Source organism: Stenella coeruleoalba (genome assembly GCF_951394435.1).
Source record: "Stenella coeruleoalba genome assembly, chromosome: 4".
In the NCBI taxonomy this organism is placed as follows: Eukaryota; Metazoa; Chordata; class Mammalia; order Artiodactyla; family Delphinidae; genus Stenella; species Stenella coeruleoalba.
In genome coordinates, this window is record NC_137149.1 from 65,738,704 (window position 1) to 65,850,526 (window position 111,823).

At 38.0% G+C, this 111,823-nt stretch overlaps 1 protein-coding gene across 2 annotated transcripts; it reads left to right on the forward strand.

Annotated features, from left to right (window-relative positions):
• The first annotated feature begins 21,346 nt into the window (after positions 1-21,346).
• SLC30A9 (solute carrier family 30 member 9) lies at positions 21,347-96,513 on the forward strand. 2 transcript variants are annotated; one of them, XM_079920824.1, is made up of 18 exons: positions 21,347-21,671; positions 32,753-32,905; positions 44,176-44,238; positions 46,234-46,333; positions 48,677-48,769; positions 49,139-49,221; positions 56,628-56,686; positions 60,050-60,117; positions 62,413-62,515; positions 70,463-70,518; positions 73,013-73,148; positions 75,040-75,079; positions 76,233-76,304; positions 76,892-76,999; positions 79,285-79,450; positions 84,172-84,301; positions 85,879-85,992; positions 92,743-96,450. In XM_079920824.1, the coding sequence occupies exons 1-18, from the start codon at positions 21,560-21,562 to the stop codon at positions 92,785-92,787; spliced, it is 1,701 nt and encodes a 566-aa protein (XP_079776950.1). In that variant the 5' UTR covers positions 21,347-21,559; the 3' UTR covers positions 92,788-96,450. The 2 variants fall into 2 exon arrangements, with proteins under 2 accessions (XP_079776950.1, XP_079776951.1); XM_079920825.1 differs by having other exon boundaries at positions 21,483-21,671; positions 49,121-49,221; positions 92,743-96,513.
• Positions 96,514-111,823: the final 15,310 nt, after the last annotated feature.

Here is a 111,823-nt window from a genome sequence, read left to right on the forward strand (position 1 = left end):
AAGTGGGGACAGCACCATGAGCCTGAGCCCGTAACTTGTGGGATCAGATGGATGGTGTCAGACTGAACTGAACTGTACGACACCCAGTTGGTGTCTGCAGAATATCGCAGCATTGCTTGGTGTAGGAAACCCCACACATCTGGCATCTTAAGTATTATGAGTGTGAGTAAAGGAAGAAGTAGTGTTTGTTTTCCTTTCAGTGGACACAGTTAAGTAATGGCATAGGTAAATAACATATCCAGAGTACAATACGAAAGAATGAGGAGGCTCTGTGATGTACGGATGTGGAAAAATCTTTAAGATATAAGATTAAGAGAGAAGCAGATGTATAGTTGCATGTCTGTGTATAGATTTGTTGCCTACCCTGGGGACTAAGGTGAGGGTAATTTCATTACTATTTTATAAATCATGAATTTTCCATCATGCATTATACTACTGATGTATACATTATAGGCAAATAAAATTTAATAAAAATAATATAAACATTAAAAAAAAAGTTGTCAGCCAAGATCCCCGAGAGTTATGAGTCTAAACAGGCAATTTGTCAACAAAGGTTTGGTTTTTTTTAAACTTCTTATGGTGAGTTTTGAACATACATAAAAATAGAATAGTATGATGAACTTCCATATTATTATCACCCAGCCCTCATTAAATCCTCCACCATGGCTACCCCAGTCTACTTTCACCTCTATTTACTTTTTCTTCTAGTTTAAATAATTCACAGTATTCTATACCACTAAGTAAAAATTACATTGTGTTTCTAAAAGATAAGGATCCTGGGACTTCCCTGGTGGCACAGTGGTTGGGAATCTGCCTGCCAATGCAGGGGACACGGGTTCGAGCCCTGGTCCGGGAAAGATCCCACATGCCACGGAGCAACTGAGCCTGTGTGCCACAACTACTGAGCCTGTGCTCTGGAGCCCGTGAGCCACAACTCCTGAGCCCATGTGCCACAACTACTGAAGCCCACGAGCCTAGAGCCTGTGCTTCGCAACAAGAGAAGCCACCGCAATGAGAAGCCCGCGCACCGCAACGAAGAGTAGCCCCAGCTCGCTGCAACTAGAGAAAGCCTGTGCGCAGCAACGAAGACCCAACACAGCCAAAAATAAATAAATTTATTTTTAAAAAATAAAAGATAAGGATCCTTTTGAAGATCAGTATTAAAAAATTAACAGTAACATAGGTCTTTTAGATTGGGTGTCTAGAAGTGATTGACTAACAGCAACGCTCTGACGTGAAAAAGGCTTAACACAATTTTATAACAATAAGCATAACATAAGGGAAAGGGAAAATTCTAGTGTTTTTCAGTAAAAGGAAGACTTTTTCCCCTGTGTTGCTGCCCTCAGAGAAAGACACAGAAACCACCACCCTGTAGGGAAAGAGGTAGGGAAGATTTTGCCTTCCCACTTCACTTTCTCCCTCCGAAAGGAGGTAGTGTGTCCAAGGATTTTTTTCCTTGAAAACATGGTGAGTGTGGGACTTCGGCAGTCTTACTGGAAACAGAGAGGGGTTAGGTCATTGCTTCAAAGGAAGGGAGTGCTGTTAACCAAAGATGGAGATAAATAACATTAGAACCATTGTTCTTATTAAATTACCTTTAAAACTATAGATATTTCCAAATAATTAAATAGTGGAATTCAGGTCAATTTATTCCCAATTTTTAAAAAATGATAGCCTTTAAAAAGAAAACAGTAGTTTATAGTATTTTTTTCATTTAAATTATTTAAATTTGGAGCTCTACAATTATTTATTCCTAGACTTCCAAGAGTAATAGGCCATTTCATTTAAGTAACAAACTACAAACCCTCAAGACAAAGAAATGAAACTTGCAGTGATCCAGAATAAAATGGGTATCATTTTTTGTCATTAACTCAAAAAATACAGTTGTATATGCAGGTTTCTCTGATCTGAAATAATGGTCCTTGACACTGTGAATTATCAGGTTCATGTTTTACAGTTCCATTTAGTAATATACAAAGTATATAGTTCATCTTTTGAGGTATTTACAAATTACCTTTGTCTGAAAGGCTAAACTTCCCTTTAGGGCTTACTGTATTATTAGACTTAGTTTGAACTGAAGTTTTTAATATGAACTTTATATTTTCCTTTCCTGAGGATGATCCTCAATTTCAAAATAAAAGCAGAACATTTCTTACAAAAATATTGGAACAGTTTTTAGAAGAATATTTTAATTTGGGCTCTGATATTTTTAGTTATATGGATATATTGCTGGGAATAAAATATTCTTTCAAAGTGAGTAATTAAACGTTTACCCTTATAATTAGAACCTACCAGAGGGCTTTTTTCTTTCTTTTTTTTTCTTAACAGAAAGGATATTAACTTACTGTGGTAAAAATCAAAGAATCTGTAAGGTTTATTACAACTCCATTTGAGCTTTTATGTTCATTATACTTGCTCTAAAGTGGTTTTGTGCAGCTATAATTAACTATACATATTTATATAGTACTGATAAGCTTTTAAAAATATTTATTTATTTATTTGGCTGCACTGGGTCTTAGTTGCAGCATGCGAGATCTTTGTTGCAGCATGCAAGATCTTTGCTGCCGCATAAAGGCTGTTAGCTGCGGTATGCGGGATCTAGTTCCCTGACCAGGGATCGAACCCTGGCCCCCTGCGTTGGGAGCACGGAAGCTTAACCACTGGACCACCAGGGAAGTCCCTGAAATGCTTTTGATAACATCCATATCTTTTAACCTTTCTATAATAAGATGCACAAGCAACTTTGAAGTTAGTTTATAAAATCATTCCTACTCTATTTTCTATATACTGGTAGTTATCAGATTCTCAAATTTTAAAACTTTAGAATCTTATTTTAATTACACTACAAGCAAAGTGCCCCTTGGTGGCAAGTTTTTGGAGAAATAATTCTATTGGCTCTCATTTTGCCTGTAATAAAAAGCCATGGGCAAGGGGTGGAGGGAGAGAAACATTGCTTGACTCTTGATTTTATTTCCAGTGGTTTTTACATTAAACACCCAATCAAGGATATAAAGGCCTTCTTACTAATGATTTCTACCTTTTAATGTTAAAAAAAGTTTTTAGACCATTTTCATTGGTTAATAATCACTATTAGTTTCCAAGGTACCTAAGTGAGCTAATGAATTTTTCCATTATATTTATGAAACAAGTAGACTTTTTATCTCTGTTTTATGGCTGAGAAACCGAATTTCCACAGACAGGTCAGTGGGAATTCCTGACTGATAATTTGTGAAGGAAATCATTAGAGCCCTCATTCAGCCCACGTTCACTGAGTGAGTGCGCATTTTTATAGTCTAAGTAACAGTCTTGTGACAGCTTATGGATGTTCTTTGGGATACCATCATAATTTGGGTATCATAAGATTAGTTCTTTCTTTTTTAAAATTTTGTAGAATAGGGACTTCCATGGTGGTCCAGTGGGTAAGATTCTGCGCTCCCAATGCAGGGGGCCCAGGTTCGATCCCTGGTCAAGGAACTAGATCCCGCATGCATGCCACAACTAAAAAGAGCCCACATGCCACAATTAAGAAGTCAGCATGCCGCAACTAAAGATCCTGCATGCCACAACTAAACCCAGCACAGCCAAAGTAAATAAATATATATCTTTAAATAAAACAAAAATTTATAGAATAAATGATTCGATACTTAGGAGATGCCTCCATACATGGGCTGTTTGTCCAACCTTAAGGAGGTCATCTTGGACACTCTTACGTGTCTTCAAAGTTTTGAGCAAGGATAAGAGGAGGTGGATGCTCTTCTTCTATAAGTGAACTGTTTTTGGTTGTCATAGGATTCTCTTATAAATGGATCTCCTAACTACCATGCCAGGAAAAATGTATTGCATATTAATTACACCAAATACCCATTTTTTTAACCTTGAAATAATACATTATCACTCACAGACATCAGTAGAACTTAACACTGGTTAGTTATTTCAGTGTCATTTCCATATAATCTTTTAGTTAAGACTGTGTAGCCCATCTCCTATATTTTCATTGTTTATTCTTACCATTAAATGGAATATAAAAAAGCCCTTTGAAAAATGCAAAATTAATTTGGGTTGTAATTAACCACTTAGTAAACCTGGTTGTAAATCACTGTGCAAACTCACATAGAATCTTTTGAGGATTTTTTGTTTGGTTTTGATTGTTGCTACTGATGTTGATCAAGGCTTTTAAAAAGAAACAGATGGCCAGGATCCCAGGTTTTCAACTCAGTATTTACTGTTACCCAAGGAAAATAAACGGAAGGGATAATGCCACAAACACCAATGTATTTAAGTTTCCTAACAAGACTAGGTGAATTGGCCAGTGACAAGAATGTCAGGAGCAGTGGGAAGACTGAACTGAGACAGAAAGTACCCGTAACGACATTCAAATTCAAGTTAAGAAAACGTTCTAAACACTGCCGGTCTCACACTGTGGACCCAATTTAGCTATGGGCCACCAGCTTGTGGTCTCTTCCTGGGCCAGTTCACACTGTTAATAGTAATGGGTTCTGTACTAGACCCTTTTGACTTCCGGTCCTGGTGAGTTGGGCTGGATTACGTTAACCCCAAGAACTCATTCCTTTTGCTGATGAAAAAAGGCTTAAAGATCTTCTCTATCTCTTTCCTTTGTGCTCCATCCTTGCCACAGGCCTTGTCCCGACTCAGATGCCTTTTGTGAGAGAAAATACCTAGGTTTGAACTCTATAATGCTTCAATCTTCTTCATACTCTCTTGCCAATAATTCTCAATTTTGACCAGAGAGAGGAGGGGAAGGGAAAGGAGAGTAGGCACCTCTTAAGTAAGGAGAGATCCTCAGGCCCCTGTGGCCTAAGGCTTAGTTGAGTGACTCCATGACACCTTTCCCCTTTATACTCTGAGGTACAGAAAGACAAATCAGGAAGAAAGAACTTCTCTCTAAGCCTAGAGCCCAGCTTAGGTGAAAAGCCCACCAGCACACTTGGAAGGCCAATGGGCGAAACATCATTCCACAGGCAGTCCTACTTTTTCCCTCTTCCTCACCGTATCCTTGTCTTTATTTCCTTTTTCTCCAAGCACGTTGACATCATTTGAACCTTTCTTTTGGCAGTGTCCTCAACACTTGCCCCATGGTCCTGCTGTATCCACCTGGCAAAACCTCAACCTCTAATCTAAGATAATACCTAATACCTCCCCAGCTTCTCTTTCACAGCACAGTATTTTTCCTTTACACTTTTTATTAGTGTTGTTCAATCTCGTATATTCTTTCTTATTTCTCATCTGCTTTTACTATTATTCGAAAAGGTATGTCAGAGTCTCTCACTGTGTTAACAGATTTGTCAATTTCTCCTGGTAATCCTCTCCATTTTTGCCTTGTGTATTTTAAGGCTATATTATTAGGTGTAGGCAACTTTAGAATTTTATCTTCCAGTTGAACATTTTATATCATGGCCCTCTAACTCTAGAAAACAACTTTTGCTTTAAAATCTGTTTTGTTTGATTTTAATCAAGTACACCAGGTTTCTTTTGCTTAGTTTTTGCCTGACGTGTCTGTTCCCACTCCTGTTCTTTATGCTTTAGACGTGTCTCTTATAAACAGTTATTCTGGATTGTTCTATCGTCAGCTCAATCAAGCTGGGAACTACATTTTCCCAGAATTTCCTTTTCTGGGTTAGACTTGGCTCCCAAAAGGAATTTGTATGAGAATTGACAGGTAGATGTGAAGGAGTGGCCTTTACTTTGAAGGTTTGTAGACAGGGTGATGAGTAACTGCAACAGATGCCCAGCAGGGTCCAGTGTGTTTTTCTCTTTGTGCTTCTTACAGCTCTTGCTCCTGAAGGCTGCTCCAGGTCGGCCTCCACTGCTTGGCTGCGGACCTAGAGGTGGTAGGCTCACAGGGGCGATAACTTCCCATAGAACTCTCCACAAATTCCTATTCCATATCCGCTTCGCGATAGATGGGATATGCTTTGTTTCTCATTTTTTCCTTATAGTCTTCAACACGCATGGCAGTGCTTAGGAGACTAGTCAGTATCTTTGATTATCTATCTCCCCTTTCTGGATATTGAGGTCTCCACCTCCTCCCCCAATTGTATAAAATCTACTTTCAGTATAAATTCCTTGTCTCATAACGCAAAGTTCTGCTTCCCTGACTGAAACGTGACTAGCAATAATATATAGCTAAACTTTTAAAAATGGTTTGATAACTTTGTTTTTTAACTGCATAGTTTAGTCCACTTATAATTACTGTTATTACTGATATATGTGGGTTTATTTCTAGAGTCTTATTTTGTGCTATTTGTTCTGCCTTTTCTGTTTCTTTTTTCCTCCTTTTTTTTAAAAAAAATTATTTATTTATTTTTGGCTGTGTTGGGTCTTCGTTTCTGTGCGAGGGCTTTCTCTAGTTGCGGCGAGCAGGGGCCACTCTTCATCGCAGTGCGCGGGCCTCTCACTATCGCGGCCTCTTTTGTTGCGGAGCACAGGCTCCAGACGCGCAGGCTCAGTGGCCATGGCTCACAGGCCCAGTTGCTCCGCGGCATGTGGGATCTTCCCAGACCAGGGCTCGAACCCGTGTCCCCTGTATTGGCAGGCAGATTCTCAACTACGGCATCACCAGGGAAGCCCTTTTCCTCTTTTCTTGTTTGTGTCTTTCGTTGTTTGTTTGTGTGGTTTTTTCCCTTAGATTTTTTTTTTTCAACCCATTTTTCCCACTCTACTATTTTGGAATTTATACACACTTGCCTTTTTTTTTTTTCTTTTTCTTTTTCTCCCCATTAAACTTTAGTAATTCGAGCATGCAACAGAGATTTGGGTTAAAAGGATTTAAATTTGCTTCTGCCAGGTGCCTTGGGGCATTACACACTGGGACCACTTAAACTCAATTCTTAGCTCTTAGCTCTTTTTTTTCCCCACACAGGAAGTGTAAATTTAGGGTACAAATGTTATGAATACTGGCTTGTGGTTACGAATTCTTAGGGATTTTTCTTCCCTCCACCTGACACCAAGGTAGAAAAAGCCAACTTACCTAGCTGTCTCTAGACTTCAAATGCAGTTGTTTGTTATGCAAATTTATGTTAGATTCCTCTCCTTGCGTGGGGCCTCTTCTTTACCTCCTGCCTTTAGTGTCCTGTTCTGGCTCCCACCCCTTACCCTAAGTTTACCAGGAGCTGGAATAGATTACCTGTGTGTATTCACTCATTCTGAAAATTCTTTACATTTTGCCATTTTGGGGTTGCTTTTAAGGTGTGTGTGAGAATTTTTTTTCCTGTTTAACATGATTTTTTTAGGTTGATTTGAGAACTAGTCAGCATTAACAAGAGAAAAATGAAAAAAAGGTTCCTTTGGTGGTGTTTCATTCTGAAAAATCTGAAGGACCCAAAGCCTCCTTCCCAGATAGATGGAAACTAAAGGCTCCTTTATTGCCAGTCCAAGATAATGGGAGGCAGGAGATAGCGAAAGATTTGGGAGAAGGGATGAATAGAGAGGGAAAGTGATGGTGGAGAGGTAGAATCTGTGCTATGATAGGATAAAAAACTCCATGGGAAAAGTAAATAAAGGCTTTGCCACATACTCTGGCCTTTTTTTTATTCAGGATGTCTCTGGTTTTCTTTTTGGTGATGGATTCAGGTGACATACTAGCTCACATGTTAAAACATAATGAAGGAGTTAAAATACATGCAACATCAGGAGTAATGTCAAAAAGTCCACACACGGTGGTTCCAATCTTTACAGACATTCTTTTAATTTCCTTGGGCCTCAATTTCCTCATTTGTATAATACGGCCAGTAGAGAATTATTTTGAGGATTGTTTGAGGTGAACTTGTACACTGTGAAGTTTTGTACAAATAGCTACATTTTATATTATGCTTCTCATTTTACCTTAGGAGATTCTGGGACTCCTGGAATTTAAAGAACTTCCTTCAAAATCCTACTTGATGAGTCAGTGTTGATTAAAATTTATGTTGCCATGTTTTAAGTCAGCACCTTTCAGGGAAAAAACGAAACTCTGGACCCTTTAAGAGAATGTTGTTCTTTTTCCCTTATTAAAGTACAAAGCCTTATGTTGATAGGTGGATTTTTTTTTTTAACCTCTCACAATTCCAGGGACATAAAAGTTGATGCAAGGGACAGAAAGCAAAACTGCTATTACTTGGCAAAGTCAGATCAGCCTCTGTAATTGCAAGAGTTCTCTCCAGAAGTACTTCTTCAAAATCAGTAAATGATTGAAAGTCCTCTCCAAAACATGCTCTTTCTAAACGATCCCAAATGAATTCTTAAGAAGGATGGAAAAATAGTCTAAGAAATGCTCGAAACTAAATTTATCTGTTAATGTGCAGAGAATGATGCCCAGAATTACAATTTTATTTTCTTTAGATATGGGTATGACCTGAGACACATAGGAAGTAGCAGAGATAAGATCACCGGAAAGGGCTTCCCTGGTGGCGCAGCGGTTGGGAGCCCACCTGCCGATGCAGGGGATTCAGGTTCGTGCCCCAGTCTGGGAGGATCCCACGTGCCGCCAAGTGGCTGGGCCCGTGAGCCATGGCTGCTGAGCCTGCATGTCCGGAGCCTGTGCGATCACTGGAAAGCAGTAGAGCACGGCCAGGATCTAGGGCTCTGAGATCAGACAGACCTGGTTTCAGTCACTTCTTAGCTGTGTGATTTCTGTTTCTCCTGTAAAATGGGGATAATAATATCCTATCCATTGTGAAATGATAAAATGAGCTCAAGCATATAGAGTGTTTAGCATAGTGCTTCACATAAAGGGCTCAAAACATTTTGGCTGTCGTCGTCATCTATAATTTAGGACAATTCTGTGGAGTGCTATACTGAATAAATTGAATAGTTGTTAACATAATTTCCCACTTATTTATATCCCAAATAGTCAGAAAATAACTATAATTATTTTCCAGGTACTGTTTAGTAATAATTGATGTTTGTAACAATGACCACCTCCCATTTTCTCCCCTACCCAGGTACTGTAAAATTTTGAATTGTCACTAAATTTTGGCGATTACATGATATTGTGATATAATGGTAAGAGAACAGAAGAAAGCTGAGAACCCGGGTTTCAGTACTAACTACTTCTACAGATCTATGACCTTGGGTAATCCATTTAAACACTTTCCACATATGTTCCTCTTTTGAAGAACAGAGGGTAATATAGGATCCAGATCACTAATGTATGTATGACAGGACTGGGTTTTCTTCCCTACCACTTCCTTCCATTTTTCTAGAATGTTGAATTCTAAAGCCTACATTAATAGAAGGGTTAAGGTTTTTTGTTTTTTGTGGTTTTGTTGTTAGTTTATTTTCCCAAATAAAGTTCATCTTTTTTTTTTCTTCTGTAGAAGAGTGTTTTTAAAATGTTACCTAAGGCGATGAAGGAGAACAAGTATCAGTGCAATGAGGAAAGTTCTAATTGCAATAGATATTTTATCTGGGAATCAGACCCCCGTGAGGACTACCCCCCACCTCAAGCATACTCAAGTTTTGAAACCTGATCACTATCAAAAGCAGAACCACTTGGAGCAGAGAAAGATTGACAGCATCCTTTGAAGGCAAGACCCGGGAAAAACTGGAGCTGAGACTTTAAGGAAAGAGTGAATGTACCAGAAGGACTAAGAGGGACTTCCCTGGTGGCACAGTGGTTAAGAATCCGCTTGCCAATGCAGGGGACTCGGGTTCGAGCCCTGGTCTGGGAAGATCCCACATGTCACGGAGCAACTGAGCCCATGCAGCACAACTACTGAGTCTGTGCTCTAGAGCCCGCGAGCCACAACTACTGAGCCTGCGTGCCACAACTACTGACGGCCACATGCCTAAAGCCCGTGCTCCGCAACAAGAGAAGACACAACCTTGAGAAGCCCGCACACCGCAACGAAGAGTAGCCCCCGCTCGCTGCAACTAGAGGAAGCCCGCGTGCAGCAAGAAAAACCCAACACAGCCAAGAGACTGCGTGTGTGTATGGAGCGGCACTGTCCAATAGGAATATAATGCAAGGCACACATGCAAGCCACATATATAATTTTAAATGTTCTAGTAGTTGGGAATTCCGTGATGGTCCAGTGGCTGAGAATTCCTGCTCCCAATGCAGGGGGCCTGGGTTTGATCCCTGGTCAGGGAACTAGATCCCACATACATGCCACAACTAAGTGTTCGCATGCCACAACTAAAGATCCTGCATGCCGCAATGAAGATCCCACATGCCACAACTAAGACGGGGCTCAGCCTAAATAAATAAATATTTTAAAAATGATAAAAATAAAATGTTCTAATAGCATATTAAAACAGTAAAAAGAAACAGGTGAAATTAATTTTTATAATATGTTTTATTTAACCCACTATATCTAAAACATTATCAACAGTTATTTATTATTAATAATTTTACATTCTTTTTTTCATATTAAGCCTTCAATATATATTTTATTCTTACAGCACATCTCAATTCAGACTAGCCATATATCAAACGCTCACTCTCCACATATGACTACTGGTTAGTGTATTCAACAACACAGATATGGAAGGTATGAAGGAGATTGTCAAAGATTCTCTGGTGACCTTGGTGTTACCACATGCTGTTCCCCCAGAGTCTGGGACTAAGACTCCATGGCTGTGAATGGAGCTTAGGGACAAGTTGAACAGATTAAAACACTCCACTGGCTTGTGCACTTATGGACTTTGTGTTGTTTGGATTGCATGGCCTGAAAATGAAGCTGCGATTGAACATCCTTTAGGATTTTGTGTGTATATTAAATTGACCAACATTAAGACTGCTTTATTATAGAGTAAAACACCTTGCTCTTCCATTATATGGTGTATTAGTCTGCTCAGGATGCCGTAACAAAATATCACAAACTAGGTGACTTAAACAACAGAAATTTATTTTCTCAGTTCTGCAGGTTGGGAATTCCAAGGTCAAGGTGCCAGCAAAGTAGATTTCATTCTGAGGCCTCTTGGTAGCCACCATCTCACTGTATGGTCAGGTGGCCTTTCTTTGATGTGTGTACTTGGAGGGAGAGAGAGAAGGATATTTCTCTCTTCCTCCTCTTATAAAGCCACCTATTGGCTTAGGGCCCCTACCCTTATGACCTCATTTAACCTTAATTCACTCCTAAAGGTCGTGTCTCCAAATACAGTCACATTGGGGGTAGGACTTTAACATAAAAATTTGAACAAAATCCACCCCAGTTAGTTAAACAGAAAAGGATTTTTTTGAAAGGATATTGGGCAGCTAACAGCATTTTTTAAAACGAGGGGAGACTCAGGCTTGGAAGCTCTATAACCAGGAAACGACACAGCTTCCTATTTCAGTTTCCATTGACACGGTCGTCACTATTGCTGGGACACGCCCCTGGGCTTCTGTCTCTACTGCCTCTGAATTTGTGTATTTGTGCCTCACATCTCTTCCCTCGTCAAAACGTGTTCCATGAGATGCCATGCTTTTCCCATTATTTTCTTGCAAGTTGAGGCCTCTCACAGATTTCTGATGGTTGGTTGGAGCCTCTGTCACATCTGTGGGCCCTAGCTGGAAAGGAGCCTGGGAAAGCAAATGCCAGCCTTCCACCTTGGGGAGTTAAACCCACAAGGTGGGAGATTCTCCAGATATTGGAAGTGTGTTCAAACTATGCTGGGCAGCCACAAAATATAAATGTCCTTCACTGGCACTGAGTTCTATCATTCGAAAAAATATTCCAGGTCAAGAGGCCTAAATTTAGTTTAAAAAACTTTGTTTAATCCAGAATTTGTTTCCAATAGCAACTGTTAAACAACCTGTCTGCTTTCAAATTTACTTTTCTTTATTCCTGACCTTGCTTCTAAGCTTTATCAGTTGCATATTTTCTCATTTGACATGTTGGTAGGTAACAGCCAAAACCCATTGCCTCGGTTTCATCATGGACTGGGGGGTGGAGTTAGCAAGCAACGCGATGCTTCACTTATGGAAAAGGAATAAGAGTGTGAGCCCATTATCAAAAAAACAGCAGGGGTGTAAGATATTGGGCCATCTCAGAGCGTCATGCCTATTACCATAAAATCCACAGTATTCAGCAGCAAAGTCGGTGAGAAGCCTGTTGCCCAGTTCAAATGGTATATTAGATTCTATGACTAGTCTTGACACCACATAACCAGTTTTTCGATAACCTTTAATATTTCTTTCCTTTTCTTTTTTTTTTTTGAAAGCAGGAATGACTCTGCTAAATTATTAGATATTTAAGTTTAGAATTCATTGTCATTTCTGCACAATTCAGTTGCTGAAATAACATGTAGCAGGTGCTACAGTGCAAGTTAATGAATAATTATTTTTTGTACTATGGCCTCTGACTGTAACATCTGTCACAACCCTGTGGGTTTAGTAATTATTCTTTTGACACTTTCTCAATTTTTTTTTTGGCGGAGCCGAGCCGCATGCAGGATCTTTGTTCCCAGACCGGGGATGGAACCGGCGTCCCCTGCCGTGGAAGCACGGAGTCTTTACCACAGGACGGCCAAGGAAGTCCTCTAAAATGTTTTTAGCTTTAAAAAAAACCAAAACACATTGTTTTTTAATGTTTTGCTGCAGTCTTTAAATTTTGCTTTTGTTTGTTTAATTATTTTCTATCTATTAAATTCTTCCATTTGTCCTAATTCTTTAGAAAGTGTAGTGGCTCTTTATGGTCTACTTTTGTTTAAGTATAAAGAGGAATGTGAAATTCTTCAATTGATTTTTTTCTTATTGTAAATAAGCCAAAGCCAGGGTCAAGCTAATTTACCATTTCTGGGGCACAGTTTAGCCTTCAGCTCTCAAGGGCATATTTTCAGCTTGTTACAAGCCATGCTTTGACTTCCCTTCTTCAAAGTTGGCTCTTTCTTAACTAGGAAACAGGGCAGGGACAGGATTATTTTCTTCCCATTTCAGTTTCTCTATAACTGCTGTGTCCAGAAGTAAATATGGCATAGCCAAAATTAATACCAGAATTGACTCAATCCAACCTCTTTTAAAAAAAAGGTTAAAAATAAAGGCCTGGATATTTTTAGAAAGATCAAATAATCAGTGTCAAATTTCACAGAAATCTGATATATATAGATTGATGTCACGCAAAAGTATTTCCAGCAAGCTACTGAAAGACAAAAGAACAAATGTTGGAGGTGTTAGGAGATAGTGGAGTGAAGTTGATGGGAACAAAGCGGCTGTAATGAAGCATGTCCACGCTGCTGAAATATTTGGAGGATGGGTTCACAAGAGGCTGAGAATAAAACGAAGCTAGAATCTAGTCCTGTGTATCTTTTTACCTTCCCATCCCCACTTGCATAGATCTTGGAGGCAAGAAGATGAGGAGTACTCCCTGTTCCTCTCTCCCTAATTCCCACCAGTGATGCTGAAATGGGGAAGTGGCTTCAGACATGGACAGACCTGGTGGATGGGAAAACCTGTCAGTATCAAGATGCATATGTGAGGATTTAGGAGTTAAAAAAATACACACACAGGGCCTTCCCTTGTGGTGCAGTGGTTAAGAATCCGCCTGCCGACATGGGGGACCGGGGTTTGAGTCCTGGTCTGGGAAGATCCCATGTGCCATGGAGCAACTAAGCGCGTGAGCCACAACTACTGAGCCCGCGTGCCACAACTACTGAAGCCTGCGCGCCTAGAGCCCGTGCTCCGCAACAAGAGAAGCCACCGCAATGAGAAACCCACGCACCGCAACAAAGAGTAGCCCCCGCTCGCCACAACTAGAGAAAGCCCGCGCACAGCAACAAAGACCCAACACAGCCAAAAATAAATAAATAAAAATAAATAAATTTTAAAAAAGAAAAAGGACATCTTTATAGAAAAAAAATACAAACACACACACACACGCACATTTGGTAGAAGCTGATGGGCATTGCCTTTAATATGTAATTTCGAATTGTGACTCGGAAGAAGAGTTTTTCAACAGCAGCTCTGTTGACATTTCGAGGAGTCTAATTCGTTGTTGTGACAGGCTACCCTGCTTATTGCAGGATGTTTAGCAGCATCTTTGACCTCTACCCACTAGATGCCAGTAGTTACCAGTTGTGAGAACCGAAATGTCTCTAGACGTTGCCGCTGGTTGAGAGTGACTGCGGCAAAGCCAGCATGATGTGGTTAGGCGGGAGAACATGGGACTGAGCTGGGGCGGGCGGGCTGGTAAGGTTGGAGGGGCAGAATTGTGAAAGATGGGAGGAGGTGGTGGATGAGGAAATTGAGTGGAATGCTGGGGATGGAGCAAGCAGTTTCCTAAAAGAGAGGGAAAATATCCTAGAGGCTGAGAGAGCCTTTTAGGAATGTAACCAAAAGTCATGTAACATTTAAGGGGAAAGGCTGCTTGCTCTTCCGATGGTGGGGTCAGGAGGTCAAGAAGGCTAAAGGCCAATACCTTAAGTATTGCCTAACTGTGGTAGGGTTGCTGTCCCCTTTCTGTAGGTCAGTGCGGCTTATCTTGCTCACTGTCAGTGAGGATGAATGGGGATCCCAACAGGCCCCACGGAGGAGAAACTCGGTCCCAAGAGCCCCCTATTCTTTGGTAGCTCCTTGCAAGTCTTGCTGTATCTGTCAGCTCACTCCCAGCTGGCGGTGGTGAGCTACATTCATCTGAAACATACATACCTCTTGCCCCATGTTGTGTTCCATGGCAAGTCTGCAGGCCTCAGTCTCATTTACTCTCGGTGATTCCAACTCTGAGTTCTGTAGCATCAGACGGGATCCATAGTCTACATATCACAGAAATTCTCTCCAGTCGCTGTACCATCTCTCTTCCATGCTCAAAAGTTTCCTCCAAATTCATAGCATTGGGACAGGTCAGTAAGCTTGGTGGCTAAGCAAACATCCAAACGGCGATGGAGATATATCTCCTCTTCTTTTTTTTTTTTTGCGGTACACGGGCCTCTCACAGTTGTGGCCTCTCCTGCTGCAGAGCACAGGCTCCGGATGCACAGGCTCAGTGGCCATGGCTCACGGGCCCAGCCGTTCCGTGGCATGTGGGATCTTCCTGGACCGGGGCACGAACCTGTGTCCCCTGCATCGGCAGGCGGACTCTCAACCACTGCGCCACCTGGGAAGTCCTGTCTCCTCTTCTTGAAGACACCCAAGAAGACATCTTATTCTTGCATGGAAGTGGCAAAGAGTGAACCTAAGTTTAATGGTAGTGGAGTACTCTATGGTCATTTCACAAATAATTGAGAAAAAAAGCCCCCACAAGTACCTTCATAGAATAATGCTGGGGGAAAACCCATAAACCTCTGTCTCTCCACCACCTTCACTGACGTGTATAACACAGATTTGGAGTCGGAGGGCCTGAGTCTGACTCCAGGTTCTAGCACATCCTTGCTGAGTGATCTTGGGAAAATCAATCACCTTTTCTGAAAAATGGAGAGGAAAGTTAGCAAACTGGTCAGAAACCATGTCAATTCCACATTTCACTTCCTGTGCTTCGGCAGGAGAGGTCTGCCTATACACGCAACATGTGTCTGTGCAGACCCCCATTGCTTCTGACCTTGGTTGTATAGCAGGCAATGACACCCTTGGTGTGGTCATTTTCTTTTTGAAGTGTTCAGATAGGCAAACTCCCTCCTTTCTCAACTTCACAGGGAAAAACATCATGACACCAACAAATACATCCGTGTTCAAAATTAAATTTGTGTTCTTGGTAAGCTTCAGGATAAAGCCACTGACTTTATCTTGTAATGGATTATCTAAGTTTTCCAGATAAACAGTTAAGTTGGTCTCATGATCAGAATCATTTTCCCAACGCTATCGACAGGATGAAACCAAGGAATAGTCAGCTCAACTATAGAAGCTGTAAGATGTGGAATTTCTGTAAGATGTGGAACTTCTTCAGAGTTAATGGAAAATGTTGCAGGAGTTGTGGTTAATGATAATAATCAAATGACACTTCCCATTGTCCTACTTCTATTTCCATCTATCTGACTTAGTATTCCCTATATTTAGGCATCTATTTATAACAAAAATTCTCATGAAACAGACAAATTAATATCATGTTGCTCACACAAAACAATGGGATATAAAATCTGGGGAAATGCTCTCTCTTGACCTACTGTTCAGAAAACAGCAAAAGATCTTATATTTTCTTCCAAAGGACAAAACCCACTGGCTTAGAAAGTAAAGTTTGGTAGTTAAGAGAGAGACGTGCCTTGGTTTCCTCATCTATAACTTGCTAAGGTGTTATGAATGAGATAATGCAAATAGAGGGTATGGCAATTAGTAAATGATCAATATTGCTACTACTACTATCACTATTTGAAATTATATGTGTTTATTTTTAAATTTTCTGTCTCCTCCAATAGAAAATAAGCTCCGTGATGTTACCTGTTTAGTACATATAGGCACCTGCTGAATGTGTCTCAATTTGAGCATTAAAGTAAAGGAAGGATGAGAATCCTCAAAGAATTTAGGGTCAGTGGAAATTCCCCTAAGGAACTCTAAAACTGATGCTGTTACTGAAACCATGCAACTCAGACTGGGACTTGAACCCATGGGCAGGGACTCAAACCCAGCCCAAACCCAGATTGGAACTTGAACCCATGATCTTTTAACTGAGATCGCATACCTGGTCTCAGGACTTAATGATGCTCAGGTTCTTGATGTCTCATCGCAGGAAGAATTTAGTGAGAGACAAAGTGATAGGTAAGAAGTGGATTTATTTAGAGAGAAACACCCTCCACAGACACTGTTGTCCATCTCAAAAGGTGAAAGCAGCACCAGGGTATGGGATTGTCAGTTTTTATAAGGGTGGGTAATTTCATAGGCTAATGAGTGGGAGGAGTATTCCATCTATTTTGGGGAAAGGGTGGGGATTTCCAGGAATTGGGCCACCGCCTACTTTTTGACCTTTATGGTTGCCCTTGGAACTGTCATGGCACCTGTGGGTGTGTTACAATGAGCGTCTGTATACTGAGGCTCAAGGTCTAGTGGAAATCAACTTGTCTGCCATCTTGGACCTATTTGGTTCTAATCAGTTTATGTCATGTCCTTGGGCTATGTCATTCTTTTAAAAGTTGTGCCCTGCCCCCTTCCCTCCTGTTTCATTACCTGAAAACTGGGTTTGCTTCTTGGTGGGTGTCCATCCAAGAGACACAACCAAGCCAAAGAGGGGGAGAAGGAAGGATTTATTACTTGCAGCAAGTAAGGAGAACACTGAGGATCCTTTCCAAAGCAGTGTCTCCCTGAACAGCAAAATTGGGGTATTTTTTAGCTAAGGATACATGCATGTTCATGAAGGGGCTTGAGCAGAGGAGAATTCAGTATAGAATTGGGGCAAAGGTTGACAGAGTCCAAACTTGAGTTGACTGAAGTCATGAGGGTCAGGAAAATTCATCATCATTCCATCCTCCACCTAGGTGGGGGCCATAGTGCCTACAGAACTCAAAGATAAGTATCAGATTGTTATATATATCCCTTGAGGAGAAACTAGGACTCTGTTTTATCACTGGACTATTGCTTTTTGACTGTTTTTCTTTTGTTTCTGCATTCCCTCGAGATCATTAATTACTAAGACCTGTTCAAGGGCAAGCATCGTGACCAGGCTTAGAGCACACGATGGCTTAGGCCAAAAATGTCATCTCTTATGTCAAGAAATCCATTCCCAGTTCTCTTTTTCCAGGGGCTCCCCGACTCTGACTGCTTACAACATTGCCTCAATTTTCAGCACTTGGGGAAATTTTTGAGCCTATCCAGCAAGACGAATATATGATGACAATATAGGTGTAAATACCAAGACAAGTGCAGAAGTATTTTAATACAAGTCCATGGAGAACTTATTATGTGATACAGCATTGTGAGGGTTAAAAAAGATAACACAGCATGATTCACTTTATTCTTGAAACTTTTGGCAAGTCAAGTCTTCTAGAGGTTTATTAAAATTAATAGTGTCTGTAAGTCGAGTTATACGATGCTATATTGCCCAGCTATATCAGGGGAAAGGAGGGTAGGAAAAAAGTAGCACGTGGTGATATTGTGGTATACACCAGCAACACGTTCTTCACATCACACAGCTGTTATTAAAATTATTTTAACAACCCTGCAAAAGAATGTATTTAAAAAATGTTTCTTATCACAAAAGGAATGAATATTCCTCTAAGAATTATTAGAAAATACATATAAAGAAAAATTAAAATCCTATTGTACATAAAAGTAAATCCTATGAAGTTTTGACCAGTCTTGATTAAAATGATAGTTGAAACTAGGGGCCAACTTTAAGAATCCAAAGCATTTAAGTTAGCAATATAGTAAAGGCTAACGCAACATATAGTTACCATAAAATTAGAGTTAAGCCTTTATGTATTTTATATCATAAAGCTGGATTTCTGCTAAAATCTACTTATAAGGAAAGGATAAGAACTTTCCAGTAATATTCAGATTTTTCAGTAATCTTGAGGATATAAATATTTAAGGAACAGCATTTTTTAAAAAAAATTTATTAATTTCTTTATTTTTGGCTGCGTTGAGTCTTTGTTGCTGCGCACGGGCTTTTTCTAGTTGCGGCGAGCGGGGGCTACTCTTCGTTGTGGTGCGCGGGCTTCTCATTGCAGTGGTTTCTCTTGTCGTGGAGCACGTGGCACATGGGCTCTAGAGAGCAGGCTCAGTACTTGTGGCGCATGGGCTTAGTTGCTCTGCAGCATGTGGGATCTTCCCGGACCAGGGCTCACACCCGTGTCCCCTACATTGGCAGGTGCATTCTTAACCACTGTGCCACCTGGGAAGTCCCAGGAACAGCATTTTTTAATGTTTAACCACTTAATGTTTTAATCTATGTTTGTCATAGGAAGTTAAATTGCTTACCATTCTTGTGATAATTTAATCACTGTCACCTCACTAATCTGGTTGTACTTTCTCAATCAGCATAAAAGACTGCGTTGATTCTCTTAAAATTGGGAACATACTAATCTATTTCCCCTTGAATTAGTTATTTTGTAGTGAAACTGAGCAGGACCCTGTGGGGCCTTTCCATGTCCCCTGTTTCTTACTTATAGGAAAAAGGCTACAGCCTCCCAGACCCTCTCCAAGTTACGAGTTATTCAAAGTTACTAATTAGGGAAGTGAAGGAATGCAGAAACAAAGGAGGAGCGGTCAAGAAACAATGGTGCAACAATAAAGCAGGGTCCTGGTTCCTACTCAGTAGATAGACATAACAATATATCTCTGAGTTCTACAGGAACTAAGGCTCCCCACCCAGGTGGAGGATGGTAACTTCCGGCTGAGCACAAGCCACGTGGACCCTAGACTGGTTGGAACCAGAAGGCTGATGATTGAGATTCTTGGAATCTCAATCTCAACCTGCTACCTCACCACCAACCAATCAGAGGAAGGTCACACACCCTGCAGACCTTCATCCGAATTTTGCCCGTAGAAACCCTTCCCTGAAAACATTCAGGGAGTTACGGCTTTGCTTGGCCCTGCAATAAACCCTTCTCTGCTCCAGACTCCTACGTCTTGGTTTGTTTGGCCTCTTTGTGCATAGGACACACGAACTTGGGTTCGACAACAGTAATACTACAGTTAAATGACTCATTAATTTTAAAACAAACCATCATGCATTCCATTCGATTAATTTATTTGTGTCAGGCACTGTTTTAGCCCCTGGAAACAGCAGTGTGCAAAACACAAGATTCCAGCATCACGATGTTTGTTTTTTATTGAGAGACAGAAAACAAAAAAATAAATACATATATAATTTCAAATATCTATAGACATTTTGAAGAAAAGTATACAGGGCAACAGGGTAGATAATAAACAGGTCTATTATAGCGTCGGGAGGAACAAATTTTCCTCTACCCTTCTAAGTTCTAGTGTTACTGAGTCCAAGCTCGCTCTCTGCTCACCGCACAACAGGCCAATATATCAGAGACAAGGCGTTGAGGCAAGGAACACGACTTTATTCGGAAAGCTGGCAGACGGAGAAGATGGCAGACTAGTGTCTCAAAATAACCACCTTATGGCCTCTGGATGTAAGTTTCTTTTATAGAGTCAGAGAGGGAAGTAAAGTAAAAAGGCAGAATAGAGAGGGAGAGGTGGGAAGGAAGTAAAGTAAAAAGGGCCATCAGTCTTGCAAAACGTCTCCTGGTCTCCTGGAATGGCCAGGCTCGGGGACATTCACAGGTGGGTAGGGTTCCCTGAGGCAGTCCATCATGTATGATTTTAATAACAAAAGCAACGAAAAGCAAAGGCTAAAGTCAAAGAAACAGATCCAACATGGAGTCAAAATTGGCTCTTCCCTGTTACACTAGCTGGTCTAAGAATTAAATCAACATGAGACAGATTAACAAGAAAAAATCAAACGAAAGTTTAATAACATGTATACATGGGAGAGACCCAGGAAAACTAACTCTCCAAAATGGCCCAAACCCTCACCGTGAATACCATCTTCAGCTAAAGAAAAAAGAGGATGTTGGGGGTAGTAGTTCGGGGCTTCCAAGGGGAGGAAGGCAACTGGTAAGGAGATAAAAAAGCAAATGTTTGGTAAACAAATGTTTGCTGCGCCCACAGAGACAAGAGGACAGAGAGGAATTTTAACAAGAGACTTTGCTAGGTTCCTCCCTGTCTATATACCTAGTGTGTACTACAGTTATCTATGGTGATAGCTCCCTTCTTGGAACAAGTTCTCTATATTCTTTTAGGCAGGTAGGGGAAAGGTCAAAGGTGATGAGTCTTTTGGGCCTTAAAAAAAAAATCAGCCTAAATTAATTCTCTTGCCAAAGAAACCCATTTTGGGGTGGCAAATTTGCTCCCTTACAATAGCTAGGGTGGTCAAGGCAGGCCTCATTCCAGTTTGAGCTAAGACCTGAATGAGCATGTCAGATAAACAACACAGTTAATGCTTGGTGAATATTGTTCTCGTCTCCTTCTCCCTGGGGCCAAACTGACTCCTATTTGCATGTCTGCACATCTGCTTTTACCCAGACAAATCCTGAACGTTTAAGTCTTAGTACTGTATATTACAGACAGGAATCCGACGTTCAGACGTTACTAGGGCAAGTTAACTGATTCTGTGGGTACTTGCCTTCACGGTAATGGCTACACAACGCTGTTGTGATGTACTGTGTTCCAGGTCCCGAGGGCACTGAGGACAAATTAGCCTAGGCTTGGGATTATCCACAAAGGCTCTGGAGAGGGAGAGGCTCAGAAGGCCACTGTCCTTCCTTCCCACCTTACCTCCCATTTCCAACACCATGGCCCAGGATCTGAGCCCAGAAAAAAGAAAAAGGCAGAGCCCTCAACGGCTGTCACTTCTGCCAAGGCTTTCCTGGCGGTTAAGAAGCAAACAAGTAACTTGTAGATATCCAAGCAAGGTGCAAACGCAGTACCGCGTTAAGACAAAGCGAACACGCCAAACTTTCTGCGCAGCCACGCCCTACCAAGCTCTTCCGGGGCAAGATCTCGCGATTCGCGCTCTGCGTGTACGTCATTTCCGCTGCCTCCGCGGCCAGGTCATTAAATAATGTTACCATTTCCGAGTTCGCTAAGGCCGCCTGCGGCGGCGCAGGCGTTGGTGTTCAGTAGTGTCCGGTCTATGGAGTCAGTTGGTTTCGGCGGCGGAGCGGAGGTAGCAAGCGGTGTTCGAGTGGGGGCCTTTGCCCCGCCAGGATGTTACCGGGCTTGGCCGCCGCCGCCGCGGCCCACAGATGTAGCTGGTCTTCCCTGTGCCGGCTCCGTCTGCGCTGCAGGGCGGCAGCCTGCGGCTCCAGCGACCTCCAGGGTGAGTGTCCTGCGCCGGCCTCTGACTCCGCGGAAGCCGGACTGGAAGACAAGGCCGGTCTCGGCGCCGGGCGCCTCGCCTCGGAAGTATGCCGCCTTGCCCTTTCCCAACCCCAGAACCTTCTTGTCGGACCTCCGCCTTTGCAGTTCAGCCTGCTCAGCCGGCGGCGGCCCCTACAGGCCTCCCTGATCCTGGTCTCGCCCACGGTCCCCGCGGGCATTTGGGGGCAATTCTCGGGCCGGGTCGCATCCATGAAACGGACCACTTCGTTTCAGATAAAACATTACGTGAGCATGACAGTGCCCGGCGGTGACCGCCCGCCTCCCCCCGCAGCCAGTGCGAAATTGCTGACTCCACAAAGTTCCAGGGTCTTTTGAGCTCACAGCCTTACCTTTTTTGAGCACTTTGACCAAATAGATTTTCTTACCCTGTTCCTTTTCTCGTACTCCCAACCTGTGTTATTAAATTTTCTAAGGAGGAATTTGGGGGTTGCTACGCAACATTTACGAGACATCCTTTAAGATGGGGGTATGACCATCCTACAGTTGTTGAATGAGACCAGTTCGGTTGAACAATCTTTTTGGTGAAAAAGTGTCCACTGGAGCTGAACTCAGAAAAAAGTGGTTGTCGGGAGGTTTTATCCCTCTTTTTCAGATGTCGTTTCTGACTCAAATTTAAATTGACAATTTACAAAATAATCTTGAACTTGCAAGTTTTAATTAGGCTTACCTCCGTTTTTGCCGTCATTGGCATGCCATAGGTTGCTTGACACTTGGGAACTGTTAGGAACAATGAGGGAAGAGACAGAACCAAATCCACCCCTAATCTAATCCCCCAGGGTCTTGGGGATGAATAGAGTGTTTACAGAAACATTTACCCAAAATTTATGTTTGAAAAAACTTGTAGCATGTTTGTGACCTTGCAGTAGAAATTGGAAGTCGTAGTCATTCAAGTTTATAAGTAACATAAGCTAAAATAATGCCTATTCTGTGCAATTATTTTAGAATATGGTCCTTTTATTTGCAATAAATATAAAAACTGGCTTTTAAGATTTCGGAAGGGTTAATTTTAACAGCACTATTTTGGGTGCTTTTTGGTAGTGATAAAAACGTGTAACTGTGGATTTTTCCTATAATGGAAATGTACCTGATTCTCTTGTGAACAAAATGATTCATCTGGTTGTACTGTACTCCAAAATCCCCAGTTAAACTTTCTGGCCTAGTTGCTTTTATTGACCAAGCAATTTCGGCATTTTACACTTAAATTACGTGGAGTGACTGTTGAATTTAGTCTAAACTGCCCTTTAAGGGTGGGTAAAAAGAAGTTGAAATAGTGTAATTTGTAATCCATTATTGTCTGTCGCTGTCAAGTCGAAAATTATGTGCTCTTTGTCTCATCCCTCTGTGAACTACAGATAATAATCACCTGTCTCACCAGTCGGAATGACTGCAAAGTTGTTTGCAGTGTTTATTACCAAAAAATTAAAATGTGTTTTTATGCTTAAAAACAGTAGATGTAAAAATTAACCTTGTTTGTGCAAATTTAGTTTCAAAAATACTGAAACAATTTTTAAAAGTGCAACCATAATTATGATAAAGCTTAAAAAATTTATTTAGAAAAAGTACTAATTTAGAAAAAGAGTACTAAGTACTCTTTAGAGTACTAAGAGTACTAACTAAAAAGAGTACTAAGTTGGATGCATGTAAGAAGAAAATATTTGCAGAACTTTTGAGAAAGAATTCTAAAAATAAATATTTTTCTTTGTCAAAGTTTAGTTTATGCTTCTGAAACTGCTGTGTGGCTGGGAAAAACTTATAAAGAATAAGTTGAGGAGGAAATCTTGAAGGAAACAACTGCTTCATTTGTATACTTAAAAATGAGAAATGTCTGTGGGTCAAACTAACACTGAAAACATTTAAAGGCAAAAAGCAAGACAATATTCTAGAGCAGATCTGTCAGAAAGAAATATAATGTGAACCCTGTATGTTATTTTGCTTTGTCTGATAGCCATATTTTAGAAAGTAAAAACAGATGAAATTAATTTTATTAATATATTTTATCCAGTATATTCAAAATATTTCAACACGTAATCAATATAAAAATTATTGAGATATTTTACATTATCTTTTCTTACCGTCTCTGGAGTCCAGTTTACACTTACAGCACAACTTAGTTCAGACTCCACATTTCAAGTGCTCAGTAAACAGTGAGTACTGTATTGCACAGTACACTTATAAAGTTAGTATCCCTAATTTATAAAGAATTTTTACAAACCAACGTACATTCCAGTAGAAAAATGGGCAAAGGAAATGAATGGTTTCATAAAGTCATTCGAGTAGCCAATAAAAATGCAAAAATGTTCCATACTTACTAATAAGCATAGAAATATAAGTCTAAAGGATTTACTACTCATTGTCTCATATTAGCTAAGTTTTTCATAGTGATTCTTCATATTGAGGATGCAGGAAGGCAGGAACTCTCTTACTACTGATTGGGACATATAGTTAGTTGAACAGTGTTTTGGAAGTCAGTTATTCTTTATATTAAAAATAACTTTAGGACTTCCCTGGTAGTTCAGTGGTTAAGAATCCGCCTGCCAATGCAGCGGACACGGGTTAGAGCCCTGGTCCAGGAAGATCCCACATGCCACGGAGCAACTAAGCCTGTGTGCCACAACTACTGAGCCTGCGCTCTAGAGCCAGCGAGCCACAACTACTGAATTCCGCATACCTAGAGCCCATGCTCTGCAACAAGAGAAGCCTCCGCAATAAGCCACACACCGCAACGAAGAGTAGCTCCCACTCGCTGCAACTAGAGAAAGCCCGCGTGCAGCAATGAAGACCCAGTGCAGCCAAAAGATAAATAAGTAATAAATAAATAAAACCTTACTTAAAAAAAAAAAAACTTTATGGGGGCTTCCCTGGTGGCGCAGTGGTTGAGAGTCCGCCTGCCGATGCAGGGGACACGGGTTCGTGCCCCGGTCTGGGAAGATCCCACATGCCGCGGAGCGGCTGGGCCTGTGAGCCATGGCCGCTGGGCCTGCGCGTCCGGAGCCTGTGCTCCACAACGGGAGAGGCCACAACAGTGAGAGGCCCGCGTACCGCCAAAAAAAAAAAAAAAAAGAACTTTAAAGGTATATGCCTTCTCACCCAACAATTCTATTTAAAGGGATTTGCTTTCAAGAAATAATCAGATACATATTAAAATCTGTGCACAAGTTTATTATTAATAGTGGTAAATAGGTAACGTTTACAGTTATGAAGAATAGGAAATGTTATGGTACAATTATTTTTTATTTTATTTTTATAAATTTATTTTTGACTGGTTGGGTCTTCGTTGCTGTGTGCAGGCTTTCTCTTGTTGCGGTGAGTGGGGGCTACTCTTCGTTGTGGTGTGCTGGCTTCTCATTGCAGTGGCTTCTCTTGTGGAGCACGGGCTCTAGACACACGGACTCAGTAGTTGCGGCTCACAGGCTGTAGAGCGCAGGCTCAGTAGTTGTGGCGCACGGGCTTAGTTGCTCCGCGGCATGTGGGATCTTCCCAGACCAGGGCTCGAACCCGTGTCCCCTGCATTGGCAGGTGGATGCTTAACCACTGCGCCACCAGGGAAGCCCTGGTACAGTTATTAAGGGCTGGTGATAGATGCAAACATTTTTTTTTTTAAATCATAATTTAGAAGAATATTTAGTGACGTGGGAAAATGCTCTTGAAACTAGAAAAAATGTAGTAAGAATATATACTATGATATTACCAGTGACTTTCTCTAGAAAATTTTTTTAATTAACTTTAATGTTTTTCAAATGATCTACACAAACATATACTTCTAAATAATAAAAATATTACTTAGTTTCTCTAGTAAATATGCCCTTTTTTAAAAAAGTTCTTTTGGCTTTGCATAAGCACTTATTTTATTTGTTCACGTATTTATGTCTTGCCTCATTTGACAATGATTTGAGATGGGAAGATGCTCCTTTAAGGACTACATGCCAAATCAACAGATATGTGCTTTTGCTTAAGTCCGAGATTGATAAAAGTATAGTTTTTAAATATAAATATAGAAATTGACCTTTGTATTTTTAAATTTCTGTCTGCAATCTGCTAGTATTACCATATGAAAAGTAGAGTGGGAATTTAACCCCTTAAATAACTAATAGGAACATTGACAGTTATAAAAGACCATTTTGGCAGGCTGACAGCATGATTCTGTGTAGTTCAGGTTAATAATAGGGTTACCTGTAAAATGAGGTTAACCACAGTATGTGCTTCATAGGGTTTTTGTGAGTGAGGATCATTCAGGAAGGAGGTTGTAGTTGCTGGTGGTGCAGTACTGAACAAGACAGACACAGTTTCCACCTTTTTTGGAAATGAGGAATGAGAAAACATATCTAAATGCTATAAAGGAAATAAGCAGAGTGATGGGCTAGAAGGTAGCCAGCAGGGGCCATTTCATTAGCTGTGCTGGCCTGGGACTCCAGCTTTCCTGAGGAGGTGGAAACTGAGCCAAGGCATGAAAAATGAAAATGAGCAAGCCAAGTGAACATCTGGGGCAAAGAGCAATCCAGGCAGAGCAAATAGAAACCCTAGAGACTAGACTTGTATTCAGGCGCAGGAGGAAACGTGCTGTGGCTGGAGTGTGGTTGGAAGGGCGGGAGGGGTGTGTGAAAGGAGATTGGGGAGGCATCATAGCCTTTTGGGTTGTAGGTTTAAAAAAAAAAAAGCAAGTGTTTAAAAAATATCATTCTGACTACTGTGTAGAGAATGGATTGGAAAGGGAAGAGTGTAAATAAGGAGATCACTGGGGGCTATTAATTAGAGTTACCTACACAAACAGGATTGTGGTTGGGCCATGGTACTTAGCAATGGAGATGGAGAGATGTAGATGGCTTTGAGGTATGTTTTGGGATATAAATTATAGTGTGATAATACAGGTAAAGCATTTAGTACAGTGGCACTTGGCAAATCCTTAATGTATTTGATATTTTTTCCCCCTTTTCCTAAGCAAATATTTACAAGAATTAAGGCAGCAGAGTTGGTGTGCCAAGATGCAGTGCAGGAAGTTGTATATTCTTTACATACTCCAAAAAAAAAAAAAAAGAAAAGGATTCCCTATTGCTTACTCTGTTCTGGTGAAAAATCACATCAGCGATAGTCCTGAAGGTTGAGCCACCTGGTCTAGGTCACACTTGTGCTTGCCAGATGATTAGACATAAGAGGGATTTTCCTGCATTTTTTGTTAGCTGAAAGCATAAAAGTAAACTAAAGATAGTCAGTGTGTTACTATTAGCAGTATAATATTTGAAGTAATTTAACAATGGATGTATTTTTAATTTAAAATTTTAGGCATTTGGGGAACATACAGAAAAGTATAAGGTATAGAGTAAAAATTATGCATAATCCAGATATTTCACCAGTAGCATTTTTGAATAGTTGAAACCAAGCTGTATTAGTTTGTCTCCTGCTTTTTTTAATGCAACATCATGACTCAGTTATACAGACACACGTATATTCTTTTTCAGAATGTATATTTTTCAGAATATACATATATATATATTCTTTTTTAGATTCTTTTCCATGGTAGGTTATTACAAGGTATTGAATATAGTTCCCTGTGCTATACAGTAGGTCCTTGTTGTTTATCTGTTTTATGTTTAGTAGTGTATATATGTTAATCTCAAGTTCCTAATTTATCCCTCCCCTCTTTTCCCCTTTGGTAACCATAAGTATGTTTTCTATATTTGTGAGTCTGTTTCTGTTTTGTAAATAAGTTTATTTGTATCATTTTTTAGATTCCACATATAAGTGATATCATATGATATTTGTCTTTCTCTGTCTGACTTCACTTGGTATGATAATTTCTAGGTCCATCAATCTGCAATGGTCTCTCTTTTTAAAAAAATATTTATTTATTTGGCTGTGCTGGGTATTAGTTGCGTGCTGCAGGGTCTTCATTGCTGCCTCCGGGATCTTTAGTTGTGGCATGCGGGATCTAGTTCCCTGACCGGGGGTCGAATCTGGTTCCCCTGCATCCGGAGCACGGAGTCTTAACCACTGGACCACCAGGGAAGTCCCTGCAATGGTCTCTTAAGAAAAGAGACTGGGGCTCCCCTGATGGCGCAGTGGTTGAGAGTCCGCCTGCCGATGCAGGGGACACGGGTTCGTGCCCTGGTCCGGGAAGATCCCACATGCCGCGGAGTGGCTAGGCCCGTGAGCCATGGCCGCTGAGCCTGCGCATCCGGAGCCTGTGCTCCGCAGCGGGAGAGGCCCGCGTACCGCAAAAAAAAAAAAAAAAAAAGACGACGACTTAGGTGCAGGTTTGTCTCTGGTCCTGAAATTAGCCTGAAGCAAAACATTTCAAACCGTTAAGAAATCTTTTTGTTTGTTTTTAGTTATTATTATTGCAGAAGCAACATACACAGTAGACAGAATTGTCAGTTTGCGTGGGAGAAAAAGAGTTTTTTGTATTGTTCTATTTGTATTGTTTTTGTATTGTTTGTATTTTGTATTGTTGTAGTATGAAAAGGCTAAATTTCCTCCAAAAGCCAGAGTAAGTGGTAGGTGACAAACAAGATTGGAGAGAGGACAAAGGGTGATCAGTAGCAATGTTATTAGGAGTTGCAGAGGCAGTAACAGTAAAATAAAAGCAGAGAAAAGTGATTGTTTCGACTAGACTGATAAGATACCAGTAGCTCTGCAGTCTCGACGAACAGCCTTGTATATGCAGCAATGAGAAGTTCCTTGTCCAGGCCCATAGAGTAGTGAGCACCAAACTAAAGACTAATCTAACCATAACATAGCTTATTTTAGAAGTCACCTTGAAGAAAGGGTATGAATGGTGGTTACTTTTTTTTACTGTCTTTCTGCCTTCTAGAATTAATTAACAAATTCAGTAATTTATTCAACAAATGGTTGAGTTTCTACTGCTGTGTGTTAGGTATTCTGTTTTATTGAATCAAATGTGGTCTTGTGTATTTTTTAGAATATAAAATGTTAAAGGTAGAAACATTATGCAATTTCTGTGTAATTTTCAATCTTGTGTTCATGGCAAATGTGTACTTTTAAAGCTGATACCTAGCGGCTTCCCTGGTGGCGCAGTGGTTGGGAGTCCGCCTGCTGATGCGGGGGACACGGGTTCGTGCCCCCGTCTGGGAGGATCTCGCATGCCGCGGAGCGGCTGGGCCCGTGGGTCTTGGCCGCTGAGCCTGCGCCTGGAGCCTGCGCTCCGCGGCGGGAGAGGCCACAGCAGTGAGAGGCCCACATGCCGCAAAAAAAAAAAAAAAAAAATTAAAGCTGATACCTAAAATTCTTCTAAAGTTAAAAAGTAATTACTTTTTGAAACGGTGAGCAAGGAAGCTATCAAGATTACTAAGATAGTGTCAAAGGACACAGGAGTTGGGAATTCCCTGGTGGTCCAGTGGTTAGGACTCTGTGCTTTCACTGTTGAAGTTAAGGGTTCGATCCCTGGTCAGGGAACTAAGATCCCACAAGCCGCGGGGAGAGGCCAAAAACAAAAAGGACACAGGAGTCAATTTGAAGAGACCCCTACTGGCCCAAAACGGGATGGACAGTTTGGACATAAATCAGGATAATGACTAAAATGGATTGATATACATCAAATAATGTTTAAATCTATGGAATCATAGTGATACATACACATGCAAATTATTGTGTCACTATTGCAGGATGGTAGGTAGTGAACTCATTATTCTGAGAACTGGTAAATAAAGGGAAAAAATTAAGCATACAGCCTGACTTTCTTATATGAACTATACTGCTGGATAACCAAATACATGAAGGGAATTTTCTCTTTGTAGAAGTATTCTGACTAAAAAATGAAGAATAAAACTATAATATCACCATTTTGTAACCACCTGAGGAATAAATGATTCTAGGCATTGAACAACAGCAGACACTATCACAAATAGAGATAACCAAATATTATGTGGCTCCTGGTTAAAGAACACATCACCACTTATCAAGTAGTGTTGTCCTAATAAAAAGGAACCTGAATTTGGATAAAGCCTTTATATCCATCGATTTATAGAACACATAGAAGTACAGGTTAAACAACACCATGGGAATTAAATCAGTAAAATTCAGACTGGAAAACAGGACAAAAATTTAGTACAAGCAGCTGGTTTCTTCAATATAAAAATTGCTCTAAAACACATATCCTGTAGAAAAGAGACTTAAAAGACATCTCATTCAATTGTAGTATGTGGACCAAATTAAGATCTGTTCACATACACAAAAATTATGACTTGTAATAGTGGAAATTGGAAATTGAGGATATTTGATGATATTAAGGATTTTTTTTTTACTTGCAATGGTGGTATGGCTATGTTTTAAAAAGTTCTTATCTCTTAGAATGCATACTGAAATATTTATGAATGAAATTATTTTATGTCTGAGATTTACATCAAATTAATATGTAGGTGGGGAGATGCAGGTGCAGGCAGAGGTGAAACAAGGTTGGCCATGAGTTGATAATTGTTGAAGTAATGAGTATGTGTACGTTTATTGTACTGTTTTTTCTACCTTTGCATATAATTGAAATTTTCTGTAATAACGTTTTAAAAATTAAGGAGAACCTTGAAAAAGATCTAGGATCAAGTCACGAAAACATTGTCCTCTTCTGAGGAAGGATTTTTAGACTGTAGTAATCCCTCTTTAAACACCTTAGCAGAGTCTCTATAGAAGTGTTTCATCAGTGGGTAAAAAAAATGTTGGTGTCATAGTGTTTTTGTTAGGTAATAATCACAAAAGATATTTTGAATAGGGCTGACAAGTCGGAACACCAGTGGCTGTGGTGAAGAAGATGCTCTCCTGGAGGGTGGGTTTCTTAGGAGAATTTGCTTTAACCCTTTCTTCACTAATTTTGTTGGTAGGTTACATATTTTTATTTATTTATTTATTTTTTGTGGTACGCAGGCCTCTCACTGTTGTGGCCTCTCCCGTTGCGGAGCACAGGTTCCAGACGCGCAGGCTCAGCGGCCATGGCTCACGGGCCCAGCGACTCCGCGGCATGTGGGATCTTTCCAGACCGGGGCACGAACCCGTGTCCCCCTGCATCGGCAGACGGACTCTCAACCACTGCGCCACCAGGGAAGCTACATATTTTAACGTGCAAGAAGATACATTGTTATATTCACTTTACTCAGCCTTTAATAAGTAGAGGCAAATGATCAAAAAAACATGCTGGGGGACTTCCCTGGTGGCACAGTGGTTAAGAATCTGCCTGCCAATCAGGGGACACGGGTTTGATCCCTGGTTCTGGAAGATCCCACATGCCGTGGAGCAAGTAAGCCTGTGCACTGCAACTACTGAGCCTGCACTCTAGAGCCTGCGAGCCACAGCTGCTGAGCCCATGTGCCACAACTACTGAAGCCCACGTGCCTAGAGCTCGTGCTCCTCAAGAAGAGAAGCCACTGCAATGAAAAGCCCGTGCACTGCAACAAAGACTGGCCCCCGCTCGCCGCAACTAGAGAAAGCCTGCACGCAGCAAGGAAGACCCAACACAGCCAAAAATAAATAAATTTATTAAAAACAACAAAAACAAAAAAAACATACTTGGCCTTCAACAAATATTTACCAAATAAATGAAAGAGTAAGTTGGCATCAGAAAGTTTTTGAAGAAAACAAGTTCTAAGCCTGAAATTTGAGTGAATACTTATGCTGCCTTATGTCCTCATGCTTTTCAGATTATCTTCAGTGTTCACAATAATTGTTGTTCCTGATGAATTCTCTGAGCCATTAAAAAATTTATTTTTCTTGATTTTGGCAGGCAATCTACACATGCACATACATGAATTAACATTTTGGGAAGATCATTATTAAGCAGTTAGAAAAGTTTCAACTTTTTTTTTTATGTTGTGGGTTTTTTTTTTGTTGTTTGTTTTTTTTATAAATTTATTCATTTATTTATTTTTGGCTGTGTTGGGTCTTTGTTGCGGTGTGTGGGCTTCTCATTGCAGTGGCTTCTCTTGTTGCGGAGCACGGGCTCTAGGCGCATGGGCTTCAGTAGTTGCAGCACATGGGCCCAGTAGTTGTGGCTCACGGGCTTAGTTGCTCCGTGGCATGTGGGATCTTCCCGGACCAGGGCTCGAACCCATGTCCCCTGCATTGGCAGGTGGATTCCCAACCACTGCGCCACCAGGGAAGCCCCAGAAAAGTTTCAACTCTTAAGTGCTTAACCCTCCACTCTTGGAGAAACTTGACTGTTTCTAATGATATAATTTCATTATTTCACCTAAAACTTTAGAAAATATATAAATTATACCTAAACAAGATTTTCGAGTTTTAAGTACACAGCATCAAAAAATAAAAGCAAGAGGGTCACATGAGAGTAGAGACAGATAGATTTACTTTTCTACCACTTTGATGCAAATGTGGAATATATTTTCCTTCTGTATTTCAGCCCTCTAAAGCTCACAGTCAACCCAGATGCAACAGCTAAACTGCTTTATAATTAGTCTTCTATTCTTCCCTCAATTAGAATTCCCAAATACCGAGAAATCTCACCAAATGTTGATCTAATTATCTGATTTAAAAACATCAGTGACAGTATGAATGACTGATTAATATAATTCACATATTGATTGTGAAATGAAAGATGACTCAGTCTCCATCTAGCAGAAGGAAGATGCAGGGTAGTTTTGAGTAGGACACCCTCCTGACCTTCCCCTTCTCAGAGTTCTTATTCTGAAAAGTACATTATGCCATTTTTTTAATCATGCAACCAGCATACAAAATAAAGAATATCTTTTAAATGCCAGAGACCTTTCAGAACAGCTGAATAATACAAATATTTTGATTTTATATAATTTTAAAAGTTACCATATAAATAAATTTGCAAATTAGGGGAAAAATATTTTCTTTTCCTTTACAAAATATAGACCCTGTATACCTAGGGCTCAATGAAACACCTCCATGGAAAGGGTGGCTTAGCATTGTGCATTTGGATATTTAACAGGATGAAAGTTTTACTGTTATTCTGTAAAATTATTCTCTTGTCGTAGGTATGTTTTATTGGGTATAAAAATCCTTATTTGAAATTTGTTTGAAATTAAAATTTTTTTCTTTTAGAATGGCAGAATTTAGTGACATTTGGGAGCTTTTCAAATATTGTTCCCTGTTGCACACTGAATCAAGTAAAGTCGTATTCCACAAATGTTCAGAAAGAAGGACAGGGATCACAAACTCACAAAATGGAAAAAGTACCATCATTTGATGAAGCAGGTATGTATAAATCTTTTAAAATAGTTTTCTTCTGTATACTGGGATAGTTTGCATAAGATTATTTGTTCCTTGAATGTTTGACAGAACTTACATGTAAAACCATCTGGACTAGTGTTTTCTTGGTGAGGAGTCATTAAACTGCTAACTTAATTTCTTTTAATTTTTCTATTTCTTTTTGACTAAATTTTGGTAAGTTCTGTTTTTCTCTAGCAATTTATCCACTTCAACTAAACTTTTAATTTATTGGCATGAAGTTTATGGTACTCTCTGTATACTTGTAGCAGCATATGTAGTTACACCCTTTTTTCAATTCCTAGTGGTGTTTGTCTTATTTTCTTGATTAATTTTGCCAAAACTTTGTCTGTTTTATTATTTTTCCAAGTAATTTTTTTTACTTTGAATCTATATCATATGTTTGTCTCTTATTTCATTAATTTCCACTCTTACCTTAAATATATTCTCTTTTCTGCTTCCTTTGTATTTACTGTGTTATTCATTTTTAAACTAGCATATCAGTTAGCTATTTTGCTCATTAATTTTGAACCTTTCTTCTTAAAGTAGGAATTTAAGCCATAGTTTTATTGGGTACAAAAATCCTTATTATTAGTTTGTTTGAAATTAAAAAACTTTTTTTCTTTTAGAATGGCAGAATTTAGTGACATTTGGAAGCTTTTCAAATACTGTTCCCTGTTGCACACTGAATCAAGTAAAGTTGTACTTTCTTTTAGTTTTACCTAAAATTTTGCATTATGTGTTTTGAAGCTATGTTGTTAGATGCATACACATGTAGAATTGTTACATAACACTGATGAATTAGACCTTTTATTGTTATGTAACAACTCTTTTTTTTTTTTTTTTTAGTGACATCTTCACCAGATTTCATTGGTATTTGCCAATGAAATGGCAAATGGTGTAATTTTTCCTGTCCTTTGGCTTTAACCTTTTTTTGTCCTAATTTGATAATCTTTGTCTTTTAACTGAAAATTTAGTCTGTTTACATTTACTGTAATAATCGATATGTTTGGACATATTTCTGCCCATTGTATCATGTGCTTCCCTGTGCGTTTATTTTTTTTTTTAATTCCTTTTTTGCCTTCTAAAAAAACCTTTTTTTTCTCATTCCATTATCCCCTCTCCCTCATACACAGAAACAACACACACTTGCTTGGGAGTTATATACTTTATGTCTGTACTAAAGTCTAAAGGTAATTGAAAAGTTTACTTTCCTTCTGAAAAATACAAAGAACTTAGAATGTTTTAACTCTGGTCACCCCCTCCAAACTCACATGTGATTTGTTTGCTAGTATTTTGTGTCTATTCTGCTCTCTTTTCCTTCTGTAAAATAAACATTGCTATTTGTTCAAATTTATCTAAAATCTTTGTTAACCATCTTTTCTTATTTCTCTGCTCTTTCTGTCTGATGTGGAATACATCCTATAGAAATTCCTTTAGGTGAGGATCTTTCATGGTAAACGCACATTTTAATATCTTATTCCACTGTCTTTTGGCTTTCACTGTTGCTGTTGAGAAGTCAGATATTTTGCCTTTGTTTCCATGTCTTTTCTGTTTGTCTGCTTTTTAAATTTGATTAACTGTATTTTGAAAGTCTTTTTCTTTGGTGTAAACTGCAGTTTTACTATGAAGTGACTGGGTGTGTATTTCTTTGCATTTACCCTTCCTGAGATTTGTTGGGCTTCCTGGATCTGAGAATTGGCATTTTTCTATCAATACAATTCTGGAATTCTACGATTCTCTGTCACTGTCCCTTGAAGTATGTATTACCCCCTCTCATTTCTCTTTTCTCTTCTTTTGGAACTCTAGTTAGAAATATTTTGGATCTTCTTGCTTTATTTTCCATGTCTCTAAACCTCTCTGACATACTTTGTATTTCTTTATATTTCTGGCCTAGATCCTGGGTTATTTCCTTAGGCCTACCTAGTTCACTAATTCCCTCTTTAGTTGCCTCTAATCTGCTGGTTGGTACATCTGTTGGGTTTTTAATTTTAATGATTATATTTTTCATTTCTAGAAATTACTTCTATTTTTCATCTTGCTTGGTTGGTCTCTTGCGCCTTGCTTATGTTTTCAGACTTCTTTGTTATTAGGCATATTAAACATAGCTATTTTATAATCTGGGACTGAAAATTCTGCTCTCTGAAATCTTTTGGTTCTTACTGTATTATCTTTTTCCTCCATTTCTTGCTCTCATTCATGATGCCCTATCTGTTTTTAAACTGAGAAGTGTTCATTTTCCATGCAGTTTTATATCTTGGAACTATTTGATGTCTCTTATTGAGGATGTGTTCCTGCATAGAGAGTTTGCATTTGCCTCTGTTAGCTGCTGGGGACACAACTTGGGACCACATTAAATTAAAGTCAGCTTAAGATTTTTGGACCACGTTGGTAGCATGAATCCAGACTATAAACTTGTGTGAGCTGCCTTATCCTTAGGATTTTCAGGGGAGTTTTTCTCTTCTCCACTATGTGACACCAGAGTAGGTGCAGGCTTGCTTCCTTGCTATCCCCTTCTCTGTGTGTTTTTTCTAGGTCACAGTAATGCCAGGTGTCTAGCTTTTTTTCTGGGTATCTCCTGTTAGACTCTCCATCTTTAGCAGAACCTAGTTTTATTCTTTGTTCTCCCATGCCACTTGCAGCTGTGGAAGTAGAATCTCAAAGAATGTAAGCTTCAACAGAAATCTTCAGGGAAAAAACTGGCTTTGGTCTGCTCTCTTATTCTACAGAGGTCCTGCTTTCCCTTCATTTTTGCCCTCTTCACATCATTTTGCTAGCTTAGCAATGCATTTGAAGAGTTTTTTTTTTCCTAGTCTGCTGTGCAGCATTAAAAAGAAGTCCTTGGGGCTTCCCTGGTGGCGCAGTGGTTGAGAGTCTGCCTGCCGATGCAGGGGACGCGAGTTCATGCCCCGGTCCAGGAGGATCCTACATGCCACAGAGCGGCTGGGCCCGTGAGCCATGGCCGCTGAGCCTGCGTGTCCGGAGCCTGTGCGCTGCAACAGGAGAGGCCGCAACAGTGAGAGGCCTGCGTACTGCAAAAAAAAAAAAAAAAAAAAAAAGAAGTCCTTTATTTATTCATTTATTCATTAATTTATTCAAGGAGTATTTATTGAGCACTTCTTATATGGCAGCAAATGAGAATGACTCTCTGAGTTTATATTCTCTTTATTACTGAAATAGAAAATTAAGCAAAAAAAGTATAGTAAGTACTGTGATAGAAGAAATACTGTGTGCTGGAGGGGCACCTAACTGAGTCTTGAGTGGTTGAGGAAGGTTTCCATAGGAAATGATATCTAATTAGTGACCTGAAAGTAGGCATTGGTGTGATGAATGGTGGAGAAAAAAGGTAACACTGCAAGTAACTTAGTGTGTCTAGACTAGTGAGTAGAGGATCTCGTGGTGGGGTTGGTAGTTTTGAAAGTACAAGGGGTGAAACTCAAGAGGTAAACAGTAGTCAGATTAGGGTTTTGTTTAGGAGTTTGGGCTGTTTTATAGGCAGTGGGAATCTATTGGAGTATTTTAAGTAGAGGAAGTACTTAATCAGATTTAAGATTTTAGAAAGATAACTAGATGCAGACTGGAAAACAGATTGCAAAGGAGGGAGACTGAAAACAGTAATACAAATGAGGCTGTAGTCTAGGTTAATGTCAATGATTTTTTTAAGGGAGTAGGTGAACGCAAGAGATTTAGGAGCTGAGTAATTAAGACCTGGTGATTGAATTTGGGGGACTGAAAGAGAGAGGGTCAAGTAAAGGACAGTGCATGGTTACTGGATTGGATTGGGTGATTGTGTCGGTGATTTCTAAAATTAAGGGACTTCTCTGGTGGTGTAGTGGTTAAGAATCTGCCTGCCAATGCAGGGGACGTGGGTTGATCCTTGGTCTGGGAAGTTCCCACATGCTGCAGGGCAACTAAGCCTGTGCGCCACAACTACTGAGCCTGTGTTCTAGAGCCTGTGAGCCACAGCTACTGAGCCTGCGTACTGCAACTACTGAAGCCCGTGTGCCTAGAGCCCGTGCTCCGCAACAAGAGAAGCCACCGCAATGAGAAGCCTGCGTACTGCAACGAAGAGTAGCCCCCACTCGCCGCAACTAGAGAAAGCCCGAGCAACGAAGACCCAGCACAGCCAAAAGTAAATAAATAAAATAATTAATCTATCAAAAAATAAAATTAGGAATACCAAAGCTGGAGTATATATTAATGAGAAGGTGAGGATTCATTCTTGGACATCTGAATCATAGGTGCCTCTGGGGCATCTTAGCAGATGACTAGTAAGTAGGCAGTTGGTTATACTACTTTTCTACTGTGAGACATGATCTTTTGGCTGGATTAGTGCAGTAGCCTCTCCCGGGGCTCCTTAATTCCACTCTTACTTTCTCATTATATTTCAGCCAAACCAGTCTCCTTTTGGTTCTTAGAAAATACCAAACTTATTCTTGTTTTAGGGTGTGTGCTCTAGTTGCTTTTTCCTTCCAAGATGCCCTTCTTCATGTGGCTGACCGTTTTGGTCATTTACATCTTTTTAAAAATATAAATAAATAAACTTATTTATTTGCTTAATTAATTAATTAATTTATTTACGGTACGCGGGCCTCTCACTGCTGTGGCCTCTCCCTCTGCGGAGCACAGGCTCCGGACGCGCAGGCTCAGTGGCCATGGCTCATGGGCCCAGCTGCTCTGCAGCATGTGGGATCCTCCCGGACCGGGGCATGACCCCGCGTCCCCTGCATCGGCAGGCGGACTCTCAACCACTGCGCCACCAGGGAAGCCCTATTTTTAAATTTATTTTATTTTTGGCTGCGTTGTTTCTTTGTTGTTGCGCGCCGGCTTTCTCTGGTTGTGGTGAGTGGGGGCTACTCTTCGTTGCGGTGCACGGGCTTCTCATTGCGGTGGCTTCTCATTGTGGAGCACGGGCTCTAGGCTTGTGGCTTCAGTAGTTGCAACACGCAGGCTCAGTAGTTGTGGCTTGTGGGCTCTAGAGCACAGGCTCAGTAGTTGTGGTGCACAGGCTTAGTTGCCCTGCGGCATGTGGGATCTTCCTGGACCAGGGCTTGAACCCATGTACCCTGCATTGGCAGGCGAATTCATAACCACTGCGCCACCAGGGAAGTCCTGGTCATTTACATCTTAAATGACATGTCAGCTCTGCACACCCAGTCAGTCTTTAATATTACACTCATTTTAATTCTCTGTGTAGTTAGCACTTATTACTGACTGATATTTTCAGTATCTGCTTTATTTTTCCCGCCGTTTACAAGCCTCGTGATAGCAGGAACTTCAGTGCCTAGAGCAGTGGCTTGCCCATAGTAGGGGTTTAATATTTTGTAAATAAGTGAATGCATAGAGTTCTAACCTGGGGATAGAGATTTAGGAGTTATTAGCTACACGCAGGTGGTAACTGAAGTCTTGAGTGTGTTTGAGACAGTATAGGGAGAGAGTTTAGATTGGGGAGATAAGAGCTAGTACAGAATCCCCAGTGAGTAAGGGACAAGTGGAAGAGGAGGAGCTTGCAAAGAAGACTTGAGGAGGTGCAGTCTGGAGAGGTAAAAGAAAAGCCAAGCAGAGTATGGTGTTAGGAGAAGAGAGTATTTGAAGAAGAATAATAAACATTTCAAGACTGTCTTTCCTATAGTCGGATGTCTTTCACAGGGAAGATTTGACAGATTCCTTGAGAAACCTGTGTTTATGTTTATGATGCCTGTTTTTCATCCTTTTCCCTAAGCCTCATCTTCTTTTGGGCTTACTACGCAGTTTTAGCCAGTTTCTTCTCTTTTCCTTGTGGTGATGGAGAGCTGCTGGGGTAAATATTGATTGAGAGTTTGATATTAGAGGATGAAGGAATGGAGGGTGTCATGAGTTCCTAAGTTCCAGAAATAAGCATATTTATTAGAACATTGAAATGGGAGAAGAAACAGATGATGAAATAATATAATTAAAGGTAAAACATGTTTTAATGCTTTTCTGAGATGAACATCGACTCAGGCAAAAATATTTAATGTTGGTTCCACTATACAGAAGGCTTGAAATTGAAATCTGTGACTAGGTTTCTTTTTTCTCTGCTGACTGAAATTAAGATGTTAGTTTATTTTATTATATTCGGAGTACATTGTTTATTGATTGTTTTATTTTGGGCTCAAGTTTTCAGAATTTGCTTAGGCCAAATTAGACCTTGTTAACCATCAGATAGACAGCAAGTAATTGCTTGATTGAAAGATAATTTGTATATTTAAGAGTTTGAGATCGACTTCTGAATAATTCAGATCACATGATAAAGTCAGAAACAGCTCATTAAGAGGCAGAGACTTGCTAAGGAATCCTTAAGTTTTTAAGGAGCATTCAAATGTTTTAAATTTTAGTAAAATCAGTTTTAATTTTGCTAATGACAGCAGATGTGTGGCAAACAGCCAGGGCTTGAGCTTAAAACAAACTTCTAGAGATATTCATGGATAGAATGTCTGGTTACTTATTGAAATCATAAAGATTCTACTCCAGTGATCCAGTGTAAGTTTATTAAGATGGTGGTGTGCAAAAAAAGTATTCATACATGTGTTTGAGCCATTTACTAGCACTCCTTGTTTGTGATTCTTTTTTGCTGCACTGGGTGGCTTGTGGGATCTCAGTTCCCCAACCAGGGATTGAACCTGGGCCATGTCAGTGAAAGCCCAGAATCCTAACCACTAGGCAACCAGGAACCTCCCTGTGATTCGTAACACTATATAATTAGTAACGTCTAGACAGTTTGTGGTGAGAAGAATATCCAGAAGTATCAGTTTTAGGGCTTCCCTGGTGGCGCAGTGGTTGAGAGTCCGCCTGCTGATGCAGGGGACGTGGGTTCGTGCCCCGGTCCGGGAAGATCCCACATGCCGTGGAGTGGCTGGGCCCATGAGCCATGGCCGCTGAGCCTGCACGTCTGGAGTCTGTGCTCTGCAATGGGAGAGGCCACAACAGTGAGAGGCCCGCATACCGCAAAAAAAAAAAGTATCAATTTTAGAGCAACTTATTTTATGTGATTTGTTTGAATGACTTTGATCATTGTAGAGAGGAGGGTTGTCTGTGAAACTTTAGACAGTAGATTTCAGTTGTTCAGACACTAGGTGAGTGTTGAAAGTTTATTATTCTACCACTCTGTCCCTTCACTTTTCTCTGCCCAGGGCTGTATTCCCCAAAACAAAATTTTTAAGTAATTGATATATAGATCCTATAGATAAAGATACTTTAGAATTAGTTTGCTGTGTAGGTAGACAAAAATAAAATATCAGTTATTTAACTGATCAATGTCAAATGTTATAAGCCATAGTTATTAATTAATTAAATAGAAGTGTTTTTAAGCCTTTTTTTTTTTTTTTTTTTTACTACTATGCCATCATAACCTACTTAGGATCTGACGAATAGTTAAAATAAAGCCTTTTGGGATTTTCTGCACATTTTGGTTATCAAAACATACCATGTAGGAAGCAACCTAAGTGTCCATCAACAAGTTGAATGGATAAAGAAGGTGTGGCATATATATACAATGGAATATTACTCAGCCATAAAAAAACGAAATTGAGTTATTTGTAGTGAGGTGGATGGACCTAGAGTCTGTCATACAGAGTGAAGTAAGTCAGAAAGAGAAAAACAAATACCGTATGTTAACACACATATGGAATCTGAAAAAAAAAATGGTTCTGATGAACGTAGGGGCAGGACAGGAATAGAGACACAGACAGGGGCAGGACAGAATAGAGACACAGATGTAGAGAATGGACTTGAGGAGTACTCATATTTTGAAACACAAACTGGCAGAAATAAAAGCAGAACAAGGAAATCTGGGAAAGAACCAACTATAGAGCTTACGAATAAAAGTGTGATCACTAAAGTAAGAATTTAATAGATTAAATAGCCATAGTCAAGTAGAGAATTAGTAAATTGAAATTCACCCTGAATGAGCATAGGAAAGCAAAAAGATTTTCCAAGAAAATGAAAAAGCTTTAAAAAGGCATGAAGCTCTAGCCTATATTTAATAGGCATTTCAGAGAGAGAGAGAGAGAGAATAGAGAAATGGTGTAGAAATTATATATAAAGAGATAATGGATAAGAATTTTTCAGAATTTGAGAAAAACAAGGATCTTCAGATCAAAAATACACTTTTAGTACTAAACAGGGTAAATGAAAAGAAACCTATAGATTTCAAAACTGAAACAAGAAACAACCCAACTTAAAAGTTGCCAAAGAGAAAGTCAGCTTGCTATCAGTACAATTGTTGCTCTCTTGAAGCAGACTTTTTATCTGCAACAATATGCAGAAAATAAGGGAGGAGTGATTTGGAGTAATAGCCATGAAAGGGTAAGAGGAAAAATAAATGTTACCCTAGAATTTTATACTTGTCTAAATAATCATTCTAGAGGGAAGGCAAAATAAAAACATTTCACATATATAAAGATGACTATCATTTACTACTAACCTACCCACATTAAAAAAAAACTATTCAAATATGTATTTCCATAAGATGCAGAGTAAACTCAGGGAAAGAAGCGTTGGGATATAAAAGGGACAGTGAAAAGTAAGAAGTGGATAAAATGTGTTGGAAAGTTAATTATTGATAGTAAAAATCATAAACATTTTATACTAAATGCTACAATTTTAGTCAAGAGTAATAAGATAGAAGAAGTTTTCAGTGGTTAAAGGTTTTTTTCTTGTTCAGAGGAAGGTAGAGATGGGGAATAACAGATGGTTAGAAAGATTTATAGGAAAGTTATGTATGTTAAATTGCTAAATGGAATCATGAAAACAGTAGAACTATAATCTTATAAATTTGAAACCAGCATGGGCGTGGGGTGAGAGGAGGATATAGAAAACTTTATAAATCTAACAGATGGCAAGAAAGGCAAAAGAAAAATAAAAGCAAAGGAAAAAAAGGATGGTAAACCGAAGTCAGACGATAAGGTGGCAGAAGTCTAAATCAGGTAACCAAGTAGTCAGTCAGCTTTCATGGTGTTGCCTATCATTTATATATACTCATATTCTAAATATGTAGAAATGGTTCATTTCCATTTATTTCATCATTTCCACCTCTATATAAAATAAAATCAATATTTCCTTGATTCCATCCTCTTTTCCAGCTCTTACTAAAGTCCAGATATTGCTTTCACTTCCTCATCTCCCATTCTCACCTCAACCTGTTGCTCTGTCCCTATTCTTCCTGCTGAAACTGCTGTTGTCAGAAGGTTGCCAGTGATCTTCATGTTGCTGATCCAGTTTTCACTTCTATCCTCTTTTCCCAAAAATACACAAATATCTACTTATAAATCAATTATTATTTTAAACATAGAGGTAATGTAGGAAAGTGGTTAAGAGAGGAGACTAATCGAAATGACTTGGGTTTCAATCCTGACTGTGCTTCCATGTTTAAAATACTAGCTGTGTGACTTTGAGGGAAGTTCCAAAACTTCCTGAATAAGATGAAGATAATAATAGTACTTACCTCAGAGCAGTTTTGTGAGGATTAAATGAAATAATGCAGGTAAAACATATAGTGTACTGTATGTGGCACATGGCACATACTTAGTAAATGTTAGCTATTGTTAATAAGCTCCAAAATGTTATATTATTGAATGAAGATATGATAAAAGGTTTTAAGGGTGAGATTTTTATTACAAAATATTTGATACATATAAAAGAATACATGCTATGTATATGTAAGTTAGAAAGCATAATAAAATCAACGCCTGGGAATTTACCACCTAACCTGAGAACCTTGCATTCTTCTTTTTAAAACCTTTTTATTTTATTTATTTATTTATTGTTTATTTGCAAGCTGCATGCGGGCTTCCTCTAGTTGTGGGGAGCGGGGACTACTCTTCATTGCGGTATGCGGGCTTCTCATTGCGGTGACCTCTCTTGTTGCAGAGCACGGGCTCTAGGCATGTGGGCTTCAGTAGTTGTGGCACACGGGCTCAGTAATTGTGGCTCGTGGGGTCTAGAGCGCAGGCTCAATAGTTGTGGTGCACGGGTTTAGTTGCTCCGCAGCATGTGGGATCTTCCCGGACCAGGGCTCGAACCCGTGTCCCCTGCATTGGCAGGTGGATTCTTTTTTTTCTTTTTTCTTTTTTTTTTTTTTTTTTGAGGTACGCGGGCCTCTCACTGTTGTGGCCTCTCCCGTTGCGTAGCACAGGCTCCGGATGCGCAGGCTCAGTGGCCATGGCTCACGGGCCTAGATGCTCCGCGGCATGTGGGATCTTCCCGGACGGGGGCACGAACCCGTGTCCCCTGCATCGGCAGGCGAACTCTCAACCACTGCGCCACCAGGGAAGCCCGAGGCTATCATCTCTTCATATGTTTATTGGTTATTTGTATTTCCTTTCCTGTGCAAGTTTGTTCTTGTCTTCTGCCCTTATTTTTTCTAATGGGTTGTCTTTTTGTTAATAGATCTGGAGGAATTCTTAAATATTCTTGATAGTTATCCTTTGTTGATTATATTTGCTGGATATATCTTCTATTTAAGTCATGAATTTACCTGGAATTGGTTGTTTATGGTGTGAGGTAGATTACAGTTTTCTTTCATTAAATTTTTTGGAGGGGAGGGAGTTGTACAGTTGTTCCAATAACCACTTAATCGTCATCCTTTCTTCATTGAATAGTATCTATAGAACAGTTTTGGGTGGAAGAATCGACAGCATGTGCCCTTGTTTTAAAGTGATGCATCTAAATTTTCACGCAATATTTGTTATAGGTTTGCTTTACCCTTTAAGGAAGTTCCTTTTTGTCCTAATTTTCTTAAAAAGGTTTGAAACTTGTATGGGTGCTGAATTTTATTAAATGCTCTTTGTTTAGCTCCTGAAATGATTCTATAGTTTTTCTCCTTCAATCTGTTAATGAGGGGAATTAATAGCTTTTCTAATGTTTAACTACTCTTTCATTCCTAGGATAAATCCAACTTGGTCTGTGATAATATTATCTTTTTTTTTTTTTTGGTGGTACACGGGCCTCTCACTGTTGTGGCCTCTCCCGTTGCGGAGCACAGGCTCCGGATGCGCAGGCTCAGCGGCCATGGCTCATGGGCCTAGCCGCTCCGCAGCATGTGGGATCTTCCCGGACCAGGGCACGAACCCATGTCCCCTGCATCGGCAGGCAGACTCTCAACCACTGCGCCACCAGGGAAGCCCATGTGATAATATTATCTTTTTTATACATTGCCAGATTGTCAGCTAATATTAATTAAGTTTATAGGTTTGTATGAAAACAACTGCTTAATATCTTTTTAAAAATGAACTTTACAGCAGAGAATATTGGTGCAGAACTGAAAGCTCCACTTATTAAGCAAGAACCTCTCCAAGTAAGAGGTAAATATATTTTATTCTATTTTTTATTATAATGGTGTTTTGAATTAACTATATAAAGTTAGTTTATATAGAGCTCTTTATAGTTATAAGGGAATGTTCATTTTTCTTTAAATATATTGACCATAACGATTTATTCTATTTATAAACTAATTTTCTACTGAAGTTTACTTTGCATTTTAATCATAAATTTTATGCAAGTTCTTTTTTCAAAAGCCCAAAGAAAGGAGTAATGGCAAATAAAAATCATCAATTGCTTTATCATTTTTAGAAAAGTAATGTGATTAATAAAGAAAAAGAGGCCAACACCTACAGCTTGTTCAAATCCAGGTAGAGTTTGGACATTCTTGTCTGATTTCCTTTTCTGGGAGTGATTGAGTGATGAAGGAATTCTTGTTTGCAGCTCTCTTCTTTATAACGCGCTATGGCTTCCATCTCCAAAGTAGCATGTTTCATGGAGGTACTAATTCTGTGATTAGGAGCACCATGGCTTTGGTGTCAGATAAAAGTGGATTCAATTTGTAACTTCAGGACATACTAGCTGTATGACTTTGGGCAGTTTACTTTATTTCTCTGAGCCTTAGTTTCCTCCCTATAAGATTGTGCTAAAAATGGGACTTCTTTTCTAGGATAACTTTGGAGATGATAGTGTACAGTCACAATTAAGACTACTTAATGTTGTCTTATCATCAGTAATCTGGGCTAGGACAGGCCAATAGGGATTTCTAGCTACTTTGAAGAAATTATTAAAAAGTAATGTAAAAAAAAAACCTAATCTTTTTGAAGAGCAATGTAATTCTCCTCTCTGATCCTGAGAAGTGTATTTGGACTTAGAATTTTAGGATTTTTAGAGTAAGGTAGTTTAGAGAAACTCATGCAAAAAGAAACCTGAACTTCTTTATATACTTTTTTTCAAATAAGGTTTTGGTTTTTATATTGAACTTTATTTTTGAAATGTTCTTGTTAACTATTATTTGTGCCTTTGATTTTAATAGTTCGTGTGTTATTTTAAGATTCTTTTTACCTACTGTAGTGATGGATAATTTTAGTCTTAATTTATTCTTTCAACTTGTAAGTACAATAGAAAACTCAATAGTTACTAGACATTAGAATAGAATATGAAGTGGCTAGGTAACAATTTTCAGAGGTTTGCTTATGTTATTTGTGTTTTGTGACCAAAAGTCTCACTATAAAAATGAACAGACCAATGTTGACTGTAATCTTTAATTCATAGACTATAATTGATGCCAAATTGGTATTTTATTTTATTATTGATGTCTCTGGCCTTTTTATGAACAGGTTGATACTTGATAACAGGAAAAATTTAGAAGGCAGTATTTTACCTATAGTCTATAATTAACTTCCTATAATCTTTAACTGATAAAAATGTTCCTTATAGTTACTTCATCTTCGTTACATTATGTGAAATTGCCCAATGACTTTCAGACTTTTTTGACTGCAACCCACTTCAGAAATACTAATGATCTAGTATATATATAGATTACTATATGTAACTGAAACAAGTTTTCACAAAAAGTGCTTGTTCTTCATTATGTGCAGTACTCTTTGATTACTTTCTATTTTCATTTTTTATAAAATGCTGGTTTCACCAGTGTTTGTAAAACACCGAACCAATGTCTAATTTTTTATTGAAACTTCAGTTCATTTTCATTTAGACCCTAAGCAATTTAAATTGTACTGGTACGATTTAAACAGACCAGTAATACCTATATAAGGTATCCTTTAGACAAAGGGTTGACATTTTGTCATCAGTTACTGATGAACTATGGAGATAAAGCTGGGTGGGTACAAGTGTAATTCTGTCCTGTTCTGTACTTGGAGTAAACTTCTTTTTTTCTGACGCCATTCAGTGCATCACGAAAAACAGTTTTCTATGGAATTTATTAGTGAATCCACTTAAAACTCAGCATATGTTCATCTTCAAATGTGACTTCCAACGTACATATTTAGTATGTTTTCCTATATTTTTGGTTTTAGTCAAAGCAGTCCTTAAAAAGAGGGAATATGGACCAAAGTACACTCAGAATAATTTCATCACTGGAGTCAGAGCAATGAATGAGTTCTGCCTCAAATCCAGGTACAGTAATTTTTTAAAAATGGGGTAGTTCTATCTAAATCTAAATAACCAGTTATTTCCTAGAATTTGTTAACCCGCTAACATCCATGTGGAAACTTTACCATGGCTCCTTCCTAAATTGAAGAAGTATTTTTATTCAGTTAAAAAAATGTTACAATTTTGGGGCTTCCCTGGTGGCGCAGTGGTTGAGAGTCCGCCTGCCGATGCAGGGGACGCGGGTTCGTGCCCCGGTCTGGGAAGATCCCACGTGCTGCGGAGCGGCTGGGCCCGTGAGCCATGGCCGCTGGGCCTGTGCGTCCGGAGCCTGTGCTCCGCAATGGGAGAGGCCACAACAGTGAGAGGACCGCGTACCATGAAAAAAAAAAAAAGTTACAATTTTTAGCTTACTAAACTGAAGGCTGCTCCAGCACGAGCAGTTCCAGTGTTTCTTGGTTCCTTTAACTCAAAAAGGTAGGTTCTTCAATATCTTTGTGTCACACAAGAACCTTAGGAGTTTATTGTTATGTTAATATGTAGTAAAATTATCGATAAGTTTATTTGCATATTTGTATAACTTTAAAATTTTGGTTTTTTTGGTAAAGCAGTTTTATTATGTTTATGTTCACACTCCAGCTGTGATTCACGTTGAGTATAAATTATTTTCCTTCTCTCTGGTATCTTGTTATTAATTTTCTTGTAATTAAAGAGATTTAGTGAGGTATTTTCCACAAATTTAAACTTTTCCCCCTCTTTTGTGTGTTTACCTAGAAAAACCATATTTATGTGCAAGATATCTTGGTAATTTTGACATCAGATGATCTAGCCTCCCTCACCCCACCCCACCCCCAGCCCATGGTCATATGATCTATGGTATAATATCAAGAAATAAGGATTCCTGTAATCAGTTTTATAACTTCCATAACTATTGAAACAACAACCAATTATAATAATGATATAAAACTATATTCTGTTTCACATACAACAATTTTGTGAGTTAAGTAGGTTAAGTATTGCTATCTCCACATCATAGGCCAGGGAACATAATAAAGAGTGATGATGTAGCTTACTTAGTGAGTCAGTGACAGAGAGGGAACCAGAATATATATCTTTCGTTACTTGGTACAGACTTTTTTTTTTCTTTTTGTTTTTTGCGGTACGTGGGCCTCTTATGGCCTCTCCCATTGCGGAGCACAGGCTCCGGACGCGCAGGCTCAGCGGCCATGGCTCACGGGCCCAGCCGCTCCGCAGCATGTGGGATCTTCCTGGACCGGGGCACGAACCCGTGTCCCCTGCATCGGCAGGCGGACTCTCAACCACTGCGCCACCAGGGAAGCCCCAGACTTTTTTTTGATGTGTGATAGTTGATTGTTAAACTTACTTTATTTTATTTTTACTTTTTTTTTTTTTTTTTTTTTTTTTTTTGCGGTACGCGGGCCTCTCACCGTTGCGGCCTCTCCCATTGCGGAGCACAGGCTCTGGACACGCAGGCTCAGCGGCCATGGCCCACGGGCCCAGCCGCTCCGCGGCATGTGGGATCTTCCCGGACCAGGGCACGAACCCACGTCCCCTGCATCGGCAGGCGGACTCTCAACCACTGCGCCACCAGGGAAGCCCTATTTTTTACTTTTTATTTATTTATTTTTTGACTGCGCCACACAGCTTGCAGGATCTTATCCCTGACCAGGGATTGAACCCAGGCCACGGCAGTGAGAGCCTGGAATCCTAACTATTAGGCCACCAGGATACGCCCCAAATTTTTATTTATAGGTCTTTTCGTTGCTATTACAAACTTTCCTTAGGAAGACCAATGATCAAATTTAGTATCACTATTTAGCAGTGACTTGATGAATGTATTAACCTTTCAGAATTTAAGAGAAAGGAAAATAATTAAATAGCATGAAATTGACACATATTCTTTATAACTTGGTATCTATGAATGATATTACCACTTAGTATTAATCTGGATATAAACAAATGACTGTAAATTTTAAATTTAAATTCTTAAATAGAGGGATAATACTCTAATCCATGTTCTTTCCACTTTTCACTTTCTTTCTTCATACATCAGACATTGCAATGGTGTGTCCCTAGCAGATAAAATGCAAGCACTAATAAAGGAATTGACTCTCTACATATTATGTTATGGTATCTATATTGAGCATCAAGAATAATTCTTAGCGTTTCAGCTGTCTCTAAGTCACTTTTGTGTACAAAATGTCATCTTTAAACTGCTTTTTATAGGCTATACAGATTTAGCTATTAAAATGAGGATCAGTGTAGTGGCTTTTATCTGCCCTTAATCCTTTTAAGTACATGAACCATATGAACCTTGTCTGAATAAATTCAACATATTTCTTTCTTCAGTGATCTAGAACAACTTCGAAAAATCAGACGACGAAGTCCTCATGAAGATACCGAGTCCTTTACTGTATACTTGAGATCAGATGTGGAGGCAAAGTAAGAATATAGTTCTTTTAGAATAAAAATACAAGCTGAATTTGGGATTAATAAAAATGTATTTTAGACAGACTTAGAATTTTTAAAATGACATGTTTTAAAAGCAGAATATTTTTACATTTCTAAATTTATCTGAGAGTTACTAGTATGTACTAGTTAGCAAAAAAAGTCATAATTTATGAGAAAACTTGCTGTTGAATTCACTCATACTGTTTAGATTTAATTTAGAAAAATTTAAGTGCTTTATATTTTTCCTAAAGGACCTTATGCTTTGTTGTTAAATTCTCATATAGTTTTAGTTATCTAGATTTAAATATGATTATAATAAAGTCATTAAAATTGTCATTGTTGGTGGTCGTGTGTACATAGATCTTTGGAAGTTTGGGGAAGCCCTGAAGCTCTTGCCAGAGAGAAAAAACTTCGTAAGGAAGCAGAAATAGAATATAGAGAAAGTAAGTATATTAAATTTACAGCTGAGTTAACTGAAAAGCAACTTGTAAGTAAGACTTGTGCCTATAATAACTATGCCCTCCCTAGTGGTTGCCCACCTCTTGGCTTTGGCTTTGTTGCTTCTAGCAAATACCAGTTTTCATTTTGGGATTCAATTATTTTATAAAAACAGTATTATTTGTTTTCTCCTCTATAGCTTTTTAAAGATCATGAGAGCAAGCAAAGGTAGTTCGTGGTTTCTATAAGATATATGAATATTAAAACTTAGGGTCTGATTTGAAGATTGTACCTGTTTAAAGGTAAATCCTAGTTTCTAAGGGGTTTTGGCCTCTCAGAAGAAGCAAACAGCTGTTGCGCATCTTTATATTCACAGATATGCTAAGGAGAGCTGCACTTAAATCCACAGGAATGAAATGTTTAGTTTCTTTTTTTAAAATTTGTTTTTCAGTGAGGTAACATTGGTTTATAACATATATTTCATGTGTACAACATTATATTTCTACTTCTGTTTACCCTACAGTGTGATCACCACCAAAAATTTAGTTTTCATCTGTTACTGTACAGTTGATCCGTTTTACCCATTTCACCCTCAAGTAACCACTACTGTTTTCTGTATCTACATTTTTGGTTTGCTTTGGATTGTTCATTTATTTCATTTGTTTGTTTGTTTTTTATATTCCACATATGAGTGAAATCATATGGTATTTACATCTCTCCATCTGACTTGTCTCACTTAGCAGATGGTAAGAGTTCGCCTTTTTTATGACTGAGTAGTATTCCATTGAGTAAAAATACCACATCTTTATCCATTCATCTGTTGTTGGGGGCTTAGGTTGTTTCCATATCTTGGGTATTGAAAATAAATGCTACAATGAACATAGAGGTGCGTATATCTTTTCTAATTAGTGTTTTCATATTCTTTGGATTAAATACCCAAAAATGGGATAGCTGGATCATATGGTAATTTTATTCTTAATTTTTTGAGGAATCTCCGTACTGTTTTCCTTAGTAAGCTGCACTAATTTGCATTCCCATCAACAGTGCATATGGTTTTCCTTTTCTCCACATCCTCACCAACACTTGTTTTTTCTTACCTTTTTGATACTAGCCATTCGAACAGGTGTGAGGTGATGTCTCATTGTGTTTTGATTTACATTTCCCTAATAATTAGTGATGTTGAACATCTTTTCATATTCTGTTGGCCATCTGTATGAAAAAATGTCTTTGGAAAAAATGCCTATTCAGCTCCCCTGCTTTTTTTTTTTTTTTGGCGGTATGTAGGCCTCTCACTGCTGTGGCCTCTCCCGTTGCGGAGCACAGGCTCCGGACGCGCAGGCTCAGCGGCCATGGCTCACAGGCCCAGCCGCTCCGTGGCATGTGGGATCTTCCCGGACTGGGGCACGAACCCGTGTCCCCTGCATCGGCAGGCGGACTCTCAACCACTGCGCCACCAGGGAAGCCCTCCCCTGCATTTTTTAATTGGGTTCTTTTTGTTGTTGTTGTTTAATTGGGTTGTCTGTATTTTTTGGATATTAACCCCTTATCAGATATTTCATTTCTTTTCCCATTCATTAAGTTCGTTGTCTTTTCATTTTGTTGATGGTTTTTTTTGCTGCATAGGAGCTTTTTAGTTTGATGTAGTCCTGTTGGTTTATTTTTGCTTTTGTTTCCCTTACCTGAGGAGGTATAGCTAGAAAGATAGAGTGAAGACCGATGTCAGAGTGTACTGCTGCTTATGTTTTCTTCTAGGAGTTTTATGGTTTCAGGCCTTACATTGAGGTCTTTAATCCGTTTTGTGTTGATTTTTGTTTAAGGTGTGAGATAATGGCCTAGTTTCATCTTTTTGCATGTAACTGTCCCATTGTCCCAATTTTCCCAACTAATGAGTTGAAGAGACTGTCCTTCTTCCATTGTATGATGTTTGCTCCTTTGTCATAAATTAATTGTCCATATATGTGTGGGTTTCTTTCTGGGCTCTAAATTCTGTTCCACTGAAGTATGTCTCGTTTTCTGCCAATACCATGCTGTTTTGATCACTATGGCTTTGTAATTTAGTTTGAAATCAGGGCATGTGATACCTCCAGCTTTAGTCTTTTCTCTCAGTATTGCTTTGGCTATTTGGGGTCTTTTGTGGTTTCATAAAACTTTTAGAATTTTTCGGTTCTATTTCTGTGAAAAATGTCCTTGGGGTTTTGATAGGGATGTGTTGAGTCTGTAGCTGAAATGTATTTTTTTTTTTTAATTGGGGTATAGTTGTTTTACAATGTTGTGTTAGTTTCTACTGTACAGCAAAGTGAAGTAGAGTTCCCTGTGCTATACAGCAGGTTCTCATTAGTTATTTTATACATATTAGTGTATATATGTCAATCCCAATCTCCCAATTCATCTCATCCCTCCTTTTCCCCCTTGGTGTCCATACATTTGTTCTCTATGTGTGTCTCTATTTCTGCCTTGCAAACAGGTTCATCTGTACCATTTTTCTAGATTCTACATATATGCATTCATATACAATATTTGTTTTTCTCTTTCCGACTTACTTCACTCTGTATGACAGTCTCTAGGTCCATTCACATCTCTACAAATGACCCGGTTTCATTCCTTTTTATGGCTGAGTAATATTCCATTGTATATATGTACCATATCTTCTTTATCCATTCGTCTATCAATGGGCATTTAGGTTGTTTCCATGACCTGGCTATTGTAAATAGTGCCACAATGAACATTGGGGTGCATGTTTCTTTTTTTTTTTTTTAATAAATTTATTTATTTTATTTATTTGTTTTTGGCTCCTTTGGGTCTTGGTTGTGGTGCATGGGCTTCTCATTGCAGTGGCTTCTCTTGTTGCCAAGCACGGGCTGTAGGCACATGGGCTCAGTAGTTGTGGCTCGTGGGCTCTAGAGCACAGGCTCAGTAGTTGTGGCACACAGGCTTAGTTGCTCCATGGCATGTGGGATCTTCCTGGACCAGGGTTCGAACCCATGTCCCCTGCATTGGCAGGTGGATTCTTAACCAGTGCGCATCGGCAGGCGGACTCTCAACCACTGTGCCACCAGGGAAGCCCTATTTTTAGTTTTTTTAAGGAACCTCCATACTGTTCTCCATAGCGGTTGTATCAATTTACATTCCACCAACAGTGCAAGAGGGTTCCCTTTTCTCTGCACTCTCTCCTGTAGCTGAAATGTTTACTTTTTCTTTTTTTTGGCTGCACTGCACGGCTTGTGGAATCTTAGTTCCCTGACCAGGGATTGAACCTGTGCCCTCTGTAGTGGAAGTGCAGAGTCCTAACTACTGGACCACTAGGGAATTCCATGAAATGTTTACTTTTTTTTTTTTCTTTGCGGTACGTGGGCCTCTCACTGTTGTAGCCTCTCCCGTTGCGGAGCACAGGCTCCGGACGCGCAGGCTCAGCGGCCATGGCTCACGGGCCCAGCCGCTCCACGGCATGTGGGATCTTCCCGGACCGGGGCACGAACCCGCATCTCCTGCATTGGCAGGCGAACTCTTAACCACTGCGCCACCAGGGAAGCCTGAAATGTTTACTTTTGATGAAAGAAATACATGTGGGTGTCAGGGAGCCCCAGAATTGTGGTATCACTATTCAGTTAATGGCTTCCATTGGGTTTCTTTATAGGCAATACAGGTGCTAATATAGGATATGATGAAATCTTCGAGTAGGGAGTAATCCATTGGGGAATTAGATACTTGTACTACAGTTACAGTTCTGTTACTCTGTGGAACTGAACGGTAATGTGGCAGGATTAAAGTAGAGATAGACGTGCTAGTATTTGCAAAAATTAGACTTTTTTTTTGGTCAGGCTTTATTTAGGAGGATTCTGACTTCTTTAACTATATTTCTAAGTTCTGCATAGGACCAAGGCTTAAAGGTGACAATATTTCCTTCTCATGAGTTGGTGAAATTTCTAGGTGGAAATTATGAGACAGTTGTGGTCAGTAGCACAGGAAGAAAAGGGGTTGGGAGAGTGTTTTAAGTGTGTGGGTGTTCAGTGTCAAGAGGGACAGCAGTGGGTAGGAAGGAGATCAGGAGATCGGAAGAGCATGAAGAAGACTTGCAGGGAAGGAAAGAACAAAGTAGGCAAAGTCGTAGTGCTCAACTTCACTTTGGCCAGTGGAAACATCTCACATTGGCTCCGAAGTCCTTTTGTCATAATCCAGGTACTGTTGTAGCATCCTTGCTTTTAAGTACAATAAGATATTTCAGGTTTATTTAGTATATTTCCTGCCCCAGATTGGGAATCAGCCATTTCTAATAGGAGACCCTTTCCTTTTAATAGGAAATAAAATTGAGAGACCTATGGGCATTAGGGATACTCATTCTTAACAGGTTGATGTATTTTTAAGGTCTTTTCAGTGGACAGAGCTAGGAAGTACTTTTTGTTTCTTAAGAAAAGACACATAGGTTATTCTGATAAACATTGTTTCTTTTCTTTTTGTATCTCTTACACTGAAAATCTTATTTCTTAATTCATTAACATAATTAATTACATTTTTGGTTTGTTCTTATGTGGGTATACACACATATAGAGAGAATACAGTGTAGTTTCAAACTAACAGGATCGATATTGCTATCAAGGTGTTTTAAGATTTCTGTTTTTTTTTTTTTGTCATCATTATATATCCCACGAGGGAGATATATAGTCAAATGTCTATCCTTTAAAGTCACTTTTAATTTCTCATTGTATGGATAAACCATCTAACAGATGTAAAATTAGCTTCATTTGTTTCATTTTGCTTTACATTTTGAGAAATTATTTTTATTTTATCATTTTGTAAAATGTTTACACAATTCCAAAGCGACCTTTACCAGACAAAACACTTCAGAGAAGTTTAGCTCCCATCCCTGTCTTCTCTACCCTACTCTCTCTCTCTAACATGGGTAACTGTTTAAAAAATTAGTTTGGGGTCTTTCCTGGTGGTGCAGTGGTTAAGCATCCACCTGCCAATGCAGGGGACATGGATTCAAGTCCCGGTCTGGGAAGATCCCACATGCCGCAGAGCAGCTAAGCCCATGCACCACAGCTACTGATCCTGCGCTCTAGAGCCCGCGAGCCACAGCTACTGAAGCCCGCGCGTCTATAGCGTGTGCTCCATAACAAGAGAAGCCACCGCAGTGAGAAGCCCGCACACCACAACAAAGAGTAGCCCCCGCTTGCTGCAACTAGAAAGCCCATGCACATCAACAAAGACCCAACACAACCAAAAATAAATAAAATAAAATAAATTAATTTAAAAAAATTTAGTTTGGGGGTTATTTTTTCCGTTTAAAAATTGCAGGGCTTCCCTGGTGGCGCAGTGGTTGAGAGTCCGCCTGCCGATGCAGGGGACGCGGGTTCGTGCCCCGGTCCGGGAGGATCCCACATGCTGCGGAGCGGCTGGGCCCATGGGCCATGGCCGCTGAGCCTGCGCGTCTGGAGCCTGTGCCCCACAACGGGAGAGGCCACGACAGTGAGAGGCCAACGTTCCGCAAAAAAAAAAAAGCAATAAAATAGCATAAATACTGGTAATTTAGACTCCCCTTTTCATAAATAAGGCATACTATGCATACTTTCTGTGCTTGCTTTTTTTTTTTTTTTACTTGATAATATGTCCTGGAGAATATTCCATAGCAGGAAATAGAGACATTTCTTCATTTCTTTTATAATACTCCATTTTGGGGGGTACAGCATAGTTTATTCAGTTATTTCCTCCTTCTGTCATTTCCAGTTTTTTGCTAGTAAAATAATGATACCATGAATAGCCTTGTACATATATTAAAGGAGATATTTAAAGTACAGAATTTGAGAAAGCACGGTAATAGAAAAATATTTTTTCCTGTATTTTTAAACTTTGAGCTAACAATGAAGAGTTGGTTCTTGTATTTTTTAGTTAATACTGAGAAGAGACTCTTAGCAAACTGCCTTTATCTCATTGCAAAAATACAACATAAAATTTATCATTTTAACTGTTTTTATGTGTACAGTTCAGAAGTGCTAAGTATATTCACATTGTTATGAAACATTTCCAGAAAATGTTCTTCTGGAACCTTTTTCATCTTGCAAAACTGAAACTATACATGTTAAACAATTCCCTTCTCCCTCTCCCTCGAGCCCCTAGTAACTACTATTCTTTTTTCTGCTTCTATGAATTTGACTACTGTAGATACCTCACATAAATGGAATCATACAGTATTTGTCTTTTTGACTAAGTTATTTCACTTAGCATAATGTCCTCAAGGTTCATCCATGTGACAGGATTTACTTCCTCATAAAGTCTAAATAATATTCCATTATATGCATATACCACATTTTGTTTATCCATTTATTCGTCCATGGATGTTTTGGTTGCTTTCACTTCTTGCCCATTGTGAATGGTGCTGCTGTGTGCTGCTGTGAATTTGGGTGTGAAAATACCTCTTTGAGACTGTGCTTTCATTTTTTTTGCGTATATACCCAGAAGTGGGATTGCTAGATCATATGGTAGTTTTTTTTTTTCCAAGAAGATGTTGGGGGTAAGAGTTTTATTAATTAATTTATTTATTTTTGCTGTGTCCGGTCTTCGTTTCTGTGCGAGTGCTATCTCTTGTTGTGGCAAGCGGGGGCCGCTCTTTATCGCGATGCACGGGCCTCTCACTATCGCGGCCTCTCTTGTTTCAGAGCACAGGCTCCAGAAGCGCAGGCTCAGTAGTTGTGGCTCACAGGCCTAGTTGCTCCACGGCATGTGGGATCCTCCCAGACCAGGGATCGAACCCGTGTCCCCTGCATTAGCAGGCAGATTCTCAACCACTGCGCCACCAGGGAAACCCCATATAGTAGTTTTTAATTGTTTTGAGGAACCTCCATGTTTTCCATGGCAGTTGCAATATTTTATAACCCTACCAACATACTCAAGATTTCCAATTTCTCTACATCCTTGCCTATACTTGTTACTATTATTATTATTTTTTTGACTGTGCTCTGTGACGTGCGGGATCTTAGTTCCCTGACCAGTGATCAAACCTGTGCTCCCTACATTGGGAGTGTGGAGTCTTAATCACTGGACCACCAGGGAACTCCCTATACTTGTTATTTTCTGTTGGTTTTTTTTTGTTTTTGTTTTTTTTTGATAGTAGCCATTCTGATGGGTGTGAAGTGATACCTCGTTGTGGTTTTGATTTGCATTTCTCTGATGATTAGTGATACGAGCATCTTTTCATGCACCTGTTGGCCATCTGTATATCATCTTTGGAGAAAAGTATTCAAATCCTTTGCCTGTTTTTTAATCAAGTTGCAAATTCAGATTTCTTCTGATAACATTTTTGTTGGTAGCTAGTAGAAGATGATTTAACATAGTCTTAGAATAATTGTGTTAATCTAAAATGTGACTGATAAGAATATGTATGACCTAAATGTATTGCGTAATTCTTTTCTTATAGGGCTATTTAGAAACCAAAAAGTATTGAGAGAATATAGAGAGTTTCTGGGAAATACCAAGGTAAGGATATCTTTCTGTTAATGTTATGTGTGTATGTGTTGCACAGAAAATCCCAGTATCAGTCCATGGTGAAAATCTAGCATGTCTGTGATCCTGTACCAAGGTTTTCTTAAGTAGATTGTAATTTACTGAATTACAGTCTCTTTGCTTCTGTCTTTCTTAAAATTAAAAAAAGTGGGACATAAGTTCTCTTTAAATTCATAACTGTGTTATACACATAAGCATATAGATATAGATGATTTATTCTGTTAGATTTTTAGCAAGATTTAGCTCTTGTGTACACCTTTAATTTCCTTTATTCTTTTTCCTTCTACTCTTAACCTTGTTTAACATTCAAAGTGCTAATCCTCTGCTTGTACCCAAGAAGCTCAGCCCTTAGAGGAGAAAATTGCACAGCCATTTTGATGATTTTTTTTCTTTATTATATAAGTGTACAAAATCTATGGACACTCAATATTTGTCAGTCTTACTAAACTTCCATAGTACGTTCACTCTTCCATTCTGTGAAATACTTACTGCATACCTTTTCCTCTCTTCCCAAACTTCCTGCAGACTCGCTTTCCCTCTTCAGCTGATGACCTTGTTTTATATTTCATTGAAAAAATCTAATCTGATAGAAGTACCTTATCTTTCCATTAGCAGACTTACTACCTTATTGACAAGTGTGCCAGAATAACTCTTTTCCTTCCTATCAGAAGGAAATTAATATTGGGACCAGTACAGAAAGTTTACCTTTACTGTCCCACTTCTTTATTTTATTTTTTTAAAACTAGATTGCCTGTTTATTATTAAAGGATATATAGTTCAGGAACAGCCAGATGGAGGAGGTGCAGGAGGCAAGGCATGTGGGAAGGGGGTCAGAACTTCCATGCTCTCTGGGCAGCCACTCTCCCTGAATCTCCGCACATTCACCAAACGCCCTCCTTTCAGGGTTTTACAGAGGCTTCATTACATAAGCATGACTGATTAAACCACTGGCCATTGGAGGCTGAACTCAATCTCCAGCCTCTTTCTCAGCACTGGAGGTTGGAAAGTTATAACCCTTTAATTACATGGTTGGCTCCTCTGGTGACCAGCCCCAAATCTTACTTTCTTTTTTTTTTTTTCAACTAATTTTTATTGGAGTATAGTTGCTTTACAGTGTTGTGTTAGTTTCTGCTGTACAGCAAAGTGAATCAGCTATACGTAGACATATATCCCCTCTTTTTTGGATTTCCTTCCCATTTAGGTCACCACAGAGCACTAAGTAGAGTTCTCTTGCTATACAGTAGGTTCTCACTAGTTATCTATTGATATTTTATATATAGTAGTGTATATATGTCAATCACAATCTTCCAATTCATCCCACCCCCCCCTTCCCTGCTTGGCGTCCATACGTTTGTTCTCTACATCTGTGTCTCTATTTTTGCTTTCAAATAAGTTCATCTGTATCATTTTCATAGATTCCACATATAAGCGATACTATACAATATTTGTTTTTCTCTTTCTGACTTACTTCACCCTGTATGACAGTCTCTGGGCCCATCCACGTCTCTGCAAATGGCACGATTTCATTCCTTTTTATGGTTGAGTAATATTCCATTCTATATATATACCACATCTTTTTTATCCATTCCTCTGTTGATAGACATTTAGGTTGCTTCCATGTCCTGGCTATTGTAAATAGTGCTGCAGTGAACATTGGGGGGTGCATGTATCTTTTTGAATTATGGTTCTCTCTGGGTTTATGCCCAGGAGTGGGATTGCTGGGTATATGGTAGTTCTATTTTTAATTTTTTTAAAATTTTTATTTATTTATTTATTTATGGCTGCGTTGGGTCCTTGTTGCTGTGCACAGGCTTTCTTTAGTTTCGGGGGCTACTCATCGTTTTGGTGCACGAGCTTCTCATTGCAGTGGCTTCTCTTGTTGTGGAGCACGGGCGATGTGCGGGCTTCAGTAGTTGCAGCACGTGCGCTCAGTAGCTGTGGTTCGTGAGCTCAGTAGTTGTGGCTTGTGGGCTCTAGAGCGCAGGCTCAGTAGTTGTGGCGCATGGGCTTAGTTGCTCTGCGGCATGTGGGATCTTCCCAGATCAGGACTCAAATCCTTGTCCCCTGAATTGGCAGGTGGATTCTTAACCACTGTGCGAACAGGGAAGTCACCAGCCTTGTTTTTGTCCATTCTTCACACGAAACTTACTTCTGTTTCAGAATCTTTGAGTGTGTTGTATACTCTGCCTCAACCATTTTTCTTCCAGATTTTTCATGGTTGCCTCCTTCTCATCGTTGAACTTCTTTCCCTCACTATTCTAACTAAAATAACCCTCTCCATCATACCCCCCCAACACTATTCTCTCAGTCTCTGTTTTAGTTTCTTTATTACATTTATCACTATCAGATATGACAGACTTATTCTCTGTCTTCCTATACTAGGCAGTGAGATCTATGAAGGCAGGGACTCTGTTTTGTTTACTGTTGTGCCCCAGCATCTAGAACTGTGCCAGGCATATAGTACTTGTACAGTAAATATTTCTTGAATAAATTACATAAGGCAGAATATATGACGTACTTCAATAGACGTACTTTATTTTTCTATTACTTTAAAGACGTACTTTATTTTTCTATTACTTTATAATAGAAAAATAAAGTACAATAATAAATGTGTAGCAGAGTGAGTATTCTCTGTGGGGGACCAAGGAAGGCTTTACGTAGAAAGCTGACACTTGGCCAGATATACAAGAAGATGAGTAAAGCTTGCCCAGGTTGCAGTGGACGATGATAGCATTCCAAGGAGAGGAAAGAGCAGGAGGAGAAACACAGAAAGTATAAATTCAAGGAATAGCAGAAGAACATTTGACTGAAGAAAAATATTTTCCCTGAATATGTTCTTGTTTGATTTCCTTTTGTTTTGGTGTGTTTTGAAATTAAACACATTGTTAACACTTGATGTCTTTGGTCTTTAGAGAACAGTCATGAGTTAAATTAGAGCAACAAACTTGTTGGCTTTGGCTGTTCCTTGTACTATGAGTTAAGAAGTTGCTCAAGAAATGGGAAAATTTTAGAGTATTTCAGTGCAGTACATTTTTATCACTTTACTTCTGGTTTTTATGTAACCAACTCAGATTTTTTCCTGAAGTAGGCAGGAAATGAATTACAAGGAAATAAACAATTAGGGTTCTGCAAAAGGACCCACATGTACTTTCAATTTCTGTCTTCTCACATCTTAAACAGGAAATTCTAGAGAAAAAGAATTAAATAAGTAAATCTAGTTGTTTAGAGGCATTGGTAAAGGAGGTATTTTCTGGTGTGTCAAGAGTCACTTACTAGCGTCACAATGCTTCTCTGGGAAATGTTAAGAGATTTTTTGTTTTTGTTTTTGTCTTATAGCCACGCTCTAGAACAACATCAGTTTTTTTTAAGGGGCCAGGAAAGGTGGTGATGGTTGCCATTTGCATGTAAGTACTGAAATATAAGCCTTTTAAAATAGAAATATTTTTAATGTATATATCCTTGAATGTATAAATTTATTACTTGGTATCTAGATAAAGATAAAGGTGCTATCTGAAAATTTTTCTCTCATTTTCACTGGCATTTATAGAAGTCTTTTTTAAAAAGTTGAATTGGCCAAGGTTATTTTTAGAGTAACTAAAGCAACCTGGGTTATAACTACTGAAGAGGACCTGCGCTTTTATTTTTCTTCCACTTAACCTTGATAGAACATAATTAATGCTTTTGCCTCTTTCTCTTTTCCTCTTTCTTCTTTTTTTTTTTTAACTTTTTATTTTATATTGGAGTATAGGCAGTTAACAATGTTGTGATAGTTTCAGGTGCACAGCAAAGCGACTCAGCCATACATATACATGTATCCATTCTCCCCGCAAACTCCCCTCCCATCCAGGCTGCCAGATAACACTGAGCAGAGTTCCCTGTGCTATACAGTAGGTTATTCATTTTAAATATAGCAGTGAAGTACTCCTCTTTCTTCTTGATTCCTGTTATTTTGCCTTTTATCTATTTTACTGAATAATCTAATTTTGTATGTTTGAGCATTAATTCCTTAATTCATTAGTTTGTTCTTTTATTTCTAAAATACATATGTTACGTGTGTCAGGAATTTTGATATGGTCTGGAAATGTAAAGGTAAAATACATAATTCTTATCTTCAAGGATTGGAGGGACACTAGACTAGAAGAAGTCATTTGTAATAATACAGAAAAGATAGTGGTAGTAGGGATGGAGAGTCACGGTTAGTTTCAAAAAGTATTTAGGTGGTCTGGTTAGCGATGGTGCCCAGGTTTCTGATTTGGACAATTGGATAGATATTGCACCATCACTGAGAGAAGGAATGCTGGAAGGAGGGGGCAGGGTGGGAGTAAAGGAAATAATGAGTTCCTTTTTGAGTTTGAACTATTTATAGGGCACCCAAGGGGAGTCGGTCAGCAGAATTAATTCTTTTCATTAATGAAACAGGATTAACAGTGAAAGCTTTTTACATAGGAGGAATGTATGTAATGTATATAAACTGCTTAGCATAGTACCTGTTACATAATGTGTACTTAATAATTATTATTGTTAGTATATATGGCTCCAAAGCTCAGGAGGGATTAGAGATATAGAATCAAGAGTTATTAGTATATAGATGATAATTAAAGCCATAGGAGTAGTTAAGATCACCTGGAGAATGTGTATATAGTGTATGAGGAAGGAGAAGCTCTTGAGAAAAAACCTTGAAGAACGCTAACATTTAAGAAACGGGTAGAAGAAAAAGAGCCTGCAGAAGAGACTGAGGAAGAGTAAAGAGAAAGGTAGGAAGAAAACCAGTAGTATTGTGGAAATCAAGGAAGACAGTGTTTTCAGAAAATAGTGGCAAATGCTTCTGTGAGATTAAGGAAAATATTAAAATGTTTTCAGGAATTTAATAGCAAGAAACAGTTGATATATTGATAAAAACAATCTTATGAGGTGTTAGCGGCAGAAGCCACTGTTTAGTGGATTGAAGACTGAGTGCAAAGTGAGGAAAACTGAGACAGCAAGAGTGCATATAATTCTTTCAAGAAATTATTTGAAATGGAGGAGAGGAGAAAAGGTAGCTGGAAGGGGATGTACAGTTTCCTCATTTATAAAATGAGGATGAAGTAACTACTACAATGTTAGCATTTGCATAATAGAATTATAATAAAACATGGTAAGTGACTATAGTATAGTGCCTGAGATAAATTATACTAGTTATTAGTGTTGGAATCTGAGTACAGCTGGCTTCCTCAGAGCTAACCATGTTTATTTTAGCATGTATGGCCTTCTCATATGACACAGACTATTTGGTCTAGTTTTGTCTTCACCTCTGGCATCTGCCTAATTGAATAAACCGACCTTCACCAACGTCTTCCCTTTGACACTGGCCTACTGAACAATACCAAGTGCACATAAGACACATAATTTCCTTTCTGATTCCATTTTGTTCATATGTAGAACACCCTCTTTTCTCATCTTCTCAAAACGTACTTAAGTAATTTGCTGGCATGTATCATGCCTCTTTCATTTAAATATTTAATGAAACCATAATCTGTGTTCTTCAAATTTGTACTCCTGTTGCCTAAAACATAGTAAATCTTAAAGACTAGGGATTCTTTCTAATTTACTTTGAACAGAATCTAGTGTGTGTGTGTGTGTGTGTGTGTGTAAATTAAGTAAGCTTTTAATGGGAATTTTTATTTAAACCTATGCTAAGTTATTTTCTCTTTCTCTCCTAGCAATGGATTAAACTGTTTCTTCAAATTTCTTGCCTGGATTTATACGGGTTCAGCAAGTATGTTCTCAGAAGCTATACACTCTTTATCTGATACTTGTAATCAGGTGAGGGGTAAAAGCTTCTTTCTTATTAAAGTAATATATTTTTTGAGGCTTTAGTCTAAAAGTTGACATATTTAAAAACATAATGATTCCTATAGTTGGGTTGTAGAAGAAAATGAAAGTTGTTTTACTTTTGAATGATGACGTACATAGAAATATGACATAGTATTTGAAAGCAGTTTGTTACGCTTTAAAAACTTTTAATAATCAAATATGAAGTGTAAGATTATCAGTCACAGAGGCTATATTGTAGAAGAGATTCTTATATTAGGTAGAAATTTGGTCTGTGAATATGAGTTCTTGTAACTGTAAGAGCCGGTGGATTTAAGTGTTTTGAATAAAGATATAAAATAGTCACATGTGATTGATGAATTATAATGATTTTCACCTTAGACTAGTATTTTGATTTTGAATACTACAAATCTAAGCCTTTTTTAAGAACACAACATTTCTACTTGTATATCATTTCACATTTTAAAGAATGTGGCCTGTTAAGGAGAAAACCTTTTTAGTATTTATTTATTTATTTATACTCCTGTTATGTAAGAACAGATTTGGGAGAACTTACAATAAAAGACACAGGCATAATAAGAATATTTAAGAGAAAGTTAAAAATAATAATAAAATGGTAAGAAGCAGGGAGAGCAATCTTAATAAAATTAAACCTGAGAACTCATGTAACTCACTGTCAAATGGATGAAAACGTTTTGTAAAAGTAAGGAAACAATACAGGCATTTGCTATTAGTACTAACAGTCATTCTCTTGAATTAAATTTTTATACTCAGTAAATATTTAATAACTACTATTATATAATATTTTGCCTGTTGAGTCGGGGGAGAGGAGGGTGGGAGAGAGATGACACACAGTACCTATTTTGTTGAAAGCTTATGTGAACATAAGAAAATTAAAATGTGAAAATATTTGTACATTTGGCCAAGGAGATATGTACATATTATTAATTTTAGTATTAGTTGTTATTTAAAACATTGAAGACAATTTTTTAAAAATTTATTTTATTTTTGGCTGCATTGGGTCTTTGTTGCTGCATATGGGCTTTCTCTAGTTGTGGAGAGCGGGGGCTGCTCTTCGCTGTGGTGCATGGGCTTCTCATTTGCAGTGGCTTCTCTTTTGGCACAAGGTGCGCAGGCTTCAGTAGTTGTCGCAGACGGGCTTAGTTGCTCCGCGGCATGTGGGATCTTCCTGGACCAGGGCTTGTACCCGTGTCCCCTGCATTGGCAGGCGGATTCTTAACCACTGTGCCACCAGGGAAGCCCTGAATACAATTTTTAAGTGTCTGTACTCTGAAATACTATTTAGGGATTTAAAAGCGTGTGGTAGATAGCTATGTACTGATCTGGAATAATAACCATGATATGAATAAAAAAATCAAGTTGTAAAACATTATGTACAGAACTTATGTTTCTAGCCATGATGGACTAATGAGGATTGGACTTCAGTCTTTTGCTATAAACAGCTAAAAAACTAGACAAAATATATTAAACAATATTTTCAAACATTGGACAATAGCAATGCAAGACCATGATCCCTGAGGAAGGGGAACAGGTGGATTGAACTCTGTGATTTCTCTGGTGTTTTGCTTGGAGGCGCATTTGCGATAGTGGAACAGGGTGGGAGACCCATCATAGAGTTGAGAAGGTAGAAATTAGGGTTAGTGAGTCTGAAGTGGCTAGAAATTACAAGGCTACAGAAGTCTACATAGGGTTTTCCTTGAGTTGAATCTTTGTTGAGTGTTAGATTACACATGTGTAGGGTAAAGCTCCATGAGACCAGGCAAAGAACCAGCAGGGAGCGTTAAGCTGAGTAATTCCTAGAGTTCACATCGGGCTTGGATTAATTAAGTTCTGACGTTCTGAGATAGAGAGTCCTGACTGATTACCCAGGCCAGTAGAAGGCTCAGACCTTAGTAGTAGGGCTAAATTATCTTAGTTGTAAAGACTATCCTAGGACAGGGGTCCCCAACCCCCAGGCCGCATACCAGTACCTATCCTTGGCCTGTTAGGAACTGGTCCACACAGCATGAGGTGAGTAGCGAGCGAGCAAAGCTGCACCTGCCGCTCCCCATCGCTTGCATCACCGCCTGAACCATCTCCACCCCACCCCCCACCGTCTGCCACTGGTCCGTAGAAAAATTGTCTTCCACGAAACCGGTCCCTGGTGCCAAAAAGGTTGGCAGCTGCTGTTCTAGAAGCTTTCTAACAAAGCTCTAAGGGATCACACTGATTTACAAGTAACTTAATTACCTGTGAGAATAAAGCCCCACATGCTATTATAAGGAAGACAAAATCCAGACACACAGTATAACATTCACAGTGTCAGCATCTAATAAAAAAATTAGTAGACGACCATGAAGCAGAAAGTCTGACTCACAACCAGGGGAAAAATTAGTCAGTAGAAAGACTCAATTGACATATGGTAGAATTAGCAGAAAAGGATAAGTGGCTATTATAACTACGTTCATGTATTGAAAAGAAAATATGAACATCATGAAAAGAGAAATGGAAGATACAAAGAAGAACCAAATGGAACTTTTAGAGCTGAAAAATATATCTGATGTGAAAAATCCATTATATAGAATTAACAGCAGATTAGACGTCATGGAAAAAAATGATGAGTGAACTCAAATATATGGCAGTAGAAAACATTCATACTAAAACTAGAGTGAAAAGAGACTAAAAAAGATGAAGGGAGCCTTAGACCTGTGGGACATTATCAAGAGAATTCTGTCAAACATTTAATGAAGAAATAATGCCAGTAGTACACAGACTTTCAAATATAGAGTAGAAGGAAACACTTTTCAACTCCTCTAGTAAGGCTATCATAACCCTGATACCAAAACCTTAAAGTTATTCCAAGAAAAAAAAATACAAACCAGTATCTCTCATGAACATAGATGCAAAAATCCTTAAGATATAATCACATTGAATCTAGCAGTACACAAAAATGGTAATACATCATAATCAAGTGAGTATTATTCCAAGAAGCATGGTTAGTTTAACATTCAAAATCAATAGAAGGTTAATGTACAAAAGTCAGTTGCAGGTGCTTCCCTGGTGGCGCAGTGGTTAAGAATCCGCCTGCCAATGCAGGAGACACGAGTTCGAGCCCTGGTCCAGGAAGATCCCACATGCTGTGGAGCAACTAAGCCCGTGCGCCACAACTACTGAGCCTGTGCTCTAGAGCCTGCGAGCCACAGCTACTGAGGCCCGCACGCCTAGAGCCTGTGCTCCGCAACAAGAGAAGCCACCACGATGAGAAGCCGGTGCACCACAACGAAGAGTAGTCCCCGCTCGCGGCAACTAGAGAAAGCCACGCACAGCAACGAAGACCCAACACAGCCAAAAATAAGTAAATAAATAAATTTATTTTTAAAAAAATCAATTGTATTTTTACTATCAGGAAACAAATGGAGAGTGAAATTTTTAATAAATTCCATTTATGATGTTAAATACTTAGGAGTAAATTTAACAAAAAATGTGTAAGACTTTAACACTGGAATCTTAAAATGTAACTAGGGGAAATTAAAGATGACCTAAGGGGCTTCCCTGCTGGCTCAGTGGTTCAGAGTCCGCCTGCCGATGTAGGGGACACGGGTTCGTGCCCCGGTCCAGGAAGATCCCACATGCTGCAGAGCGGCTGGGCCCGTGAGCCATGGCCGCTGAGTCTTTATGTCCAGAGCCTGTGCTCCGCAACAGGAGAGGCCACAATAGTGAGGGGCCCGCATACCGCAAAAAAAAAAAAAAAAAAAGACCTAAGGAGGTGGAGAGAGATACCATGATCATGGATTTGATAACCACGTTAATATGTCAAATTTCCCTAAATTAATCTATAGATTTCATATAATCCAGCAGATTCTTTTGTAGAAATTGACAAACTGATTAAATTCTAAAATTTATATGGAGGGACTTCCCTGGCAGTCCAGTGGTTAAGACTCCACTCTTCCACTGCAGAGGTTATGGGTTTGATCCCTGGTTGGGGAACTAAAATCCCGCATGCCGCATGGCGTGGCCAAAATAATAATAAAAATAAATAAAATTTATATGGAAATGTAAAGAACCTGGAATATTCAAAGCAATCTAAAAATAAATGAAAGAAATTTGGAGGGCTTTAAAACTTATTTCAGAGCACAGTAATTAAGACAGTGCGGTATTGGCACAAGGACTGACAGACCAGTGGAACAGAATAGAGGGTCCAGCAACAGACCCTCAGTTACATAGTCAGTTGATTTTTGACAAAGGCACCAAAGCAATTCAGTGAAGAAAAGAAACTCTTCAACAAACGGTATGGGAAAGGTTGGATATCCACATGGATAAAAAAACGAAGGACCTTGATTCCCACTCATGCCGTGTACAAATTTAAGGTGGGTCATAGACCCAGATGTACAAGCTAAAACTATGAAAATACTAGAAGGAAACCTAGGAGAATATCTTCTAAACCTTTGGGTAGGCAGAGATTTCTTAAACAGAACACAGAAACAAAACCATAAAATAAAAAAATTTACAAATTAAACTTCATCAAAATTAAATACTCTTACTTATTAAAGGACACTTTTTTTGGGGCTGCATTGGGGCTTTGTTGCTGCACATGGGCTTTCTCTAGTTGCAGCGAGCAGGGACTACTCTTCATTGTGGTGCACAGGCTTCTCATTGCAGTGGCTTCTCATTGCGGAGCACAGGCTCTAGGTGCGCAGGCTTCAGTAGTTGCGGCATGTGGGCTCAGTTGTTGCGGCACGCAGGCCCTAGAGCGCGTGGGCTTCAGTAGTTGCAATGCATGGGCCCAGTAGTTGTGGCACATGGGCTCAGTAGTTGTGGCTTGCAGGCTCTAGAGTGCAGACTCTAGTAGTTGTGGCGCATGGGCTTAGTTGCTCTGCGGCATGTGGGATCTTCTCAGACCAGGGCTTGAACCCGTGTCCCCTGCATTGGCAGACGGATTCTTAACCACTGCGCCACCAGGGAAGTCCCTGAAGAATACTTTTAAGGCAATAAGTAAGCAAGCTGCTCATAGGGAGAAAATATTCACAAAGCATATAATCTGACAAAGGACTGGTATCCAGGATAAATAAAGAACTTGTATAACTCAATATTAAAAAGACAGTCCAGGGCTTCCCTGGTGGCGCAGTGGTTGAGCTTCCGCCTGCTGACGCAGGGGACACGGGTTCGTGCCCCGGTCCGGGAGGATCCCACATGCCGCGGAGCGGCTGGGCCCGTGAGCCATGGCCGCTGAGCCTGCGCGTCCGGAGTCTGTGCTCCGCAACGGGAGAGGCCGCAACAGTGAGAGGCCCTCATACCACAAAAAAAAAAAAAAAAAAGACAGTCCAGTCTTTTTAACAAGCTGAAGACTTGGAAAGGTACTTCACAATGACACCTGAATGTGGTTGATGGACACACAAAAAGGTGCTCAACACTATTAATCATCAGGAAATGTATATTGTAACCCCAACAAGACATCTCTACACATCCGCTATTATGGCTAAAATTTAAGAGCCTGACAATCAAATATTGGTGAAGGTATAAAGCACCCAGACTTTTTAGACGTTGCTGGTGGAGTATAAAATGTTACAGCTACTCTTAAATTTGTCAGTTTCTTGTAAACATATGCCTACTGTTTGACTTAGCAATTCCACTCCTAAGTATTTATCCAAGAGTAATGTGAACAAATGTCCACAAAGACTTGTATAAGAATGTTTCTAGCACCATAAAGGTGCTATAATGGGCAAAAAACTGGAATCAACCCAAATGTCCATCAACAGTGGGATAAACAAGTTGTTGTATAGTCATACAATAGAATATTATCTAGAAATAAAAAGAAATACTTATCCGTAAGTAGCATATAAGCATCTCTAACAGTATGTTGAATAAAAGAAGGCAAATACAAAAGAGTAGTTACTGTGTGATGCCATTTATATTAAGTTCTAGAATAGAACTTTGGCTTTAATCTTTGGGGGAGAACAGGATTAGCGATAGTCTATGATATCTTATTTTTAAAAGAAGAACTAATAAATAATGGCCATATTCAACTTATGAAACATTTGTCATCTCACACTTCATTGCACAGCCAACCTGAACATTAAGTACTTTAAAAATAATTGAACACTCATTGACTATTATGTAAACATTATAAACACAGATACATATATAGTGTGAATTGATAATGAATATTTCAGTTTTAATATACAGATTTAAAAATTATATGTTCTTAATTTACTCTCGTTCTCTTAGTTTAATTCACTGAAAAGCCATCATCTGTGTTTTAGGTAGTTTTGACTCTCTTTTCCTTTGGAATACAGTAGAAAAAAACTTGTAATATTCTGTATATTTTGGATTGGATTTCTGATATCAAAACTTAAAAGTCAGTATATATTTGTTTTAGCCTTTTTTTTTTTTTTTTTTTTGGCTGTGCCGCAAGGCATGTATTGTAGTTCTCTGACCAGGAATCGAACCCGCACTCCCTGCATTGGAAGTGTGGAGTCTTAACCACTGGACCGCCAGGGAAGTCCCTGAATGGACTAGCCATTTGCAAGGTGGTATAATCCCCATGTATTTTACAAGAGGGAATGTTTCTATAAATGCCCAGTAACCTACAGAGAAACTTCATCCATGAAGAATTTGGTAATCTTGAAGACTTACCTATTTGATTATTTGATACAATACTGAAAAAATGCAAAAACCCTAGCTTAGTCAAAAAAAATCACATAGGGTATTCACTCAGGCTTTGTGTTTTTATTAAATAAATAATTCTAGTGTAATCTTTTTCAGATTTCTAAATTTACATCAAATTAAGAGAAAGGATACTAAGTGCAAGCATAATATTGAGCGGTACCAGTGGATAGCTCTTTTTAACAAAAGATACAATCAAAAAAAGAAACAGAAATAAAAGGAAGAAAAGATGAAGGCAAGGGAGGAAGGAAGGAGAGAAAGGTGGTAACTAGGATTAAAGACTTACATTTTTCTTATATTTACTTTAGACTTTTTTTCCGTAGAGAAATAAAATTTTAGTTATAACTAGTCTTCCATCTTTATTTCTTCCTTCCACACCCCAGATAGTCACTGCTCTGTATACATTGATGTGTATACTTCATGCGCATGGTTTTGCAGTTTTACTAGAAATGTAAATGTATCATGTCCACATACAGTTTGTACTCACTCTTACTGTCTTTGGTACTTGCCTGGCGGTCCAATGGTTGAGACTTCGCCTTCCAGTGCAGGTGGTGCGGGTTCGGTCCCTGGTCGGGAAACTAAGATCCCACATGCCTTGCAGCCAAAAAACCAAAACATAAAACAGAAGCAGTATTGTAACAAATTCAATAAAGACTTAAAAAAAAATGGTCCACATCAAAAAAAAAAAAAAAAACAAAAAACTTTTAGTGTCTTTTATTTGTGCAGCTATACAAGTTATTCTTCCTGTAAAAAATCAGATATTACAGACCACGCTAAACCTACTTCTCTCCTCAGAGGTATAAACAGAATTAAATGTGAGTTCTTTCAGACCTTTTCCTGTGCTTTACATTATATGTCATTTACAAAAACTACAAAACATAAGTTCTTTTGTATTGTACGTGCGGTTCCTAAACTTGCTTTTTTCCCGTCCACTGAATGGTACGTCTAGGAGCTTTCACCATGTCAGTACAGAGAGCTCTATTCCCTTTTACACTGTTGTAGAAGTAATTTATGGTTTGGTTATACCATGATTTATTTTGCCACTCCCCACTGAAGGAGTTTTAGGTTGCTTTCACATTTTACATCATTATTCAGTGTTGTTTTGAACCCCTTTCGGTTCACCTTTATTTCTCTATGGTAAGTACTGGAAACAAGAATTGCTGGGCTATTGGACGTACACATGTTAAGTACTTCTTTGTCATTGTCAGGTTGTGCCCTCCAGACTGGCTTATTATATTCCCTTGCTAATGATTATTTACCTTCTTCTCTCCATAGGCCTTACTAGCATTGGGCATCAGTAAGTCTGTTCAAACACCAGATCCTACTCATCCGTAAGGACGTTGTCTTTATTTTGTTTTCATGTGTTTTGGCAGCAAGTAGTTGAATTATAGAAATCTCTTGCAATTTATAGACCTGCAGTTTTGTGTTAAAGATTTGGTCATTTCTTCTGCTGTTGTATTTAAAATGCAGGACTCAACCTCTGTGTCAAAGTAAATTCAAGATATAATTTGAAAATGAGGTTCAAATTATTTTTATGCTTTGTAACATAGCAAAGAGAACCTGTCCTCTTTGTATTTGATAGTTAATAACAAAGCACGTGTTTTGATCTTAGAGTTCTGTTTTATTTGGTCAAAGGAGATATATATATTTCACATTTGGACTAATAGGCCACTCAATCTAAAATTTTAGTGATAATTTCTATTAAATTTATGCTTAATGTATTTTAATCCCCCTGTTGTGATTTGGAAATAGGATTCTATTAATATTTCAAAATTACTTATTTGTAAAATGAGTATGCTCTTTAGGGTATATTATTTTGAATTATATTAGTTATTTGATACAAAGACTTTTTTTCTGTTGCTTCTACTAACATAACCAGGTGAAAATTTTGAATTCCACATGTATTATTTTGTTTTTAACAAGCTTCTGTAGTAGAATTTGAGCAGTCAAATTTGCCTTAAGGCAAAAAACAAATACACCTTTATTTCCATAAAGGAATCTGCCTCTGTGCTTTATATAAATGCCTTTCTTTACTTGAAAGTCAGGCACTCCTGTTTTCATATAAATAATAGCATATTATTGAATATCCTATAACTATCAGTAAGCTCGGACAGAGAACAGCTACCTTTCTAGTCTGCTAATTACACATGGTTATAGTATTTTACTCTGTCAAAAAAAATTTTTCCGGGCCAGTTTTATATGCCAAAAATTTAAAAACGGTAAAATTTAAAAGTTTTAGGTTGTAAAGATTTCTTCTTAAGATATTTTCAACAACCTACTTTAGTACTGCCCAATAGAATTTTCTACAGTAATAGAAATATTTATTTATATCTGTTCATTGTGATAGTCACTAGCTGCATGTGGCTGTTGAGCACTTGAAATGTGGCTAGTGCGACTGAAGAACTGTATTAAAATTTTATCTAGTTTTAAGTAATTTAAATTTAAATAGTCTTATGTAGCTAGTGACTTACATTGGACAGTGCAGATCTACATAGTTAAAAATTTTAGGGACTTCCCTGGTGGCGCAGTGGTTAAGACTCTGCGGGCTCCCAATGCAAGGGGCCTGGGTTTGATCCCTGGCCCAGTACTAGATCCCGCATGCATACCACAGCTAAGAGCTTGCATGCCACAACTAAGACCCAATGCAACCAAAAAAAAAATTTTTTTTAATGAGAATCTCCAAATTCCTTGAAAACACATAAAATGAAAGTAATGCCATTTAATTTAGATCTTAATTTACCTTAACTTAAATAAATAAATAAGTATATCTCCTTTCTTACTTTGAGGGGGAAGCTTTAGAAGAATATAAATTGTTCTAAATCAAGCTGATAGAACACCATCACATCTATAAACTGATAATTTCCTATGGCAAGATTACATATTTCCAAAAGAATTCAAAAAGCAATTTTAATTCAGAACTCTTGTTTAAATTTGCATCTGCTAGAAGGGTGCCATAGAGTTTGGGTTTGGGAGTAAATTTCCCAGAAAATACTTTTATTAATGAATGATTCTTCTCCTCTTGTAGTATCCCATATTTTAAAATTTCTTATTACTCAGTATTTTATTGGTACATACAGTAATACAGAATAATGCACACACTGACCAAAAGACTTTAAAAAACCCCTGAGATTTAACCAAAAAAAATTACCATAAAAACACCCAGAAAACTGAAGCTCTTAGTCTTTTAATGATGGTAATTAGTGGCACTTCCCTGGCGGTCCAGTGGTTAAGACTCCGCACTTGCACTGCAGGGGGCGTGGGTTCGCTCCCTGGTCTGAGATTTAAGGTCCCACATGCTGCTCGGTGCAGCCAAAAAAAAAAAAGATAATAGTTAGTTACTGTGTGTTACACTATACAGAAACAGCAAAAAGTATCTAGCGTCAAGTTATAAGTAATATAAATTGTAGGAAATATAAATTATAGAAGAAGACAAATTAGAAGCTGCATTACAAGTAAATATAAATGTTACCATCTTCATTAAACATCTGAATGCATTTAAAAAATAAATTTTGCCTGCATTTGTGTTACATAAAAGTAAAGTTGCTCTAGTAAATCAAAGCAAATATATGAAAGAGGGGTTAGAAAATACCTGAATTAAATCATATTCACTCTCTTTTTATATAGTTTCAAAGATCTTGCAGTTTTTTCCACTTTATGTATTGATTTTCTGATTAGATTTGAGTTTGGCACTTACATTTTACTTAAATATAAAATCATAACATCATGATGTTATAAGAAGTTTTTTTTTTTCATTGACCTGTTAAACATTTTGAGAGGAAATCATTTGTATTTCTTGTAAACTATATTATCTTTTTTATTTTTCAGGTATGGATTTTCAAATATGCGCTATATTGCTTCACTAATTAGTGGTGTTGGTATTTTCATGATGGGTGCAGGATTATCTTGGTACCATGGAGTCATGGGATTGCTTAATCCTCAACCAATAGAATCTCTTCTATGGGTAATCTTCTCCCCTCCTCCCCCCTCAGTTTTGAAGTAATATGAAATAGTGATTAGGTACAGTAGAATGCCTTTGTCATATTGATGTTAAAGAATGGGACGAAATATACCTTCTTTTTTTTTTTTTTTTCTGGTATGCGGGCCTCTCACTGTTGTGGCCTCTCCCATTGCGGAGCACAGGCTCCGGACGCGCAGGCTCAGTGGCCATGGCTCACGGGCCCAGCCGCTCTGCGGCATGTGGAATCTTCCCAGACCAGGGCACGAACCTGTGTCCCCTGCATCGGCAGGTAGACTCTCAACCACTGCGCCACCAGGGAAGCCCGAAATATACCTTCTTGACTGTAATATAGGGTTATGTATCTGTAGTTGTGTTTTTTAGAATGTGACTGGACATGACCTCTAAATCCATATGATTCAGTGATGTTGAGCAAGAGTATCTCTGTAGGTACAGTTGTTAAACACTTTGTCCTTGGTTAAAATTTTGGGCAATTCTGTTAATTTCTGCTGTTACTTTTGAAAAGCAAGAAGACCTCTGTTCACTTTTAGTCCCAGGAATAAATGTCCTATCAGTAGTTAAAATAACCATTCCTTTGTAACAGTCATATGTTAGAATTTTATTTAAAGTTAAACCTTCTCCTTTCCCTCATTCTGGTAGGAAGCCTACATTGAGAGATGGGAGTGTGGTTCCCTTCTGTATTTTTTCACTTAAGGGCTTCTCTTCTCTCCTACTCCATAGATTGCCTCTGGCAGCACTGAAGGTAGAGATAGGGGACAGAAAGGTACTACTTTACTGGCACCAACGTCATCTTGCACTGGTTTCCACTGGCCTTTGTAGATGCTTAAAGCTGTCTTCTTTTCCTCTCATGGAAACTTCTTGGAGATTACTCTGCTTGGCAGCTCTGACTGTAGCTCCCTTGACAAGTGCAAATTGGGCATGTGGCACCCCTGTCAGCTTCTGTATCTCACAGTGTAGCTCCAGACTATTTTTGCTGATGTTGCCAGTAAGATTCAGTGGAAAGAGCCTAGAATTGAGTTAGGAAAACCTGTATTCTAGTTCTTATTCCAATACCATTTCTATTTACTCAAGCAAACCACACAGCCTTGGAAATCTCAGTTTCCTTGACAGAATTAGAAGAGTGTTGGACTGGGTTCAAAATTTTTAAACCTCTGTTTCAGGGAAGCCTAGGGTTCCGAAAAGGTAATATTGAAAATTCTATAGATATTTGATTTGAATTTCACTTAAAATTTAAAAAAATTTGTGTTAATTATTTCTGTATATCTTGGATTAAAGCTATTCTTGGTATCTTTATCTAATTCAAGAGTGTCTGGGATTGTAAGGAAAGTGGTGTTATCTTCCTCCCCCAAATTGTTTACTTTTTATAACTGCTTATCTTTCTGAATGAGGACTGAGGAAGGATTCTCTTGGTGCTGGGCAAACAAAATTGAAAGTTACTGGGTATGGTTGTGTATCTTACTGCATCTGGTATCCACAACCCTAGATTTCAAATGCTTGTGTTCATTTTGAAGTTAAAATTTTTCTTTTTTTTTTTTTTTTTTTACTAATTAAGTAATTCTTTTATATCATGAATTTAACTTTAGTCATGGTATAACATTCTACACTGGGGGGTGCGTGTGTGTATTACTTTTTCAAGTATTAAAAAATGAGATGGCCAAAAAAAAAAAAATGAGATGGCCATCAAATTTTTAACTTTTAATTGTTTCTTCTTATGAAGATACCATCTATCTCGTCCTCATTTGAACTGTTTCCCATCAAAATCCTTATCTGGCTAGGATTTGAATTTATGTTTCCATCTTAAACATTAAGTTTATGCATGAACTGTTGTAATTCTTTAGTGAGATATCAACTTATGCTTTATTTTTATATTTCCTAGGCATATTGTATTTTAGCAGGATCATTAGTATCTGAAGGAGGTATGTACTGTCACAGAATCTTTTTATTCTTAGTAATATATATTCAGCAGTCTATTTTTATAGATTGCTAAGTTCTCTTGATTAAAGAAAGCTGTGGAAATAGGAATATACGTTTTATCTTCTTTGAGGGAAGAAATTCTTTGTATAATGTACTATGGTTGTTCCTGTAAGATGGGGCAAGTTTGGAAAAGCTTTTTATTTTGTTCTTGAGTATCATATCATTTGAAATGAAGTATAAAAACATAACTAACTATATACTGAGGTTTTTTCTTTTTTTGGAAAGTAAAAAACATTTTTATTTTTTTATACAGCAGGTTCTTATTAGTTATCTATTTTATACATATTAGTCTATATATGTCAATCCCAATCTCCCAATTCATCACACCACCACCCCACCCACTGCTTCCCCATTTTGGTGTCCATACATTTGTTCGCTACATCTGTCTCTCTGTTTCTGCCTTGCAAACCTGTTCATCTGTACCATTTTTCTAGATTCCACATGTATGCGTTAATAAACGATATTTTTCTCTTTCTGACTTAACTTCACTCTGTATGACAGTCTCTAGGTCCATGGAGTATAAAAACATAACTAACTATATACTGAGTTTTTAAAAATCAGGTTTTAGTAACGTTTATCAGGGAGGACTGTCTTTTTGCAGTACAAATATGTTAATGTTTCTGAAAGTTTCAGCCATAGCAGTATTATGACAGAGAAGTGCTAATATCATGTATGAAACTGCCTAATTCACTGCTGTACTCACAGTATGCTTACTTCTAAAACATTGTCATTTTTTATGCATCATCCTTTCATCTTTGGCAATCTTATAAAATGGTGATAGCACCACCTGCCTCAAAAGGTTGGGAGGATCAAAGTGATTGTGCTTAGTGTGGTGCCTGCCAGCTAGTAGCTGTCTAATAAATTAAGGCTGTTGTGGTGGTAATGATATTTAAATTATTGTGGTTTAGAAATACGGGATTCATTATATCATAATGATTAATTGGGGTCTTGATAATGACTGGTTTAATATAGAACTTTTCCTTATTGACAGCCCTTAGCATTAAAGTGTTGTGCCTATTTATCTTTTGAGATGCCATCTTTAAAGTTTGGAGGCATGAAGTTTCTTCCTTGCTGATATGAATGCTTTTCTTTCAGCAACACTTCTTGTTGCTGTAAATGAGCTTCGTAGGAGTGCTCGGGCCAAAGGAATGTCACTTTACAAGTATGGTATGTATTTTAGAAACCTAGGTGTATTATTTCATCTTCTTTGTTTCCTTAAAATTGCCTAGTGCTATTATTGCTTTGTTCCATATAGATGTGTACAAAATATATCTCAGTGTCTTCCCTATGTGGCTCTTACTTATATATCAGCTCTTTTAAAAAGAGAAATGTAGTGTAATTTGAACAGCAGTACTTTATATTTGGATTTAACTTATGTGAACTATAGTATTTCTGTGTATGCTTATATAACGTGAGAAAGTAATTTGACTTTAAATATCTGTTATTGTTAACATTTAAACCAAGAAATTATATTTATATTGAACAGGTTTTAAAAATCAGGATCTCATACATTTTTTAATCTTAATTTTTTTTTTTTTTTTTGGCTGCACTGCACGGCTTGAGGCATCTCAGTTCCCTGACCAGGGATTGAACCCTAGTCACAGCAGTGAAAGCCTGTAATCCTAACCACTAGGCCACTAGGGAACTCCTTCTTAATCTTAATTTAATTAAATTAATGGATACTTATTAAAATGTTATCTGATAGTATTAAGATTTCAAAAGTTTCTTTTCTTGTCTCTACCCCAATGATTAAGTAATGGAAAGTCGTGATCCTAGTACAAATGTTATATTATTGGAGGATACTGCAGCAGTGTTGGGAGTGACAATAGCAGCCACTTGTATGGGCCTTACTTCTATAACAGGTAAATATTTCTCAAATTACAGGTGCTTTATTTGTGCTACTAAAATAATTCTCTAATATGTGGGAATTTTCCTTTATATCATTGAATAATTTTAAGCCAATAGATTGTTAAATGTGAATTTCATACTAACCATTTGTTTGTATAAGACAAATAAGATGGTAAAAGTGTTCAGATTTTTGAATTAGAAATTTCTTAGTTAGAAATAAAGAAGGCTGCTAATAGAGCATTTCTGTAATGCTCGAAGCCTTTCTAGCTGTGACTTAATAAGCTACACAACTACACAGAGCTTTAAGTTCTTTACCTATAAAGATATTAATAATATTTGTCCTAGTGACCTTGCAGGTTTAAGATAATATATGAGAGAGAAGTTTAATAAACTCTGAAGTTTAAAATAAATATACATTGTAGCTCTTGTCCGTTTGTCTTTTTCTACTATTAGTACCAATAATAACTGCTGTTGCTTTCCTGTTTCCTTGACCCTTTAGTTGCTTCCATCCTCATTTTGGTAGCTAGATAAATGTTTTGAAGGCCAGTACAGCACAGGCGGATAAGAAGACAAAAACCATTTTATTTTTATTTTCTAAAACAAAGGAACCATTTAGTATGAAAAGACTCAATTTCTGAGGTTGGAATTCTCTTGAAATGGTACTACCATTCTTACCTGTTTGTCCTAGCGTATTTTAAATAATTTTAGGTGATGAGCTTCCACAGTTTTGCAGTATTTCTTAAAATAGCCTGAAATATGAATAGGTCTTTCTCATTTTGAATGTATATTTTAAGAGTAAACCAGCATTCTCTGATGTTCACTGTGATCCAAAATATTTCTAATTGTTTTGATCGTTTTTCTGGTTGACCTTACCATTTTAGACATTTTTTTAGACCTAAATTATTACTTAGCAAAATTTTAGGCTTAAGGAAAGTGTGACTTGATAGGTAAGTTGACTTTTAATAGATTTTTTTTAACGTAGTATTATAAACCAGTCAAATCAAACTTATAAAAAGTTTTGTTTCAAGAAAGTTTCACATTAATTTTTATTTAATTATTTAAATTGTCATTTAAATTAAATAACATGCCAAGAAATAAATAAAATATTTTCCAGCTAATAATTCTGTTATTTCTGTAGGATTATTAATAGATGTGTATTTTAAAATGAAAATAATTAATTAACTTTGGATTTCTAAAGAGCAATATTTGATTTTGAACTCTATAATTACAAACTTGCTAGTGGATTATGTTTTACAAATGGATATATTTTTACACTTTAGTAATACAAAATAAGTCATTCAGTTTTTAGTGTTATATTTTGACTAAATGTTAATAAAACTAATGTAAATTGCGATTTTTTTAGTAAAACAAAAAATGCTTTATCAAGCATTAAGAGAGTTAAATTTAATATTGACATTTGATCTTTGGAATAAAAAGACTTTTCATTATAAAAGCCTTGTGTGTAAAATTTATTATAAAGATTTAAAGTATAATATTTATTTATGTCTGTTATATAAATATTAACCTATGCATTCATAGATAATAAATCAACTCTTCTCATTGGTTCTGGAAGAGAATAAAGCCCTAATAACCTAAGGCAAACTTTAGAATCAGAATCATCTGGCAGGATTGGGAAGGCACATAATGCTAGACCCACACCCACCCCACCCCGAACCCCAGATTTCTGATGTAGAAGATCTTGAGCGAGGCCTGAGAATTTGCATTACTACCGTGTTCTTGAGTGATGCTGACGCTGCTGGTCAAAGGACTGCACTTTGAGAACCACTGCTCTGAGGTAGCCATTAGAGGCAAGGAATTAACTTCCTTTTTTTTTTTTTTTTAAATCTAGAATGGTACTAGCTATGTATCATTCTTGGTTGAATGAGATAAGAGTACCTCATATAATTTTTTGTATGGCTTAGTTCTTTCACAGAATCTTGGTAAGAATAAGACACAAAAATGGTTATTTCTTTTAGCTTTTGATTTTACAATTATTTTGTTAACTTGAGATAGGAAAAGTGCTACTGATATATCAAAAAGAAATGGACTCTTCATTGTATTATTAGTATGTCTCTAATTTGAAAATGCTCTGAACCCTCACCCATGTGACCAGGTGCAAGAAACAGATCATAAGTAATTCAACTGCATAGAATAGTAAAACTATTAGGAGAAAGTCATTAAAGGAATTAGAAATGAATTTACAGTCCCTTGATTTACTAATTCTGGTTCTTTGCTCACTAAAGCTCATTGAAATAATAGAAAATGTTAATTTACTGACTTCTTTTGTGCTTTTATTTAGGCAATCCACTGTATGACAGCCTAGGTTCTTTGGGTGTGGGCACCTTATTAGGTGTGGTCTCAGCATTCCTCATCTACACTAACACAGAAGCGCTCTTAGGGCGATCCATCCAGCCAGAACAAGTACAACGGCTTACTGAACTCCTGGAGAACGACCCATCAGTAAGGTCAGCTTATTCCAGTGATGCTGTTAAGGTTTACAAAAACGTATTAAGAAATAGAAATGCTTGTTTTGTAAATACTTCCAGAAGAGGTTTTGAATTCCTAGCCTTTAGAACTTTTTTTTTTTTTTTTGCGGTACGCGGGCCTCTCACTGCTGTGGCCTCTCCCGTTGCAGAGCACAGGCTCCAGACGCTCAGGGTCAGCGGCCATGGCTCACGGGCCTAGCCGCTCCACGGCATGTGGGATCTTCCCAGACCAGGACACGAACCCGTGTTCCCTGCATCGGCAGGCGGCCTCTAAACCACTGCGCCACCAGGGAAGCCCTAGAACTTTTTAATCTTATTACTTTGCAGCATTGCAACCTTACAAGAAAGCAAGTGAAAGCATGTAGGACACTCCCTAAATTTCCTTTTAAATTTGTATATCTTTAATTTTTAGAATAAGGAACAGTTAGATGATGTAATGGGAACAGAAGTTTGCAAAGTATTTGCCTCTTTAATGTGGAACCACTTATATGAAACCTTCATATTTGTATTTGCCTTATATTTGTATTATAATTTCAAATTAAATATATTAAACTTAAGATTTTTATTCATGGGGATATGATTACCAAGTTGAATATAATTTATACTTTTTTTGAAAATAGACTTCTTGTTTTAGATTATATTAAATGTTTTTTCCATATAATCTTTATCTTTAAATGATATACAAATAAAGAATTGAAGAGTTAGGAGGTAATCAGAAGAGATGCAAAGTTCTATTCTAATAGGACTTTTTATTGAACTTCAGCAGCAGTGTAGTTTCAGAATGAAGGGGAAGGAACAGTCCTTTAAAATCCTGCTTTTGGGGACTTCCCTGGCAGTCCAGCGGTTAAGACTTCACCCTGGTTGGGGAGCTAAGATCCCACATGCCTTGCAGCCAAAAAACCAAAACATAAAACAGAGCAGTATTGTAACAAATTCAATGAAGACTTTAAAAATGGTCCACATCCAAAAAAATCCTGATTTTTCTACTACTTACCTACATATGCATATATAAACTTTAAAATAAGAATGTATTTTTCCTAATTAATCTTTTAAGAATGACCTGTAGGACTTCCGTGGTGGCACAGTGGTTAAGAATCCACCTGCCAATGCAGGGGACAGGGGTTGGAGCCCTGGTCCAGGAAGATCCCACATGCCGCAGAGCAGCTAAGCCCATGAGCCACAACTACTGAGCCCATGTGCCACAACTACTGAAGCCCATGCGCCTAGAGCCCGTGCTCTGCAACGAGAGAAGCCACCGCAATGGGAAGCACACGCACTGCAGTGACGAGTAGCCCCTGCTCACCACAACTAGGGAAAGTCCGTGTGCAGCAAGGAAGACACAACACAGCCAAAAATAAATAAATTAATTAATTAATTAAAAAAAAAAATGACCTCTATATCTTCAGTAGAACAAATGAGTATGTAAGTAGTAGATTTATATTCTAAGCTCTATATGTTTACTCTTAAGAAGTAATTACCTACTGGATCAAGATTTGAAATTGAGCATTCTTAGAATCAGTATTAGGCTTAATAACTTAATGTGAGATACTCCATATTAATATCCTTCCCTCGTGATGTCTTTGTCTGATTTTGTTATCAAGATACTACTGACCTTATAGAATGAATTGGGAAATGTTTCCTCCTCTTCTGTTTTTTTAGAAGAGTTTATAAAGAATTGTTATTATTTCTTCTTTAAATGTTTGGTAGAATTCAGCAGTGATGCCATCTGGACATGGGCTTTTCTGCATGGTTAGTTTTTTGATTACTCATTCTATCTCTTGTTATTAGTTTATTCAGATTATCTGTTTCTTCTTGTGTCAGTTTCAGTAGTTTGTGTCTTTCTAGAAATTTGTCCATTACTTCTGAGTTATCTAATTTGTTTGTGTACAGCTGTTCCTAGTATTCCTTTGTAATCCTTTTTATTCCTTTAGGTTTGGTACTAATGTCTCCTCTTTCATTTCTGATTCTGGCAATTTTAGTGTTCTTTCTTTTTTCTCTTGGTCAGTCCAGCTAAAGATTTTTCAATTTTCTTGGTCTTTTCAGAGAACTAGCTTTTGGTTTAATTGATTTTCTTTGTTTTTCTCTTCTCTGTTTCATGAGTTCCTCCTCTAATCTGTATTATTTCCTTCCTTCTGCTTGCTTTAGGTTTAGTTTGCTCTTTTTCCAGTGTCTTAAGATGGTAGGTTAAGTTTTTTATTTGATATCCATCTTCTTTTTTAATATAGGCTTTTACATTTATAAACATCCTTCTAAGCCCTGCTTTCACTGCATCCTATAAATTTTAGTATGTTGTGTCTTCATTTTCATTCACTTCAAAATATATTCTAATTTCACTTTAGATTTCTTCTTTGGCCATTGGTTAATTAGGAGTGTGTTGTTTAATTCCACATATTTGTGAGTTTCTCAAATGTCTTTGTTACTTCTTACTTCATTCCATTGTGGTTGCCGAACATTCTTTTTATTATTTCTGTCATTTTAAATTTACTGAGGTTTGTTTTATGGCCTAGCATATGATCTGTCTTGGATAATGTTCCATGTGTACTTGAGAATAATGTATATTCTTCTGTTGTATGGAGCATTGTGTCTGTTAGATTTTATAGTGCTCACGTTTTCTAGTTCCCTGTTGATCTTCTTGCCTAGTTGTTCTATCCATTATTGAAAGTAGGATGTTAAAGTCTCCTGCTGTTATTGTTGAATTGCCTATTTCTCCTTTCATTTCTCTCAGTTTTTGCTTCATGTATTTTGGTACCCATTTGATAGGTATATGTGTGTTTATAATTTTGCATATATTGTTTATAATTAAAGTCTAAAAAAAGAACTGTAAATAGAAAGACTCACTGTGGCAAATTTGAAATTTTCTGGAATAGTGATGATCTGTAGATTAAATTGTTGGAAAAAATAAACGTTAGTATTCCAGGAAGTTCATACAGTTTTTTAATCAATGTGTTAGTTATCTATATTGCTCTGTGACAAATTACCCCAAAACTTTGTGATTTAAAACAACATTTATTACCTCACAGCCTCTGTGGGTCAGGAATCTGGGCACGGTTTACCTAGGTCTCTACCTTAGGGTTTCTCATAGACTGCAGTCAAGGTGTTGGCTGGGACTATATTCATCTCCTGGGGAAGGATCAGCTTCTAAGCTTTCTCATGTAGTTATCAACAGGATTTAGTTCCTTGCCATGTGGGACTGTCCAACATGGTAGCTTGCTTAATCAAAGTATGCAGATTGAGAAGACAATAGATATTGAGTATGAACACGATAAAAGTCACAGGTTCATCATCTAATCTTGGAAATGACATATCATCATTTTGCCGTGTTCTGTTGGTTAGGAGCAAATCGCTAAGTCTAGCCCACAGTTGAAGGAGAGAGGGTTGCACAAGGGCCTGAACACAGTAGGGGGTTGGGGGGGGGTCATTGGGAACCATGATAGAAGCTGCCTATCACAGTTTTCTGTCTGCAGTTAGTTATGTGTAAGAACATAGGGAAGAAGTATATCAGAACATTTTTATTAACTGCTAATTAAGCATTAGTCAAATCATGAGTATTTTAAATCTTGTGTTAAGACTGAGTTAGATATGCTTTTTTTAAATGAATAAATTATATAACCTCTTACCAATCTGGACAAGTTCTATTTCAGTCTGGGCATACATAACTTTATAAATGTAAAATCATTAATTCTTATTTTCATCTATACTTCTTTACTCACATAGATAAAGAATTTTAGACTCAGTATTTAGTAACTTGCTTAAGATCTCTCAGAAATTAGAGTCAGATGTTTTAAGAGTACTTGGATTCTCACTTAGGCTTGTTTTCCCAGTAGGATGTCTCTATGTCCTCAGAATTCAGAGTGTTTATAATTTTCTTATGTATCCTCTAAAGAAAAGATATTATAATGATTACTCTAGAAAGAAAGGAATTTCTCAGTAGTTTTCTGGAGAAAATTGATTCCTGAGGATTAGGGCAGGAGGTATGGAAGAGCAATTATGCTTGAGCGTCTGCTTCCTTTTCTGGAAGGCAGAATGGTACAATGGAAAGACCACTAGGTTTGGGTATCTAAAGATCTGGGGGTGAGTCCTGGCTCTCCTGTTGCCTAGATGAGTTACCTTAGGCAGGTCACTTATGCCCCTCTGGGATTGTTTTATCTGTAAAGTAAAGATGCCATCTTAATCTACTTCATGAATGTCATTGATTAAATGCCTGCTGTGTAATTGGTAGCATATTAAACATTTTATATATGTTGGTTCATCATTCCCCACATCAGTCCCATTAGGTAGTTATTATCAACCTCATGCTAATGGAGTACTTCACAGAGTTGTATGAAGACTTTTAAAGAAGCTATTGAAAAAAGGAAAAAAGGATTATAAGATAAAATGACAACATTGTAGAAAAGCAATTTTTTTTGTTTTTTAGAAAAGCAATTTAGAGTTGATTTTTTAATCCACAAACTATGCAGTTCATATATATACAAATTACCATAAAATAGTATTTATTGTTTACACCTGCGTATGGCATTATGCAAAAAGAGCTAAATGAACATTTGTTTGGAAAATGATAGGTGGTGCTTAATGGCGAACACTCTGAAAGCCATCTTAGTCCATTTTTCATCACTGGTAGTAAAAAACAAGAATTCTAGACTTTTTGCCATTAAAATGTATGTCTGTGTATATAAATATGTATGTATTGTTTTTGGTTGCAGGGCAATTCATGACGTTAAAGCCACAGATCTAGGGTTAGGGAAAGTAAGATTTAAGGCAGAAGTAGATTTCGATGGACGAGTTGTTACGAGATCATATTTGGAAAAACAAGATTTTGACCAAATGCTACAAGTAAGTTAAAGTATTTATTGATTTCTTCCTATATAGCCAAGGGTTATAAAAATTACTTCCTAAGTAAATAAAACTTTTTCTTTTATAAGTCTTAAAAGTCACTTCAGGTTTCAACTGATTCAGACAGTAGAAGAGGTAACTTATTATTAAAGTGCTTGTTGTGTGCCAGGTGTTTTATATATGTTACTTTATTTACTGTCAACAACCTGTGAGGTAAAGAAATAATATTTTCATTTTTATATATAGGCCAATTCAGGCACAGAAAGATTAAGTAACTTGCCTAAAATTGCAGAGCCATCATATGGGATCAGATGTGAATTCAGATCTCTCTGACTCCAGAATCCATGCTTTTTTTATTAAGAGTACTTTAAAAGAAAATTTATACAGGATAATATAATGAACAGAGCAGAAGCTACCGCTTGCCTTTGTCGAATATTAACATTTTACTGTACTGTACTTGCTTAAGATCTTAAAAAAAGAAAGAAATCATTACAAAAATATTACAGCCCTTGTTTCTCCTTATAGATCCCATTCTCTTTTCTCCATCCCCAGAACTCACAATTATCTTGAATTTAGTACCTGTCATTTCCATTCAGTTTTTTATACTTCTCAACATATTTTTCTTAGCGTAATATGTAACATTTTAGATGTTTAAAAATTGGTATAAATTGTATCATAATGGTTTCCTCTATAAGTTGCTAAACAGCATGTTTTTGAGATTCCTCCTCCATGTTAATATATATACCTCTAATTAATTTACTTGCTATTTAATAGTCCATATTAGTAAGATGTTTGCTTATCCAGTCCCTACTTCACGGACAATTATATTGTAAGTATTAAACTATTGGAAACAGTGCCACAGTGGCATTCTTATAGATGTTTCCTTGTTTGCATGTGCAAGAATTTCTTTAGGGCATTACATAGCTAGATTTAAAGTATAGGTGGGCCATTGGATGAACATATCTTCAACTTCCTTAGATATTGGCAAATTGTTCTCCAAAGTGTGTCAGTTTAACTCCCACCATCAATGTATCAAAGTTTCTATTGCTTCACATTTTCGCTAGATTGTATTGACAGAGTTTCGAAATTTTTATCATTATGATAGATATGAAATAGTATCCTGTTGATTTAATTTATATTTCCCTGGTAGTAGTGAGGTTAATAAACATAGAAATTTATTGACCACTGGGATTTCCTGTACTTGCTTTGTTCGCTTAATTTCTGTTATTCTGACAGATTTAAAAATGTTTTATTTTTAATATACTAGTTACTAATCCTTCCTCAGTTGTGTATATGCATTTTCCTCTAAAAAAAAAACTTCCCCAGCACTATTTATTGATTGTCTGTCCTTTTCCCACTGATTTTGCAGTGCTACGGTCTGTAGACCGTTGTACTCAATTTTTTCTCAAATTGAGTTTTGTTTTTGAAATATGTGGTCCATTGCCTATGGCTTGAAAGTTTTTCATTTTTTATTAAACTTAACGGTGTTGGTTATAATTTTTAAAAGAAATTATCAGTGTACCACTATGACTTTCTTAAGAATCTGTTTCATTTTTCTGCTATCATTTTCTTTATAGGAAATTCAAGAAGTGAAGACTCCTGAAGAACTAGAGACCTTTATGCTTAAACATGGAGAAAATATTATTGATACTTTAGGAGCTGAAGTAGATAGGCTTGAGAAGGAACTGAAAGTAAGATGTATTCATAATAATAATATAATACAGTGTCAGCTACTTTTTGAGTACTTATCTATGTCAGGCACTATGCTAATTGCATCAGTTATGTGCTTTTATTTTCTCAGTAACCCCATGATGTATCAGTAGTTATGGGCAAGAAAATGATTGGGTTAGAGAAGTTGGATAATGTATTCAGTGTAGTATAGGACTTGCGATTTGAACCTTTGCTGTTCAATTTCAAATTCCATACTTATAACCACTATTCTATACTGCTTGCTTAGTTTCTAAAATAATCGGTTTTTTTCTTGTTTGTCTTTAAATAAGAAGCGTTTCTAACATTTCTAGAGAAAGGTAAAAGGGAAACTTTAGACTCTGTTCTAAAGTTAAAAAAGAGTGTGACCTTAAACATATACATACATACTGCTTTAGCCCGTCTGACATTATTTTATATTTTCTGTTTGTTTCTGTTCAGTTGGAGATCATTACAACCTGTTGGTTTTTTACTGAAATATTACCTAACCATTCTGCCTTTAAAAAAGTGTCAGTGCTCTCAAATTGTCATTTATTGACATTTGAATTCTAATTGTTTGCAATGAAGAAAACTTGTAAATGATCTTTAACGTTTATAACTTGTTGAAGGCAATGCATTTTCTTTAGCTGATGTTGATTTTTGTTTAATTTTGTTAAAAATTGAAGAGAAACAAAGACAGAAATTGAAGGGAAACATTTCTGTCACTATTTTACTATCTTTTAGAATCTAGATATGTGATCAGATTAATAGAAGCACTTCAAAAGAGATGATTTTGTTAATGTTAATATTATAGTTCATGAGCTTATCAGGCATGATTTTCAGAATTTCTAGATGAACAATTCTCGATATTTTGATATTAGGATTCTTAAAAATTATTGAGGACTCAAAGAGTTTTTTTTAGTTATATTTATTTATATTTACCAAATTATTAATTAAAATTGAGAAATTTAAAAATATTCATTTAGAAAACATAATAAACGTATTTCATGTTAATATAAATAACAGTTTGAAGGAACGTAACTATAGTTTCCAAAATGAAATAAATAGAAGAGTGGTATTTTACATTTTTACAAAAATCTAAGACAGCTAGATTCCCATTTGTGCTTCTGCATTCAGTCTATTACCATACGTTATTTTGGTTGAAGAATATGAAGAAAAAGGAGGAGCCTTTTTAAGTATTCTTATAGTCTTTCCAGATACTTGGTATTCTCTTTTAATATTACACCAAAACCTGACAACCGGTAACCTCTTAAAGCATAGTTGTGCTGTGAAATCTGAAACCATATCGATGAACTTTTCATATACTGTTTGTGAAGTTAGGGGGCACAGTCCAGAAGACCACCTTCATTTCTAACACCAGTTGCAAAGTTCAGGTGGTTCCTAAGACCACCCTCAGGTTTGATAATTCACTAGGAGGACTCACAGAACTCACTGAATGGTTTATTATAATGAAAGGATACAGATTAAAACTAGCCAAAGGAAGAGATGCATAGGGGAGAGTTCCAAACCTGGAGTTTCACTTGTCCTCTCCCCATGGAGTCATGGACGGTGTTATTTTCCTGACTGTGGTGTGTGACAGTTTGCATGGAGTATTGCCAACCACAGAAGCTCAACCGAGCCTTGGTGTCCAGAAATGTTCTTGGGGCTCTGTAGTTGACTGCTTGAGTGGATGACCTTTCATCTCCAGCCCCTCTCAGGAAGAGCCGACACCTTTAGTTTCCACCTGCTTCTGGAGGTAGAGCAGATACTGTGTGGACAAAGATAAACAAAGACATAATTATCAGGCAGAATATTCCAAGGACCTAGAGATTACCTCCCAATAGCCAAGAGCAAAGGCCAGACCTTGCTTTGAGTATGATTAGCAGTCTCCTGCTAAAAATCTCCTGATTAAAATCTCTTGGTCTGTCTTTATACTCTGATTGAATCTTTTTTTTTTAACATCTTTATTGTCTGATTGAATCTTTTTAACCCATGCTTGATTCTTTAACATTATGAATTGGTCATTTGGAAAATACTGGCTCACTGAATTTATGCACATCATGCAAATGTTGATACATTTCTAAGTAGTGGGAAGCTGTCAGGCTCATGGTGGTGGATATGAGTTTTTCAACATTCTAATTTTGACTTGAAAGCTTGCATTTTATTATTAGCAACAAATACTGTTGTTTTCCTTGAAGTAGTAGACTCATTTTGTTTATTTCTTAAGAAGATGCCTGCCAAATACCCAAATTTGAATAACCATAGTTTGTTAGTTATTCTTTCAAGTAAAAAGGGTGTTGAGATAAAAACCGTCTGATTGAGCTCATTCAAGCAATCACAGGGATGCTTTTCCTTGTGACAACATCAGACTTCAGCGTGAAGCACAGCTTCCCATTTTGTCACTGAATATTTTTTTAAAGTGTATTCAGGGGTTGAAGTTTAATAAATCAATACTTTTTACTACTTCATGAAGGACATTTTAAAGTGAAACTGGCTTTTTAAAAAAAAAAACAAAACTGGGTGGCAATAAAGGAACACAATGACTACCAGTATGATTTGGTGCAAGTTGCCTTGAGTTGTGTGAAGGTGCCAGCAGTTTTATCCATGCCATCAGAGGAAATGTCAGCATAGTAAAAAAAGGCAAAAAATATCTTACTGTAATTATGAGAATAGTTTTGACCTCGGAGTCCCCCCTGAAAATGTCTCAGTAACCCAGTAATCCTTGAACCATGCTTTGAATACCATTGTTCTCAATAAAATGTGAGATGATTATTTTTTTGCAAGGTGATTGGAGAATGAATAAACGTTGCATTTCCATTCTATCTGTTTTTATTTCCCTGGCAAGGAAAATAATGGACTTTTAAAACTAACTATTTTGGCTTTACTCTTTAATAGAAATAGTGTCAGAAGCCGATTTAAGAATAGTTAACAAGTTAGCCATTCTTAATTGTATTTACTCTTATCACAATCAGATATGCTTATTATTATTTTTTAAGCTAATTTTGTGCTTTAACTAGAAGCTATTAAATCATTAATAGACTGAATTATCTCGTGTTTTTGAATTATATAAGTCTTTCAAACCAAGAAGCCACATTTTGCCTACACTTTCAGGTGGAAACATCCCTAAGGTGGTAATAAGGTAAATTAATCTCAAGTGAAAAGAAAGTTCTTCATAGTTAAGGTACCAGACCGAGAGAGTGCATGAAAATAAGCTGATTTTCTTTTGAAAACAAAAACTTTGTACATTGGTATTTTCGCTCCTTTTTAGTATCTAAGCATAGTTGCCTTCTAAGTTTAAATTTTAATAATTATTGAATTACTTTGGAAGGTCACACTCAGTGATAAAATTCTGCAGGATTATAGCCATCTCTTTGAGTAAATGCCATTGATCTAAGTATTAGAACAGGCGATATTTTTGGCTTGAAGTCTGTAACTTATAGTGCTATGTTACAAATAATAGAGGCTAATTTATAAAGTCCCATATTATAATGTGAAATACATCTTGTTCTTATTTTGAAATTGTTTGAATTGTTAATGTAGATTTTTGTTGTTGTTCTACCTCTATATTCAATCAGTAGATAGACTCTTGTCCTATATCTCCATGAAGTTTTTTTGTTTGGGGGGAAATAATTCTATCGGAAATTAATTCAGTGGGAAGATGCCATAGCAAATTTCTAATAAATTCCAGTTAAATGCTCTGCCCTTTACTATGTCTTTTGAATCTCTAATTACATCCTCCTGTAGTATTTTCTTTACTTGAGTCTACAACATTGTAAAATAAATTATGTAATTTGGTTTTTATCTCTGTATAATATGAGTGTTGGAAAAAAATCTGTGATGTGTAAAATATTCCAATTCGCATTGAACAGTGCCTGGGACATAATAGACCAATAAGTATTTGGTGAAAAAATGAATGAAAATTATAAGTTGGACACCAATTACTGATTTTCAGTTCTATTTAACAGTTATATATTCATGAATATATGAATATATTAATTTCTACTATGCACATGATATCTTGTTTACACACTAAACGTTAAATTTTAAGGATATTAATCCTATTTCTTTTCTCATTCATTCAGCAAACACATTGTGTGTGTCTGCTTTGTAATGGACACATACATTTTAGGAATTTGGTTAATTTTCTCTCTGAAAACTTGATTTTAAAAAGCAGAGTAAATTAACTTTTTAGTTTCTTTTTCTTAAGATCAGATTTTTTATTAGTACACATTTGTTATATAGTGCTTTTTAGATTGAATAATTTTAAACTTTCCATGAACAGCTAAAATTTTTCAAGTCATATTGGGATGAGTAAGTGTTGATTGGAATGGGAAAACAAAATTCAATTTCATTTCTGTTTGAGGAAGTCTTTTTTATTCCATATTGAATTTAAGAAATTCTAGACAGAGGGAATAGTTTAAGATAAAGAAAACACTGAGAACAAAAGTGTCATCTACCACCCCCTTGTGGGGTCCCTGGTCACTCTTACCTTAGGACCCAAGAGGAAAGCACCCCTAGGTACAGTTGACCAGCACTAGTTGTAAGAAAAATCCCAGTGCACACTAAACAGAATGAGTGCTGTAGCTGGAGCTACACTCCAGTATTATACCAGGTTTTTGTCTTTATAATTAAATTTGTTTAATATGAATAGTATGCAAATGTTCCTGGGATATTATTTTTTAAGCTAGGAGTTATTAATCCTGACTGATTATTAGAATCCCTTAGAAGAGCTTTTTTCCCCTTGTTGATTTATTTATACGGTTTTTATCAAATAATACACACAGTTTACAAAATCAGAACTGAACAGCTTATACAAAAGTGTCACCTGCCTCGCCTTCCTCAATCGTTAGTTCTACATTTTAGAACCATTTTTAATAGTTTTAGTATTTTATATTTACTGCCGTATTTCTACGTAAGATTCTGACATTGCTCCTCCTAACTTAAACGTTTCCTCTTAGGTAGGTATAGGTTTAGTTATTTTATAAGTCTCTTCTGTCCTGCAGTCTCACAATATCATTATATTCACTTTATTAAACTTTTAATTCCCCCCCACACATTGTGTTAGACGTCCTTCCTTTATGTATCCATAGAGGAAAAATCCCCTCAAATCTTTGCTTTGCTCTGTAGTAGGAGACTATTACAATCGCCTGCTTACTTACCCGTATTTCCTCACTAGAGATAAGTTCATTCAAGGCAAGTGCTGTTTATTTCCCATTCATTGTTGTATACTTGAGTGCTTGGTACAGTGTAGGCATATAATAAAGATATCTTTAGGGACTTCCCTGGTGGTCCATTGGCTAAGACTCTGCGCTCCCAATGCAGGGGGCCCAGGTTCGATCCCTGGTCAGGGAACTAGATCCCACATGTTGCAACTAAAGATCCCACACGTGGCAACAAAGATCCCACGTGCTGCAACTAAGACCTGGAGCAGCCAAATAAATATTTTTTTAAAAAGATATTTTTCATCGTTAATGGAATTCCTTAAGGTTTTTCACAGTCTGGCTTCTGCCTGTCTTTCCAACCTCATTGCTTTTTGCAGCTGCTGTTCTAACTATACCATACTGCTAGTGCATACTTTCCAGGCTCTCTTGACTTTACTCATGCTATTTCTTTCATCTAGTCCCGTTTCATCATCTATCTGGAAAATTCACCGTATTCAAACCTTGTTTAGATACTATATCCTCTGTGAGTTCTTTCTGGATCTCATGAGCAAAAGTAATCTCATGTTTTTGTTTCCAGAGTTATTATTTAGTACATTAAAATAGTTAGGAGCCTTGGGGTCTGGAGTCAGGCCTGGAATCTATCCTGGCTCCATCACTTACTAGCTGTGTGACTTTGGACAGGTTAATTTCTTTAACCTTCATTTTTCCTATATGTAAAATGGAAATAATTGGGTTATTATGAGGATTTTAAAACACACACTTCCCGTGAACCCCCTTACTTATTATTAGCATAGTACTTGACACAAGAGTAACCGCTCAATATATGTTAACTGGTTATTATTATTAGCTATAATGCTTTTTTTTTTGGCTGTGCCAGGTCTTAGTTGTGGCAGGCAGCCTCCTTAGTTACGGCTCATGGGTTCCTTAGTTGTGGCATGCAAACTCTTAGTTGTGTTGCGGCATGCATGTGGGATCTAGTTCCCTGACCAGGGATCAAACCCAGGCCCCCTGCGGTGGGAGCGTGGAGTCTTAACTACTGGACCATCAGGGAAGTCCCTATTAGCTATAATGCTTTTGCTCGTAGAGGTTATTCATACACTTTTCTCTCTGGCTAAACTGAGTCCCTCAGGGTAAGGAGCAGAGTCTTATTTAATAATCATAGCTCTACTTTCTAGCACAGTGCTAGATCAAGACTATACGGATTGCTACTAGAACATATAAAATAAGTTAATATCAGTTTAGTCTTTCAATTATTATTATTGCTTTGCAGTGATTTTCACCACAAATGAGCATATTTCCAGTGCTTTGCAGTGCTTGGCACATACTAGATTCTTAATCCATTATTGTATTAATGAACATATGGACAAAACTCAGGGAGGCTGGACTACTTACTATATATTTTATAGTGTATAACTGGCCTGTTCATCTATTGATCTTATGTTTTTCCCTCTGTAAATATTTCTCTTGCTAGTATGCTACAATGAAATAGTTTGACCAAATGTTTTCATTGGCTTTAGTGACCAAAAGGAATAAAAGGAAACAGAAAATTGTCTTTTGCTATTAATAACGTAGCGGTAATTTTTTTCCTTCCAGAAACGAAATCCTGAAGTTCGACATGTAGATCTGGAGATATTATAGACTTGATGGAATGAATCACCTTGGAGGGAGTCTTGGAAACAAGTTTGCCAAGACTGCTTTCCCACACTGAAGGAGTCAATGCCATTCAGAAGCCGTTTTTTTTTTTTTTTAAGATGGAGGAAATATTTATGTAAAGAGCAATTCAACAGTCCAACTTCTTCTAAGAGACAACTTCTTCTAAGAGACATATTACAAGTTGAATCAATTTGAAAATCGTGTTTTTATGTTTCAGCAGGAAACATTTTGGTTACTTAAATTGTTCATAATTTCTTATTTTAGCCTGTCATTGTGTATTGTACCTTATAATCATGTTTCCTTTCTTCACATTGGTAAAAAATAAGCAGCATCTGTAAGATTATGATTTTTAATTTTATTGCCAGTGAAGATTTCACTCCGTCAAAACCTGTCAATCTTGAACATTCTGACTAAATCTTGGTTTGCGGTTTTTAAAACAGTCACTCCATTTCAAAGTCTGTCTTTCCTTATAGAATGTAGACATTATTTTAACGTACCTTGTGTTTTTTGCCCTGAGCACGAAGAGGAACACTTTCCAAACCTAGTTATCCATAAACGTTCATTCCGGAAAGGGCTTTGTTACTGAATGGAAGGAAGAGATTTCAGTACACTCTTTTTAGGTCATGCTACTTGCCATTTTGTAAAATTTCTTTTCTCTTCTTTGCTTTTTTTTTCCTTATTTAGTTTAAGTTTCCTAGTGATAGGAAATATAAAATAGCCCTAGATATTTCCATGGGCCAGTGTGATGACTGGTTTTTTGTTTTTGTTTTTTAACTGGCTTCAGTCCCATAATGTGTATTTACTAGGAGATAATGCATTTATAAGCATTTTAACATGTAAAGTGGACTAGAAATATTTATAATTTCACAGAAAAGACAGCATTTTATTTTTAATTTATTTTAAAAGAGGCACTACTTGTGTAAATCTGAACTGTGGGATAGTTCTTTCTTTGAGAGATAGAGAAGTAAACCTCTTATGCAGAAACTTGTGGCCATGACTTTTGTATAATATCATAAGACAGTAGTGTGTCTGTAACATGAGTTTCTTGCAGTTACAAATGGGCATTTAGCATACTGTATGATTATAATATTATGTGATAAGTAGCTTTCTAATGATCATAAGGTATCAAGATGAAAAAACATGCAATTCAGTAATTGAAAATTTAGTGCAAAACTACAGCTGTGTCTCCATTCATCAAAAGAATTCATATGCACTTTAAATTGTTCAGGTACCAGTGAGCATTGTCCATGCAAGAGTGGTAGCTGGGTGAATAATCTCTTTGCTGGGTAAGTGAGTGCTTAAGAACCTAGGTCAGTGTCTAAAAACTTACTTAGATTGAAGTTTATGAGTTATAGCAAGTTATAATGCTGGAAACAAAAAATAAACATTTGATTAAAGGGTTTGTAATAGTAATTTTTTGATTCAGAACTGTTATTTACTGGAAAATTGTGAAAATTTACATTGGTGTACACTTTTTACCACTACGAAACATTTTGTGTGCTGTACATTTTAAGTGAAATAACATTCCAATTTTATTTTTTAAGATATGAAATTGTTTTATACATATATACGTACATACACGCACACAATTTGTTCTTTTTTTTTTTTTTTCTTTTTTTTTTTTTGAGATACGCGGGCCTCTCAGTGTTGTGGCCTCTCCCGTAGCGGAACACAGGCTCCGGACGCTCAGGCTCCGCGGCCATGGCTCACGGGCCCAGCCGCTCCGCGGCATGTGGGATCTTCCCGGACCGGGGCACGAACCTGTGTCCCCTGCATGGCAGGCGGATTGTCAACCACTGCGCCACCAGGGAAGCCCAATTTGTTCTTATGGTTTCAAATTCTTCACTCCTACTTTTTAAAAAACTTTTTTACCCATTATAGTTAACTCTACTTTCTGTGTCTTCCTCCTTCCCCTTTCCCACCTGCCATTTTGTTTATTCCATGTCAGTGTGCCATGTGGGAAGGCACCAAATTATATCCAATTTCCTCCCAGTAAAATTACTCTAAAAATTTTCACATAGTTAGACAAGAATATTAACTCATTTAAAAAAAAACTCAAAAGCTGATGTGCAGTAGTTATTCCAAATGGTAGATTTTTTAAAGGACTCCCTGAAAGAGGCCAATTCCTGATATTTCTTTGGGTTCTAACCTTATTTTGATTGAAGTCATACCTATTCTTAAATAAAAATTGAAGGCTTATGTTTCTGTCCTTTCACTGCAGTTCTGTTCTGCACTGATACCTTAAAGTTTGTTTAAGTGAAATTTGACATAAAGAAGTACAGCCTATCTAGGAATTTAATGTATGACATCACTGGTCCGTTTTTTTTTTTTTTTTTCCTTCCTTTTAAACTAGAGTCAAGTTTGAATTTTGAAACCAGGGAATTTGGTCCCCTTTCTTTAAAAATAAGATAATATCTAGTTGTTCAGGTTTCTTATTTTTGTTTTTTTTCCAAATTAATACTTCTTACTTTGTCTTACCCTTATGCGTAGTGTTCGAATATTTAAGCATATAAATCTTAATATTTTTACGGAAGATAGCTTCTGTAGTAGAATAATTGCAAAAGTAATGTTGGACAGAGAAGAGGTCAGTCAAGGCCATGACTCCTGTTTGTATTAAGCTGAAATCTGGAAACCAGCAAAGGTGAAGTATATTTGTTTTCAGCTCTGGCTGTAAGTAACAGGCCCCAAACTGGAAGCTGGCACATTTTTTAGACCATGGCAGATGGGGGATGAGGGGTGGAGATCTATTTTTAAGTGGACCATGTTGGTGGCCAATAAGTAGTATTCAGTTCCAAAGAGGGAGATTCCTGAACATATACTGAGGAAACTGTAAGATAGAATCAGATTGGAAATTTTTCAGGTTTTTTCAAAAACAAAGTTAATATCTGCATACATCCTCCTACACACCAAATAACCCAGAACAACAAACGGGCATTAGGCTTGAATTTTGGGTATATGATTTTAGTGTTACCTTAATTATCCTGTACTTTGGATGATGGTTTTTGCTAAAATTATATCATATAAAGGAAGCGGCTTAAGTTTTAAATGTGATAACTTTGGGGTAGAATGCTAGGAGCTACAGAAAATTGCACAGGCATTTGGAATTTATACTATTGTTCTTAGATGCATTTGTCAAGCTTTGGCATTTCTTTTAAATGTGATGACCCCCAATTTGCCAAACTGTCAGAAGTCAGTGAAGTAAAGAATTGAAGATAAAATGTTGATTCAAAGATTGTCCCCCCTAAATCCCTCATCCTGGTCTCTGAAATGGAAGTTGGGAAGGCATTTATATAGAAGATTGGTCTGGCAGCCTTTATATTTGCATTTAAGTTTACTAGCATCCCTAATCTTGGTTTTATGGAAAAGAGAAAATTTTTGTTTCTGTTACATTGTATTTCATCTGTCTGATTTCTGTGGCAGGTTAAGATTTTCCTGGTCCATCAGGGTGCATTTTTCCTTAATAAATGCTGTATGTAAATAAGAGCAGTTCACTTCTTAGTTTGGGATTTTCCCCGCTGATAAATGTTTGTTAAACACTTCTTTACCTCATGTGCTAACCTTTAAAAATCATGCCTTTGTTTTTGAACAGAATTTATTATTCCTTGAGTATGCTTGTTAGTTTGTGGGTGTCCTCATTTTACAAAACCAAGATATAAAAACTCTTGTTTTATGATCCACTTTAAGTATAGAGAGAACTATTATTAATATACCATTAGGATGTCATGTAGGTTGGTAAAGTGCAAATTCAAAAAGTTATATCCCTTAGTGACACAGTATATGATTACACTTTGACAAAATAAGATTATTTAAACATGTTAGTTGGATTATTTCTTTTGGGACTGTGTCTATATAGTATAGTATATTTGGGGAAAAAATACAAAATTAAAAACACCGAAAGGTAGAACCTAGAGCCAGCCTGCGGTGGGATCCAGGTTGAATTCTATACTAATCCTGTAGGAATTGCAACTGTGTTTTCTTTTTCACAAGAAACTAAACCAAAGTAATTTGGTATTTTGAGAGGGCATATTTCCCACCCCAAAATCAAAATGTATTGAAAATAGAAGCACTGTAGTTTAGAATTTGTGTAGCAAAATACAGAATTGTGTCTGTCTTTAAGGGCTTGTAGAGGTTTTAAAATAGACTTAAAAGTAAAAAAAAAATTGTATATAATAGCTATCAACAGGATAATTTGAACTGTTTATGCCAGGTACCATTTTATATGTACAAGCATTCCTCAGAAATACTGCAGGCTCGGTCCCAGACCACTGCAATAAAGCAAAGATCAAAGCCAGTCACACAAATCTTTTGGTTTTCCAGTGCATATAAAAGTTATGTTTAGGGCTTCCCTGGTGGCGCAGTGGTAGAGAGTCCGCCTGCCGATGCAGGGGACACAGGTTCGTGCCCCGGTCCGGGAGGATCCCGCACGCCGCGGAGCGGCTGGGCCCGTGAGCCATGGCCGCTGAGCCTGCGCGTCCGGAGCCTGTGCTCCGCAAGGGGAGAGGCCACAACAGTGAGAGGCCCGCGTACCGCAAAAAACAAAAAAGTATGTTTACACAGTACTGTATGTAGTCTATTAAGTGTGTAATAGCATTATGCCTAAAAGCACAATGTACATACCTTAATTTAAAAGTACTTTATTGCTAAAAAATGCTAACCATCATCTGGGCCTTTTGAGGGGCTCTTTGCTGGTGGAGCGTCTTGTCTCCATGTTGGTGGCTGTTGAAGGCTGGGGTTGCTGTGGCAATTTCTTAGGATAATGAAGTTTACCGCATCATGTGACTTCCTGTTGCGAATGGTTTCTCTGTAGTGTGCAATGCCATTTGATAGCATTTTACCCACAGCAGAACTTTCAAAATTGGGGTCTATCCTCTCAAACCCGGCCCTGCTTTATCAACTAAGTTTACATAGTATTTTCAGTCCTCTGTTGTCATTTCAATAATCTTCACAGCATCTTCACCAGGAGTCAATTCCATCTCGAGAAACCACTTTCTCTGCTCATTCATAAGCAACATCTCATCTGTTAAAGTTTTACCATGAGACTGCAGCAATTCAGTCACATCTTTAGGCTCCACTTTGAATTCGAGTTTTCTTGCTGTTTCCTCCACTGAAGTCTTGAATCCCTCAAAGTCATCTACGAGGGTTGGAATCAACTTCTTCCAAAGTACTGTTAATATTGATAATTTGTCTTCTTCCCGTGAGCCACTAAAGTTCTTTTTTTTTTCTTTTATTTTTGGCTGCGTTGGGTCTTTGTTGCCGCACACGGGTTTCTCTAGTAGTGGCGAGCGGGGGCTACTCTTCGTTGCGGTGCACGGGCTTCTCATTGTGGTGGCTTCTCGTTGCAGAGCATGGGCTCTAGGTGCGTGCAGGCTTCAGTAGTTGCAGCGCACAGGCTCAGTAATTGTGGCACATGGGCTTAGTTGCTCCGCGGCATGTGGGAATCTTCCCGGGCCGGGGCTCAAACCCGTGTCCCCTGCACTGGCAGGCGGATTCTTAACCACTGCACCACCAGGGAAGTCCAAACCATTCATGTTCGGAATGGTATCTAGAATGGTGAATCCTTTCCAGAAGGTTTTCAGTTGACTGTACCCAGATCCATCAGAGGAATCACTGTGGCTTTATGAAATGTATTTCTTAAATAAGATTTGAAAATTGAGATTACTCCTCGATTCATGGACTGCAGAATGGATATTGTATTAGCGGCATGAAAACATTAATCTTGCGATACATCTCCATCAGAGCTCTTGGGTGACTAGGTGCCTTGTCAATAAGCAGTAATATTTTGCAAGGAACCTTTTTTTGAGCCATGGGTCTCAACAGTTGGTTTAAGATATTCAGTAAATCTTGTAAACAGATATGCTGTCATCTAGGGCTTTGTTCTTGCATTTATAGAGCATAAGCAGAGTAGATTGAGCCTAACTTTTAAGGACCCTAGGACTTTGGGAATGGTAAATGGGCATTAGCCCCTAACAAAAGAGTCAGTCTGTCCTTTGAAGCCTTTAAAAAAAAAAAAATTATTTATTTTGGCTGTGCTGGGTCTCAGTTGCTGCATGCGGGATCTTTGTTGCGGCATGAACCTGGGCCCCCTGCATTGGGAGCGTGGAGTCTTACCCGCTGGACCACCAGGGAAGTCCCTCCTTCGAAGCTTTAAAGCCAGGCACTGACTTCTCTCTAGCTATGAAAGTCCTACATGGCATCTTGCTTAATGTAGCCACTTTCATTTATTATCTGAGCCAGATCTTCTGGGTAACTTGCTGCAGCTTCTACATCAGCACTTGCTGCTTCACCTTGCAGTTTATGTTGTGGAAACGGCTTCTTACCTTAAACCTCATGAACCAGCCTCTGCTAGCTTCAGACTCTTCTGCAGCTGCCTTGCCTCTCAGCCTTCACAGAACTGAAGAGAGTTAGGGCCTGGCTCTGGATTAGGCTTTGGCTTAAGGGAATGTTGTGGCTTGTTTGTCTTCTATCCAGACCACTACAACTTCGTCCGTATCAGCCATAAGACCGTTTTGCTTTCTTATCATTCATGTTTTCACTGGAGTACCACTTCTAATTTCCTTCAAGAGCTTTTCCTTTGCATCTACAACCTGGCTGTTTGGTGCAAGAGGCCTAGCTTTTGTCCGGTTTTGAGACACCTTCCTCACTGAGCTTAATCATTTCTAGCTTTTGATTTAAAGTGAGAGAATGTGCACCTCTTCCTTTCACTTGAATGCTTGAGGCCATTGTAGGCTTATTCACTGGCCTAATTTCTATACTGTTGTGTCGGGAGACAGGGAGGCCTGAGGGGTGGCAGATGGGGGAATGGCTGGTTAGAGCAGTCAGAACACACATAACATTTATCCACTGTTTGCCATCTTACATGGGCACACCGTGCCTCGTGCCTCAAAACAGTTAAAACAGTAACCTCAAAGATCACTGATCACAGATCACCGTAACAAATATAATAATATTGAAAACGTCTGAGATACGCAAGAATTACCAAAATGACACAGACACAAAGCGAGTGGATGCTATTGGAACAATGGTGCTGATAGACTTGCTCGGTGCAGGGTTGCCACAAACCCTCAATCTGTAAGAAACGCAATATCTGTGAAGGCAATAAAGCAAAGCACAATAAAACAAGGTATGCCTGTTCTAACCCATTTAATCCTTACAAAGAGCCAGTGAAGAGGGAATTATTACTCATTTTTTTTTTGCAGATGAGGAAACTGAGATACAGTAGTTACATGTGTCTGAGGACACTCAGCTGATAAGGGGCAGAGTCAGGATTTGAACTCACATAGTCTGGTTCTCTACAAGTCACTGCTAAGCAGAAGAGCCCAAGAAAGCTAACACTGTATAGAAAGTGGAGACAAAATTTTCATTTTGGTATAAAATGAGAAAATGAATTAATCTTCAGTAGACAGAATAACTAGCTGGATCTAACTTGAACTGCCTGGAACAAGGGAGTTGGTGGGGTCGGGTGGCGGGTGGGACACTGACATTGTGTGGAAGCTGAGGAATTGTGTGTCACCTCGAGATTTATTTTCAAGCATTACTTAAAGGCCACCTTAGAGACATATCCAGAAAACGGTATTTAGTTCACTTGCCAGTCATTGATTTGAACCATGCAGGAAAGAAATTTAGGGAAAGTTACAGAAATTAGCATTAACCAAAATTTTTTTTTAAATTTTAAACTTATATTTGAATAGACAAAACATATGACCCAAAATTAAGAATGTTCAAACAGATATATAGGGTGGCAGAAAAACAGAAACATAGGTCAATGGAACAAGGTAGAAAGCCCAGAAATAAACCCACGCACCTAGGGTCAACTAATCTATGACAAAGGAGGCAAGGATATACAATGGAGAAAAGACAGTCTCTTCAATAAGTGGTGCTGGGAAAACTGGACAGCTACATGTAAAAGAATGAAATTAGAACACTCCCTAACACCATACACAAAAATAAACTCAAAGTGGAGTAGAGACCTAAATGTAAGACCAGACACCATAAAACTCTTAGAGGAAAACATAGGAAGAGCACTCTGCCATAAATCACAGCAAAATCTTTTTTGATCCACCTCCTAGAGTAATGGAAATAAAAGCAAAAATAAACAAATGGGACCTAATGAAACTTAAAAGCTATTGCACAGCAAAGGAAACCATAAACAAGATGAAAAGACAACCCTCAAAATGGGAGAAAATATTTGCAAACGAATCAACGGACAAAGGATTCATCTCCAAAATACATAAACAGCTCATGCAGCTCAATATTAAAGAAACAAACAACCCAATCCAAATATGGGCAGAAGACCTAAATAGACATTTCTCCAAAGAACACATACAGATGGCCAAGAAGCACATGAAATCTGCTCGACATCACTAATTATTAGAGAAATGCAAATCAAAACTACCATGAGGTATCACCTCACACCAGTTAGAATGGGCGTCATCAGAAAATCTACAAGCAACAAATGCTGGAGAGGGTGTGGAGAAAAGGGAACCCTCTTGTACTATTGGTGTGAATGTAAATTGACACAGCCACTCTGGAGAACAGTATGGAGGTTCCTTAAAAAACTAAAAATAGAATTACCATATGACCCAGCAATCCCACTACTGGGCATATACCCAGAGAAAACCATAATTCAAAAAGACACATGCACCCCAATGTTCATTGCAGCACTATTTACAATAACCAGGTCATGGAAGCAACCTAAATACCCATCGACAGACGAATGGATAAAGAAGAAGTGGTACATATATACAATGGAATATTACTCAGCCATAAAAAGGAACAAAATTGGGTCATTTGTTGAGATGTGGATGGATCTAGAGACTGTCATACAGAGTGAAGTAAGTCAGAAAGAGATAAACAAATATCGTATATTAACGCATATATGTGGAACCTAGAAAAATGGTACAGATGAACCGGTTTGCAGGACAGAAATTGAGACACAGATGTACAGAACAAACGTATGACACCCAGGTGGGAAAGAAGCAGGGAGTGGTGGTGGTGTGATGAATTGGGAGATTGGGATTGACATGTATACACTGATGTGTGTAAAATGGATGACTAATAAGAAACTGCTGTATAAAAAAAAAAAATTAAAAAAAAACTGGGCTTCCCTGGTGGCTCAGCGGTTGCGAGTCCGCCTGCCGATGCAGGGGACACGGGTTTGTGCCCCGGTCCGGGAAGATCCCACATGCCGCGGAGCGGCTAGGCCCGTGAGCCATGGCCGCTGAGGCTGCGCGTCCAGAGCCTGTGCTCCGCAGTGGGAGAGGCCACAGCAGTGAGAGGCCCGCGTACTGCAAAAAAAAAAAAAAAAAAAAAAAAAAATGAAAAAAAACAAAACCCAAATATATAGGGAATATTCTCTTTCTCAACTCTGACCCCTAGCTACCCATTCTTTTCCCAGAGGCAGCTAATGTTACAGTCTTGTGACATATCCTTATTGATACTTGATGTATATATGCACACACACATATATACAAGTTTATAGTATATATTTCCTCTTCTACACAGATGGTAAAATACTTACACGTTAATGAATCTTATAATTTAAAAAGTACGCAGCCAATGGGACTTCCCTGGTGGTCCAGTGGTTAAGACTCTGCACTCCCAATGCAGGGGGCCTGGGTTCCATCCCTGGTCGGGGAACTAGATCCTGAGTGCCGAAACTAAGAGCCTGCATGCGGCAATGAAGATCCCAAGTGCCACAACTAAGACCCAGTGCAGCCAAATAAATATTTTTTTAAAAGTTAAAATCATGTGATAAAGAAAAAAAAGTATGCAGCCAGGGGCTTCCCTGGTGGTGCAGTGGTTGAGAGTCCGCCTGCCGATGCAGGGGACACGGGTTCGTGCCCTGGCACGGGAAGATCCCATATGCCACAGAGCGGCTGGGTCTGTAAGCCAGGAACGCTGAGCCTTCGCATAAGTTTAAAAAAAAGTATGCTGCCAATTTTCAAAGTTTTGTGTTCACTGAAAATTATTGTATCGAGGATGTAACACAATATAGTGCTGTGCTTTACCATATGGTGGCCATTTGTGACTATTTACGTTTAAATTATTAAATAAAATAAAAAATTCAGTTCCCCAGTTGCATTAGCCACATTTTCATGTGTTCAATAGCTATGTGTGGTTACTGGCTACCATGTTGTACAATGCAGATATAGACCATTTCCATTATCACAGAAGGTTCTTTCAGACAGTACTGAAGATATATTGATATATAATTAGTTATTGGGCTATAACTTAAGGCTACCAACTAGTTAGCATTACTTTGAACAAGTAAATTTCTCATCTTCAAAATAGTTTGAACGTCATCTCTCATTCAAATGCACAGTCAGCATTCTGAACATTAGGGAAGAAAACCCTAAAAAAGTGTCCCTCACCACCCTCTATAAAATAGCAAACCCTATCCATTTCTCTCCATTTCCTATACAATATAGGAATACAATATACAACCCCTTAGCAAGAACTACTGGCTCTACCTCCAGAATATATTTGGAATCCATTTCTCCTCATCTCAGTTATTATCTTAATGTTAGCCATCATCATATCGTGCTTGAATTTTCAAAATAGCCTCTTAAGTGATTTCCCCCTAATAGCTCACACATTCTATTTCAACACAGCAGCTTGTGATTTTTTGAAAACATGTCAGATCATGTCCCTTCTCTTCTCAAAGCCCTCCCTGTGGTTTCTCATCTCACACAGAATAACATCATCTGTTCTGAGGAAGCTTACAAGTTCTCCCTGATGAGTTTCTCCACTATCTCTTGGACCCCATTTTCTACTATTCTCTCCCTCACTGTTCCAGCCAGACTGGCCTCCTTTCTGCTCTTCATACATCCTAAGCATGCTATCAACCCAGAGCCTTCGTACTGTCTGAAATACTCTTCCCGCCACATACCTGCACCGCACGCTGCTTTACTTCTTCAAATGTCTGTTGAAATGACACCGTGTCAGTGAGCTCTTTCCTCACCACCCTTTATAAAATAGCGAACCCTCTCCATTTCTCTCCTTACCCCCTAATATTTCATTGCTTTGTTTTTGACTATAGCATTTATTACCTGCATACTATAATTTTATTCTTGTTTATTATCTATCTTCACTAGAATGTAACATCCATTAGAGCTGGAGCTCCAGAAACTAGAATGGCATCTGGCACATAGTAGGCATTCAATAAATATATGTTGATACGTGAATATTTATGTATGATGCTGTCTCTAGAAGTATAAAGATAAAAAAGACCTAGACTTGGGATTTCCCTGGCGGTCCAGTGGTGAGGACTCCGTGCTTTCACTGCCAAGGGCGTGAGTTCGATCCCTGGCTGGGGAACTAAGATCCTGCACACCACATGGCAGGGCCAATAAAAAAAAGACATAGACACTCACAGTCTAGTTAACTGACAAAGAAGCAGCCCATACAAATAATTGCAATACAGTGTAATAATATGCTTATCCAAAAACAGTTAAGTGGAGTAATATTAATCTTCATCAAAAGTAGGTTTGTGAGATAGGTCATGCTGATATGTTGCTCATGGGAGTGTGAAATGGGGCCTCCTCTCTGGAGGGTACTTTTCTAGTAGGTATCAAGAGGGGAAAATGTTCACACCTTTTGACCCAGTCATTTCACTTGTAGGAATGCAATCTAAGGAAATGGCATTGCTCTAGTATAAAAACATTTGAAAAAAATTAGGTAAATAGTTAAACAAAGTATGGCGTATTTGTAAGATAGACAGACCATAATGCAGTCTTTGGAATCATTTTTGGCAGAATACTTAATAAGATGACAAAATGCTTATGATAGAGAAAAACCTAAGAATACGCACCTATCACTTTAAGTTGTTACTGTTAAAGGTTGAGATTGGGGTGGGAGACGTCCTTTACTTTTCATTATTAATACAAAAATATTTTATGATCAAGAATTAGTTTTGCCAACTTTAGAAATGCTTGACTAATTTTTTAGTGGAAAAATAAAAATAGGACCCTAGTATATTAAGAATAATTTCAATTTTATGTACATAGAAAAAGGCCTAAAAGGAAATACACACACTAAATAGTAACAATGCTCATACATGATTTTTTTTTTTTTTGGTCATTTAGAGATTTCCTATGATGAACTTGTCTTCTAAAATTTGTTTTTAATTTTTGGCTGCGTTGGGTCTTTGTTGCTGCGCGCAGGCTTTCTCTAGTTGCGGCGAGCGGGGGCTACTCTTCGTTGTGGTGCGCGGGCTTCTCATTGCGGCGGCTTCTCTTGTTGCGGAGCACGGGCTCTAGGCGCGCGGGGTCAGTAGTTGTGGTGCACGGGCTTCATTACTCAGTGGCATGTGGGATCTTCCCGGACCAGGGTTCGAACCCGTGTCTCCTGCATTGGCAGGCGGATTCTTAACCACTGCGCCACCAGGGAAGCCCTGTAAGTTTGGGTTTTGTTTTTGTTTTTTAGATTCCACATATAAATGATATATCATATTTGCCTTTCTCTTACTTATTTCACTGCGCATAACACCCTCCAGGTCCATCCATGTTGCTGCAAATGGCAAGATTTCCTTCTTTATGACAGAATAACATTCCATTGTGTGTGTATATACATACATACATATATATTACATATACACATTTTCTTTTTTTATTGAGGTAACATCATTATGTAAGTTTCATGTGTACATTATATTTCTACAACACGCTCACCACCAAAAATTTATTTTCCACCTGTCACCATACAGTTGATCCCCTTTACCGATTTCACCCTCTACACCCTTCTTCTCTCGTAGCCACTATTGTGTTCTCTGCATCTATGTGTTTGTTTTTGTTTGGTTTGTACACCACATTTTCTTTATCCATTTATCCACTGATGAATGCTTAGGTTGTTTCCATATCTGGGCTATTGTAAATAATGATGCAATGAGCATCATTAGTGTTTTTGTTTTCTTCAAATAAATACCCAGAAGTGGAATTGCAGGATCATATGATAGGTCTACTTCTAATTTTTGAGGAACCTCCATACTGTTTTCCACAGTGGCTGCACCAATTTACATGCCCACCAGCAGTGCACAAGGGTTCCTTCTTCTCCACACCCTCACCAATGCCTATTATTTCTTACCTTTTTGACAATACCCATTCTAACAGGTGTGAGGTGGCATCTCATGGTTTTGAGTTGCATTTCCCTGATGATTAGTGATGTTGAGCACTTTTTCATGTTCCCTGTTGACCATTTGTATGTCTTCTTTGGAAAAATGTCTATTTAGATCCTCTGCTCATTTTTTATCAAGATTTTTTTCTTTTGCTACTGAATTGTATGTGTTCTTTATATATATTCTGGATATTAACCCCTCATCAGATACGTGATTTGCAAATATTTCTCCCATTTGGTAGGTTGCCTTGCCATTTTGTTCATGGTTTCCTTTGTTATGCAGAAGACTTTTAGTTCGATGTAGTCTCACTTGCTTATTTTTGCTTTTGTTGTCTTTGCTTTTGGTGTCAAATCCAAAACAATCATTCATTGCCAAGACTGAAGTCAAGGAGCTTACTGCCTATGTTTTCTTCTAGGAGATTTATGGTTTACTTACTTAATTTTTTGAAATTCGTCTGTGGTCCACTACATTCAGCTGAATTCCTCTTGAAGATTTACATTCCTAAAACTTAACTGTAGAATTAATTTTCTCCTTAATAAAGATAGTCATCACTGACTACTCTATCAGAAAAGAGCTTCCTTATCTTCATTAGTTATTTTCATTGGCATTGTAAATTCTCTTGTCTCTTCACAGGATCAGCTAGAGCTGTGTTTCTCAAATTTTAACCTGTATACAAATCATCTGGGAATCTTGTTAAAATGCAGATTTTTTGATTCGGTAGGTATCAATTAATTCTAAAGTAATTAATGCTAAAGCTGCTGGCCCACGGACCACACTTTGACTATCAAAGGCTAAGATTATTTTCAGATGTTGTATATTAAGCCTGCTGGCACAGTAGTATCTCATCTTTTACAATAAATGTATCTCTAAAGACATTTGATAGTTACTGTGGTTGTAAAATTGAAACACTTTTTAAAGGGAGATCACTATGAATTCTCATAAAGAATGCATTCTTACATAATTAATTATTGGGAGTAAATCCTGAATTGTATCCAAAGTATGATCATAAAATAATGTCAACAGTATTTTTAATAAACATTAAAGCTCAACTATGTGTTCCTTTAAAAATAATCCCTTGTGTAAGCTATTGCCTTAGTCTAACAATGCTGCCATCTTTAGGATATGTTTGGAACACCTGCTTGGGAGCTAACTATAGTATTTGTAACTCATTTGTAAAAATAGGCCTGATGAAGTGATGGACATCTTCATCTTTTGAGGATAAATGGAATGTTTTGGGAAGCAGTCAAAGCTAGCTGGATCCAAGACTGATGAATGTGGTGGATGGGTATATGCTGGTTATTATTATTTTGGGTTAAAAATAAGGAACACTGTAGTGAAATCTATTTTGTGTTTGCAGTTTATCATTTCATTCTGTAGGAGGAGCCCTAGAAACAACATGAATATTGTTTTAATGAGTTCATGTCCTTTCAAGGCAATTACTAATTTGAAGAATAATACATATCTGAGCATATAAATTCTGGTTTCTTTGTTAAAGAAATCAGTCTCATTATCAGAGTTTCAAAATATGTGAGGCAAAACTGATAGAACTGAGAGAGAAATAGATAAATCCACACAACGCCCCTCTCACAATAAAAGTAGACTGGAAAATCAGTAAGCATACAGAAGATGTGGACGACACTATCAACTAACTTGACCTATTTGATATTTATAGTACATTCCATATCAAAACAGAAACGAACATTCTTTTGAAGGTCACTTGGAATATTTACCAATAAAGACCATGTGCTTCGCCATAAAACATGTGTCAATAAAGTTAAAAGGATTTAAATCATACAAAGCATGTTCTTTGACCAAAATGGAATTGAGTTTAAAAACCCATAAAATACAGAATTAAAATATATGACAGCAATAGCGCAAAGGAAGTGCTTTGTTGTAAGTTTCTTACACTGTTAATGAAGTGGTATGTCTTTATTTCAAGGCAGCCTGCGATGTTAAAGATGTATATTGTTAAGTCATGGAGCAACCGCTAAAACACACGCGCGCGCACGCACACACACACACACACACACACACCCACCCACCCACACACACACAAAGAGGTATAGCTAATAAGCCAACAGTGGAGATAAAATGGAAACATAATAAATAATAAATCCAAACAAGTCAAGTAACAAAGAAAAGATGAGTCAAATAGAAAACAAATAGCAAGATGTTAGCTTCAATTCTTATGGTAACTCAAAGAGGCAGATATTTTACAGATAAGGAAACTGAGACCTGGAGAGATTTAAGTAATTTATGTATTGGGGCTGGGATTTCAATTCAGGTCCCCTGTCTTCCAAGGTCTCTGTACTCTATCTAATGCGAAGGTACTGTAGTAGTGCGTGTGTGTATGCATTCTAGCTACCTGTGTGTAGAATAATTTGGAGAACTAAACCCCTATGTCTTCTAAGAGCTGTGAATATGATTGACATTTACATTTCCGCATGCCTGTATAACTAAAATAAATTCTTGCTTTTCGAATTACAGTGAAGCTATATGGAATTATTTCTTGAGGGTTTTCCCATCTGTCTTCACTCCCCATCACAGGTCGGGATGTGCACAGATTCTCTGCAGTTGAGGGAGTGGGATGAAATGGTGCCGGCGCTGCCACAGTGAGGACAACCTAAGTCATTTCCCACAATCCTCTTCAGATCTTTTAAAAGCTTCTTGCTGTGTTCATTATCTATGTATATACGCATACATGAGCACAGTACACTAACATGTTAAAATATTTTGACACTCCATACAATATGCCAGGTTCTGTGGTAGGCAAAAGATATAAAAAGGTGAAAGAATTAATTATGTCCCCTGATATCATAGAGTTAAAAGTCTCATGAGGCATACAAACTTTATACAAAGAATCATACAAACATATATAATACTGTCGTAAGTGCTATGAGAGCAGCAGGATACCATGATAGTTTAACAGGATGACCTATTTGCAGGTCCTCAATGGAAAAAGTCATTTTCTTTTTTTTTTTAACATCTTTATTGGAGTATAATTGCTTTACGGTCATTTTCTTCTTATACAAACATATTAAAGACTTTGAAACTATTACAAAGCCACCAAGCTAGACGTTGACTATAAGTAACGTAAGTCAGTAATAAAACAATTCTTTCAACTTTAGCATGCTTGGAGCCACGTGATATATTTCTAACAGAGTCTCTTCAGTATGAAGGGCTGTCACCGGCAATTATTTTGAAAGTTATTCATCCTTCTCTTTCCAATTTGCGAAAAGAATGATTTTTAAAAAAATATGATTTATTTATTTGGCTGCGCTGGGTCTTAGTTGCGGCATGCGAACTCCTAGTTGCAGCATGTGGGATCTTAGTTCCCCGACCAGGGATTGAACCCGGGCCCCCGAGAGTGAAAGCCTGGAATTCTAACCACTGTAGTCCATAACATTTTTGTTAGATGAGAATAAAGATACACATCTTAAAGCTGTATTTCAAAACCATGTTTTAACCTCATTTATTAAAATTGGACAATGCGTAAATACAAGGTCCACAAGATATGCTATTTTGATGTAACTCATCCCACCTTATCTATCTATCATCTCTCTATCTATCTCTCCATTCATTCATAGAAGCAAGCATATTTCTTAAACATCAGGATCAATGAATACAGAGGACTACTGACAGGCATTGAGACTGTGTCTCTACGGATCTTTAGGACTGAATCAGAACCAAGACTCACCTGGGACCCAGAAACTGCACCAATATTAATCTGGGAATTTTTTCAGGATTTTGAGCATCAGTCTTCTCGGGCCACATTGAGAAATGAATTATAGTTGGATCAGCCAAAGCTGGGTAGACTTAAGAAGTAGTTAGTATTTTATCAGCCTCATTGTTGCAACTTTTTCCCTCAGCCTTGCAAATCTTCAAAGATCAGTTTTATTGGAGTCAGTGAAACACGGGCTTCTCACCTGGAATGGGCCGCCTGGATCAGCACCTGGCCTTTAGCGCTTCACCATCACTAGCTCTGTGACCTTGGGCACATGTCTCTAAGCATCAGTTTACTCATCTGCAGAGTGGGGATAATATTAGAGTTTACCTCGTAGGCTGTAAGAAGATTCACTGCGATAATGATAGTAAAGCATTCAACTACTGACTTAAAAAATGTTAACTATTCAAATTATTAAAAATTAAAAGGTCATTTATGTAAAGATGTCAACTCTCAAGATTTCAGTGAAGGGGAACCAAAGAGATCTTTGAACTAACTTAACTCATCCCCACGATCAATTGTGATTCACTTCTTCCCTTTCCTGTGCCTCCACCTTGCTCTACGTCCCAGGGGGCTGACCTGTGTGGACATCAAGGTGCTCTCCTGCCCTCTGGTTTCCAGTTGCTCGCAGCTAGAGGGGAGCATCGTGAGGAGACAGAAGTGAGTTGAGAAGTAAGGGTACTGATTCTCCTGGCTCCCTCCCTGCAGGCTCTGCAGAGTCTAACCATGTTTCCTCACGGGGAGATCACATTTCCCAGCAGGGAACCCTCATTCCAGTACACCCACAGGCTCACCTCACCTCTTCAGGCTGATGACAGTGCCCTGCCAGTGCAAGGTCTGGACACGACACTCCTCATTGTAGTTTCAGGCTACCCTGCTCACACCTTTGGACTAAGTGTTTCTATCCAGCTCTTCTCAAATCAACCGTGCCATCTGTTTCCTGACACACCGGTTGAAACATCAGGTGTGTATCACTAGGATGGTGTCTATGTGAGGCCTGAGCAACGGCTTTAAGAGGAGGGGGGAAAAAGGAAAAGAGAAAATAGAATGATTCAACCAGGATTTGGGAGCACACCAAATTATGTATGAATAATTCTTTCCCTGAATTGGCATGTACTTTGGCTGATATGGTCAAATTGAACTATTTTGGTATGATAGAGACAGACTCAGTGACCTTTATTTTCTCTCATTCTATGCCTGATTCAGCTTTGTAAATACAGCTTTATTGGGGGAACAAGTTGCCTACTGGAACTTGGGATTTTCTCATAATTCATAATAGGTCTCGGTCATTTTTCTCCAACTGTTCAGCCGCTGGCTGTATTTATTTGGTTCTTGGGACACAGTACCTGATACAGGCAAGCACCTCAGGCTCTCAGTAAATATACTGCATGAATGTGTAATCAACTTTAAAGGGTCCATCCATGTTGCAGTATGTATTAGTATTTCATTCCTTTTTTATGACTGAACAACACTCCATTGTGTGGATATACCACATTTTGTTTGTCCATTCATCAAATAACGGACATTTGGATTGATTCCACTTTTTGGTATCATAGGGCTCCTGTGAACATTTGTGTACAAGTTTTTGTGTAGACATGTCTCCAATTCTCTGGGGTATATACCCATGAGTGGAATTGCTGGGTCAAAGGATAACCTATATTTAACTTTTTTTTTTTTTTTTTTTGCGGTATGTGGGCCTCTCACTGTTGTGGCCTCTCCCGTTGCGGAGCACAGGCTCCGGACGCACAGGCTCAGCGGCCATGGCTCACGGGCCCAGCCACTCCACGGCATGTGGGATCTTCCCGGACCGGGGCACGAACCTGTGTCCCCTGCACCGGCAGGCGGACTCTCAACCACTGCGCCACCAGGGAAGCCCTATATTTAACTTTTTAAGGAGTTGCCAAACTGTTTTTCAAAGTGACTGCACCATTTTACATTCCTACCAGCAATGTATGAAGGTTTCAATCTGTCCATATCCTAGCTAGTATTTGTTACTGTGTATCTTTTTCATTGGTATTTCACTGTGGTTTAATTTGCATTTCCCTAATAACTGGTGACGTTGAGCATCTTTTCATGTGCCTATTGGCCATTTGTATCTTCCTTGGAGAATGTATATTCAGAACCCTCGCCCACTTTTAATTAGGCTATTTGTGTTTATTGTTGAATTGTAAGAGATCTATATACTC

Bases quoted from the DNA above. Each gene is read 5' to 3' on its own strand.
- SLC30A9 (XM_079920825.1), top strand. From the start codon at position 21,560: ATGTTACCGGGCTTGGCCGCCGCCGCCGCGGCCCACAGATGTAGCTGG. The intron at 32,906-44,175 runs GTATGTATAAAT...TGAACTTTACAG, and splicing joins ACCATCATTTGATGAAGCAG to CAGAGAATATTGGTGCAGAA. The intron at 44,239-46,233 runs GTAAATATATTT...TTTTGGTTTTAG, and splicing joins AGAACCTCTCCAAGTAAGAG to TCAAAGCAGTCCTTAAAAAG.